The sequence below is a fragment of the Chaetodon auriga genome, chromosome 22 (genome assembly GCF_051107435.1).
Source record: "Chaetodon auriga isolate fChaAug3 chromosome 22, fChaAug3.hap1, whole genome shotgun sequence".
NCBI lineage: Eukaryota > Metazoa > Chordata > Actinopteri > Chaetodontiformes > Chaetodontidae > Chaetodon > Chaetodon auriga.
In genome coordinates this window covers 12416975-12560826 of record NC_135095.1, presented here as the reverse complement: position 1 = coordinate 12560826, position 143852 = coordinate 12416975, and the positions used below count along the sequence as shown (strand labels likewise).

At 42.6% G+C, this 143852-nt stretch overlaps 5 protein-coding genes across 8 annotated transcripts; 2 read left to right on the top strand and 3 right to left on the bottom strand.

Annotated features, from left to right (window-relative positions):
- Positions 1–38585: 38585 nt before the first annotated feature.
- Positions 38586–77279, top strand: atp2b1a (ATPase plasma membrane Ca2+ transporting 1a). 4 transcript variants are annotated; one of them, XM_076722817.1, is made up of 22 exons: positions 38586–38804; positions 48141–48629; positions 56808–57005; positions 57309–57566; positions 57755–57880; positions 60333–60494; positions 61160–61198; positions 63355–63510; positions 63622–63836; positions 64126–64368; positions 64460–64701; positions 65191–65428; positions 66603–66782; positions 66868–66955; positions 67049–67155; positions 67265–67456; positions 68242–68455; positions 68559–68770; positions 68944–69051; positions 70494–70682; positions 71310–71399; positions 73963–77279. In XM_076722817.1, the coding sequence occupies exons 2-22, from the start codon at positions 48437–48439 to the stop codon at positions 74344–74346; spliced, it is 3834 nt and encodes a 1277-aa protein (XP_076578932.1). In that variant the 5' UTR covers positions 38586–38804; positions 48141–48436; the 3' UTR covers positions 74347–77279. The 4 variants fall into 4 exon arrangements, with proteins under 4 accessions (XP_076578932.1, XP_076578935.1, XP_076578934.1 ...); XM_076722820.1 differs by having other exon boundaries at positions 71310–71488; XM_076722818.1 differs by having other exon boundaries at positions 38795–38953.
- A 732-nt stretch (positions 77280–78011) lies between these two features.
- Positions 78012–84059, top strand: mest (mesoderm specific transcript). Its single transcript, XM_076722240.1, has 12 exons — positions 78012–78269; positions 78656–78845; positions 79585–79664; positions 79763–79840; positions 79962–80098; positions 80210–80268; positions 80606–80646; positions 80750–80820; positions 80912–81013; positions 81129–81205; positions 81991–82054; positions 83468–84059. The coding sequence occupies exons 2-12, from the start codon at positions 78692–78694 to the stop codon at positions 83583–83585; spliced, it is 981 nt and encodes a 326-aa protein (XP_076578355.1). The 5' UTR covers positions 78012–78269; positions 78656–78691; the 3' UTR covers positions 83586–84059.
- A 45-nt stretch (positions 84060–84104) lies between these two features.
- copg2 (COPI coat complex subunit gamma 2) lies at positions 84105–90956 on the bottom strand. Its single transcript, XM_076722239.1, has 24 exons — positions 90818–90956; positions 90153–90205; positions 89950–90030; positions 89797–89868; positions 89605–89684; positions 89248–89323; positions 88991–89083; positions 88719–88805; positions 88471–88628; positions 88177–88310; positions 87951–88018; positions 87555–87743; positions 87370–87465; positions 86970–87213; positions 86702–86777; positions 86484–86587; positions 86239–86364; positions 86061–86129; positions 85775–85956; positions 85453–85582; positions 85177–85274; positions 84933–85071; positions 84685–84783; positions 84105–84497 (listed from the first exon to the last, which is right to left on the bottom strand). Exons 1-24 carry the CDS (start codon positions 90852–90854, stop codon positions 84367–84369), a joined length of 2622 nt encoding a protein of 873 aa, XP_076578354.1. The 5' UTR covers positions 90855–90956; the 3' UTR covers positions 84105–84366.
- A 1155-nt stretch (positions 90957–92111) lies between these two features.
- Positions 92112–94449, bottom strand: ucn3l (urocortin 3, like). Its single transcript, XM_076722922.1, has 2 exons — positions 94228–94449; positions 92112–93720 (listed from the first exon to the last, which is right to left on the bottom strand). Exon 2 carries the CDS (start codon positions 93708–93710, stop codon positions 93243–93245), a length of 468 nt encoding a protein of 155 aa, XP_076579037.1. The 5' UTR covers positions 93711–93720; positions 94228–94449; the 3' UTR covers positions 92112–93242.
- Positions 94450–96917: 2468 nt separating this feature from the next.
- On the bottom strand, positions 96918–143371 carry col7a1l (collagen type VII alpha 1-like). The gene is made up of 108 exons (XM_076722851.1): positions 143335–143371; positions 142964–143144; positions 142450–142609; positions 140707–140800; positions 139235–139408; positions 138779–138942; positions 138069–138198; positions 137838–137954; positions 137569–137724; positions 136325–136441; positions 136041–136187; positions 135824–135943; positions 135170–135328; positions 134896–135009; positions 134522–134671; positions 133944–134081; positions 133677–133823; positions 132929–133048; positions 132480–132626; positions 131634–131894; positions 131381–131520; positions 130797–130920; positions 130039–130182; positions 129703–129890; positions 129281–129361; positions 129028–129045; positions 128901–128927; positions 128687–128752; positions 127962–128042; positions 127840–127866; positions 127271–127315; positions 127092–127166; positions 126916–127011; positions 126708–126734; positions 126516–126569; positions 126242–126313; positions 126081–126140; positions 125815–125850; positions 125653–125697; positions 125426–125461; positions 125166–125210; positions 124141–124212; positions 124017–124049; positions 122504–122575; positions 122306–122365; positions 122162–122197; positions 121738–121818; positions 121467–121502; positions 121260–121304; positions 120653–120724; positions 120474–120509; positions 120133–120159; positions 119887–119925; positions 119725–119787; positions 119280–119318; positions 119124–119177; positions 118974–119006; positions 117099–117164; positions 116786–116830; positions 116639–116674; positions 116529–116555; positions 116378–116449; positions 116107–116169; positions 115878–115895; positions 115754–115789; positions 115630–115668; positions 115509–115544; positions 115279–115413; positions 114931–115020; positions 114121–114318; positions 113696–113803; positions 112904–112948; positions 112377–112454; positions 111971–112027; positions 111828–111872; positions 111583–111672; positions 111432–111485; positions 111271–111321; positions 109915–109968; positions 109781–109834; positions 109610–109648; positions 108933–109511; positions 108796–108831; positions 107721–107747; positions 107563–107622; positions 107080–107205; positions 106841–106912; positions 106695–106730; positions 106544–106603; positions 106296–106340; positions 106128–106163; positions 104982–105017; positions 104751–104807; positions 104391–104462; positions 104150–104221; positions 104040–104075; positions 103854–103934; positions 103672–103725; positions 103535–103588; positions 103373–103435; positions 103232–103294; positions 102945–103061; positions 101660–101737; positions 101489–101542; positions 101338–101386; positions 100088–100303; positions 98418–98480; positions 96918–97526 (listed from the first exon to the last, which is right to left on the bottom strand). Exons 1-108 carry the CDS (start codon positions 143369–143371, stop codon positions 97318–97320), a joined length of 9105 nt encoding a protein of 3034 aa, XP_076578966.1. The 3' UTR covers positions 96918–97317.
- Between the last annotated feature and the right edge of the window lie 481 nt (positions 143372–143852).

Genomic DNA, 143852 nt, shown 5'->3' with positions numbered 1-143852 from the left:
GGAAGGGCTAATTAAAAGTAATTACATGTGGGGTTTATCTCAAAAACAACGATCGACTGTAAGCAAGCTTTTATGTAAAATCAGTTTGTTTTCAGTTTACCAGTGTTTTCCTGAGCTCTAGCAGCCTTTGAAATTGTATTTCTGTGCACTGCTCCTTCACAAAATATTATCTGAAGGGAAATGATCGATTTAGTGTTACCCCCCGTGGCTTCGAGGCGAAGATGCCAACCGTGAACTGCAATGTCCTTGGTTTGAGTCCAGCCAAGGAGATTTGTTGCATCTCTCTCCCTAATTTCCGTTCTCCGTCCAGCGAAGATACCGAACATTACAGTAACACTACTTTATGCGTTGTGCTCCACTCGATCTTGATGCTGTGGCCAAAGTTAGAATTTTCATTATGCATACATTTGTATTTTTGCCTCAGAGGTCTTATACAGTAAGGCGTTGAAGTACAGATGGACTGCCACCAAGGCTTGAACATGTAGCCCCGTGACACATCCTTTTTTCCCTCTTGAGTCTTAATTCTGCTCCATTGAATCTCTGCATTGCTGTGATCAGTGACGAGTATGTATCGATTCTATGTTTTATTCAGGCACTGCGTTTGTTCTTTATACCTCTCAATTTTTGCGCTTTTATCATCTGTCACAAACATCATTCATGCCATTTCAGGGTGCACCTGAAGGTCTAGCCATTCAATTTTGCCAGCGTGTTGCACCAGGAGGAGCTCGTGCTCACTTTTTTGCTGCTTCTCAGCTTTTCAGCTGAGAATAAGCATGACCTACTTGTTGATAATTGGACTCTTGAACATCCTCTGCTTTCCATTCCCCTCGAACTTCTCCTCCTTTAAAGACGCCATGAATAATGAAGCGAGTTTTGCGTCATCATTTGTACGGGTAACAATGTTGGCATGTCAAGCCAAGGCATCTGATCCTCTCTTCCAATGACATGATGGAATATGTTGGCCGGTGTTAGCTTTCACCAGGTAAGGCTGCAATATTGATGAGGAGGGTGAGGCGGTTTTTCCACTGCCTCAACTCCCAGCAGCTCCTCCTCTCGTTGGCTTGTCCCGATCATTTGATACGACGTCGTGCCGGGGCAGCGGCTGGGCCGACGGGTAGATGGTCGGGCGAGCCGGGCGAAGTGGAGTGGAGAAGGGAAGGGAGGAGCAGAGCAGCGGCGTGCTGCACATTTTCCATCTGTCATGAAAGTGGAGCAGCTCATTATCGCAGAGTGCTCTCTACTGAGCTGACCTGAAAAGACAAGGAGAGTGTGTGTGTGTGTGTGTGTGTGTGTGTGTGTGTGTGAGTGAGTGTGTGTAGGTGTAGGCTTGAGAGAATGTACATATAGTATTAATGTGTCCTAGTCATACCTTTCTAACCCAGTACAAGTAAGTGTGCAAGTGTGTGAAACAAGTGCTACTGTACTTCTCCCTCTGTCGGTTTGACTGTACATATACATACATACTGTACATATTTTTAGCACAATCAGCCATCACTGTAGCATTTTAATCCCAGTGCATTCCTGCATCCATCACCCAGCACCAAATTGAGGCGTCAAACTGACATGTTTTTACAATTGAGAGGACATTGTTTTCCTCAGCTGTCCTCCTCCACTCGTATAAATCATCACCCTCAAAAGCATATAAATAATGTAGTGCAGGCATCAGTAATAAAGTGGCAGGTGAACGGCGGTGATGATAGTAATAAAACCGATGGTTAAAAGAGAAAACAAAGGTGTGGATATACCACCTTAAATTGGCAATCTCTCCTCGGTGTGTGGGTGATTATTTGGCCACTTGTGTTGGGGTTTTATCTCTGTCATCGCATCGTAAGCAAAGGCACAAGCAAGGAATAAAAGTGGTGAAGCAGTGCTTTTCATTTGAGCTTTTTCTCTATATGGTTACAATCTGAATCCGCGGTTGTCCTCATCTGTCTTTTGGTCTCAGGAGGAAAAGGTTTTCTTCTTTGTAACCTGGTAGCAGATTTGAGACGAGGGACATTGGTCTTTGTGTGGAAATCCACCTCGTGCACCATGTGATGAACATAAACAATTTCCAAAGGGATAGGATATAAAAGAGCTTTCTCTGTATGCTTGATCCCCGGGGTTTAATGTCCCAGTTGAGAATTCAGCATGTCAATTTGTGACTGTGCTTCAGGGCACAACAGAAGCAGTGGCTCTGATATAGGAGGGCAGACAGAGTAAAAGAAAAATAGAGGCACAGCAGGGAGGGCAGGGGAGGGACCTTGCGGATTGGTAATAAAGCCTCTGAGCCCAGATGTCCATCTGAATAAAAAGCTATTTCCAGTTGTTTTTTTTTTTTTTCTGTTTTGTTTTTTTTTCCCCTCTACCAACAGTCACACTAACAGGCAAGTAGAGCTTTGTCAGAAAAGATCGAGACTTGGAGCATGACCAGAAAAAAATCACTGCTGAGCATTTGGGACTAAATCTGAAAAATCGTCCTTATTGCAGCAGAATCCACGGTCCGAGGCCACAAACCTCAGTGAACAATTTGTAGCTCACTGTGAATCTTTCAGCAGGCTTTACCACTTGTGCCTCGACTGGAATTAACTTCCCTTCCTCGCTCAACCGTGATGATTGATTTCAAGGTCTGGCTGCAAACCTGTCCAAACTGTAGTTGCCAAAAGAATCTGTTCTCAATAGCCATTTCATAAATTGTACTCCTTCAGTCTGACAGATAGGATACCACAGAGGGCATAATTGATTACCTGCTGTGTCCTTGTTGTGTCTACAGCCTTGGAGCAAGGTGGTGGATGTTGTGTCACACTTCTAGCTATAGTGCATGGCTGCTGCGGTTAATCAGGAAACAGGCCATAACATGTTTGATGTTTCAAGCTTGATCCTAAAATGGAAACCATGGAGGACAGCGAGTATCAGAGCTGCTTTGTGAAATCATTTGTCTCACAGCAGCAGCTTAAACTTTAATGTTAAGCTCATCAGCAAACATGCTGATGTTGTGCTTCATATTAACGCGGGCCTGACATTGACTTTGTATTGTCTGCTGCCCTTTCAAGGCAAAATAGAGCATCAGTGTCTCAGTAAATGACCAAAAATGACCTGATTTTTAATTTAAAGCCTTCTTGCAGCTGTATGACACCTGTCTGCAGGGTGCAAAGCAGGAAGTAGTGTGACGTTCTTGCAAGAGGGAGGACGTCGGGGTGAACGGATAGGTCAACAAAGCGTCAGTCTTTAAAATGCTGATGCCCTTCATTTCCTGTTTCCTGCTAACATTTGACTTCAGTTTCTTTCTGTCCACGTCCACGTCGACGTGTCCTGGAGGGCATGGGCCAACAGAATATTTGTTGTCTGCCACCACTGTTCCAACAGTGCTCCAATCTGAATGCTGGCTGTGTCACACCTCAGGCAAATGTGTTTGCTCGCCAACAGGAAGTGGCCTATAACCCAGCAAGCAGCCCATCCTCTTTCAGGTCCTCAAACCCCAAAAGACATGAATGGGGACAACATTCTGCAACAAAATTTCCTAATCTATTTTTCCTAATCAATACTGCCTGTTTTTTACTGTTTTACAATGGGAAAGTAATTCTTGGACTGTGGCCAAGAGAGATATAGGTCACCGCTATGTCTTTCACTTGTCACATATTCCACTTATTCAATTGTTTCCTTCCTTCCCTTGCAATAAACAAGAATTACTTTTCCAGATTGCACCATCAACCCTTCATCAAGTGGACGGGGAAAGTGTCAGCTAAGCATTACTGTGTTCCAACCTGTTTGGCCCATCTTGTGCTTGTAAAGCCTGAAAGAGCAAAGGTGGCATTGCAGTGACTGTGGCTCAGGGCAAAGTGTGTTCTCGTTCAGATAGGGCACAGGGTTCAGTTTTTGTTCACAGCGGATTTTTCTCTCTGCCTTCTCTGCGACATACGTCACAGGAGTTAATTTTGAATAAAAAAAAACTTAAATGCAGTTTCATTATTGTTTGTTTTGCTTGCATTTCTGACAGTGCAGCATGTAGAAGGAAGATATTTTCTTAATGGTGAAAAACTGGCTGTAAAGGAGTCTGACTAAGTGCGTCTGCTCGCTAAATTGGCTGCAGATACTTGACCTTGTCCACTCCCTCTCAAACCTCTGGTTATGGGTGAGACATGTATCTGGAGTTGGTTCACTGAAGATACTCGCTGTATGGGCCCTTTGAACTGGCGTGGGGGGATGGGATGTGAGTTGAGCCTAAGCCTAAGAGCTAAATAACCTTGTTGTGCTAATACAGTATGTCGATAAGCCTTTAAAAGCTCAACCTCTAATCTTTATAACTTATGAAGCATTAAAAACCTACAATAAGCAAAAGATTTCTCTGCTACTGCAAGTCAGTGTTGGTTAAGTTTTAATCTGTGAGCGAGTGTGTTTGAGTCTGCGAAATGTTAACCCCAATCAGTATGGAAATAATTCTATGGTGAAATTGACTAGACAGCTACAGTATGTCCTCAGCTGACCTAGTTAACCATGTGCATAATATCCCTATGCTCCAATTGCTGTTGACTCATAGCAGGATGATGATGCCTCCTGTATGTGAGGCAAGGGAGAAGCTGAGTCTTAATATGTGACTGAACACCATGAACTCATTTAACTTTCCAAACCTCATTTAGCTTTGCAGGAGATCCATTTTACATCAGGAGAAGTTTGATCAAAGTGACTCGTGTGTAAGAGACAACATCGTTTTTCACCATTTTGTGGCATATAATTTTAAACTTTTGCTATCAAAAATCAGTAATCTGTGGAGAACGTCTAATGGATCTCTCCAGAGGTTGTTTATGATATTCGTGCTTTAGTTTACTGTAAGCACATTATTTTTACTTTAGAGTAAAGGTTATGTACCATTAATTATTTATTACAATCAATCACAGCCTCTCTTCTTTTATCACCTGGTGTGTTGTAATTTTTAGCAAGGTCTGTTATCTAACAGTGATTAGATGTTTTATTTTCAGCAAGTATAATGACAATAAAAAAAAAGAAATTAAATAATTTGAAGTGAATTGAGAGCCTTCATGACTTCATGTGGTAGGTGTTCAAGGTTCTAGTTTAAGACTTAAGCAAAATAAATTAGTCTGAGCAGATCCAGTTTTGTCTAACATAAATCCATAATATAAAATGCATAATTCAGTGTGCAATATAATGTGTACCTGTTAAGCAGAGTGTTTCTGCTTAGCCAACAAATCATGACTTAAACCAGACTAAGAGTCTACAGTCGTGCCAGCAGCAGCTCTGTGAGGCTGTACAGCGATGCTTTGGGCTAAATGCTAACATCAGCAGGCTAACATGCTAATGTTCAGCAGGTACAATGTTTATCATGTTCACCATCTTTGTTTAGCATGTTAGCATGCTGACATTCACTAATTAATACTAAACACTTAACATAGCTGAGGCTGCTGAGGAAGTCATTGATTTGACAGATATTGTCGTAGTTTTGCACAGATTCAAATTTTGACCTGATGGTGGCCCTCGATCAAAAGTTAAGGGGGCATCGAAGTTATTACAAATTTATCCTGAGGGCAACAAATGTATGAACCACATTTCATGGCAATCCATCCAGTAGTTGTGGAGACATTTCAGACTGAACCTCATGGCGATGTGAAAGAACTCATGGAATCATCAGAATAGTTAGGCTTCATCCTCTGGGGAACATCAATGTCTGTGCAAAGGTTTGTGGGAATCCACTCTAAATGTTGAGACAGTTGAGTCCAGACAAAGATGGTGGACTGACAGACAGACACACTGGCGGTGAGGCTAGAAAGTTTTAAAAAGCCGCTCTCTGGTAGGATGATTCAGGCAGTTTGAAATAATTGGTTTTGTCCTAGGGGACGGGTCAGCATGCATGTGTGTCGCTGTAGTGGTGTTAATGCAGGAAAAGTTCAATTTTAGTGTTGACGGTCGGCCAGATTGAACTTTGCCGTCTTACTTTTCTCATTGTCTTGACTGCACATGAGCTCCTTTGCTCACTGGTTACCTCTCTGGGTGAAAATGAGTTCTTGAACTCCCACTGAGTTTCCCAACTCTCTCTCTCTCTCTCTCTCTCTCTCTCTCTCTCTCTCTCACACACACACACACACACACACACACACACACACACACACACACACACACACAGAAAAACACCCACTTGGTCCCTGGTAGAATCTCCACTTCCTTCCCTAATTGCCCTGGGGGCTTACTGGACCTTGGCATTTCACTCACTCAGCACTTAGAGTTCAGCCGCTCGCCTGTGTCAGGGCATGACAGGTTCGCCACCCCGTATGTCCCGACAGCGATACCGTTTCGTGGCAACACGTTAACACTTGTGCCACCCCTACAAGCACAGCATGATGAGCCATGGCACTGAGACAGGTAATGATGTAAGCTTCCCCGCAGTCACTCCGGCCATGGCTCGTTGTTGTGATATCATTTTCCCTCTCAGTATTTATGGATGGGTGGTGAGTATGTGCAAGTCAATGTTAGCAACTAGACCCAGGGGATGATTTGGGCAGGGTGAGAGGGGAGTAAAGAAAAGGGCTTCATGTTTGTTAGAATGTATTTGCTTTAGATTTGAAGGGAAGTATATGCAGAAGTAGCACTTGAGCTACAGTTCAATGGGGTTATTATACTTGTGCAAACTGTCTGGCTGTTCTCAAGTATTGTAGCTCTATTGAAGTGCTTTTTAGTCCTTATTATATTGAGGTAATGGAGGAGAAACCTATTCACAGGCTTCGCACTTGACTGTGCTGTTCTAATACATAGAAGTGTGTGCCCCTGACAGCATAAATTCAATAGATAAATTCAAGTTTAGGCAACATCTATGGTAAGTCAAGTCAGTTTTATTTGCATGGTGCCAAATCATAACAGAAGTTATCTCAGTGCATTTTGCATAGAGAGGGGGTCTAGGCCGTACTCATTGTAGTATTACTTTAATGTATGTACAATCTGTTCAGTTTGAAAAACAGCACGCCAAACACAACTCAAAGCAGCTGAGCCTCACAAGGTTAACAACTCGCCAAAATAGGAACCTTCGCAATTTAAATGACAGCTGATGCTTCGACTTCGTGTTTGCAATATTTGGTAGCCGTAAATGTCTTCACTATTCCGACACCCCAGCTGTTTCAGTAGCAGCTCAGTAGCCAGCAGTGGACAGCGGTTGTGCTTGGCAGCACCCAGGTGTGAATGCGGGGAGTTGTGTGAAAAGCAGCTGAAAACAGAGCATGCATGTTTGTGCAGCAGTCTCCCCCCTGATCCAATCAAGCATTTCTTTCAGTGGCACCACCATGCTGTGTGTTTGAGTGGCTGCCTCTGTTGATTCATGGTACTTAACCCGGACCTCTGTATACATGTTGCTGTTTAAGCAGCATGTATGCCAAAAAGAAGGCCTCACTTCAGATAAGAATATGGGTCTACAGAATGCAGCTCGCAAGTGGGGTCCGACGGGAAGAAGTTAGGTGTTTGCAACAGGTAGTTAAGTGTCCTGCATCAAACAGCAGAGACGTCTTTTTGATCATCAGTCAAAAAAAGATGACTGGAGGCACTCTACATTGTTTCTGATGCAGGTCAAACAAACATAACAATTTAAATATCAGTCAGATTTGGAGCAAAACAAAGCTGTCACTGCACTCATTTCCTGTTCTCCTTGTTAACACAAAAAAAAAACACTTTCCATAATTCCATTCTGTTATTTTAATATTTAAGATTACATATGATGATAATTTATAAACCCTGAGCTCAAACACAGAGATGGATGGTTTTATGGTGACTCCAGCAGAAATCATAACCGAGCACGTCTGTGTGTACATGTGCGTGTATTTGTTGCATGTCCTGTTGTGCTAAAGCGATGACATCATGGTCTGATACTCATGATGCCTCGAAAACCATTAGTAGCTAGTGGAGCTGTGGTGGTACTGTAATCCGTCCTGTATATCTGTGCGTGTGTGTGTGGAAGAGAGAGAGGGGTCTAATCCTGGTGTGTCTGATGGTGTAGGACTTATTTGTGTGTTTGTTTGTGTGTGTTTGTCTGTCTGTCTTGAATGTGTGCGCTGTAGCAATCCATACCATGATTGAGAGCAATACCCACAGACACATGGGCTCTCTGTATCTCCCTCTCTCTCTCTCTCTCTCACACACACACACACACACACACACACACACACACACACACACGGATCAGACCAGCCAAATGCCTCTATCAAACCCCCTGCAGTCCACTATCATCCCATTCCCTGGCATGGCGCTCAGCTTAGCCAACAAGTCTACTTGTGTATGTTTGTGGGTGTGCTTCTGTCCATTTCTGTCTGTTTTTGTGCCTATCTGTGTTCCTCACATGTTCCTCCCCACCATCCTTTCTCTCATTCATCACCTCTCTTTCCATTCCTCCTCTTTTCTCACCTCTGTCTGTTTTCTCTCTCCTCCAGTGTATGCGTTCGTTAACAACAGGGTGCAAGGAGTAGACAATGACCTTGCCTGCAAACTGCAGACTTGTCAAGCTAAGAGCAAGAGAGACAGCGTGATAGCTGGGTTAAATTGATACGATCCTGTGGAAAATTGGCCTAATCTTGTAGAAAATAGATGTGTCCAGCAGGATGCTCTCTCTCAGACGCATCGACATCGCTGTGAGAGAAAGACAGAACACGAGAGAAAGCGTGAAAGAAAAAAGGCGTATGTAATGGGTTGGTGTTAGTTTTGTGACTCAGTGTATGAAATACATGCAGTTTCGTCCATTTCATAAGCAGAAAACTTATTTATTAATAAATCTCTACAAGTTTGGAGAGGGAAATGCATAAAATCTGTGCTGTAATTTAGAGAAAACAAAACTCCACCGTAGATGTTGAAAGAATAATATTCAAACGCACAAGGAGAATCAAGGACCATCTGGCAAGCAGCACCCTAATCCATCAAATCTAAATGTTACCTGGCTGAGGGAATGAGTGAGGGCATGTCACTGGAGTCATTATGTGGGTGTCTGTAATTATAGAATTTGTTGATGCATCAAGTTTGGGCATATTTTTACTGACCAAAAGTGTCAAAATGTCTGCTGACCTGCCAGCCATTGAAAGTCAAATTATAATGTACTGTTCATGGTCTGGGTGGAAATCAGTGGTGGAAATGTAGCAGGAGGTTTTAAGAGTGGGAACCATATTTCATGAATTTTCTTTAAGAACTGCCAGGGCTGTAAAGATGAAGCAGCTCCTTATTTATTGTATGTTATCCTGTGGATTGGTCTGGCAGAAAACATCGTTTTCTGGGGTATGTCTGATTAAGTATTTGTAATGAAATTAACAAAATAATTGGTTATATTTTTTAGATACTGAGTATGAAAAACATCAAATCCTAATCACAGCTGAATCAAATCCTAAATCTGCATTGAATTGCAGCGTGTTGCATCATAACAAACTCAGCTCTGTTGTTCTTCTGTCAGATTGTGGAGCGGGTATCGACGTAGGTAGTCATCTGAGAGGATGCACTTACAGATATTCCTAAAACCAGAGGTTGCGTATGTACAGTAACTGGAAGAAGACCAGATGAAAATAATTTGATTTGGTTGTAAGTGTCTCAGAAAACTAAAAATAGGAAGCTGTTATCAAAAATCTGAAAAGCTGTCTTCCCTGTCTACTGTCAAGTCTTCAATAAATGGACCAATAAACTGAAGTTAATATTAGACTCGTGCAGGATAGCAGTGGGCCTGTAAAAGCACTAATATTACCCAGAACCACTTAACTTGAGAAACCAGAGAACGTCTCCTGACAGAAGCAAAAAGCCAAGCCAGCATTACAGAGCAGTGTCCGTGCTAACTGGAGTAGAAACCTTGAAGTGAAAAACACCACCGTAGTGAATGACCTCCAGTCTGCCGTGGTACACAACTCACACTAAAATATTTGAAACCCCTGCAGTTCAAGAATAACAAGTCGTGGTTTAGGCGTCACACCCTCACTCTCTCTCACACACACACACACACACACACACACACATACATACATGCTCAAACATCAGTACACCTTAAACTGAAAAATAAATGCAGCCCTCAGTGTTGATGGAAAAACAAGGTTTTATTTTGGAAAATTCCTGATAGCAAATGTGTTGCAGACGCAGGATATCAAAATGAAGAAAAGCTTCAGTTTTACACACATACAAAAAAGAAATTGTAGACTTTTTTTTTTTCATTCTTTCCTTTTTCCTAAAACAAAGAATTTAGCTGGATTTTAAGTATTTTTTCCTTCGCAGGATGTGTTTTGGTACAAATAACTCACACAAAGGCTTGACATCTGGCCAGTGGTTTGCTATGTTCTGGCAAACCTTGATGCAAGCTGTGTGGGTTAGAGAGAAAGAGACAGAAAGAGAGACAGTCGGGGAGGAACATCACACACACACACACACACACACACACACACACACGCACACACACACACACAAAAAAAATCAGAGATGAAATAAAAAGAGATGAGGGGAGATTGGGTAAATATGCAGAGCCTAACTGACAGGAGCAAGGATAAACAAATTTGTATGCACGATAGAGAGACTGAGATAGGGAGGCAGATGGAGAGAGAGGCAAAGACAGAAGCAAATTCAGTGACATCACTGGAGTTGGTTTGTGTCAGCATGCATGTGTTGAAAGTAGATGTGAGTGTACTAGAGCGTGCGCCGGGCAGAAGGGAGGGCTGAGAGCGAAGCGGTGACGTATTGTAATCTGGAATACTGAGAAGCCCAGCTGTGCAGAATCTGGGCATAGCGAGGGCTTATGTTACGTCACACAGACACGCACACACGAACACAAATGCACACATAGCCTGTCGTGAGTCCTGAAGGAACACAACTGTCACCAGAGACAAAGGTCAGGAGGGTTAAGGCACGTGTGTGTACGCTGTGTTTGCAGTTTCTAGCCCCTGTTTTGATGTACATCCTCCTCACTAGCAGATACCAGTAAATATTGAGGCTTGTCTCCACCCACCATCTCCTCCTGACACTTTTCTCTGAGCCCTCCTCTTCTTCTGTGCTGCCATGCACCCTGGGAAGGGAGCAGTAATGCCAGATGGAGACGTGGTCAGCCTCATGTTGGGAGCCACAGTGCAGGGCGGGCGATTTGGACCCCACTCTCTGGCAGTAATTTGCCCAGGGTGAAAATAACTCTCTCCCGCACTGGAAATACAGTATGTTTCTAATGCACCTCTACCCAAATGACTGATGGCACAATCTCTGCAAAGAGCTGGAAAATACCTATTTCTAGCTCCAAGACCATATTTGGCAGTGACCTCAGGAAAAGGAAATAACTCTACCCATGTCACCCTCCCTTCTTCGATGGTTATTTTTGACCTTCCCCCTACAGCTCCCTTCACCCCAAGCTCTTCTGTACTCCTTTTGATAAACATCAAATGGCTTAAAAAAAAAAAAAAAAAAACTCTTAACAAAATGACTTTTATGGTCTGAAGAGTCCGAGGCATCCCAGCTTCTGAGATGAGATGTAGCCATGTACATAAATGCATCCCCAGTGGTTAACCCATTGGCACCCGGCAAGTTGAGGCTATGAAAATGAATGTTTATTCACAACGCACGTGTGGGCATGTTTACCCTCGGGGTCGTCATGAAATAAGGTCATCGAGCATGGTTGCGTAATTATTTGTACGTGCACCACATTCAGCACGGGTGTCTTTTTATAGAACACTTGTATATATGTCAACCTGATTTATTCATCCCATCTCAATGCACCTGAGGGTCATTCATAAGGGCTGACAAAAAGGTGGAAGAAGAGCTCCATCATTTGAAACCGGGACTCGTGATGGATGTCTCAGAAAATATTGAGGCCACCAACAGTCTCCAGTGCATTTTCTTTTCCTTTGCATAAAATGATTTGTACTTTGTGTTGTGGCAGATGATTTACATGTTCCAGATAAAAGCTGTTATGTTTCTAGCCCCACGGGCTCGGAGGATGACAGAGTGTTGGCCAGTTTTGGGGCATGAGTCAGATATCGCTGCAGTGGACTGCAACAAAATTTGGTGACTTTCATGTTCCCCAGAAGATGAATGTTCGTGACTTTGGCAGTCATGTGACTTTTCTTTCTAGTCATGCCATGGAAACCAACAAATCAGAATTTCCACCTCTAGTGAAAAACAACATGACTAATGACCAATGTGTGTTTCCAACACAATATGCATACTACATGGTCACATTGCATCAGGATGTTTTAGAGGAGGAATTATATCCCACTTCCAATCATGGTCCTTGCAAGGTCCCTGCTTCTAGAGTATCACAGAATAAATCGCTGTGCGGTGTTTTGGCATCTAATAAACCTTCAACTTCATGGATCTGTTACTCAGACTTGACTTCCTGCATTGTATTCTGTACCTGAAGGAGCACACCCACACCAATGAGCTGTTTTTATGCAGGACTGATTTCTTTACTCTCACTAAAACTTCAGTTCTCTGTCCAGCTTCAACACTGCTCCCAAATGAAGAAAAATGACTGAAGGTCAGTGGACACACCAGTGTTGGTGTGTACATTGGCTGCAGTGATCTGCGTAGGTTTGAGAAGGAAGCCGCTGGGGGAGGCGATGTCTGTGTACAGCTGTAATGGAACTTTTTAGTCTAGAACCTAATAAAATGTTCATGTCAAGCTTGATTTATTCCCACTGATTGTTTATGTGTGTGTGTGTGTGTGTTAATTACTGACCACCCGTTAAAACAGGTTCAACCCACTTAAGAGGACCCAAGTGGGCACTGAGTGGTTGGCATAGTGCCGGCCTCATGTCACAGCTTCTCTGGCATTGCGTCCTGCCTGTTTTCCGCTGCCACCACCTCCCCATGAGTGGGCACGCTGCTGGGAGAGGCCAGATGAGTAGGTAGGTGTTGGAGATAAAAGGACACTGCTCTGTCTTCACACCTGACTGACACAACGTGGTGCCTTCATATTGTGCTGCAGCAGGACTGTCGGAGAGGACGGTTTCATTCTTTCACAGCGCATTTTAGCTGCTTAGCTGGCTTTTATTTATACATTTATTTCAATGAATGGAACCGCAGACTCATCAAATATTATGCAATCCATTGTTTAGGATTGAAAATACAGCGTTGCAGTGCCTTTAACATATTCCTGTGACAACTGAAGGAACATGTAAGAACAAAATACTACAGAAAAGACAAAGAAGCAAAGCAACAGAAAGTGATTTGTATTCAGTGTAGAGAGAGCTTCTTAAATGGCACAGCTGTGTCAAAGCAACTTTTCATTCATTCAATCATTTTATTCCAAACTGTTTTTTTTTTATTGTTTCCTTACCTCTTTGTTTTCCTCTCTCACATATGGTCACACATGGAATTCTGTGGAGACCATGAATGTGTGTGTACCATTATGTCATGATAGTCCATTAAACAGCTGACCAAGACCAGAAATGACAACCTCATGGTGGCATCAGAAGAAAAGTCAGGGCATCACCAAATTTATCATGATTCATCCACTGGGGACCGTCAAGGTCTGTACAAAATTTCATGGAATCCATTAAATAGTTGTTGAGATAGTTCAGACTACAGTGGCTGGTCGATCAACAGAAAGGCCAACCTGCACTGCCATCCCCAACCTAAAAAACAGTTAAACTGTTGGGTCAGTCAGTGGTTGGATCTGCACTCTGACGTAATCTCATCTACGTCCTCAGTGAATCCTTTGGTGTCTCATAGCCAAATGCAAAGCCACAGTCTGTCCCATGAGACCATTAAACAATCCAGTACACTGTGTTCTTGGGCATCTTCTGGAGAGTCAAGAGATTCTGCCTCAAGTTTTTTAAATTGTCCCATTTTGGGACTTTGTGTGTTTGTAAATGAACAGGAAGAGAGAGGGATGAAGAGTGGAGAGTAGGCGAACTTTTCATTCTGCGGAAGAAGACTGCATTAGCGTTAGCAGATTATAATAGAGGGCCCTCAAACAAGAGGGACCACTTTGCCCCCAGGAACTAACTGTGCTTAAAAGGATGTGTGTGCTTTTTTGTGTGTGCTGCCTTTGATTCGATCGCTTATCGTCCTGAACCGTCCGTCAAACGTGGGTGTTGACGTCAGCATGTTTTGTGCTGCGTCTCTCCTCGAGTCTTCGGCGGGCAATAACCATCTGAAGCTGGGAGTGTTTTCCAGAATGCAGCCTTCACAGAGCCGCGTTTGACTCTTTCCTGTGCATTATCAGCACTTCCTGTCATTAGCAGGAAGTCTGGATGTGACTGAAATAGATGGACACTGGAGTGCTATTGACATAGACAGAGACAGTAAGGTCATTATTGCTTTGCCCAGAGGAGAGAGACCTCTCCCAGGTCTCTTAAGTGCTTCTCCCTCTACTTTACCACCATCTGAATCCTCTTGTCACCGCTGGCCGTCTGGAAGACAGGCTCCATCAAAATGAGAGTGGTATTGAGATGTGTCAAAGTCGCAGCAGGAGATGTCTGTCATGGTTAGGGACTTCTGATAGGCTGGTGTCATAGAGAATCACATTCACTGTCCTTGTCGAGCATAAGGGAATGTGAGCAGTTTATCTTTAGTAAACATAATCTGCCAGGATTCCTTCGTCCAGGACCGTGAGTTAAACAGACATTTAGTTTCAGAAAGTTTCCAGGCACAAGTGAAAGCAGCTCCTCTCGCTCTGAGAACCAGCAGCAGTGCTTGCTGTTCTTCTGCTGCTGCTGCTGTTGCTGCTGGAGGTTTATAACTTGAACATTGCCATACGGACACTGTGTTTGAACCCACAGAAGTCATGCTTGACTGTGTTTGCGCTCGCAGGCTAGCTGTGTGCTCACATACCATAATTAGCGTAATGAGTTATTTATAGCCAGCTGTGGAATTAGCTGTGGAATTGCCAGGCAGCCTCAGGGCTGATTAAGCCACTTGCCAATCAATTATTTATGGCTTCCTGGAGAAGAGTAGCTTGTCCTCTTTTGTATGCAGCACCATGGCAACACAACAGGAAGCAGAAAGCCTGTGGAGAGGAAGTAGATCCTGTGATAGAATCAGCTGTGCCGTCCCTGTCTGCACCATCTCCCTCTCTCACCCGCACTCACACACTGCTCTAATCTAAACCATACTTTTATTAGGAGCCCTCTATGAACTCCCTAGACCCAATAAAAGGTGTTTATGTTCTGTATTTGAGAGAAAATAAATAAACTGGAAGGATGAAATTAGATTATTCCCAGTTGGCGAGATGGGGGAACTGACTGAACACGGCATAGAAAATGCGCCTTTCATCCAGTCACTGTGAGATCAGGGAAAATACCTCTGGATGACAATAAACAGAGTTAATGAGGTTCTCAGGGTCACAGGAACTTCTATTTCACACGTTGTAATTGTTTCGGGAGTGAAAAGTCTCAAGAGGTAGACCAAGCATTTGTGGTCATGAAGGGAGTGTTTTTGGTCTTTTTCTGGAGAAATGTGAGAATCGACAGTCTTCATTACAAAATGTAAATTCTGTGTGAAACTATTTCCTGCCATATTATGGTTGCTACATCCTCACTATGAGTAAGGGTGAATCACTGGTTTGTCAATCCGGCAGCCAAAACCAGAGTACAGGCTAGAGGACAGAAAACTCCAAACAAAACAGTCCTAGCTGAGAATTTTATTTGTATTTTTTTTAGAAAAATTTTCACGTGTTCTTACCATTTGCGGTATCCTCACTCCTCTTTCTCTCATTCTGTACGTTCCTCTGCATATCTCTGACTTTCCTCCCTGCTCCTCAAACATACAGTGAGTTCTACAGATCCAAACAAGGCAGACGCATCGGCCTCTCAGTAAAATAACACAACATAACAGTCGGATGAAAATGAACGCAGCATGTTCTTTTCACCTCATAAAGTAATCGGACGAAGTCCACCCTCTGCATGTCAGCGAGGGCAGAGCGGCGCTTTGAGGCGAATTTCAATCAGTCTGTCTCACTCCTACACAGCTCGTTGGCTTCTGGCTGTGTGGGAGGCCCACAGGACATTGCCATGGGCTCCATCTTCACAGATCTGCCACCCAAATTGAATCTGAAATCTAAATTCCTCTGCAGTTTTTCTCCCATCCACTTTTTTCTACTTACATAAACCTCGTCCCTGCAGAAATTGCTGAGCCTGAAGTTTGCAAACTAAATCTGTGCAAAGTTCCCCAAACAGCAAAAAACACACATGCCCGAAATCTGACTCAGGAAACAGCTCAGGAGAGCGTTTCTGTACCTACTGTGTAAAAGACAATAGAGCAGGTTCAGTATGCAGAGGTGTCTGAACTGGAAGGACGTGGATAATCAGTTGTTGATTGTAATACACTATTTCAAGCAAAATCTAGGCTGCTGAACGTTTGCTGCTTTCAGCTTTTTAAATTTGAAGATTTCCTGCTTAATATCAGTGGAAATTGAATTGAATTGCTTTGGACAGCTGGTCAAACAAAACAATTTATTTTCAGGCTTCACTTGAGGCACTGGAAAATTTCTCACTGTTTTCTCACATTTGTAGATTAAATAATCACTTACTTTTTTTTTTTTTGAAACCCAACAGATTGTGGAAATAATTATGAATTGCTGCCCTAATGTCAAAGACAGACAAATCAACTTGTTTTCTTTGCCAAGAGTCAGATGTGAAGGTTGATACAACTCTCATGTCTGCACCGTAGCCTAATCATGAAGCTGCAGTAATAGCCGATTAGCTTAGCTTAGCACAAAGACCAGAAACAGAGAGAAACTGTTAGCGTGGCTCTGCGCTGAGATAACAAGTAAATATATATTTTACACAAAATAGGATGAAGACCCAAGGACCTGATTCCTCCTGGGGCTCAGCAGAAGTAAACTTATACTGTCAATGTGAAACACACTGTCATCACAAACCCCCATGTGTATTTTTTATCACTTCCTCCCTCCTTTTCTCACACTCACATTTTTCCTCACTAAGCAGTATATTCTTGCCACAGTTGCTCTGGAAGGACATCTGTTTGCCCAGAGACTCATCAATCCCAGCATGTCTGGCTGTTACCCAACTCTGGGTATGTGTCTTTTTCCTACCTGCTGTCTCTACATGTTTGCCGACCAATCATCACTTTCTAATTTACAGCGTTTAGAGAGAGGATGTACACCCAGACTGGGCTGATACACAGATACACATGTATTTCCCATGTGATGACACGGACACACTTTTAAACACACATTCAGTGTATTGTTTATACCCACAAACACAATGCTTTCAAGGTAAGAAATGTCTTTTAAGAACAACACACACAAGTCTGAATGCAATGATGAACGCTCCACATGAATGTACTGTGATGGCTTTAAAAGACAATTGTGTCTATAGACATACCTGCATACAAAAGAGAAGAGCTTTATCTACAAGGACAAGCCAATAAATCATGTATGCCTTCGTGGGTAGCTGAAGTAACCACTCTTGAAATTGCAGTTTGTGTACCAGAGCTCGTGATGAGTCTGGACAAAAGAAACGTCCTTAAGAGGACTATTTTTACATCTTTTTAGCCTTCAGTCTACATTAGTTTTAAGAACACGGTGGTCCTTTCAGACTTGTTTTGATGTTAACCACTATTATACCGTTGTATAAGAAATATTGTTAAATTTGAGATATCATTGAAGTAGTCCTGGCATTCACTCTCCAAGCAGCCAACTGTTGCTCAGGCACCTCTCCCATTGCTCCCCTTGAGCCTACATAGCCAACATACAGAAGGCCTGCACCTGTTCGTCTTGTCGATATGTGTCATGCTGCTTTGTAGCCGCTCAGCCTTGTTCGTCTTGAACACAGTATTGTATTTTCTTTTTGCGTTGAGGACCTTGCAAATCTTGTTTGCTCCCACAGATGACTCCCAAGGTCCTTCATCTGGTGTAAACGCCATTGTTGGAGCTTGATTGTAGTAGTGAGACAGACCCAGGCGCATTTTCACTCTTTTCCTTGTTGCCTGTCCACATTTCCCTGCGCACACACACAAACACACACTGCTTGGCCTTCGCCCCTTACATCATGTTTCCATTGCTCAGTGAAAACCGACCTGTATCATGTGCAGCTCTCTGTCTCGTCTTTTGTTATTTCTATCTCTTCCCTTTCTCCTGCTTTTCTCCACAGTCTCTGACATTGAGTTTTAGGAGATGGCATTTTCTACCAAAGGAATATGTGAGAAAAGTGCTTTATGAAGATGCGGACCATGCAAAAGCTCCTCGTGATTATTTTCATTATCGAACCATCTGCCAATTCTTTTCATTATAAATTGATGAAATATAAAATAAAATGTGACAGCAGCCCACGGCGACATCTTCAAATGTCTTGTTTTGTCCAACCAACGATCCAAAGTCAAAAGATGTTCAACAAATTGTCAAAGTTGAGCAGCTGGAACCAGCGAATGTTTAATTTTTGTTTAAAAACGGGACTTAACTGATTAATCGATCATCAGAATTTTTGGTAGTTACAGTTAATCACACAGGGACACACACTGCATGTCCACAGAGGTCACGCTTTTTTCTCCACCCACAGCCATGTGACAGTGGTGTCATTGAAGGCGTTAAACCGTCAAAGCCCTCCCCTGTCTTCACTCTTATTTCTACTCTGAATTCAAATATGCATTATCTAATTTCTACACATTCAGCAACCACAAAACCATATTAACTTCTAATTAACTGACTTGTTTATTAAATGTTTAATACATTTGCAGGCATTTCATTTATATCATATTTGCCTTTTTCCCCAACTGAACATTAGTGTGCCTCCCAGGTCTCCACAGGCCATTTCTAGAAATTTAGCCTCAGTTAATTACTGATCAATAATGACCGAACGGCTTTAAAAGGAGCCTCCAAGCGCACACACAGCCACACACACACGCCTCCTGCTTGCTCAATCCAATTAAATCCGTCATAAAGCTTCCACGGCAAGTGTATAATAGGAACGTAATATCTTGGCAATCATTACCCGAGCTGAGTTGGCCTGGTTCTCATTACCTGGAGACCTTGCAGGAGCTACCAGCCCTGCACACACACACACACACACACACACACACACACACACACACACACACACACACACACACACACACACACAAATGTACTTATGGCTGGCTTCTCACTAATTTGAGACCTGGTTAAAAATGTGGAAAATGCCCGGTGTCAGCACAGCAGCTTGTAAAATGTCCTCTGGATTTTTGTATGAGTGGCTGACGAGCGTGCGCTGAGGAAGGAAAGGGACAGCAGCACAAATGTATTTCATATTATCAGCGTTGTGTGTTTCAGCAGCCACAATGTGATCGTATTTGTGTTTGTGTGTGTGTTTTTCTCTCCTGCCCTGAGGCACTGTAAATCTATCGGCTTCTGTTGATCCAGATTTCTTTTCAGCCCTACATTAGATGGTCACACTCACACAGATGCGCACACACAAATATGCGTTTACCCTCCCGACATTACAGAGGAACTGCAAAGGTTAAACATGAACCGGCTGCAGACACGTGTTCATACTTACAAAGGCACACTCTGACACTGCAGATGGATACTACCGCTCACATGTACTGTATGTAAATGTGCAATGGCCAGGGCTACACACAGTACACACACACATCCCGTAATGCATTTGAGGTGGAAAGTGAGTGGCCCTGTTCATTGCCTTGGAAACGGCAGGCTGGCCGGTGGAGGTAGCAGCTCTGCAGAGTAACGATGTTATCACTTGACCGGGGTCAATTCAGGACAGACCCCCACAGATCTACTGTACGCACAGTCAAGCTCACACGTAGTCATGTTGGCCACTGATCTGCATTCCTTATGGATGGAAAAAGTCCGAAAATGTGACTTTGCCCCAGAAGAATGTGTGACAGAGGGCTGCAGTCTGAATTCTGTCTGCAGTATCAGCAGTGAGCGCTAACCGACAGGATGTACAGTAGATGGATCTCACTAATCCGATACCCCAAATACTGCCTTCACAAAAAATAAAGCTTATACACATCACATTACAATAAAGTGGTAACATACCGTACAAGCTGCTGGACATTTTGATCCCTATTGATTTTTAAAATCCAACAGAGGACATCTGAGCAGCTGCTTTTAATTATTCAAATAATTGGTCATGTGTAGTATAACACATTGTATATCAAGATAAATAAGCAGCAGGTTAATCAATTTGGCAATTAATTAATTTTGATAATTGATCATTGTTACAGCTATTTTTTTAGCAGAATCCTCATTCACTGGAACAGCTTCTTCAACTTGAGTTTGTGCTGCTTTTCTTAATTAGTTGAGCAAATTAAGCAATTTGATTCTGTCAGCTTGGCCTCACACTGTGTTCCTTTTTTATAGACCAAATGATTGATCAGTTAATCAAGAAAATATGCAGCAGATTAATCCGCAATAAAAAAAAAAAAACCTGTAATTGGAGTTGTCATTTTTGCGTCTGTCACACTCAGTTTTCTAACACTTAATGTCTTTAGAGGTCTGTGATGTCTCGCTGTAGTATTTCAGATTCTGGCTGGAGGAAAATGTTTTCAGGTGATGAGTGAATAAACACTCAGACGGGCATCGTCTGACACATTCATTTCACAACTCGGCTGAAAAAAAGACGATTGTTTCTGTCACATCTTTTCTCGGTCTGCCAACCTGAGAAAAGACGTCAGCTGAGGTGGAAGAAACGTGTCCATTTTCTTGTCATCTGCGTTATTACCCATGGTGCACCTTCACCTGCGCACTGTCTGCCGTTGGTGTCTCTATCACCCTCCCATCCCCCAGCTGCACCCCGTCCGTGCCAATTCTCATATCTCATTTCACCACAGGGGAGACACACGTTGGTGTGCTTGTTGTTGTTGTGGTCAATTGACATGCGATTCACTCAATCCAGAACGTAAACTGAAACTGCTGTTTACTTGCTCCTCACAGGGACGTTCATTTTTGATTATACTGCCACAAACTGATCCCTTTTCCAGCCTTCAACCTTTCAATTTCACATTCCTGCATCCCTTTTTCGTGAAACCCACATTCTTTCAGTGGCAGTGGTTGAGTTACGCTGCCCAACACTTCTCTTACTCACGACTGAAATTGTCTTGTTTTCCTGTTTCTCTACATCTGCTCCCCAGAGGATGAATCCTAATGACTTTCCCCTGACTTTTTTCCTCTAGCACCAACATGAGGTAGACATTTTTTGTTGTGAATGAACCATCAACCATCCTATTGAATGGATTGCCATGGAAGTTTCAGGATGAACAATATGAATTCTTAAAATATTGCTGATCCCCTGATGTTTTGTTTAGTTTATAACCAAATGTCTTCAAGACTAACACTATTCCCCTCAGCTTCAACTGTGCTCTGTGTTTAGTGGTAATTAGCCAATGTTAGCATGCTAACATGCTAAATGACGAGGTTAAATATCTGCTAATATTAGCATGTTAGCATGGTTGTTGTGAATAAACTGCAGACTTGGTATTTAGCTAAGAGTAACTCAGAGACCTTTGTTTTAATGTACGAGAACATAGAAAGTCCGTCACTTTTACACATATTTGCCTTTCTGGCATCAAATTTAGTTGCCATCACAGCTCTCCTAATAGTTTCTTGTGGATTGTTAGTGTGGAACTTGTGGCCTCATATATTGCCCAAACTTTACTTGCTGTAGCTGCTCCTTCTTATTACACATGTTGACGGTTATTAATATCTTGAATGTCCTCCGTGTGTGTGTGTGTGTGTGTGTGTGTGTGTGTGTGTGTGTACCAGCATGTGTGTACATACTTGTGTTGGAATGATAATGTTAATGAGCCGCGGGCATGTGCCTCTTAGTTATTTATAAAGTGTTTTGTGCTCAAGGGGACTCACAGCTCCCAACCCTATCCCATTACGTCCGAATCCCAGCGAGGACACGACACACACTCCTGCTGCTTTCCAGGGTTGTCCTGGGTCTCTCCTGCATTCAGATAGATATATAATTATGTGTAAAATAATTCAGATTTTTGTGGATGTGTGTATGTGAGAGAGTGTGTGTGTGTGTGTGTGTGTGTGTGTGTGTGTGTGTGTATGAGAGAGCGCTAGACTGAGGGTTATGAAAGAGTGATGCTACCTTTGATTCTGTGACTGGGGTCACATCCTCTCTACAGGCGCACTGCTTCCTGTTGTGTTGCCATGGTGACTCTGCATACAATAAAAGGACAAGTTACTCTCCTCCTTTAAGCCACGCACTGTATTTGTCTTTCACGTCACCTCACGGAAACAAATGCGCACACACTGTCTGTCTCACACACACTCAGAAGGAGTAGAGATCATACACACATTGGCTCTGCTTCTGTTCAGTTATAAATACGCGTGCACCAAAACGGCCGCACAAATTACATTATTGCAACACAAGAGACCATCTAGTTACAGGTTTATATGATCAGTTAAGCCATGCTGGCATGCCAGCCGTGTTAACTTACCAGAAAATAGGTCACTATATTGAGATATTCACCAATCACATCTCTGTGGATTACCAGATGCAGCCACAGCCCATCAGGACATTAGATATTGAAAATTAACCGGAGGATTTGGTGACGATAAAAACGTTTCTCATGATGTGTCGAATATGACCAGATCAGAAAGTGCAGCGTTTCATGCATGAGGGTGTAACTGCACCAAAGTGCCGCCTTGGTTTTTTCGGTCCTTCTGAAGACAGAAAACTTGTGACTTTTGAGAGCTAGAATTCACAGGCAATCTGCTCCGCTCATTTGGCGAAACTTCGAGTCTTGTGGTGAACGTGAAAGATTGCACAGAACAGATCCAATATTTCACACAGAATAATGAATTAATTGTTGTTCTGTTAATCGTTACTCATCCCACCATGTCAGCGCGCACAGACGACCACTTAAAGACCCTTATATTTTTTTAAATTTGCAGATTCAAGTCACAGATGCCATGATTTAGCTAGAATGCACCATATACTCATACTTTTTCTCATTATAAATATTTACATTGTACTCCACTGCAGAACTGTTGTGACTGGCTGCTGTACTGAGGTGACTGTATAGAGAGCAGTTAAGCAGAGGGATGTTAAGCCATCTCTACGTTACTACTGAAATGAGATGACCTGTAGGGCCGAGCAGCAGTGTGTCTGTGTCTGTGTATTGTAGTGCACATGTTCAACTGAGTGGGTGTCTGGAGGGGCTGCATGGCTATGCTCATTTACAACACGAGACCTGCTGTCATTTTCCATGAATACATTTAAATAATGATTTAGATTTAAACAAAATAGCCCCATTCTGATTTATTCTGATGTCCCACCCATGTCTACCCACAATTCAGCTCGTGTTTCATCTGAGGAGGAATCAACCCAAAGGTGCCGCCGCCAGTGGTGAGTGATTCTGCCCGTGATGACTCATCAATCACTGTCAGTAGTTAAACATCCAATCAGAGGGACCTTGCCAGTGTCACGTCCAATCCGACTGATGGGAGAATTTTTCATCTTCCTGTTTAATCAGACCGAAGATGTCAAATATCTCTCCGACCAAAATATTTCATCAGTTCAGGGCCAAATAAAGGTTCTACCACTGATGGAATAGTTTGTCTAAAATAAATAAGTGGGTTCAGAAGATCTAACGGATATTTTCAAATAAGTTGATTGCTGATGAATCTCATACGCAAACTACAGATCCACACTTTGATGTAGAGGGCCTGGAAAAGGAAACAGTTATAGTAGTGGTTGTAGTAGCAGTGGTGTTTGTAGTAAAGTATGCAGCAAGTCAGATGCTCCACTGTCAACACACAGTCACTTGCGTGTGCACAATAACATTAAAGTTAATTAGGAACTTTGCCTTACTGTGGAAAAGCATACTGAACAGGCATAGTTTGTCAACATGTGTCAGTGCCATGTTATCTTAAAGCTTTTACAATGTCACTTTTTTAAGCAGTTCATTTAACAAAACACTGAATGGATTAATCAAGAAAAGAACCAGCAGAGTCATAGTTAATGAATATAATGGTTAGCTGCAGCTCTGCATGTAAGTAAATGCAGTCATTTAACCACATGAGGACTTCCGGTTTTATGGAAGATGCCCGCTCTGCCTTCTGACTTTCAGTTTAACTTACTCGTACCACCATTTTCAGCAAGTGAAACCAATGCTTGAAGAAATTAGGTAAGTGTAACCACAAAATTACCATGTGGATTAAATATTCATTGAAATATACTGCGTGTGTGTGAAAAGCTTTGCGCCTATATGAATCTGGAATGTGGCGGACACTTTGCCGAATGACTAATGAAATTAAAAATGACTAATCCACTGATGGTAACTGGGTGACTGAAAATGTCTGAGTCAAGTCAAGGCAAGCAATGACTAAAGCGGAGCTGCCCCAACAGCAAAAATTCAGCGAAGCTTTCAAAATGACAAATCGCATAAATAGATGGTGTGTTTGTGCGTTTGTATATCTGCATTCCTGTACTTTGTAAAAGTAGTAAACTGGTTTTGTGAATCAGTTGAAGTACTAATGAAGTGTTTCACAAGAGGTATCCATTGGGGTGCAGCCACACAATGTGTCATTCCCTACTCGGGAAATGGATTTACAGAAATCATTTCCCTGACATGTCACTGAATGTGCAATCTGAGGGTGTCAAATGGAAGTGAGATTTCATGGCCTTGCATTATCAGTTCAGCAACAGAAATTGAACATTTTTTTTTTTTACTGCAGGGGAGATGAAATCAGTGATACACAGTACACGCAAAAATGGAGAAGGCTCGACATGCTGCGCTGTTACACCGTGCAGTCTTATATTTATACTGTTTGTTGACCTTTCATTGATTTTCAGAGCATCCTATGTGTTTGAGAACCACATGCAGAGTTTTTCAAAGTGTGAGGTCTGAACCCAGCAGAAATGGCAGAAAGTATGACGATGTATATTTAAAGTTTGGATTTTCTTGCATCAGGCCCACCGATGTTCCAAGGCCACAATGTGTGGTTTGTGCTGACTAACGGTAGCATGAGTCCCTGCAAACTCAGGAGGCATCTCTAGGCCAAGCACCAAAGTGTGGTGCCTAAGCTGCCGGAGTTTTTTAGTTCAAAGGTAAAGGAATCAAAGACACGCGAGAAGATAGTCGAAACATTCAGTACACCACGTAGCGACACACATGCTGCAAAAGCTGGTAAGCTCCACAGTCTGAGGGCTGCTATAATTCCTGTTTTGATTGCAATTATATAGAAAAGTAGAGTTGTGGGGGTCAAACATTTTTCTGGCTGTGTTAGATATTAATACTTTGGCTGCCAACTCTACCAACCACCCAGCATTTTTGTCAAGATTTCAAACCCATGAATTAGAATCAACACAGGCTGTATTCAAGTGCGCCTTATAATACATGCTGGCAGCTCAGGTGCCTGCATGGCTGATGTAAATTGTATATTTACTGATGAGCTAATCTACAATCTATTGTCAAGTTTGGGCAGCTGGACCACAATGTGTTTGATTTGAGTTAATGAGGCCTGCAGCACATTGAGGTCTGGGTAACATGCAAATTCTGACGTGTCTCTGATTCAGTATGTTTCCCAGGTCCACTCTGAATGTCAACATGCACAGAGGTAACTGTTTGTTCATATATTTGCAAAATTCTCATGTACAAGATAGTACATGGAAAATCATACATTTGCTTTTTACGTTGGTGAAGAAAACATCATGGTTGTGAATCTTTTAGTTGAAATATGTTTCAGTTCCATGCCTAAGATGTCACAGTCCTCCTCCACAACTTTCTCTGCTGAACATCACAGGCTTTTTGTGAATGACTGTGCCATTGTTATGGTTTGCTTTTTATCTAGCGAGCCGTGAATGCATCAGCTTGTTCTCCCTATCTCTCCCTCATTTTCCCTGATAGTCACACTCACTCTGTACCAACACCTATTTCTCTCCGACTGACTCATGATTCATACGCTCACATGGTATTATGCTGGCAGTGCATGATCGATTTTCTGGCAGATCTGTGCCTACACACCCACTGCCAAAAGCTTTGCTATGTAATCACACAAAGTATGTTGGAAATCCTTTTTACTTTCACACCTAAAGGTTCATCAGCTCTTGGCCCGCTCACCGATGATATTGCCTCCCCTTTTGTGTACCTGCAGAAATCAATCGGCAGCCACTTAGGAGTGAGGAGGCTCTAATTAAATAAATGGAGCGCATCATTGTTGGGGAATAGAACGAGTTTGACGAGGAGAGCGGTGAGAGGGAGAGTGCAGAGGGCAGTACATTCTGTCTTTACAGGATCCCACCCTCAGTGCAGCCATGAGTCAGTCACCCTCTGAAACACCCTGACTCCTGCCTGTATGTGGATACACACTCTCTTTCTCACAGTCCATCAGGTATGTGACTAAGCATGCCATTGTCAGTGTGAGGACTGAGGATGAGCCTCACTAGTTCACTAGTCCCCCCCCCACCCACCATCCCTCCTACGCACAGGCACACACACACAGAGCTACCCCTGTTTCCCATCTGTCACCCTCCACTCAGCAGACAGCAGTGTTGCCTGTCAAAAGTGCTGGTCATTGATTGCTACTGTAAGGCGGGATGGGCCCTGTGGTATTGAATTTCGAATGACTGCCGTAAACTGTGGGGCTGGTGTGGGCAGTGGCAGCTGTTTGGGTACAGTGCTCCCTTTGTAGCGGCCAGCTGACTCAAAGATCTCATCATGGACAGTGAATACTTAGCTGTTGGATCACTGGCTGATTCATCCCACCCAGCTCAAGTATGAACAGTAAAGTGGCTAAATTTAACTGCCTTTAATGGGGTTCTCTGGTAATTTATTGCTGCATTTTCAAGTCTGGGGACTTGCAAGTGAAAGATTTAAAGAATCCCTGTTTAAAGACTTTTAATCCTTTGTATGGCTACAGTCTGTAACACACACAGTGACCCTTCAATTCAGCTTAGTTTTTGGCTTTGTGTACTGAATATCCAGTGTTTTCGTAATATATAGCAGAACTGTGAGATTTAAACCGACAATGTGTGATTTTTTTGGTCACTTGGGGACAGTTGAAACAAGTGGTGAACACACCATTGACCTTTTAAGTTAATATGGTGAACTTATTTTGCACATCCAGCATTTATTTGGAGCTGTGTTTCTGCCCATCTGGTGAATATATTAATTCTCTTTTAGCTTTGTTTTTGGTCTCCACCACCTCCTGAGGGAAATATTTGGCTGTTTAGCTGCTAAATGTGCCATTATGGTCACCAGCTGGTTGCTAACTGTGTCTGCTGTTTGTGCTGAGCAGGTAACATAAAGTTTTTTTTTAGAGCTCTTTCACTGCAAACAGCTGCCTGCTGCGGTCGAAAACAGCACCGCAAGAGTGGACCAGAACAGTAAAGTTGCGGCCCAGACAGCTGGGGAAGCCGAGGGAAGCTACAGATTTTGGTGACAGTTCTCTGTGGGTTCATCACTACAAGCAACTCCTTTCACATTGCCATTTAATTTTTATTGTAGTGCACAAGTGATAAATGCATAATGAATGAATATAGACAGTGGCACGACCAGATAGATTTTGGATTAAAAATTTAGTCCAATTAGAACGACATAGAACATGGGCCTCCTCCGTCTTCATCCCAGTGTTCCCTCATAAATGTACCCTTGGCCGTCTCGTTTGCTGGAGTGCTAATTTGGATTTATTTGTGTGCCACCATGTTTGTTTTCAAAGTGGTCAGGTCCGGGTGAGCATCATGTTCCGCATGTTCTGAGAAAGGCTCATTGGCCGACAACAGGAGAAGGAGGAGGAGGAGGAGGAGGAGGAAAAGGAGGCTAAGACTGAAGCAAGTCTCCATGTCCCACCGCATCCTCAGGTTACTCACCAGCCTCATCCATTATTGCTGACCCTCATCCATTATGGATGAGCAGGTACAATGCCACATGGCTCCGGAACCAACGCTCCCAATGCTCTCCCCTTCCACCACTAACACCACTGCCGCTGCTACCGCCCTGCCAGAAACCTCCACCACCCTGGAGCTTCTTTATCATCTCTCTGGGCTGTGACCTACATAAACCAGGAGCAGGAACAACATCTCGGGGAGATAGAGGAAAGACAGGACAGTGAGACAGAAAACAAGAGGAGGGAGGGTTGAAATGATGCAGAGCAGTGAGAGTATGTGATCATCATGATGATTATGATTTAAAACAAGCCACATTTGTTTTATCTTGCCTGGTGTTCCTATCAGTGGATTGTTTCCATTTCACATCAGCGCACCACAGTTTATACCTTGAGCAAACAGTCTATCTATAATGATAGCAATTAGCATCTACTAAAACTGGCACTGTGCCGGCTTGCAGCACATCTAACATTAAGTTCCAGATAATAACACCAATGATGACTTGCAGCCTCCAACCAGAGTCTCCTCTGTCCTTTTTCCCTTTTATAGCAAGGAGTTCCTCGATGCTACTGCTCTGGGAAATGTATTTGGTCAGTGCTCCCCTGCAGTTGACAGTCAAGAGGCACTTGTTTGACATTGGAAATTAAACTGGAAAGAACCCATGTTTCGTTCCAGCATGGAGCACATCAACAGTCTTGGCTAATGTTGGCCAACCAGACCTTGAAAAGAGTTAGACGTGCAGCTATAAAAGGAGAGCTGAAAATACAATGATACAGTTAGCAGAAGATTTTGCACACAGCAGAGGCAAAAGTCTGATAAATAATATGGTATGAAATATAGTAAAGTCACTGACTTTCCAGTGAGTCTGCAGTCTGTGCACATTAACAGCCATTATGTCCTGCCAATGTGTCCTTGAGCAAGAATCCTATAAGTCACTGAGGGACGAGCTTGTCAGATCGCTGCCTGAAATATTAATGTAATATATCCCATCCCAGCTCTGGCTCTGTGTGACAACTTTGCCCAATCTTTCCTCTTTATTTCAGGGTAGCTCCAGCGTTAGCTCAGAGTTGCCATCACTTATTTGGACTCTGTTCTCATGGAGAGACTGACTCTTCTGGGTGTTTTCGTAACTGGGCTATTGGAGCTGAAAGTAGGGTAGCCCTTAACTAGGCTATATGCACACTACTCCAACTAGGCCTCATGTTGTCTGGTCACTCTAATGAGGCTAAGGTCTATTTCCCAAAAAGTGAATCGAAGTGCCAACTTGGTGACATGTATACTCCTAAAGGAATAATTCAACATTTTGGGAAATATGCTTTATTTAAAAGTTAGATAAGGTAGATTGATACCACTCTTATGTCTGTACAGTGATTATGCAGCTGGAGGTAGCCGCTGGTTAGCTTAGCTTAGCACAGATACTGGGAACAGCTAGCCAGGCTCTATCCAAGAGTAACAAGATCCACCTACCAGCCTAAATCTGCCCTTTTTTTCAGGGGGTTACATATAATATGTATGAGTAGTATCAAGCATCCCATCTAACTCTTGGCAACAAGCTTTTTTTTGTTTTGTTTTCAAAGACGTGCATGTCTTCCAAAACATCACAATTCAGGGATCTGACCAGTGCTAAGAGTCTTTTCCTGAAGAGAGAGTTTATCACAAAGAAGAATTGATGAAAAATCATCCTCAGCCCTTCAAAATGTCACACCTTTTATTAATGTAATTTTTCACCCATTTTTTTCCTCAACACTGAATGTGTGAGTGGGCCAGTCATCTGCCACAGCAGTATTACTCAGTTCAGCTCACAGGACACTTTCCCTTGCAAGAGAAACAAAGGCCAGTCTGTTTCTATGGTTTCTCACATACTGGAGATCTGAGTGGAATTTTACATAGACAAGGCTAATGGATAGACTGCACCGGCCGACATTTAACAAATACCAAGCAGAGGTATGATCACGGAGAGCGTAGCTTCAATGCTCCGTGAGTGAGTGAGCCGTTTCACAGATTAAGTTTTGAGATGTTATTTGTGTCATTGTGTCCCTCATTAGTGAAATGAGGTGTAGTTGTTACATCACAGGTGGCATGGGGGGAAAAAAGCCTTCAGAGAACACGTTCCGATGGCGGGTAGAACCCAAACACCACCTCCCCAAAGAATATACACACACATACATCCACACACAAGCACTTGCGCTCCTGTAGATCAAAACAGGAAACCCACCAAAAGAGCTTTGACAAACATGCCCTCCTTTCTCCAGGCTCCTGATGCATCACACAGGGGAAGGGTGTTTTTCTACAGACAGAGCTCTGGAAAACTCCTGCCTTGCCCTTCACATGACACGCTAACAGAGAGGAAAGTTTCCATGAACCGTTGGACGTTAGCTGAAGGTTGCGACTTTAGGGGAGAGACAGGGCTGAAGGACAAGAGAGAGGAGATTCAGGGCGATATTTCTGAGCAAAGCTAAACAAACTGAATATGTGTTTAAAGTGAATTGAGCAGTCTTGTAAGTAACCAAAGCAAACATTTCTGGAAAGGATGGATGGAAGGAAAACCTTCAGGAGAACCAGATCACTGCAAAGTCTGTCGAAAAGGTCATCTGTGCCTAAATTCATCCTAGAAAGTTTCTAATTAACGAACAGCTGAGGGAACATGGTGAAGGACCGAGTGCCTTTTCAAATGACATCACCCATATTATGACTCAGAGGAATTGAACCACAGCCTTGTTGAACCTTGTCAGTGTATAATTTAATTGCAGGGCACTTTGTGTGTCTTTTTAACTTAAGCACACCAAACTGACCTCCTGAATCGCAGTGCACCAGGTCAGCGCCGGCGTGTTCAATTCATGTGACAGCCGATGCGCTGGCATAGGCAGAGATTTTTTGCTTCCTTTCTGTAGACCTTTTGAAGAAGAGTAATCTTCACCCAAACCACCAAGCTGAAGCCATCAGATTTCACACATGTTTACATATTTGTCATGCAGCTGATGGTGCTCCAAGAGATGCACACAGTTGCTTCTAACCTTGAACATTTTTGCTAGAGGACACTTTAAAGCAGTTTTCTTCGCCCTGTCATCTTGCCAGCCATAGTAGTCGGTAATTTGTCATTTTAACCAACAAAGTAAACAGAGTTGTTTCGTTCTTTCTGTGTCAAACTGACAAAAGTTTCCTCTCTCTGGTCTCTCAGCCAGGAAGGGAGAATCTAAGTTATAACTGGCTCTGGCTCTGTCCTGCCTTTCTGTCACAGCAAAGTGACCGAGTTTTCCCCAGACAGACCCAGGGTAATTGGAACAGTGGATTGAGGGGTAGGCACGCACGTACACACACACACACACACACACACACACACACACACACACACACACACACACACACACAAACCCACACAGGTCATTACATTTACCACTAAGCATCTCCATAAGCCCAAGCAGGCATATCTGACATATCCATCTGCTACGGTGGGATCATGCTGGATCTGCCGCTCGCTCACTCTCACTCTCTCTCTAAATCGGGGTGAGGGGTGTGCCAGTGGTAATGATGATGGGGACATGACATGTAATCACAGGGTTGATCACAGCTTGGTAACTAAGCAGGGCTATGATTTTACCCACATTTACATCTCTTCTGGGGCCACATGTCATATTGGCCTGGTTTTTTGCAATAAAATGAAAAAGACAGTTGAAATTCTTAAAATCCTTTAATCCCATAAGGAGGACTGATTCTTTATGAGTTGTGTCTGTTGTTGCTTGCATATTATGCATCCTCCATGTTCCCTGCATCAGTTCAATAGCTTCAGAATGTTTGTTTCCATTGCTTGTGTAATGCTAAATGAACAAGACCTTTTCCTGAATAACATGAATTTGGAAAAATGTTTAAATCGGGAACTGTCTGATCAAAGGATTCTCACTAATTGAGAGTTGTTGATACTTGGTAGTGCAGACACATTTGAGAGGAAGCCAAAAAAGTATTTAACTTCAATACCTTGCCCTGTTTTTAGATGAATATGTAAACCAACAGCACAGCATTTGGGGACTTTTTTTTTTTTTTTTGCTTTCTTGCTGAGAGTTGAGAATATTGATACCACTCTCACTGCAAGGCTACAGCCAGCAGGTGGTTAGCTTAGCTTAGCACACTCAGTGGAAACAGAAGGAAACAGCTAGCGTGTTAATGTTTTGCTGATGTGTTGGGATGCAAATTTTGTTACCTCCTGACAGAGCTAGGCTGGCTGTTTCCCCCTGTTTCCAATGATAGCACTAAGCTAAACTAAGCTATGCTAACCACCTACTGGTTGGCTGTAGCTTTAAACAATCAACAGTTATGAGAGTGGTATCGATCGTCTCATTTATCTCTCAGCAAGAAAGCGAATAATCATATTTCCCACATAAATAACTGTTGCTTTAAAATTGTAATTTGCTATATAATGTATACGCAGTATGTTGTATGTTATGCAGTTAACATACTTCTGCCTGTCACATCACATGCTGCCTCTCTTTGAAACCTTTCTCCTCTCTCTCATTCAGACACACAGATGTTCACTTGCTCTCTCCTCTGCGCCAGGAAGGTCGAGGCCATCGCCTACTGCAGGCAAGGTGTGTGTTTGTGTGCATCTGTGCATCTGGAGTGTGTGCTCACATGTGTTCAAGGGTTCTTTTGCAGCAGGAGTCATACATCCGAATCTGTAAGCCTTTCTCTCTCCCTCCCTGTGCCTTCTTTCCCTCCCAGGGGAAAAGCCCCCATGCGAAAAGGAAGAAATGGGGTGTAAAGGGCACCGAGTTCCCATTGGATCTACTCCTCTATACCCCATCTGTGCCCAGTTTATGCCACTCTGCTTTGGACATTGCACAAGCACTGCGCCGGCTTGAGGAAACAAGCACTCTTAATGTGCCCCTTCTCTTGCTCTCTGCACATTCTGTGGGTTAAGCAAAAAAATGTGATATGGTACTGTAATTAAGTTGCCATTAATTGTTTTGCCTGGTCCCGGGTGGCACTGCTCAGACTTTCGGGGAAGAGAACAGCAGATTTATAGGGCTGATGGGTTCCACGCCTAACTGAACAACTAAACACAGTGAAAACGATTCTTAATTACTGCCTGTTGTCGCTAATTCACCCAAAGTCACCTCAGCCAGAAGGCTAACTAGCCCTCGCTGTTGAGCTGCAGTTGAGCACACAAGCTCCCTCTCTTTTATAATTTGTCCCCTCTATCGATAAATCATGTACAAACATCTTAAACTGTTGCCTTTTCTGATGATGTGGGCATGATTTCTGGCGAGATTTGAGCCTGAAACACCAAAGCTAGTGTTTTGATTCTGCAGTATTTTTTTCTTGTATGTTTTATTTTCCACGTTCATTCCTGTTGGGGTATAATGGCAGCGTTTTCCATGAGCACTGCACTGCGTCTAAATGTGGAATCTCAGGTGGTTTCTCTGCCTTGGCGGTAATTGAATCAAGACTATTTATATGCCCTACATTTTATGACATGTAGATGTTCACTGGCCTTAATGAAATACACTTTCCAGCTCCACCGCTGGCCGAACCAAATGTAAATACAGCAGATATTGGCGGAAAACAAACCATGGAAAACATGTCCTAGAGGGCAGTGGCACTACCGCCCCACCAACCCCGCTAACTCCCTTGTATGGCTCTGACTTCACACACTTACGCATGTTTATATGGTGAGGGCATACTATAACCATACACAGTCCCTCATATTGGGCTGGGTGGGTCGCTGCCCTGACAAAGTCTAGCCTCAATGGGCACTTGAGGTGAATTATTGTTTGTGAGTGGAAACTTGGCCAGATAATCTCAATGCTGCTGGCTCAGGGCTGAGTAAGACCACTGTCTCCGTCCCTGCGCACACACACACACACACACACACACACACACACCCTATGCACACACAGCTTTTGTTTTACCATCTCTATTTCCAGTTCACACTTATTTGCTGACTCTCTGCCTTTTACAATGACTCCTTGTCTCTCCTGCCCGTGCTGTTCCTTCATCTTTCTCTTCCCTTTCTCCAGCCTCTGTTGCTCCTCTTTCTCTGTTTCTCCCCACCGCTCTTTTCCCAACAACTCTGGCCTTTCTCCTGCAGGCCATTCACCTCTCTGCGGCTGCCCTCGCTGCCTGCAGTAAATTCCAGGGGTAGTTGGAAACACAAACATGCGCAAGCCTAGGACGAGCAGCTCAGTCGTGATAGACCCCTCCTTACCACCACCACCGCCGCCGCTGCCTCTCTCTCAGCTTTCCTTCACACAAGGGGTCTTTTGTGCGTCTGGCTGCTTCACAAGGTCTCACTTCAGGTCTTCTCTTAGATGTTTACCTGCATCATAGGTGTAATTCATGTGTCTATGTCTCCAGTCGTTTTGCCAGTCAGCAGAGCGCGAATGTTAATCATATAATTGGGGATTCCTCCAGCAGACATAAACCAATGGTTGGACCTCAGGAAAAATGTGATTACAGTAATTGTAGCCGACTAATGACGTGTTACATAAGAAAGGTTTGTTATTACAATGTGCGAGACCCATCCTTAATATAAACTGTCTGATTGATATAGCTACTGTCCTGCCTGAATAATAGGTCTAAACAGTCCCATGTTAATGCAGCTGTCTTAACACTGAGGCCAAGACGATGACATATTCTCTCTGAACTAAGAAATGAAAGAACTGCTTAACAACAATTTGATTAATTTGTAACTGGAAAATTCTCACACATCATCAATCTCTGATCAGCAGTCTGTCTCCAAAGTATGCAACACAGTTTTTCCTCTTCCTCTTCAAAAGAAGGAAGCCCCCCCCCTCCACGTCTAACTCTTTGCCAATGTGCTGAGCCAGTGGAAAATCCGATGTCCGTTCAAGAAACAAAGTGGTGTAGAAAGATCGGTTGACCAGAGGAAGCAATATTCATACAGCGTGTCCTCACTGATAGAGACCTGGTTGTGTAAGTCGACTAATGAGACATCTTCACATTCGCTTTTTCCACTTGCCTTGGCTCAAGAGGCACATGATCTCCAAGTGCACCATGGGCATTTCCACCGCAGTCATGTTTGTTTAAAATTTGTTTAGGAAATAACTGATAATCTCTCTGTGGCTTATGATTTATTTTTTCCATTCCCTTCAGGCTTTTCCATTGTGCATTGTTACTTGTGCAAATGTCTTCATCAGCTCACAGCGTTGTCTTATCTGAAAATGTGATAAGTCTGCAACTAAGTTCCTCTCTAGGTTAGAGCAGCAGACGCGTTCACATTCACGGTGGCAGTTGCGAGACACTCTTTGACTTGAACCTGCAATTATTTGTCAAGCTATCTTGTCTCATGGTGTGTAGAGCTCTTCCCCAGTAATTAAAGTTCTATGTTGGGATGAACACACACATACAGCAGACACGACCACAGCTATCTTATTTATTCTCAAACACTCCTAACTTTTTTTGTTGTTGTTTGTTTTCTGCAGCGTCTTCCTCTGTGAAACCATGTGCTCTCTTTCAACCTAAATTAATAAAGCGGTTCTGCTTTCAGTGTGTTTTAATAAATGCAAAAGTTACCCTGAAGGCAACATCCCCTTTTGGGAGAGTTTTGGCATACCTCATCATTAATGCTTACTCAGACAGCGTGAGCAACACATTAGCATGCACAAAGGCTAATGACACTTGACATTTACTGTAGTTCACAAGATGCTCCAGAGCATATGGCAAATTTCCACCCAGAAACTGAGTCAACAGCAAGACTCAGACAACAGCTGTGGGGAAAATGATTGGTCTCCTCAATTTGTAAAACGTGAAATAAGTTTTTCTGCTGTGGTTAATTTCTTGGGATTGCTGTTCTGACCTCTGTTGCAGAAACATGTTTGTTTGTTTGTTTGTTTTTTTCCAGGAGCAAATAATTCAGTCTCTATTAACAAGTTAAAAGACCAGACAACTCGCGGATTGTTGGTGTAGATACAGCTGAAGGCTCTTCACGTGGGGATTCACCATCTTGCTCACTTCTGCGGTCCCAAAGTGTTTAAATGGATTGACGCAGAGATTAAGTGGTTTCAACTGAACAAACAGGCTCTGATGACACAAGGCAGAATTCCAATTTATTGTCTGTCATATTTAGATAAAGATTAGACAAACATCAGCCGCTGACTGGAAGGAAGATGTCATGGAAAGTTGAGTTGTGCGTGAAGAGTTACTTCATATACAGAAACTTTTATGAGCTCTTCTAATGCCGTATAGTGTAATTGTGTGTCTCTCTGTGTGCATGCTCGAGTGCATTTCTTCTCATGTTTGTGTGATTTTTATTTTGTTTACGTGCTTAAATATAATGCATTTCAGAGGAATAGTCTGACATTTTGGGAAATACCACTCTGAGTTACATGTAAGGCTCCAGCCAGCAGCTAGCTGTTCCCCCCTGTTCGCAGTCTTTGTGCTAAGCTAAGCTAACCGGCTGCTGGTTGTAGCTACTGATTTACTTAAGAGTGGCATTGATCCTCTCATCTAACCCTCCATTAGAAAACAAGTAAGTGTATTTCCCAAAATGTCAAAGTATTCCTGCTGTTTTCAATTTACGCTTCTCATTGGATATGTTAAATTGATCTCTCTTCTTGAAATCCATGACCTTGTAAATAGTCTCTGAGAGGACATTTCGAGTCTATATTAACATCTCTACCATTAGATTCTAGTTAAATGCGTCTGCCGGCTTCTGAAGTATCTGAACAAGTAAGAGATAAAGAGGGAGGGGAAATGCAAAGACTGATGGACAGACAAAGATAGACAGAGAGACATGGGCGGCATCAGTGTCACATTAGGGGGACATCTGCTCAGGGTTGGCCAAACACAAAACACTGCAGGCTGCCAATCAGGAAGCCACCAAAACCACTGACACTGAACTGGAAAAATGGCAGGCATAAAAATAGGTCTCGTCTCTACTTCGCTACTGCGGGGTTTGAAGGCCTGTTTGCCAATCCCAGCTCAGCCGAGGCCTGTGTTACTGTTGGATGCACAAGAAAAACATCGGCATTGAAGCGCTGCTGTGCTACAGCTCGAGTTTGAAGTTTTGGAGCAGATGATTGACTGGCAGCTGAAAATGTGTGAAGGGTGTGGGGAAGCATATGTGACACCCAGACTTGACTGACTGCATCATCTCACTGATGGCTGCTTTTGCAAACATCGGGTCAAACTTCTACCAGTGTTACTTCTCAAATCTTTAATGTTTTAACCACAACAACATGGTGCCATATTATACTATCTATCTATCTATCTATCTATCTATCTATCTATCTATCTGATTGTTCCTCTTTTCATCATTTGACTGAACCAGTTCCAGTCAGATTAAACAGACGTAAGGCCAAATGATTGCACAAGTCAACTTACATAAATCAAGTTGGGTTTTTTTCCTGCTCCTTCTCTTCCTCTTTCTTTCCAAACGTCTTTTGCCCTTGACGTAGATGTGACACGACAAGTTCTGAAACATTTTCCAACTTTGGAATTGCAAGCAGGCATAAACATGAACTTTTCCCCTGTTTACAGATCTGAAGAGGTGAATGCTGCTGTGCACTTAGGGCTGTTGTGTTAATGATAAATCCCATTATGTCAAGACAGCAAGTATATTACACTGAGGTTTGACCTTAACTGGAGTTGTTTTCTGTTTATCATCTACCACCACTCGTGTCTGTTTTTAACCTGGGGTCCTCCATGCAGTCATAAAAATAACTAATTTGTCAAAAGACAGTTTCTTCACATGACCTGGTTTATGCAGAGTCAAGATGTGTTATCCACCTTGGCTGACATTTTTTTTTAGCTGGCCTTGGGCATGTATTGAACATTCTGTGTGTTTCTAAGTCATTAACTTGTTAGCCTGCTGGAGCTTTGCACCTCATAGTACTGCACTTATACTTGTCTTGCAATGAACTAAGTGATCATAGGGGACTTTTCGCTGCATAATAATTGTGAATCACATTCAGTAGTTACTCTGTCCAGTATCAAGGTGCTGTTTGATCTCTCCTGCATAATAAAAGTCTAAAGGAATGGTAATAGGAAGATGGACCTCTGCTTTCACTGTAATGCAGTGCAGTTCATTGCATTTCACAGACAGTTGGCTCCACTAATAGGAAGGCTGATTGTCGAATGTGTGACTCCTTCTCAACGGGACTAAAGAATGGCAAAGAATACAGCCATTGAATCCGCAGAAGAAGAAGAAAAAAAAGCGCTACGTCATGGAAAGAATGACGTCAGGTTTGATTAGGCGCCGAGGGGAGAGCCTTGTGTAGCCTAGGTGGAGTTCAAGCAGCCAGAAAGCAAAAACGATGCAGCGGTGAGGTTTCGGTGCGTACTTCTTCCTGGCTGCATCATATTATGGGGGGGGTGGAGCGGGTGGGGGGGGATGTTGAATAATCCTGTTATTATAAAGCGACACGGGAGCAAAGAGGGAGTACGAGGGGATCATGACGTAACCGTTTCCATAGGCGACTGATATGCTGGCTAAGCCAATGGGAATCCACACCAGCGGTCCATACCCATCCTCCTTTTGACGTGCATCACATGTCCCTGGCGGTGTTGTGACAGAAGGGAACGAGACTAGGCGAGATGACTCCTGTCAGCGTTCTTCCGCCTTCGTCAAAACCGACGTTAGAGAAGCTGAACCCCATTATCCTTTGGCTATTTCCCTCCCATATTGTGTCCAGTAGGTTTTCACATAGATTTAATGCTTAAAATCTTAGAAAAGTGGCGATAGCGTTACGAGACAGATACACTTAATAGTACTAATGACAAAAGCACTCAACTTTAGTATTTACCTGTTCTATGATAAAAATTATATTTTACGAATTACTATTGTATTCATTAGTGTTCTTCAAATATGTTAGCTAGTAGGCATATTACTTAACCGTGTCATATAAACAGTTGTTCGCATGTTTTCCATGGTTTCCGGACAAGTGGACATGGGTTTCCACGGGCTCAAATGGGATGGGAACTATCTTGACATTTCTCGTCGGAGACTTTGGCTGTGGTTGTGACAGCGCAGTGGGCGGGATTTTACCTCAGATCAGGGGAGAGAGTCTAGTCTTTGGTGAGACTGAGGGGGAGTTAAAGAGAGAAAGGGATCTGGGGTGCTCTTCAGAGAACGGAGTAAGTATTTTTGGGTAGATTTACTGTGCTAGCGCGGCAAAATGCCGCACGATAAGGACTGCTTCCAAGTGTGCTAGACGTTGCATAGAGGAGCCTTGTCAGTTAAGTCTTCATTTTTGTGTACAGTGATCAACGAGGGCCAGCCACCGGTGGGTAGCTGCCTTGGGTAGTTAGCTTTATACGGAGCTAACATCGTTAGCTTACGTTATATCTTGAATACATACTGACACTGGGCGTCTCGTTTTCCAGCCCAGGTAGCTAATCGACCGGGATGCTGCCAGATTTTCTTTGCGAGTGCTTGGTTTACTTGTACCTCTGCATTGCCCTGGGCGAAGTTTTTCCACTTGACAATGTACTGAAAGTGGCTTTTGTGTATTTTCCTTCTTTACAACCAACATAAGCTAACGCCTAGGAGCTAGTTGGCTAACATTGTACGCTAGCGTGGAACGTTGTTTTTTTAACGATGGACTGCACATGCGACAGTCTCGTGGACAGCAGATTGTCGTTTACACTTTGTGGCTCATCATTTAGAGACAGCCGGTGAAATAAACCTAACCGCTTAAAATACGGACCACTAACACGTTAACATTACCTCTATAAAGTTACCTCTTTCATTCTGCATAGGGCTGCGTTTTACGAGCTGTCATTTAGTCTGTGTAACGTTATGTTGCTCCCGCGTTACAGACCGAAAGACAATGTCAGAAAGCTACCGTTAGTGTAGTAATATTGTTAACCGACCTGGAACGGTATTCTCCGAGTACTCCTCCACGCGCTGCGGCTGCTCACGCGGACAGTTCGGGCAGCTCAGAGAGGCGCTCGTGGAGGCACATTAAAGTTATTTTGTCGACCGACTGCCATTACAGAGTGGACACGCTAAATGTGTAATTTTATGCGAAAATCAGCACTGTCCTCAGGCAAGCGGCAGCGTCTCCCCATGCTGTCATTCGGAGGATATCATTTACCGGCGTTGTGTCAAATTCTGTTTCCCCTTACCTTATCTTGAACCCAGCCTTAAACCGCAGCGTCAACCTGTCGACGATAAACCTCAACCCAAGCCCCAACCTCTTAACCCTCAGAGGGGGTCTCTCACCGAAACGCTTTTCTGCACCGTGCCTATCCTGTCAAGTCTAAATGTAATAGTGGGAACCTGCCACTTTCATCAGTGCAGGCTACAATACTATTAAAATAAGGCCGTGCACTTTATGACCAGCACGGCAATTCAAATGCAAAGACAGTCAGGCTAAACCTTGAACGTAGCATGACGCTTTCACAGACCATGTCAGTTACCTTGTAACAGTAACGGTAACGTAAATCTCGTATTTCCTATGCTTTCCAGCTACTGCAGGTTGTCTCCGTACATTAACATGACTCTCTTGCCTTTGATGGAGTGTAATACAGTTTCGCACTCGCTAACACTGCATGCAAGTTTCCAGGTTGATGTGGAGTGCAGCCACTGAGCACCTTTTGGTGTTAAGTTGAAGGGATCATTCCTTATCCAATTAAATAGCACCGGGGTTGCTGCAGCGCCAACAGTGTCTTCCTGTGTTTGTGTAATGACTTGTGATCCTACAGTGGATTGTAAATAATGTTGGAGATCTATCCAGATGACGCTTCAACACATAATTTAGCTCGAGTTGAAGGTGAATAGACTGTGATTCAGTGATGCAAGATGTGCCAGTCACTGTAGTATGGTATAGTTACCTGTAGACGTATTACATAATACAGTGTCAGCTAAGGAAATCCTTGGCCATGCGTTATAGTCAGAATATCTTGTTGCAGAGTATATGCTAGATGTAATGGCAGTTGTTGGAAAGCAGTTTTAGATCTGATTTTTCTAGATTTTACTACTTAAGGCAAATATTTTCCAGCTTTAACAAAGGGATTTTTCATTAGAGCTGCCTGCTCAGCACACAGATTCAGTTTGTTTAATCATTCACGTAAACCACCAGTAACACAATCTGTTGCTGTGTCTGAGCCCTTTGAACTGAGACTGTTGCTGTCACTCAAGAATGACAAAAATATCTTTTCTTATTCCTTGCTATGCCGTGCTTTTTCATAATGGCTGACTGTTGGCAGTGCTGCTCGCCCTGACTAAATGATATGGGTCAGTAGTTGTAACACTTGTTTTGTAAATTGTTTTGGAAAATGGTTATATCTCAGAAGCAAAGTCACTTGACATCAGTGGCAGTGTGGCTCAGCTGGATAGTGGTTTCCTTTCTTACATTTGTAGATACAACAGCCTTTCAAGACTACAACTCAAGGTTTTCATCCTTAATGCGGTGCATACGAAATTAATTAACCGTGCCGCAGAGGATGTCATTTCTACTAATCCAACATTATAGCTTGCTGTTAAAATGCCGGTTCTCATAGCATAAGAGGTTTTAGTAGTCACATAGCCATAGTCACTGCGAGGTAATGCAGTGTAGTGAGTACACTTTCTTCCAGGCAGTTATCGCCTGTCAAGTCTGTTCCCAGCTCATCACGGATGAGTCCCCCTTACAGCTGCTTGATATGTCCACTGATTTCATTGTCATGCTCTGCACTTCAGTCAGTTACAAGCATAGCCTGAAAAAGCAAATTAATATTATTAACAGCAACAATTGCTAATGTGTGTCCTCACTTCAGTCTGTATTCCTCTGTGAAATTCTTGCAAGTGCTTAGTATAAAGCATTATTTTAGAGAGCAAGCCACTGTAGGTCATTAATCTAAGGTGACATTGAGCCCCATGTAAACCGACATGGAAAGCTAAATATAGTCTGGTTTTTTACCATTAAGTACAATGTATTTATGGTACTGCTTATGATGGAGCTTTGCTTATTTTTCTTTCTCTGTATGAATTGTAAGGCCAAACAAGCTTCCTAACACTCTAACTCATTAATTACTGATTGGTTTGGCTCTATCATTACTACTTATACATTCAAATCTTTCCTAACAAGCCTGTAGAAACAAACAACATAGGTGTGACTAAACTTAATTTGCTGCTTTAAATCAGAAGAGTTAACATTATAGTTGCAGGGAGACCAAGGGGACTATAATTTGGAGAAATTGGTCAGACTAATTGGATAAGCCCTGATCCTGCCCACTCTAACAATTATAAGGCACACACGGCAAAATATCATGAATTAGTCATCAAGACAGCTAGAAGGTCTAATTATGCTACTGGGCATTTATGTTAGTTTTGGCATTTCTGAAAAGCTGGTGGGCTTCATCGCTTGACATGCACTGATCAAAATACATTTTTAAAGTAGGATAGAACAATTTCTTATTAAACTCTATGGCATCCGCATTGGGATTATAAAACATAACCAGACTGCTAGACACTAAAGTTGTTTAAAAGCAAAGAATTGCTCTTAATGATGGACAGTATCACGGGTGACATAAAGTACACAATCCTATGCTGGTGTAACCTTCTGTACACATCCAGATGGTCGTTGTAGCAGTGGTGTGAAACCTTGCTACACCAGGCCAGTGGAAAAAGGCCAATGGCAACCTTGTCATACTCGTGTAGCCAATTACTTATCATGCAGGTATCTTAAAATGTATTTCCATAAGAAGGTAACTTCCCAGAACGCCATCACTATGAGTTATTTTGTAAAATTTCCAATCATGGTGATCAATAAATAAGAAAAAAACATATTTCAAATCAGACTGTTGAAATCTTGCTTACGGAATTCTTGCTTTCATAGCACATTTTTCACCTTCTATGAGACAAATCCACAGGCAGAGTTTTATGTCGGACCATGTGGCGACGCTGCCATTACAACAGTGGCTTAGTCTGCTGAAAGCAGTTTCACTGACAGTGAAAGCAAGGATGGTTAGATTGAAAACCCTCTTGTGGGATAAAGGTAACACATACAGGTATAAATGCAGATTTTAGTCAGAGTAAAAATGTGTTTAATGCTCAACGCTAGTGTGTCCTGAAACTGGAATGGTAAGGACAGCAAGGTCAGACTGTTGCAGCAAATGGCAGGGCGGCAGGACCTCGGGCCACTGAGCTGCTATGTAGAATCACACATAACAAAGAACACAGAGAGCTTCTCATCTTCAAAGTGGCTCGATGAAAGATGCTCCATTTTGGAATATTTTCCATCCTATGGACATGAAGCACTCTGTCCTTCATGTTCTAAATCAAACCACTCCTCTTGGTTTTATTTCCTCGAAGGGAAAAATATAATATTTTCACATTCGCAGTTTAAAGAGGACTGCAGTATTGATGGTACTGAGGCTGGAACAAATCTAATTAATATTTGGTACTTAAAGCATTTTATAGTACATTCAGTGCTGCAAGAACAACATATTTCGTAATGATGTAAAAAAAAAAATGTGTCAGCTTTTAATTATATCTCAACAACCGGATAATCTTCCAGGACTCAGCACTGTTTTGAAATTGGTGAGCAAATGAAAAGTAAATGATTGCACCATTTGACCTCTCACTATTTACACAGACCTCTTCACAATGAGAAGTTGCACTGATATGATGAAACACTGGAGTACTATAAACCTTGTGTGACATCTTAGTTGGTGCATTGATGAGGTTTTTAAAATGCTAAGTCATGGATTCTCCTGCTTTTACTGCTTTCATGGCAGCTGTATTTTGTTAATTGTGACAGTTTGATTTGATTTTTCATGGACATGTTTTTGCAAAAGTAATTATAAGCACTCTACAAGAACCTGCCAGTCATTCTTAACATGTCTAAATGCCTCCATACTGCAAATTTTAGAGCATCAAAAGCTAGAATTTGTGTCTCCAACGTAAAATGGAAGTAGTCAAAATCCTGCCGCATTTTATGTCTAGTGTCTGCTCCACATGCATGGATTTGTGATATCGTCCCATTTTTATTGATACATTTGCAAACTGGAGACTGGAATCTCTTCATCTTCTTCTTTGATCAAATCACTTGTTTGAAAAAAATTACACTTAATTTCATCAACAAAATACAATTATTTATTGAGTAGCATAAAACAGTTGCAGGGTTGCATGTCACACAAATGAATGACTCTTCCTAACCAAATCAAGTAAATCATTATTAGACGTATCCTAAAAAAATACTATTTACAGTGACTACACATTCACTTGCAAACGCGAGTAAATGTCTGGGTCCGAGTTAATTGCTGCTTCTTAGATCCGGGACGAAAATATTCTGATTTATTTTCATTTCCGAGACCATTACATGTCACTCCATGTGTCAAGTAAGACGGCTGAAGAGGAAAAGCGTGTTGATGGTGACACCTCTGGCGTGCTGTGCGTTCGTATGACTTGGCAGCCTGACAGCACTTGAGAGCCGTGTAGCGGTTCCAGTCTGTGGGGTGAAGTAGCACTCTCAGCTGCGAGCCGTGCAGCACAAGGAGGGCTGGGTGTCTCTGCTTTGTACCCTCCACATTTACATGGCCTGACCCAGTTCAGCAACGGCTAGCAGTGGGGGGAGGGGAAAGTCTGGGGGAAGCTAAAAATACCACCCCTCGCATTAGGCAGCTCCATTGCAGAGGGATCCCTAGAATTGCTATCCTTGACTTGCATCGAGTTGTTGGCACGTCGAGGTGTACGAACTGCCAGAGGGTTTCCTTAGCGTGGAAACAAAGACATGAGTATATTTCTGAGATGCCCACCACTGTTGTCCTATCTACTTGCTTTCACTTGTGACAGCCTTCTGGGTGGAGGCTGTAGTGTGCATCCAATGTGTGAAAGCAGCCTGAAATAGCTTGGGTAGAGAGAAGAGACTTGTGGCTTGTGAGCCTCTGGTCCTTGGGTAAAACCACCTCGTGTTCACGCTGAGCTGTGGTGGTGGAGCTGTTGTGTGGAAAGGGTTAACCTTAGCCTCTGTCATTCAACCATACCATGCCAGCTGTTGGCTTGGAGATCCAATCACAATGATTTTCCACTGTTGTGACATGTGACCTGCTCCGCAACCCGAAACTGTCGCAGCGCAGCAAATGTTGGCACTTCCTTCATCTTGGCGTTGTTGCTGCTCGTGGGGTTAGGGGGTGTGAATGTGGGAGAGGGCTCATAGAGGAAGACATGAAGACGGGGAAATGGAGAAGGCAGAGAATTGCATTTATGACCATAGTCTGCCAAAGTTGTACCAAAGACAAGGGAAATATTCCTACCCGTTGAAGATCATGTCATGTAGAGACCAGTCACACATTTAAAAAGACACATGTTAATGCAGAGTGTAATTTGGCAGGCATGACTCCCGAAATTCACTTGTCTGTTTGCTGGAATTTGTGATAGTGTGTTGCAGAGTGTTTTTTTTATTCGCTGTTCTGTGTATTTTTATTTATTTATTTATTTTTAGCCTGAAGGTGTCAGGCATATGGGCAATAATTAACCTTTAACCAATGAATCAGCAGTTACATAACAGTACGTAGTGTTTTAAAATATGAAAAACATTCTGTGTATCTTGGAGCTGAGTCATATCAGCCTTCTCATATAGTGATTTTTAGGTTGTATGTATCATCAAAATACATCAGTCATTAAAACGAAAAGGTTGAGAGAAAATAGCATCTATGTTTTAATGTGTGTTGGAGCTTGGTATGGATGATTTAGAATCCAAGAGATTGGTATAATTTGCCTTGCAGTCCATGGATCTAACTTAGGCTACGGTGAGATGAACCTCAGAAATCCTTTTTTAAAAGGCTGGTCTGGCATTCCCTGGCGTTTCTGTCCAAGCCCCGAGAAAATCCCTTTTTATGATTTTCATGGAAATTCCGAACAGTGGTGTGAAAAATAATAAGTGATGACTTACGAACATGCATTGAAGACCTCGCCCTAAACCTGTGGTCAGTACAAGAGGTGCAGGAGTATTTCCTCTTCAGGATAGGGATTTCTGCGATCTCTCCCACCTCGGTAATACACCCGGCCCTGCAATTATGCCGTGTAATAAATAATAAATTCTGTCCCGTTTTCCATGGCAGATGGCTCCAAATAGAATCTCAACATGTGACAGAATAGTTTCCAAGAATCTCAATGGAATAAGCTGCAAGCATTCATTGTGCAGTGAGCAGTAATAAAGCCTACATTTTCTCTCCTTCTGCATCTGCGTCCCAGTTTAAAGTTCTGACATGTTTTCAGTTTCGGATGTTAGTTTAGAGTCACATGTTTGAAGCCCTGTTTGATGCAAAAGTCACACAAATGGTGTTCTCTCAAACCTGTTCTGGTCTCTGCTATAGCCAGAAACGCAGAAAGTGAGTAAAACTTCCCCAGCTGAGAGATAACTGCAGCATTTTTTCCAGGCAAGGAAAAAATGTTGCCTACTCTGGTGCCTTTCTGTATGGATCAGATTGCGGAGTCCAGCTGCCCTGTGCGGTGTGAATGATAGTCTGACATGGCTTTCCACCTGAAAGTACAGTGTGTGTGTGTGTGTAGTGTTTCACAGAGCTCTTTCAGACTGCAGGTCAAGTCCGTCTGGTTCGATCTTTCCAGTAAATCCAGTTTTGTCCCTCATAGTGTTAAGAAATCCATTAAGTCAAGTCCTTCCAAAACCTGCGGTGCCTCAGCCTTTGTAAGTGTGGAGTGTTGTGTGCTCGTAGTCCTGTGTTTGATTTGCACCAAGACAAATTCCTATCAACTTGGTCGACATGAATGAATCAGCCTCATTGTGTTAGGCTGATTAAAGCTGAATGGACAGCAGCCTCTCATCAGAATGGACTCTCCCATGTAGAGCACCATGGAGCTCCCTGATGCCACAGATAGTCTTAATTAGATTAAACGGAAGGCTTTTCCTGAGGTAATCAGTCACTTGGTCCCTGCTCACTACGTTACCCCACCAGTTACACTGCAGGGAAGCTGGTGCCTCTCATGCTGATGTTTTTCAGTGGCAGACCTCCTGTATATGTTAGAACATGGCAGCGTACTGTGATACAGTATTATGGACATGGATTTGCAGATGAAAGGATTTAGCTGTGATGCTTTTCTTGACACCCAGTCAGGCTAAAGGAGGTAACCGCTGTTCTTTATCATGCAGGAACTGTAATTTTCTACTCAACATTTAATTGCAAGATCATCACTGAACTCTGTTTTTCCTTTAAGACTCTGTGGGGGTGGAGAGCAGAAAGAGGATTATTAACAATCTTATATTAATAAATCTAAACCTAACGTATGAACAGTAAGAGTACAAAATCAAAATGGTGAGCAATAATAGTCTATTATGGAGCTGGGATAATGTTAAAGTTGCACCCACTATTCAGTAACATTTAGAGCATGTGTGCAATTTTCCCTAACTACCTCAGTATTGATTACAGCCCCAAATACCCATGTTGTCAGTGTGTAAGTAAAAGGTGCCCTTTAAGACAAGCACTATGCACTTTTACGTGGATCATAGAATAGTTACACGGCACTGTTATTGAATTTGAGTACCCCTGTGCAAAGTTCTGCAACCGTATAAGACAGCAGAAACAGAACAGCATTCAAATCAAATTTTCAAATTATCTATCAAACAGTATTATCTTTAATAGTTATTAGTTTGTCTCATGGTTGTTGTTACTGCTATTATTATTATTATTATTATTAACAAATCATCAGCTTTATGCCTCATTTTCTGTTACCAAAAGCAAATTCAGCCAAACACAGTGAGTCAAAGAAAAATCCAGCAAAGGCAAGGTTCTGCTGGAAGTCGTTCACTGTGAAACAGCTGCAAGACGTTTGTATTAAGAGTAGATAAATATTGCAGTGGAGAAAGGAGTAACCTTTAACTTCTCTATGCAGGGAAAACCCTGGGAGCAGCTCGGAGTAGAATGCTTGCTCAATGCTAATGCTGCACTCTGCTCTCACTCTTTGACGGGGAAGCAGAGTGCACATTACTTGACAAGTGTTTCGTCCAGATGACAAAATTATTATTATTTTATGATAACTCAAGTATAGCTAATCAGAATCTCTTGGCATGGCTGTAGGCAGTTTTGCTAATTACTTTGCTGCTTGTCTCAGCAGCCGAGTGGTTTAGTCTAAGGGTTTCCATGTTTCCTGTTATGCAGGAGTGAAATAATTCAACATAAGTGTCTGTGCTGGTGTGCTGTTGTTCTATGATAACAGAAAAAACATTATATATGACATATAACATACTGAATAAATGATGAATCCTTATGTTGGAGGCTACAAAACGTTGTTTCCATATGGGCTACTAAGATCTCTCTGAATCTTCCACTTCAAGAATCTCATCATCAGATTGTCGTTCTTTGTAATTTGTTAGTTGTGGAAATGGGGAATGTATGTATCCTGTACAGTTTGCTCACATATCGCCGTCAGTGTGATATCAGCACACGTGTGGAGAAGCCTGCTGTACATGAAGTAACACTTGGTAGTGTCACCGCTAAAGTTTTTGAATGTTTGCTCTTCTCTTTCAGATCTGCATGCATGGTGGTCTCCGCCTCTGTGGGTGAGCCTCAGTCACCATGAAAGACTAGGAACTCAGCTCTCCAAGGGAAATGGCTTGTTTTGTAATATCCTTACCCTGCTACCTGCCGTATGACTCCAGCTGCCTCTGAAGGGCCCATCAGCTGTTTATGGGAACTACCACTGTGTTTGCACTCTTGAGGATTTAAGTTTTTCCAGGACAACACCTTTTTTTTTTTTTCTTTTAACCCCCACTGTTAAGCCAAAGCAGCAACGCTTTGCAGTAGTGTGGGGATACGGCAAGACAATGGCGAACAACTCATACAGTGGGGTGAAGAACTCCATGGTGGAGGCCAACCACGATGGAGAGTTTGGCTGCACGCTCAAAGAACTGCGCTCCCTTATGGAACTGAGAGGCGCAGAGGCGCTAAGCAAAATTGGGGAATCTTATGAGGATATTCAAGGACTCTGCAACCGGTTAAAAACATCACCTGTAGATGGTAGAGTAACTTTTCCACTACACTCTACACGACTGTTTAATTGGATCAAATGCAGGATGTTTTCACATCAGCGCTAGTAGCGAGAGCTGTTGGAATGCTAATGTGTTGCACACATAGTTTAGGAGGCGTGTCATTGGCCATGTCATCCACATTGTGGATACCTTGACATCACTTCCTTGGAAAACTCATATGCCAGACAGGTGGCCGGGCAGGCTGGCTCTGACCTGGGCCGGTCCTGCTCTATTTCAAGGCCTGTGGATATGTCCCTCATATCCTCCCTCTCTCCCTTTTCACCTCTGTGTCTCTGTGTGTGTGTCTGTGTGTGTCTGTGTGTGTCTGTGTGTGTGTGTGTGTGTGTCTGTGTGTGTGTGTAGGCTTCAGACAGACCAGCTGTCTTCCTGGGCACAGCACCAGGCTGCAGGCAGGTCAATGTCCCACATGTGGTGGACAAAACAGGAGACTCTAAGGCTGGCTAGTAATGACTTGTGCATGTTAGGAAAGAAGTGAGTTCATCTTTTGAATGTCTCGTCAGTGTTATTCTTTCACTGCTTCTTCACCGCAGAGATACGACAAACTCATAGAAGAGTTTTTGAATAAATTCCTGTTCAGGTTACAGTTGAACCCCACTGGGGCAGCGGTGGTTGATATCAACTCTCTTCTTTCCCCGTTCGACCACTCTTTCTCTCTCTCTGTCTCAGTTTGTCTCTCTCTATAGACAGTCTGCCTAATCGCCAGTATGACCTTGACTGAACTCTTATGGGAGGGGATTTTCAGTTTGATCCCAGATTAAAACGGCACCACATATTCACTGTAGCAGCAACAGTCCTCTGTTCAGTGTCTCAAAGCAAGGCAAAAAAAAAATTCCTAGGCTTCATCAGTCCCAAAGGACTGCGGTGAATATCATGCTATATGACTGCACAAAGCATCTCTCATTCAACGATTACTACCTCGCTATTCAACACTTGATCTTTCATTTATTGACAGTGGTGCCAAGTGTACAAGGCACACCACGCCGTGCTTCTGCTGCTTTCAGTGTCTGTGATGCAGGCCAGTAGGCCATTGTCTGTACTCAAGAGAAATTGCTGAATAGGTATTTGGTTGTTCAGAGAGAGCGTGAGTTGTCCAAACATGCATGTGGCTGCTTCGAGTTGCTGAATGTAGAGTCCTGTCATATTTGTAGCGTGAGTGACATCAGTTGTTTCATAGGTACACTCATTCCGCCTGGTCTACGCCACAAAGAAAGGAATGTGGGTGCTGATGAACTTTTTCAGCTCTTTATGTTACAAAGCACAGCAGGAGTCTTAACACGGTGTTGGTTGCCCAGTTAGTCTGTGTGTAGGTAAGGGACCAGAAGGCTGTCAGCATGCTCTCAGTCTCTGCCATAGCTGAATGCACTTTATCAATGTTCTACCGTCTCCAGGCTATCAAACATCTTCTAAGACTTTTAGATTCCTAATGAAAACAAAGCTTTCGATAAAATGGCTTGCCACTTCACAAAACAAAGGCAACTTTCATCCAGTTTTTTTTTAAATATTTGTTTTTACTTCTGCAGTCATTCGCCACTGCACCGCACTGATAAGCTTGAATAGGTCCACATTTTGTTTCCCCTCGCAGCAGGTGCTGTTCCACTTGGTACGCAGCCACTGAGTGTTGATACTTCCAGTTTCAATCAGCTCATTCGTCATTGGCTCGGGAAATTAAGCCATCATTTAAGATTACAGGAGCTTGACAATTGAAAAGGGATTTCTAATTAGCTGGTTGGCCATTTCTCGAACCTCTTAAGCCAATCCTTTGCTAATCCTCTGCATTTCCAAGCTCCTTTTTTCACCCAAAGAAGTTTGACTGAACTCCTCTGTTGCAGCTGTGCATGGACGTGCCACTCTACTTTGACTAGTTTTCAGCATGGCCTGTTTGGATTAGGCTAAATGTAATTCATAATGGCACTGCCACTGCTGTTTTCCATGCTACACGTAAGGCTGGGTACCTCTAAAATCTGCCCGTTCAATTAGATTTCAGTTCATGGGGCTGTGATTCAAATTAATTTTAGTAATTAACATACCAATGCTCTGAGTTTGAAAAGAGTTAATTACGCACACTGTTCAATGCGCTGTCTAAATTGTGACAACGAATACTGCCAAGAGCTTGTTTAGCTATTACATTTGACTGTTTGACAAACGTAAACCATTAACCCAGTCAGAGTGCTGCAGTTTAATGAAATATAAGGTGAAGCCTGAAGGGTATTAATCACAAATAGAACACATCATCACTAACAGGATAGTTTGATTATTTCGACTATTTGATTTAACGTCTTCTTTCAGCTTTGCAAGTACGCTGCACTTCTCCAACAAACCCTGTTTCCATAGTGGTGAGGATCCCCTTGTGTGGTGGAGAGCGAGCTCACCAGTACCTGAAGCTCTGGCAGTTGGCCTGGTCTTATTTGTATGAGTTCACTTCCTCTCTGTGTTTTTTTCTGGCGCTTTCTCTGATTCAGAAAGTAACCACCATGAAATGAGTACCAGTCAAGTCTCAGTTTTCCGTCTCTCTATTTATCTCATTTTTTTCATCTCATGGTGAGTTTTGTAAATGTCAGTAACATATAAAAGGGTTTTTACACATGAAAATCAGTGTAGTTGTCGTGGGAAGCGCTGCTCGGCTTGTGGAAACAATTGTATCATGTTATCTGTGGCTTTTGTCTGAGTTTTGTTAAGCCTGAGAAGATAAAACTAGTGATGTCAGCAGGGTTACCTTGGCTTGGACTTAGAGATGACACATTTTAACTGGAAGCCTGCATTACGTACACAGTGCGTGGAACATGACAGACATGTTTTACCGGGCAGGGAGGGTACAATGAGAAGGCTGCATTGAGTTACAGTATGGGAAGTAGAATCTACATTTTTGGAGCTTTCATGTTGGACTAAGACCCATTTACAAACAAGATTAGGTAGTCAGAGCTGGCAGATTTGTCAGTGGCGCGCCCCAAGTCAAGGGAAGCAGTGCGGGTTCTACTTATTTTTCATGGTCTTGCTTGATGAGTCAGGACATCTGAGCCTCTGCTGCATCAGTTGTGTGACCATTCTTGTTTTTTTAATTTGTCTCTGGTGAGTCCCCCAGCTGTTTGAAAGAGGAAAATAAATCACTGAAGTACTGTTATAACAAAATTCCCATCCTTTTACCACATTTTCTCAGCATTGAATATCACAGCTCAGGGTCATAGCATTGTACTCCAAAGTGTACCCAGATGTCTGCATTTAGGCTTGGAGATGATTTCTCCAAACCACCCAAACCAGTTGATTCTTAAAAGCTTTAAGCAGCCATAGATGGCCAGAAAACACTTAGAAAGATACAAAAGGAGCAGAGTTATTGCTTGTTATTCAAAAAGAAATCAAATAACGCCATAGTGTCAGTATTTTCAGCAAGCCCTCTGAACACAGCAGCATCTCTTCACTTACAATGGAATCCTCTGTTTCCTCTGTATAATGAGACTGAGCAAATGGGTAGGGTCACTCCACATCAATATTATTGACAGTGTTCCCCTATTTTTCAGTTATTCCCTGTTGATCGCTATTTTAGTGCAGTCAAATATTTGGGTTCCAGCCTATTGATCCAATGGGCCGCACAATTGGACTGCAATTCACAAAAGCTGACAAGCTTGCTGTATCTGTCATTCCAGCCACCACACCCCCTAATTCAATGGGAAGGTTCAGACTGTTAAATGATGGTTTACTCTCTGTAATTCAGGGGGCTGGCATGGCTTGTCTTCATGTCTGAATTGAAAATGATGTGCTGAGATGGGCTTCAGCCAGTGAGTGGATAGCGTAGCATATGGCCAGACCCTGCTTGTGTTAGTGGGCCTAAGAATTACTTTCGTGTATTTCCTTGCTTTTGGTGATTAAATGTTATGGCTTCGCTGATTCTAGAATCATCAGCTGTGATGTGGATTCCAGTTAAAGCCCGATTTTAAGTTAGTCTGAGTTATCAATGATTGATGAGACTCTCTGAAACAAACCGTTCAGATATTTATATATTCAGTCTTAATGCAATTTGCAATCCAGTCTGCGTCTCTGATTTGGCTTGCTAGGTGGATCATTATCTCATTCACTGTTCAGTTCAGTTTTTCAGGATGTCTCTCCGTATGTGCTTACGTACGTCCTTCCGTTCCATTCTCAAGAATGCAATATCTCAGGAACTCCTTGAGGACACATCTTCAAATTTGGCACAAATGTCCCCTTGGACTCAAGAATGAGCTGATTAGAGTTTGGTGGTCAAAGGTCACTGTGACCACACAGAACACATTTTTTTGCCATAACTGAAGAATCCATTGGCTAATTATGACAAAACTTCCCACAACTGTCCAATGGGATACACTGATGAAGTGATGACATTTTGTATACAAAAGGTCAAAGGGCAGCTTCACTGTGACATCATAATGTTGTGCAAAAACACTTTCCTGGAAATTATTCAACACCATAACTCAGGAACAGAAGGGGTCAGACACTGAATTTGTAACACATATCATCAGTTCCCACCTTGAAACTGTGGTGATTGCGTCGATCTTCTGTGCTGCCGGGTTGAAGATGTGTGTGAAGCATTCATTTTTTCCAATTTGACGCTTCTTTGCAGCAACATCCATATTTGAAGCATCGTTCTGCTGTAGCTGTCTGTGTTTAATCAGAATTAGCTTTATTGGTCATGCATATGAACACATACAAGGACTTTGACTCTGTTTTTTGTTTCTCTCAATGAACTTAATAGACATACAGCAGTAGTCCACCACAAGCTCATTGGTTTTGCTTAGTATTTTATAGAGTAGAAGGAGAAGTGAAATATGCACATCCTTGAAGTGACCAGACACACTTTTAGACCCAGTAGGTCCCTATTCAGTCCAGTTCAATTCAGTTAAATTTGTACACCGTCAAATGACAACAAAAGTTGTCTGGGGACACTTCTCATGTAGAGCAGGTCTGGACCACACTCTTTAATAGACCGTTAACAAACAATTTCCTCATGAGCAAGCACTTGGCGATGGCGGCAAGGAAAAACCTTAAAAAGTCAGAAACCTCGAGCAGAACCAGGCTCTGGGCGAGCGGCCATCTGTCTCGACCTTTTTCTAAACCCTAATAATCTGGTCTTTACATGATGAAAGTAATACCATAACCTTAGCAGGAATGATGGGAATCACATAATCCAGTTTTCCTTGTTGGACTCTTGATGAGCATAATATCATATTGACGTAGCCAAGTTTGAGGTTAACCTTTCCCTTGTCTCCTCCTCCTTTTTTTTGTCTTTTGTTTTTCGCTTGTGTTGCAAAGGTCATTGCACACACGAACAAATTCTCAAGTAAACTAACAATTTCAGCAGATTAATCTACAGAACTGGAGTGACTGAAAAGCACAGTGTAAAAGCTCTGACTGTAAGATTGACTATAAATCACACGGATGTCATTCAGACAGGGACTTTATGAAAGAGTGAAGAAGGTCGATTGTGTACCATAAGCAAGGTAGACTGTGTGCAAGATGAATCTATCCATGTCCTCTTGGAGGTGGGATTGGTTTGAAATAGCTTGTCCAGTCACTGTGTCCCTTTGTACTGGACATTATGTAGCCGCATCTCTGCTTACACACAGTTATGTGAAGGCAGTAAAAGCAAAATCGTGACCCTATTTAATTCACTTGTGACAGGACCAGAGTGAAGGCTTACCTTGACCTCTCACTGGTGGCTAAAATGACAGTACTCAGAGGGGTCAGCCGGGGACAAGCATCCAAATTAAATGGTTAATGATTAGCTGCTTGACTTGAGAGAGACTCTGGGTGCTAAAATGATGTGAGGGGCCAAGGCCAACCTATTTTCTGTTTGTGTATCCACTGGAGGGACGACATGTTGATCGTCCTCTGTCACTCGTATTTATTGCTCTAATGCAAAGGGAAAATGTGGTGTAAAATTGAATGGGGTATTAGCTGTCAGCATGTTTTCATTAGAGCCGTAGAGAATCAAAGCAGACGGTGAGAGACAGCCAGGGAGCAGCAACAGGCAGCTATGCAGGATAAACCCCGTAGCCTTTTAATGTGCTGTGCTGATGAGTCATCATCATTCTTCTCACCTCCCTTTTAGAAAAGTATGTGTTAGTGTTAGCTTGTAATGTTAATTAACAATGTACCTAGTGATGCAGGATTATTTTCCTCTCTAATGAAGTTGACCAAAACTTAAAGTGAGCGGTTGGTAGAAATGTGAAAGATGAAACAGAGGGGCCATGTTTTAATTAAGTTGGATCTAAACATGTGATAGCAAGCAGCAGTCTGCTTAACACTGACTTCAGTATATTCCATTTTCAAAATAAACTGAGGCAGTTCGTTCAGGAGTAAAGTGTCGTCTCTGCGATTTAATTATGAGCCTGTGTAATGTTCATTACAGTGTGAATCAGCAAGGACAAAGCAGCTTGGATTGGCTGGAAATGCAATTTTCATTTTATTTATTTGAAGTGTTTGAAATCATTTCGAGCTTGAATGATTAATTCGTTTTCTGGTTGGCAAAAAAGCATCTTTGAGTATTGTTTAAGGTGTAGATCGGACAAAACAAGCATTTACTGTGAACATTTTACATGCTGACTAATTAACATAAAAATATTCAGAAGGTCCAGTGTTTAAGGTTTAGGTGGATCTATTGTGCAGTTAATGACAGAAATGGGATATAATGTGTGGAATGTTTTCATTAGTGTATGATTGTGAAAATAAGAATTGTGTTTTCATTACCTGAGAATGAGATCTTACATCTACAAAGAGCGCCGAGCCACTTTCACAGAGACTGCCACAAATACCAAGAGGTAATTGCAGGGCAGCAACTAGCTGGTATTTTCATTATAGATGAATTGTTTTGTCTGTAACACACCAGAAAATACCTGTCAGTGTATTCATATTTCCAGTTCTATCAGACCAACAGTCAAAAACTCTCATATATATGGCAAACAAAAGCAGCCAGTTATCACATATGAGAAGCTGGAACCTGGGAGTGTTTGGTGTTTTTGCTTGAAAAATGACTAAAACGATGAATCTATTATCAAAATTGTTGCTTTATTGACTGATTGTTGTAGCTCTTCAACCATTGGTGGTCACTTTCGGCAGCATTTCTTTGCGTATGGGAAGGTAAACTGTGCCATTCTCAAATGAACGTTGTATATTACTCCCTATGCTGCTGTCACTGCACAGATGATCGAAATGCGGTGTCATGATTTGCATTGTTCCTCTAGTTTGTGTGTATGTGTGATGTCTGTCTGTCCTCTCTGTCTGTCCATACCTTCACCCTACTGATCCTTTTCCCTATTAAGATGCTGCGATTCCAAGCGCAGCTTCCCTCCAGCCGTCAGCAGCTCCACTCTTTATTAGTCTCAGTCCCTTGCACCCTCACCCCCACCCACCCCCATTTGCCTGTCAGTAGCAGTTTCACACAGTCACTCTTCCCTGGCCCCCAATTCTGCTCCACCTCCTCTCTGCCACACGCACACACAGCTCCATCCAGCCTGCACAGCCACCCACACAGAGTCAGTCGGCATGAATAGAAGTGAAAAACTGTCATGCATCATCAAATGTGCGAAGGCCCTTTTGAATATATGACTGTGCCTTGAATGTGGAGGCATTTGAATGGGTGGCTGCAGAATGCTCTCTGTGCACATGGATGAATGGGGCTCCGGCCAACCAGACGTGCGATGTGTCAGAGAGATGACTGTATAACGCGACAGTAGGATACATAGGCACCTGTGACTCTAAAGCCGACTCAACCTCTCTGGTCAGTCGGGCATTGTATTTAAAAAGGCAGTTTATGGGATTAGATTTGACCCCTGTTCTCACATTCTCTTGCACGCCTGAAAGAGGTGAAATGGTTTGTCATGCCCACAGAATGTGTCATTGTTGTCCAGCATTGTCGCCGCCACAGTGTCCCGTCAGAAATGCTGATTCCTTTTGGACATAATGTTTTTGGAGGCCCAATGATGAGAGCACAGGCGAAGCTCTCCTCCTGTGAACAAAATGTCTACAGTAGTGTGTCCATCTGTGCTCAAATTATGTGGCACTTAATTAAGGCTTTCTTTTTGATGTGTGTATTTGCAGGCTAACATTAAATACCAAGATGGATTTAAAATGAAAATCTTATGAATAAAATATTTTTTTTGTCCTGTCCTTCCCTCCCCAGGTCTAAGTGGGCAGCCTGCAGACATCGAGAAGCGGAAAACAGCGTATGGGCAAAATTTTATACCGCCCAAAAAGCCCAAAACTTTCTTACAGTTAGTGTGGGAGGCGCTACAGGATGTCACACTGATTATCCTAGAAGTGGCAGCCATAGTTTCACTAGGCCTTTCTTTTTATAGACCTCCAGATGCCGAAAGAGAACGTAAGCAACAATCCTATTTCCTGTTGTTTTGTGTTGATACGTGTTACAGTTAATGGATATGAGCCTGTTGGGATGTCATTAGAGTAGTTTAGATCTGGATAACATTGTTAATGTTTAACAAATGTCACTTTGTAGAGTTCATTTATTTCGTGGTAGAATGTAATGAAATGCCCTCTCTCTCGCATTCCAGTCTTTGCATTTCATTGTGTCTCAGCGTTGGGATGATGTGATAAGACAGGGTGACTCTGATTCAACCTGTCGTTGAAGTTTTATGTGTTAAGATTTGCCTCTGTTCCTCTGCAGACTGTGGAAGGGCTGCTGGCGGCGTGGAGGATGAAAATGAGTCGGAGGCGGGCTGGATCGAGGGTGCTGCCATTCTTCTGTCAGTTATCTGTGTGGTGCTGGTGACAGCGTTCAACGACTGGAGTAAAGAGAAGCAGTTTAGGGGCCTCCAGAGCCGCATTGAGCAGGAACAGAAATTTACTGTCGTCCGTGGAGGACAAGTTATCCAAATTCCTGTGGCTGAGATCGTGGTTGGTGACATTGCACAAGTAAAATATGGTAAGAAGAGATTGTCAACGAAGGCATTTAATTAAATCTTTTATGGATAAAATAGAATTTGTCAATAAAGAATGCTTTGAATGAGTATCACTTCATCCAAAATTCATTCAAAATATTACACAATTCATCATTTTTGCACACTACTGCTCCTCCAAATTAAAGACGTGCTTTGTCTGCGTGTCTTTCAGGTGACCTTTTGCCTGCCGACGGAGTTCTCATCCAAGGCAACGATCTGAAGATTGACGAGAGCTCGCTCACAGGGGAGTCGGACCATGTCAAAAAAACGCAAGAAAAAGATCCAATGCTGTTATCAGGTAACACAATGCCTAAATTTTGCTTTTATGTTTCAAAAGATATTCTTCTTGCTGGTTGTTACCAGAAGAAAATGATGGCTGTGAAATTTTAAAAGAAGGTTTTGAGTGAAAACAAAACTTTGACATCTTCACACGCTGCGAAGAAACGATCTGTAATGCTTGTACGCGTCTGTGAAACTGACTGAGCTGAGTAAATGTAAATAATACAATACATGCCATCTTCAAAGTCTGGCTTTATGTGAGTTCAGTCCTTGTTAAAATTAAATGACAGATAACTTGTGTGCAGTTTCATCATATTAAAAAGCAGTTCATTTTTTAAAGACTTGTAAATGTGGAGAGCTCAATACAGAAACTGACCCTAATTTGACTTTAAAAAATTAAATCTGCTAATTAAAATGCCATTGTTCATAAATTGGCTCAATTCTTAAACTGATATTTAATCTGCCGTCTTCAGCTTCTCAGACATCTGAGACTAAAACCACCCAGAGCAGACCTGTGATAGACTGAAGCGTGCTGTCATCAGCGAGGCTTGTTGCTTGACACAAGGTTGTTTTATTGTGGCCAGAAGGTCGCTGGCTCGATGCTTCATCTGTTATGCAGGGACTCTCCCAGGTTAGTGACAAGCTAACCGACTGCTCCGCATTTAATTTTTCAAAAAGTGTACTGAAATCAGGTAAAAACCGGTGAAACCTGTAATTGAATTTTTAGTTCAGTTTTGATTATTCACAGATGAGCCGTCACAGCTGCAGTCTGAAAATGAAAGAGCCCGTAGAGTTCATCAGTATTCAGCGTAGTACTCACGGATGATAATTTGCTTATGCTTTTAAAGATAAGTCTCTGTGTATTCAGCGTTGTGGTGTTAATTTGCATGGCTTTAGTGACAAACTGGATTAGGAATTGAAAGTGAATTGGTGTCCCTAGCCCGCTGCTCAGTCTAATCAATTATCAGCCATCCAACACTCCACAGATGTGAAGCTGGAATAGTTTCACTTCTTGCTGTGTTGAGAGTCCACTCCATGTCCACAAAGCCCCTTCAGTGGCGTGTTTGTGCTGTCACATAGCTTTGTCTTCACTGCTCCGCACAGAGTGTGGGGCTTCTGGAGAAACGCTTCTTGTTTAGTTCATCTGGCTCTCTGCTGGCGCGCCTCCAAGAGAGAGGAGTTTACTCGGCATGTGTGTGTGTTTACACATTGCTCCACCACTGCTTTTTGATTTTCCCTCAGCACAGGCTGTATCCCTTCTGCCATCACTCTCACGAATGAAAGGAAAGCATCCTCTAATTAACACAGGCATGAGGGAACTTTTATAAGTGTTCCACTTGTCTGTTTTTATTCTCTTCTCTCTGTTTTTCCTCCTCTGTTATTTGCTTTTTCTGTACAAATCAACAAGATTTCCCTGTGTCCAGAGAGGGACGGAGACTCACAGATATTAAACTCTGTTGTAGCCCCTCAGATTTCCTTTAATTCACCCGGTCTGACAATTGGCTTTTGATTAAAGGCTGTTGATTAAAGCTCTGGAGGGGATTTGCATCCGTGCACAGTTCCTTTTGTATTTATTGCCTCCGTTTGAAAACCTGCATTTATTTTCTCCTTCTTGTGTGTGGCTGAACATGCCACTTGAAAGCCTGGCTAAACCACCTTCTCAGTAAGCAAAGGAATCTAGCTCAGCACTTAAGGCCTTTACACACCGGGGACAAAACTATTCGTGCTGGCTGCGATGCAAATTTGCGACAGATTGCAGCACTGGTTCCACAAAAGGTTCAAATAAATTTGCGCCACCTCATTCTTCAGACAAAATGATGGCTGCAACATCATCCAGTGATTATTATCTTGTCCTCCTCTTCCTCCTCCTCACTCAACATTTTATTTCGCTTGACCTGGTTCGCTGTCTCGGCCGCGGCCTCTCTGCTATGCTCTATGTGTGGGGAGGAGCTGAGCGCTGCCCTCAGTCAAACACAGGATCAGAGAGGAGAGGAGGGAAGAGGTGACCAGCGTTGTCCTTGACTTCATTGCCTTTATAATTTGGGTGTCCTTTGTCATATAGTAAAGGGTGATGAGAGGCGCAGTCAGCAGGTCCGCCATCGTCATTAGGAGATGTGATGTGATGTGCAACGTGATTGGTTGCTGCCTTTATTTGCTGTATGAAAGCTCAGTTTTGTGTGAAATTACTAATTAAAAAAACAACAGTTTGAAAAAATACATTGATGTCTGAGTTAATCACAAAAAAAAAGCACCCCCGGTGTGTAAAGGCCGTCTGCACCAAAAAACGAAAAAGTGAAAGCAACAACTAAGTTGGGAATGTATGTTTCTTCAGGCTTAACGCTGCTGCCAAAGTATAAACAGAAACATGGTATAAGTCATCTTGGAAACATCCTGATTTAGACAGATACTGTACATGCCCTTTCCCTCCCTCCTTTATTGACTGACGTTTTATTTTCCTCCTCTGCCCAAAGGCACCCATGTAATGGAAGGCTCAGGGAAAATGGTGGTAACTGCTGTGGGTGTCAACTCTCAAACTGGAATTATCTTCACTCTACTTGGGAGTGCCGAGGATGATGACGAGGACGAAGAGGAGAAGAAAAAGGAAAAGGAGGAGAAGAAGAAGCAGAGAAAAAGTCAGTATCCTCACTGCTTCTCTCCGGTTTTTTATTTGTGTCGGTATTGATCCGTCCACACAGCGGGTGGACATGTTTGCACAGACATTTCCCTTTTCTGCCACCAGTTTTGCATCTCACACAAAGATGCCGTCATCTTCCATTCAGACTTTTTGTTATATTTTGGAAGTGGAACAGGCTCAGAAAAGTGTAGTTGACATGCTAAGAACACAGGTTTGACTGCTTATGCAAGTATCAGCCTCCTCAGGAGCTCAGGGCTGAACTGCAACTGATGATCATTATTGATTAATATTGCAGAATATTGTCTCAATTCATTCTTTAGACTATAAAATCTCAGAAAATAGTGAAAAGTGCTTTATTTTGTCCGACCGACAGCTCAGAACCCAAAGATATTCGGTTTACTCTCCCCAGCGGAAAGGAAAACCTTTAATTTGAGAAGCTAGAGCCGGCAAATGGTTGGCATTCTCACCTAACAAATAACCAAAGCAGTTGTTTGATTATCATGATTCAGTTGACTGGTGAATGAATTGACTGAGTGTTGCACTTCTGCTTCTTTAAATTTGCCCTTTTTTAACTCAGAATTGTAATAATAATACAATAGTACAGTTGCTTCATATTACCCACTACATGGAGTACTACTGACTCCATGCTGTATTTTTTCACAGACAAGAAGCAGGATGGATCTGTGGAAAATCGTAAGAAAGGTAAGTTGCTGGTCCACACGCGTGCACACACACACACACACACACACACACACACACGCACACACGCACACACGCACACACACAACCATATATAATTGCCTTGCAGCTTAGCGCCTACTTTTATGTATTAGCCTTTAGCTTTATCAGTGTCTCCCTCCCCACTCAACAACACTGGATGAAGGTTAAAGCCTCAAATTGTTAATAATTGCCTGCAGAGGTTTTAGGCAAGTAATGAGGAGTTGCATATTTTTGCATGACCCCGTGTCAGCGTATACTCAGTACTGGCTGTTCTTGCCTATCCATTGTACTGTCTGGCCCTCCCTTCTGTCTCTATCTCCTCTTTTCTCGTCCTTCCCTGGCACATTGCGCTTTGAGCAGCAGGTGCTACTGAATCCAGTTATAGCGATTAGTGGTGAGGAGATTAAAGCCATGCAACAATTCTGGGGCCAGAACATCTGCTTTCCCACCCATTTCTCTCTTCGACTCTCCCTCAGGCGCCCACAATTTGATTTCTATTGATGTCCCAATCTGAACTATTCAGAGTCAAACTGTAAGACTTGAACTGGTGCAATTTCAGACTGACAGCAATGATAATGAGGCTGTTTAGTGGTAACTCAGCCAGCTAGCCAGGCTTGTAGTCCTGCTGGGACACTATGATCAGTAGTGCTTGGGTCTGTGACCACAACCCTGGCGCTAGTCCCTGGTGCACAGATTCCCTCTGCCTGCCAGGAATCAACAGTAATCCTTTAGACTGAGATTACACAGGCCATGTAAGTGCAGAACAAGCCACAGTCCACGGCAGCTGCAGTAGCCCAGTGTTAATGCCCCTCCTCTTCCTGGTACATATATTCACAAACAATACAATGCTACAGTCCATAGCTTTTTCTTTTAGCATTGACTAACTGAGCATGGGATGCCTAATATGCTTATGAAAAGCAATGCTGCAGAGATTACACAAAACACCCAAATAGTGGCAGTAATATCAGCAAAAATGACAGTCAGTGAGAGATTGAGAAGATGTGTCAGTTGTCCTGCAGCAGCAGTCGAGTCGGTGCCCGGCAGAGCTAATGATTTTATCACGGTGAATGACACGACGGAGACCAGCACCTGCTGGCCAGCCGGCTGCTTCTCCTCCCTCCTTCACCATTAGAGGCTTTGTGTCTCCAAGGTTACCTGGTTAGATGTGGGTTTGGGATTCCCGTCAGTTCTGCACGCAAGGGAGGGTGGTCCTGAGGGATGTTGAGGGAGAGATGAAAGAGATTTATGGGAATTTAACTAGCGACAACGGCTGTAGTTGCTTGTCCTGTGATTCCTCAGACAGATCCCAGTGCTGCCAGCAGGTTAACCTGTTCTTTAAATCTCCAGGTGGGAGTGTGGTAATTATACTTCCAAATCTTTCAGCTAATTACTGTGCAGTCAGATCGCTGCAAACATAATTACAGTGACATTTCCCAGGTTCCATTTATAAAAAGGAAGCAAAAAATCATGCTAACATTTTGAGTGATGTGACATCTCTTCTCCTCTTGGAGGCCACTTTTTGTTTAATCCCTTGGTTTAATCTGCTCCATTGTCTTATACTTGAAATACAGTGTCTTGTTTTTGTCATGCTGTTCTGGAGCAACTTGAGTTGAGTTGATACCTGCTAAAAAATCAGAAAAATATAAAATACTGTCCAAGCCTGCTCTTGTTCTTCTTAACATAACAGTAACAGGACATGTAGAAGTGAAACTAGTAAAGGTGAAAGTACCAAAATACAGTTTGTTTGCTCTTTGACCACATAATGTTTGTTCATTCACTGGTGCACAGCAATGTTTTTTTTTTTTTTTTATCTCAGGTCTTGTGAAAGTAAGTAAATAGGCAAATCTGACCCGGCTTCATTTGGAGCCTGATTGAGGAAGCAGCTCTTGTGTGTTCTTTGACTTCTACTGATTTGGTTCAACTGCTGGACTGGTTTGATCCAAAATCCTCATTTCAGACACATGCGCTTTTCAGAAATCCTGGAATTTGTTGGAATATGTTGCTTTTGTATAAAAATCTAATTGTGCACATTAAATCTGTGTGCGTCACTTGACACCGCTAAAATGTAATGGTCGATACTGAAGTGCGCAATTTTTGGTTTTTATCGTTTAGCAATTTTTTCTTTTTCTTTGCTGCAGCTAAAGCACAGGATGGTGCTGCAATGGAAATGCAGCCTCTGAACAGTGACGAGGGAGCTGATGCCGAGGAGAAGAAGAAAGCCAACCTGCCAAAGAAGGAGAAGTCTGTCCTCCAGGGCAAGCTGACCAAACTAGCCGTACAGATTGGCAAAGCGGGTGAGCTGAACAAAAACACTTGAATGAATTGTAGATAGTTAAACAATTTTATATGCTTGTTGGCTCTTGTCCCTTCATTAACTTCATTTCATTGTCTCCTGTTCTCCTCAGGACTGGTCATGTCAGCCATCACTGTTATTATCCTGGTGGTGCTGTTTGTAGTAGACACCTTCTGGATCCAGAATCTGCCCTGGGTCAAGGACTGCACACCCATTTACATTCAGTTCTTTGTGAAATTCTTCATCATTGGCGTCACTGTTCTGGTGGTGGCTGTTCCTGAAGGCCTGCCGCTTGCTGTAACAATCTCCCTGGCGTACTCCGTTAAGGTAAAGTCCTCCCAGCCAAGTGACCTGAGTCCAGTGCTGACCAGCTTACACGTTAGCCTATTAAAACTAGCAGGCTAGGCTGTTAAGACAAGGAGACTTGGCTAACTGATGCACTAAAGCCAAGCTATGATCCCCTCTGCTGAAGGTGTTAGCCAACAGAGAGCTTTATCCAATCAAGAAGTTATTATTTTCAATCTTGTAGCCTTTACACACATTTATTTGGCCTAGAAGTTAAAATCAAATTTCACTCATGCTGAATTTAGGTGGAAATTATTTTATCTTCCTACAGAAAATGATGAAAGACAACAACCTGGTACGTCACTTGGATGCCTGTGAGACTATGGGCAACGCGACCGCCATCTGCTCTGACAAGACTGGTACTCTCACCATGAACCGCATGACTGTGGTGCAGGCCTTCGTCGCTGAAAAACACTACAGGAAGGTCCCCGAACCCGAGAACATCCCCTCCTCCATTTTAGACATCCTGATTCTGGGCATCGCAGTTAATTGCGCCTACACTACTAAGATCATGGTAGGCCAGAGAAAAGCATCGTGGCTCTAAAATACCCTCTATATTACCATGAATACTGCCTTACATACTCATTTCCCATCTTTTCCTGCAGCCTCCAGAGAAAGAAGGGGGCCTGCCGCGACAGGTGGGCAACAAGACCGAATGTGCCTTGCTTGGCTTTTCTAATGACCTGAAGCGCGACTACCAGGCCATTCGCACCGAGATCCCCGAAGAGAAACTCTACAAAGTCTACACCTTCAACTCAGTCCGCAAGTCCATGAGCACTGTGTTGAAGATGGCTGATGGCAGCTACCGTATGTTCAGCAAAGGGGCCTCGGAAATTCTCCTAAAAAAGTAAGAAAACGCTTCGATTGATCTTCTCATCTGCGCTCCTCTTGGAATGTTATACTGATGTCTGATCAGTTCTACTCAATAAAAGGTCGTGTTCCAACTGGGCAGACGTTGCAGTAAATGATATGTGTAATGGCTTAAGCAGCTAAGAAGTTCAAGTGCATCCCACCCAAGCCCCTTACTTTGCGACTTAAAAACAGGCGCTGAGAAAATGAGCCGGTAACAACTCTGTAAGCCTCTTAACCAAGCAGGCTTCTTTTTAACCCACAGAGGGCTTAGTGTGACTTCTTACTACTGCAGCTCACCATTCAGATGCTTTGTCTTCTCCTCAGCACTATCTCATCGAAATTATTTTCTCCATTCGTGACTCCTTACCTGTATTATCTCCGTCTTCATCTACATTGCTCAGCTACATCTCTCTTAATGCCTTTCTTCCTTTTTCTTTCAGTCCTCCTCTCTACAATTCAATATTAATATATTTTCACCTCCCAGGTGCTATAAAATCCTGACGGCAAACGGTGAGTCCAAAGTGTTTCGCCCACGGGACAGAGATGACATGGTGAAGAGGGTGATCGAGCCCATGGCCTCAGAGGGCCTGAGGACCATCTGCCTCGCTTACAGAGATTTCGCTGCCTCTGAGGGTGAGCCTGACTGGGACAATGAAAATGATATCCTCAGCGGACTGACCTGCATCTGCGTGGTGGGCATTGAAGACCCTGTGAGACCCGAGGTTAGTGGCGGGGTTACATCAAAGTTGTTTTAATTGAAACAGGAAGAGAGAACTTAATTTCATAGACAGAATTGCTTGCGTGTTCACTGAAAGTGCGTCAATACCCATGCAGCACTTAAGATAAACTGCTTAGACATGGAGGAAGATTTGCAAAGTCAAGCAGCTCTGTGCTACTGGATTTTGGGCCTGTGCTGTTGTCTTTATTGGCTCTGTGTGTTGTGCTGGCGTTCGGTGTCCAAGGGTCAGGTGATGCTCAAAGAGTAATAGTTTGTACAACCTGTTGTCCAAAAAAAAAAAAAGAAAAAAAAAAAAGTGTTTTTACGCCTGATCCGAAGAGCCACACTTGAAAAGCCAGATTTTCAGCCCGTGTCTCCTGGAAGACATTCATACTCTTGTACTTGACAGAAATAGTTCTGTCAGGAATGAAAAAAGAGAGCTAGAGAGAGAAGTTCAAACCTTGGCTCCTTTCTGACCTCCGCACAGATGATCAGTCACATGTGAAATGAGTGTGAATGTCAGGATTTGGGTTTCAGAAAGTTCCAGTTCAGAAGCAGTCCCAAGACGCATACTGGCAAACTTAATGGTTTAGCTCACTCCACTGGACTGTTCGGCACCAAGGCTTTCTGAGTGAAGCAAGAAAATCGAATGTCAGGACATGCTGCATCAACCATTTTTAAACAGGAGAAGTGGCTCCACTTTGGCATCAGCATCAAATACTGAACCAGTGCAGGAGTTACGACTTTGAGGCTTTTGAGGGAGTGGTTCCACAGTGAGGCATCTAAATGAATGTTTGAAATAGAACTGGTTCATTAGCTTGCTAGATGGTCAACTTTCCTCTTCAGTTTACTTTGGCTCTTTGTCATTTTTTGCTGGGCGGGTAGCACACACTCCGCTTGTTTGCTGGCAACAACTGGTTTGGAAGCAGCTTGAGGGGAGCAGTGAGACACCACCATGCAGTCTCTATGTGCATTTAAACCCATACAAATTCTAAAGCACATAAATGCTGCATAGAGCTGAAGAGTTTGTCCTTATTAATGACTACTACACAAAACGGGGAAGGATTTGATTCAGTGTTGAAATACAAAACCATAGCTTCACTAGAATTAGAATTTTAATATTCCCTGTGATATGCAAAAATAACATGCATTTCCATTGCGTTTCCGCTTTCCTTCAGGTCCCAGACGCCATCAGGAAATGCCAGCGTGCCGGCATCACGGTGCGGATGGTGACTGGGGACAACATCAACACGGCTCGAGCCATTGCCACGAAGTGCGGCATCCTACAGCCTGGAGACGACTTCATCTGCCTGGAGGGCAAAGAGTTCAACCGAAGGATACGCAATGAAAAAGGAGAGGTGGGCATCAGCAAAATACCGTACCTCAGAGACTGTTGAAAATGTGCTGTTTGGATTCTATTAGGGTTTTGTCTCATGTTTCTAGATTGAACAAGAACGCATTGACAAGATCTGGCCCAAACTACGAGTACTGGCTCGCTCTTCCCCCACAGACAAACACACCTTAGTAAAAGGTACTTTTGTTTTTTCTGGTTTGGTTTAAAAAAAATGTCTTGCTGACTCTAGTTCTGATTTTGAATACTCCTGTTTTTTTTGTTTTTTTTTAGGTATTATTGACAGCACAGTGATAGAACAGAGACAAGTAGTAGCAGTGACAGGAGATGGTACCAATGATGGTCCTGCCCTGAAGAAAGCAGATGTCGGCTTTGCTATGGTGAGTTTTCTCCAAGTTTACTGTCTTTAGTTAAAACAGACGTATAGTCAAAGAAAGATGTGTCGTGATCAGATGCAGACAGATTCTTGACCATCGTTTTCGTCTTCAGGGCATTGCCGGCACAGACGTAGCCAAGGAGGCGTCCGACATCATCTTGACCGACGACAATTTTTCCAGCATCGTCAAAGCCGTCATGTGGGGGCGCAACGTGTATGACAGCATCTCCAAGTTCCTCCAGTTTCAGCTCACTGTCAATGTGGTGGCTGTCATCGTAGCGTTCACTGGAGCCTGCATCACACAGGTTAGCACCAGCAATCTTATTAAAAAAGGCATTGGTCTCTGGTGTGAAGGTGGTTAAACTGTGAAGAGTTTCGTTCGCTAGTTCACACTTCGATTCACAGGACTGGAGTTGGTACAGCTGGCAGCAACAGACTGAAATAACTAAAGCTCAAATCTGCAAAGTCTCAGTTCTCTGGATCTTTGTAGAGCAATAAAAGGGGAGTCAAAGGGGAAACAGAGCATCTAATATGAAGAATCATGTGCTGATCACCTTCAAACTGGCTCATTTGCTATGTTCTGATTTTAAAGAGGCCCATTCATTGAATTTCCTCATGCATCAGAAATTATAAGCACCTTAATGGTTTTTTAATTTTGATCTTTTGGAGTCCACTCGAGCTGTTTTCTGCAGCCTGAGGCAGTGAATTAAGTGTCTTTTGTATCTCTGCCAAAATATCACAGATCTGTCTTAAATATTCAGTGTATTTCTCAGACCCAATTGTCTTGATCTCCATAAAAAGCCTGTCCCAGAACCACAGCTCCTCATTTTTTTGATACAAACCAAATGTAATTTTTTCCCCCACCTATCTTAGACGAAACACACTCGTACTGCCGCAGCTTATAAACATGCACTCGACGGAAAAAACTAATTTGTTTTCCATATGCAGTTTGCTTCATGTCACTTGAACCATCTCTAATAAGAATTTCCTGGATGCTTGAGACGTTACAGTGTGTGTGACAGTGATGCGAATCCTGTGGCTGGGTTAGTTTTTTCTCAGCCTAATTTGGTGCCCCTCTCTCTACCTCCAGGACTCCCCGCTGAAAGCAGTGCAGATGTTATGGGTCAACCTCATCATGGACACCTTTGCTTCACTCGCCCTGGCCACAGAGCCCCCCACAGAAGCCCTGCTGCTAAGGAAGCCATATGGCCGCAACAAGCCTCTCATCTCCCGCACCATGATGAAGAACATCCTGGGCCAGGGCGTTTATCAGCTAGTCATCATCTTTACTCTGCTCTTTGCCGGTAAGAAGCCGTTCTGGGTGTAGTTATTTACAGAGCCAGTGGATTTTTGCGTGTATCCTGGATAAAACCATAATTTATTTAAACAAATTGTCTCTGACTGTAGGAGAGAAACTGTTTGACATCGACAGCGGCAGGAATACACCCCTCCACGCCCCACCCTCTGAACACTACACCATTGTCTTCAATACTTTTGTAATGATGCAGCTTTTCAACGAGATCAATGCCCGAAAGATCCACGGTGAAAGGAATGTCTTTGAAGGCATCTTCAACAACCTTATCTTCTGTAGTATTGTCTTTGGTACCTTCATTATCCAGGTAAAGTAGACTGGAGACTTCTGTGGCTATCTTGTTGGGTTTTTGTTACTGTGCTTGGTGACTCATGCAAAAAAAAAAAAAAAAAAAAAAAAAAAGATCACTGGTCCCACAAGACCTACAAATGTTAAAAGTTTGCACTCTAATTAATTCCACCCCACTTTATGCTCCTCTAGATCATCATTGTGCAGTTCGGAGGGAAGCCGTTCAGCTGCGTTGGACTGACCATCGACCAGTGGCTATGGTGCACTTTCTTAGGCTTCGGCTCTCTACTATGGGGACAGGTATGATGTGACTATACAGCTGAGCTTCACCTTCAGTTGGCCAGACACAGAATATGGTAGAACACTGCCACCCTGTGTTGGGGTTGGCTTAGTGGATGTCAAACGGTGGCGAAGAGGTGGAACAGTACGGTATGTTCACTTGCTGTGAAGAGAAGGGTAAACTCCCACACTTAAAATTAATCTTCAGTCAGTTTTGAACCAAAATATGCATAGCACATAGCTTTAGAAGACCTTTTACGCTGATGCAATCTCTGCTTTCAAAACTAATAAACAGATTTTATTTATCAGTGTTGTTATTTTAATTTTGAACAATTTTGTGGAATCATCCAGTGTTAGAATTGACTACTGTGGAGCTTATTATTCCAGTTTGTTTGCCATATTATACTTCAAATTAATTGTCTGTTTGTGAGAGATTGAGGGTTCCACGCCACTGCTGCTGACAAAGGCAGAGAGTCATAATGGATGTTTGATGTAGTTCCAGTTTGCTCTCACTGCCCACACTCATCCGACAGAGCAGCGCACATAATATGTCATTATCCACTCTCGTCAATTCAAAAAGAGCGACGTCGCCAACGTTTTCTGACAAGACACAAAGAAACAGGGCTGCGCTGAGTGCTTCTAAGTTCAAACAGCTGACAGTTGTAGAGCTGAGAAGGCGGCTGTGTTGTAGGAGGACCAAGATTATCGGTTCCAAACCAGAGATTGTCCAGAGAAAAGGTCTTTCCATTAACCAAGGTGCTGGCCTTAGAAGCAGAGACGGCGTCGGTGAGTGCTGAGCTGCTGCTGCCCTCTGCTTTTAAATGGATGCAGAAATGTTCCTTTCCATAGGTCCACAGTGTGCAGTGAACAAGTTCAGCACAGCCACATTTATTCGTACTTATTTTTCCTTGTTATGTACTTAAATCTACTTCTGTGCAGTTGTTCCTGTATCACGTCTGACACAAAAAAGCAGCATTTGAGAATCTTAAATCAGAGAATGCTTTGACATTTTTGCTTGAAAAATGATTGAAATCATTAGTCGATAATGTTAGAGTCGCAGATTAATCTTTGTTGATCGGCTAATTGATTCATTAAGTAATCTCTTCAGTTTTAATTTGTCCTGTTGCATTGAAGAAGAGAAAGAGGAACGCTTTGAGACACAAGAACAGGTTAAAAGCTGATGACTAATTCCCAAGAGGGCCTGACTCAGCTCTTATCATCAGATCGTCATGGAGCACTTAGGTAGAAGTTACCTTGATGAAGTACTCAGTCTGAGTGAACCAGGTGACATCGAACTGAGCGTCTCACCTTTGTCAGGGCGGCTAACGTTCAAGGTCGCTGGCTGCTTAACATCTGCGATGGACCCAGAAGTGCGGCTCGTCCTGCCATCGTGAAATGTCACTTCACCTCGCTGAGCGGTCTCATAAATCAGTGCTGCTCATGTAAATCCTTGTGTCTTCCAGGTAATCTCCTCGATACCCACCAGCCGCTTAAAATTCTTGAAAACAGCGGGCCATGGCACCCAGAAAGAGGAGATCCCAGACGAGGAGCTGGAGGAGCTGGAGGACATGGATGAGATTGACCACGCTGAACGGGAGCTCCGCCGAGGCCAGATCCTCTGGTTCCGAGGCCTCAATCGCATCCAGACTCAGGTAACGATCCACAGACCTTCCCGTGTTGCACCGTACACCGCACCGACACCAAGGGAATCAAAAGCCATAAACCCTTTAACTCTCTATTGCTCCTCCAGCTTAAAAATCTATGTTTTGTTCTGTCTCTCGGCATTCTCAAAGAATGGCTTGTGCCCTAAAAACAAAAGCCTTCCCTCTAATTTTTCTGTTCTGCTTCTGAGCTAAAGCGGGTTCCTATGCCTATTTCTGACTCGGTTCTGAACCGATCTGCTAAAACACGACCAGTTTGAAGGTACTGATGAGAAGCAAGCGAATTGGATTGGACGGAGAGCACGCTAGAACAGCTGAATGTCAAAGAAAACCGGCATGGCTATTAGCTGGAAGTATTGAAGGATTCTGCAGAGAAAAGAGTGAAAGTGAGGTCAGATTTTGGAGGCGGAGCTCCCTGCGATCAGTGCCTTTAAACCCAGCTATCCTCCTTTTCCTCTCTCTTTTTAACTATAATGCCTAAATCCAATTTCCAAGTGACATTTTTCCTATGGTTACTGGTGCCTTTTCTTTATTTTTCTCTCTTTTCTCTCTCCTCTGGCTGTGTTGTGTTTTATTTCCTCTGGGCTTTCTCCTGTCACGCTGTCTGATTCTTTGCAGATGGATGTAGTGAGTGCGTTCCAGAGTGGAACTTCCTTTCAGGGGGCTCTAAGGCGGCAGGCCTCCAACTCCAGCCAACAACAGCACGATGTAACCAATGTTTCTAGCCCTACACATGTAGCCTTTTCTACTACTACCACTACTGCCACTGCCGCCAACACCGCTTCTGCCACTGTGGGGTGTGAGTGCGTGTTCTCCTCTAGTGCATGAGACTTTTATTTCTTCTGTTCTTCTAACATCTTCCTCCTCCACTCTTCTTCTCACCTAACGTTGACACTTTTACTCTCTCATGCTTCCTCCTAATGTCCCCCCACCCGTTTTCTTCAAAAAAAAAAAAAAAAAGACACCAAAAAAACCCACATCTTCCATATTGCTTCGATAACACTGCTGTATATATATGTACCCTGTAACCAGGTCGCTTCTAGTGTCAAGGTGTTTTCTCTGTGTCATCATGTTTTCTGTTCTGCTTCTGCTTTGGTCTCACAAATGGAAAGGTTTTACTCGTATCTTCGGGGGGGGGAGGGATGATGTGTATTTACTATTTGACCAAAATTGCATTCTGGATTGACATTCACCAGGTTTGTCTGCAGCTGCCTCAGTCTGCTCTGTGCCCCTGTAGCACCCATGGGTCTGTGTCGCAGCTCTCTAGTCCCTAGACGGGTAAATGTTTTGAGTATACGCCCATGATCACGGTCTAAAACAGTAGAGACAAACCATGACGTGGACCTCCCTGTGAGGAAAAATCTATCCAGTGTCAGTGGCTGTCTTGTCAGTCGGTGGTGAACTAATGACCTTTTCTCCTCCAGCTGTGGCTGTTTTCTGAGTGTGTAAAGAGAGTGGGTGGCAAGGGAGAGGTGGATCAGCAGCTGCAGCTGATAATGACACAGGTTGTTGGTGTGTTTGGATGCGAGGCTGTGCGTTGTTTCAAAACGTCTGGCAGCCTTTCCGTCACGCCGGCGGCCCATTCGGCGGGGGGGGTCGCGACATCGAGAGCGGAGCGTTGGATGACGTTATTTCCAAAGGCCTCTCTCTTTACCGAGCCCTTACAAGACACTGGTGGTGGCTCCTGACGGCGACTCTTTTTCTCCCTCAGATCCTCCCCAGGCAAAGACCGTCTGACCAGCAGTGGATTTTAAATGTCTAACAGATGTCAAAAGAAAAGCACTTAATTGAATAAATGCTCTTGAATGTAAAAATGTGGTACTTTCCCAGACACATCAACAGCAGATGCAGAGTTTTTCCCTGGCATATTGAACACTTATGCAATGTTACAGCAGTGGTTCAGATCTCTGTCTCAGGTGGGACTCCTTTAAATCCTTTGGACGTGACGTTCAGGGGCCTGCAGGTGATTCCCTTCTAAACACTCTTTCTCCTTTCAGGTGCTCTGGAGGAGAGGCTTTTGTTTGTTTCTTTTCTATGTGATACTTGTGTGTTAGCAGAAAGTGTCCACCTGGCAAAGTGTTGCCTGAAACGAATGAATACCACTGACTCCCCACATATTCTCCTTTAGATTCTGTGAAATGTGTCATGGGCTATACTCAAAGGTTTACTACCATTGAACACAAGGTAGCGCCGCGCTCTGCATGGGTTCAAAGTCTCTGGTCTCGTTTGTGAGTTTTTCTCTTTGTGCTGTTTTTGACATGTTAAACCAGCTTGTAGACATGCTTGGCTGCCGCAGCTTTTTTGTTTTTACTTCACAAACATAATCTATAACTGACCACCCCTCTCTGTCTCTCCTCCTCTGTCTCTCTCTTTCTGTCTCTCGTCCTCTGCCTCTTTCTTCCTGTCTTGTCTTTCTCTCCTCACTCTTTCCTAAGCATGTCCAACAGTAGTAAACTCTTGTGTCCAGCCTCTGTCCTTCTTGGATGTGTTCTTGTCCAAAGAACAGCATTCCTCCTGTCTCTTGGTTTCCTTTTTGCATTTTGATTAATCAGACAAAGGCCTACCAAGTGTTATGTATAATACTACTACTGTACTCACAAAAAAAAAAACAAAAAAAAAACATACATGACATTGGGTTTGACACTGGTTTGTGCCCTTCCCGAGACATTGGCTGATTTTTTGAAGTCACCACATGAGTTTTAAGAATAGTCTTTCTGCAAGCACGGAGTCGATGGTCAGGTTTGTATCCACAGGATGCAACTCAAGTTTTCTATCTCTCAGAAACTTTATTTTAATCAACGCTGCGCTCTGAACTGGCCCTTTTTTAAAGTCGTATTTTATGCCTCAAGTCTAGCTCGTGCCTGAGAGGCGGGACAGAGGGTGACTTAGAGAAACAGGAAGTGAGACTGAAATGCTCCTGTTTACACTTTTGGGCCAGTATGAAATTTTGCTGTGGTTTTGAGGCTAACATAGTCTAGACCATGGCTGAAGACAAATTACTACTTCCACTACTACTTCAAATCACTATTCTTAGTTAACAGGTTACAAGTTGTAAATTTACAACTCACCATAACTGCTCATCTGCACGTGTCTCTGAGAGTTTCCCCCCCTCACTGATTTTTTGCCCCTAAAACTCACCTACGATTGACCCGATAAAACCCGTTTATATCTGTGGTGTTACAAAGGCGATGAGATTCAAGAGGTTCCGCGTGTCATTGCTGAATGTGACTGAATGCCTCTCCTGCTCCCTGTCCCTTCTCCCTCCCTCCAGATCCGGGTGGTGAATGCATTCCGCAGCTCCATCTCCCTCTATGAGGGGCTGGAGAAGCCCGAGTCGCGAACATCGATCCACAACTTCATGACCCACCCCGAATTTCGAATAGAGGACTCTGAGCCCCATATTCCCCTCATAGACGACACCGACGCGGAGGACGACGCTCCCACCAAGCGCAACTCCGCCAGCCCCCGCAACGCCACGCCCACGCCGCCCTCACCCACGCCCGCCACCGCAGTCCCCACCGCGCCGCTCTCTCCCTCCCCAAACCAGAACAATAACGCTGTGGAGAGCAGTAACCACCTCCTCCCAGAGGGCCCCAAATCAGGAACCCCCTCGGCCCCGGGGAGCCCCCTACACAGCCTGGAGACCTCCCTTTGATCTGACCCCCGCTCCACACGTCACCACCACTTTTCTGCCCGCCACCAAGGAGCTCAACTCAGACAAAACGAAGGAACACTTGGAGAGGAGAGACGGAGGGCGAGAAGGAGAGCGGAGTCTTGTGTGAGCTCGGCTTGGGCTGGACTGAAAGAACAGCAAACATTCAGAGGAATGTACGGCTTGGTGTGGATGCTTTGGTCTTCTTTTACTTTTGGTTCTTCTTAATCCCCCGCTGCGACACGAGGACTCTGTCTCCACCCCTCCCTCCTTGGTAACTTGTTTTTCTCGGTAAACAAGGGGTGATTATAAACTCAGATTGAAAGTGACCTGTTTTTATTATTCTATTGTTATTATTATTATTATTTTAATTGAGAAGGGGAGGTCCTCCTCCTGGCTTGAAGATCGTCTGTAAGAATTCTGAAAGAAACCTTTAGCTTCTCTTTTATCTGAATGGTGTTGTATATTTATCTCTTTGGCCCTTGCTCATTCAAAACTTATTTCTGCTCCATTGGCTGTTAATATTTTGAGTTATTTATGTTTTTGGAAAAAGCAGGTCTGTTTACAAAGTTTGTAGATACTTTTTTTCTGTTTGTAGGCAAAAGAGCTTCCTGATGTATGATGCAGAAAACTGGGACAGAATAAAAAATGAATGAGAGGATTATTTCAGATACTGCTGTATTTTCAGGAAAAAAGGGTGTTTCTATTGAAACTTAACTATTTTTGCCTGCAAGTTTTATTTGTTATATATTTGTAGATAAATGTAGAACCTTCTAGCCAAACCGATAAACACTAAGGCTTGTATAGAAAAGAGGTCCATGTGGCGAGGTGTTTTCACAGGAGACGGGACGGGAAAGACGATTAGGGCCTCTGTCCACTAACATCGCTATAAATATTTACTTCTTCCATTTCTTTGATAGTTTTCATGTGCACAAAACCTTCTGGAGTTCTGGATTCTCTTTTCATTCATTATGTTGTGTTCAAGGATTTCCACATGTTGAAAGGTTCACTCATTAAAGGGAGTTAAGTATATATCTGGGCCTGTATTTAGCAAGCATCTCAGGATGAGACCTAGAATCATGCTGAAAGTTGGACGAGGAAACAAAGTCTTACCTCAGAGTCGGACACGAGGTCCTCACCAAGCCTCCTGCAGTCACTTTCAGCGCAGAGTAGAAGTTCTCCTTTTAGATTTTTGTGGTTTGCAACCCTTTGGACCGTACCGTGACCATACAGTCTTCTTGTAGTGAACATTAGTTACGTTTAAAAGATGCTCATCCAGATTATTAAAGAACAGCTTCACTCGTGGGCGAACGACAAGATCATTTAAGCACATTCAGGCTAAAAATTCGTTTTTGCCAAAACTCATAAAAGCACTAAAATGACTGACAGCTTTTTTTTCCTATGACCACTTGAGTTCAATCTAGAGCTTTACTGCGAGCTAATCAGCCAGTGCGCCTATTTATTTTTCAAGAATTAGTTCATATAGACAAAACGTGAATGTGCCTTGGCTACGATAACAATTTAGACGATGCTTTGATCATTTTCCACCTGCAGGCAACTGTTACTCCTACAGCTAAACGTAGGACCAAATACGCCTCATTGTGATAATCCTGGGCCAGTTATGACTTGAGTTTCATGGATGCTTGATAAGTATGGACCCTGGTCATCATTTGTAACAAGAAAAAAGAAAAAACGGTGCATTTAATTTCTCTTTTTTTTTTGTTTTGTTTTGTTTTTCTCAGCAAAGCATTAGCCCCCTGCCAATGTACAATATTGACATTTGTTTACTCAGGCATAGAAAAAAGTATTTAATTTAAAAGGAATCTATAAAGAAAGAACCTTTTAACTTCAGACTTTGTGTATTTAGATAGTAAAACTTTGTCTTGGTCAAAAAGCAAGTGAATTATTTTCATATTTCATTCAGTCTTTAAGATCACGCCTTAGGGAAAACTTCATTTTACTCCTCCGATTTCTGGTTTGTTGAGATTTTAAAAATCAAAAATGGAGGAGGGGAAAAGGCTTTTTTCTTTTCTTTTTTTTTTTTTTTCTTCAACCCTGTCCATAAGACTCCTTTCACCATGAATAAATGTTGCTGCATTTGATTTGTTTGTAAAATATTTTTGACACCTGTTGTACTGGAAACGCTAAAGAATTGGACATGTGCATTTTTCAAGAATAAAGACTAGGCATACACTGGTATCTATCTGCACAGGGTACTTTATTTCATAGCGTTCCTTGGGGGAAAATAATTTTGATACAAATCACAATAAAAAAAGTGTACCTTTGTATTTTTATGACGATACCGATGATACCTTTCATCGTACAAACCAATTTTGGATGATTTGACACCGATCACATTATATGGGGGGGGGGGGGGTTTGGCCACTAAAATGGGTGTTGTTCTGGAATATTCATCTCAGGGTGCAAATGGTGTGAAAGAGAACAGGCCTCTTTTAGTTTGTATATTACCACACTCGATTCAATGTTTGGGACGGTGCTCGTCAACCACACAGGATGACTCGGGCAGCAGGCTGCAGATTCTTCCTGCAGCCTTCTGGCCGTCTTCACCTGAAGGGCCGTGGACAGGGGAAGGAGGTGGAGATGTTAAATCACAACGTTCTCTGAGGAAATGGTTTGTTTTCCTTGTTTTACAGATGACAAAATAGCAGCTAGGATTGCATAAGAAGTGAGAAATCCGAAAGACAAGCGGAATCCATACGAGGAGTTTGTTCTGTAGCTTCTTCCTGTAATGGGAATGAATGTTTTTCCATCTGTTTTATGGATTATTATTTTTTTATCTTTTAACATTTGGAAATAAGAGTACTTCATGTCTGTTTATCTTGAGCATTTTAAATGGATATCGTGATTGGATTTACATTTGAAACTTGTCGAGTAATGTGTATGGTTTTTAAAAATAAAAAATGTATTTAGCCTAACTGCAGGGCCATGTTTTTCATTCACTGCGCAGTATTTATGAAATGGAGTTATGCATTGAAACGTGGACGCAGCAGAGTGGAGACTCGTGTTTCTGCAGTCAACGCAAACAAACACTCTGCAGAACATCAGTGCGATTATTCTCACAAGAAAGCTGCTTTTCTGCAGAGCTGCACAAATATAGTGTAAACTCACATTCTCTGAATATCCTACATAAACAAATATATATAATAACTAACATTACCTTTTAATTCTTAAACATAAGAGCTTTTTTGTCAGATTAATGTCCAGACATTATTTACAAAAGCTATTTTAGGTATTCAATTGTTAAAAAACAAAAATCTTATTTGCAAATAATGCCTGATCCAAATAATTAATCAAACTGTAGTAACATCTGGTTTGATTCATGATGCCAGCACTATCAGTTAAATTTTCAATACTAATTTTAAAAACAGTTTTTCCAAACTTTAGCTTCAGTCAGTGTACTATGAATATTTAATATTTTACAGAAAAGCGATTAAAAACGATTTTTTTTACGTTTTTTCCAAATTATAATTCTATAATTCAAAAAAGTTCACAAGTTATACAATTATTGTCAAATTTCTGTTTATGTTGCTTAATGGTCTTTTCATTTCTATCTAGAGATAATATATTGAATATAATTATATGTCGTTGCACTTCCAGCCCGGCAGAGGGCAGCAGATTTCTCTCCTGGTCTTTACCTGTCACTCTCCAAACAAAGATTGTCTATTGATAAGATGACTGAGCCGCTTTCGTCTTCCTGGAGAGTAACGCCAATAACAGCCAAGTACGCTGTATATTTTCCCCAGTGTGAAAGTTTGGGAACCCGGAAGTAGGTAGCGAGCGAGACGTCCGCTCTTTTACTCTTCTCTGCAAACCGACGTTCCCTTCCGCTTCACAGGACTGTATTCTGCAGTTATGGATCCTGGGCACAGGGCGAAGGTCTGACAGTGACAGGTCGCACGATTTCTGTAAGTTCTGGAAACTGCTACCGTGTGAAACTAACGTAGTACACATAACTAGCATAGTAGTATAAGCAGCATTAGCGGAGGAGGGCCAACGGTAGAGGTGTTTGGCTCTCGTGAGTTGTTGCCTCCTCCCGTGAAATCCACCGTTTTTAGCTAACTTACAATAACGTTTTATTCCTATTAGAGTGACAGTGGTGTAAGTCGTCTGCAGCGGCTTTTCTCGGCTGTTTCCTGTCATAAACTCCCCCACAGATGTATCGTAGTTTATCATATTGTGCAGTATTGTAGTACAGTCTACAGTGGAGGTGGGCAAGTTAGCCTCTGAGCACGCCTCCATTCATGATCAATCACCTGCAGGGATGTTGTCTTTTGTTGTTGCCTTCTCCCAGAGGCAGGAATGAGACTCCCCCACCGCTGAGCTCAACATGAGAGAGTGGTGGATTCATGTGGGTTTGATCTGCATCCCGCTGGTAGCCGTCTACCTGCACATCCCGCCCCCTCAGCTGTCACCTGCCCTGCAGAAGTGGCACAATGCCGGGGAGGTCTTCCACTTCAGGGGCAGGCAGATCTTTTACAGAGGTGGGTGGGGGCTTAACTTACCTCCATAGGTGATCAGAGTGGAGTAATGTTGGACTGGGCAATCTATTTAGTAGCTTTCAGCCATGTCACATGGTCTTCATCAGCAGGTGGAGCTAACCATTTAGATTCATCAAGTAAAATGATCAACAGAATGTGAAGAAATAACAGTTCTGACGTTATGCTGAAGACGTCTCTGTGCTGTGTTGCAGAGATATGGTCTGATGTTAGCATGCTAACTGGGGGTGGGTGCTTATTAATGTCTGACCTCCCTCTGGCTCCTCTCCTGTGAACCTGTCCCGTTTTTGTTGTCCCTTGAGTCAGAGTCCCCCCCTGTTGTCCCGGGTCTGAAAAGGTCTTGATAAACTTCCCCATGTGGTCCAAAGCTCCTGTGCTAGTGGTGTAAACAACACCAGCTCTCCCTCAGTACTCAGCTAATAGGACCACAGTTAGCTGCACGGCTAGCTGAGCTAACGAGCCAACATCAGCTCCAGTTAGCAGCAGCTTGAAGTTCCTCTGGTGATATGCTGCCCTTCTTTGTTTGGAGGGCCAATTCTTCCATAGTGCACCTTTAAGGACTTCGATCATGTGATATGATAGAAAGCTCAAGAACAGCTACTAAAGGGACCCTGTGGATTCTCAGCTGCTGTTTCTGGGGTCAAGAATCAGTTTTCAATGATGTAAAACTCCTCTTTGCCTCCGTGCATATCACACATGTATTTCTCTTGTCTCCCCAAACCAGATTCCTATGGTGCTTTGGGAAGCTCCGACGTCGTCCTTCTGCTCCACGGCTTCCCCACCTCCAGCTACGACTGGAACAAGGTGCCCGCTGCATGCGCTCGGCCGCTGATCAACACACACCTGTTGTAACGTGAACCAGCCAGAGCCCAAACTTGTGTGTTTTTTTTTTTTCCACACAGATCTGGGAGCCGCTCACCCAGCGCTTCCATCGAGTCATTGCACTGGACTTCCTGGGTTTTGGCTTCAGTGACAAGCCAGTGAGTCAAATTAGTGTCAGTTCCATGAGAACTGTGTTTATCATGAAGCTCAGTTCATGATTCTCATAGTTCCTGCATGATGCTCTGTTTCTTCACTTACCCAGAAGTCATTTTCTCCCAGCGGCCCCACAGGTACTCCATCTTCGAGCAGGCCAGTGTGGTGGAGGCCCTGGTGGCTCACTTAGGTCTGAGCAACCAGCGTGTGAATCTGGTGTCCCATGACTATGGAGACACTGTGGCCTTGGAGCTGCTGTACAGGTGTGTGTGGCGGTGCATTTATCCAAACTGTCAAAAGCAGAGTAAAATGATGAATTGCTAACCACCCCTCCCTGTCTGCGTTGTTGCTTCTCTGCCCTGCCAACAAACCAGGAGTGACCAAAATCGCACAGGTCACCTGACCTTCAACAGCCTGTGTCTTTCTAATGGAGGTACAGTGCCGTTTCTGTTCTTTGCTCATGCTGTAGATAGCAGCCTTTTCTGCACCCACAGCAGGGATTTTATATCCTGTAATCAGGGAGGGAGTAAAAGGATAAACCAGCCTCTGAACTGTGAGGATTTTCTGCCTTTAACCTTATGATATCAGTGTAAATTTGTTTTTTTTTTTTTGGACTGTTGGTGGGACAAAACAAGCCATTCTAAGACGTCACCTTGTGTTCTGGGAATCATCCGTTGCAGCCCTGCACTGAAATAATTGAATTAGCGCCATAATTTCACCCAAATGCGATCGTGCTGTTGTTGAAGTCACAGTCAGTTTTTTTCCAACAGGATTATTCCCAGAAACACATTACCCACGGCTGCTGCAGACGGTAAGTCACCTTTGTTTTCCTCATCCTACGTTTCAGCTCATGTGGAGTTGTGGAAGATTTTAAGAAGCTGAACATGAATTTTGAGTTGTTTTGTCTCCAACAGCTTCTGAAGGACTCCAGTTTTCTGGCTCCAGTTCTGATGCGTCTCACCAACTATATGATCTTCCAAAAGGGGTAAGAGAGCCAGTTACTGGTCCAAACTGGGAGTCTCTGTGTTCATGCATGAATAGACTTTTCATTGGTGTTGTTTTCTGCTGACTGGCAGGATTGGAGAAGTGTTTGGTCCGTACACGCAGCCCACAGACGCTGAGTTCTGGGACATGTGGACGGGTTTACGCTACAATGATGGCAACCTAGTTTTGGACAGGTATGTGTGTATGTGTATGTGTATGTGTCTGTGTGTTTGCTTGCTTTGAGTTGAATTGTCTTTTCTGCTCTTCATCTCTGTCATTTCTCATGTTTGTCCTCTCCCTCTCACTTAGTATCCTGCAGTACATCAACCAGAGATTAAAACACAGAGAGCGATGGGTGGGCGCGCTCACTTCCACCTTCGTCCCATGTGAGTTCACAGTTGCATCAGACGTTGTGATGTGCGTGTTGATAATTCAGAGAGGAAGCTTTTCTGTGGAGGCCAAGCACTTCCTTAAGGTGTAGTGACCCAGCAGCTTGGCCAGAGGGCCACTGATGCTAAGCTGCTTAGCCTGCGAGGAGAAGCCTTGTAGTCCATCTGTGATCCTGAGCTCAGGAGAGGGAGGTGGGGGGAGGGATGTGTGCTACTGACACAGACCTCATGTCGCATGCAGAAATGGTTAAAAATGTAATGTGTCATCCTGCAAGATACCAGATTATATCTGCACCAAAAACTCTTCGGCCCAGACTGAAATATCTCCACCGTTTAATTTGTCCAATATGACCAACTACCTGAAAGCTAATGATGTTTCCAGGTTGCAGCACTTTAATGTTTATTAGCAAATGTTGCTAACTTGCTAAACTGAGATGGTCAACATTGAAAACATGATACCTGCTGAGCATGTTAGCATTGAGCTCAAAGTACAGCCTCCCAGAGCTGCTACTTTGTCTTTTTTATGCTTTTTTGCAAGAGTTCACAGGTTGAAGGAATCATTCAGGTTCTTTGAGGTGGGGTCGAATGAGGTGCTTATACACAGTCAGTGTATTATATGCAGTAGATAGTGGGAGTAGATGAGAGCTCTTTTCTTTGGCGCTACTCTCTGCTTCTCCAAACTGAGCATGCTGACTGCCATCTGCTGCAGCTAAATTATGAGGAGCCGCCCTCCTTTAACACAGTTTTGTTCCTCCATGTTTTCATCCCTCTTTGTCTTTCAGTGCACATGATCTACGGACCCCTGGACCCAGTCAACCCTCATCCCCAGTTCATCCGTCTTTACCAGTGAGTGCCCCCGCCTCTGATTCTTAAACCCACGTTCAGATTATCTGTAATACGTTCATCTCCTGCATAAAGTGCAAGAGAAAAGGATGGTTTGACAGGTGATCTGAGCGCTTTTCTTTTCTGCTGTTCTCTGTGATTTGGCTGTAAGTCAGGAAAAAGGTCTCACTTTGTAAATGCGTTTGTCTTTTGATTTGCATTTACAAAGTATTGTATTAAGAAAATTGCATTTGGCCTTAGAGGAGTTTCTGTAGGTATGTTTTTTTTTTTTTCTTTTGGTCACCTGTTATACCTCTTCTCTGTCAAATAGATCCGACACTATTACTTCAGTGTGAAGGAGGTGGTGTAGAGGTAAAGTAAGGGGTTAGAGACCTGAAGACTGTGGGTTCAAATCCTGCTCAAGGCAAAGACAATATTAGGCTTTAAAAATGGTGTTTTTTCAAAAAAAAAAAGGAAAAATTTGTCAGTTTTTCTATAATTCTTCCTTTGTCACCTCCTCCAGTCTTCACTTCCACCATCACTGTCTGTTTCATTCTCTCTGTTCACAGTCATCTTCTGGGCACTTTGGAATCTCATTCACTTAGTGTATTCACCGCGTCCACTTACACCACCATGTTTCTGTACGTTCACATACAGTTTGGAATCTCGTTCGTTTCTTCCTGAGTCTTCGCCCAGTCTGTCCACCATCTTTCATTAGTTTCACACCTCTTTTGGTGTGAAACTGTTCCTGAGTCTCTCCGCAGAGACTCAGCCCACCATCTTTCGTCAGTTTCGCACACAGTTGGGAATCTCATTTGTTCCTGAGTCTCTCCTCAGACTCTCAGCCCAGCCTCGAACCGTCAACGTCACACCTGAGGGGCGCACACTTATCCGCTCCACCACCACAGTCCTTTGCACTTGGCTTACTTCGTTTTCGCTATCTGTCCTCATTAATGCAGCAGTGAGTGTTTGAGAAGTCAAACTCATGGAGAAAAAAATTCCTCAGGTGGGATTTGAACCTGCAACCTTCAAACAATGAGACCTCACACATGTCCACTAGACTACAGGTGAACCACAAAGGTATCATTGGTTTGTCGTCTCTCATAGTGTGGAGAAAGAAACATGGGTTCACTCTTGTGATTGTCAGAATGAAAATAATACAGAAGTTTGTGCTTCAGTGCCTTTTCATCTTCACTCAAACTTTTTTTTATCCATCAGAAAAAAACGATGGGATCAACATTGTGTTGAAAACAGTACTCCTGCAATATACGTCCATGGCAGGATTTGAACCCAAAAAATAATGATTCACAGTCAGCAGCATAAACCACTAACCCACCAGAGGAATCAGCTGCTGAGATATCAGTCCTCACTTTTAGTACTGATGTCATCTGTTTGTGATGATGTCATGCGTCTTAAATATGCATCTTGCTCCTGCAGGCAGCTGGTCCAGAGGTCAACAATCACCATTTTGGACGAACACATCAGTCACTACCCTCAGCTGGAGGATCCCACTGGCTTCCTCAATGCTTATTTCAACTTTATTCACTCTTTCTGAAGAGGAACCAAATGCAGCGCCTGTGTTCAAGAACCTGAACGAGCTGTTTGGCACTGCTGCAACACTTCAAAGTGATAAATGACCTTTCCTGATGATTCTCAGGAGGATAAATGCTGCATGTGAGTGATTTAATCATAAATGCTGGGCCAGTTTACCAGCATCAAACCCTAAAATGTCAATTACTGGCATTGGAAAACATCAAATGTGAGCTAGACATAATTAATTGTACTTAATGGAACTAACTGACTAAGCTAATGGTGACAGTGTTCATTCATGAGCCCTCAGAGGAAGCATGACAGCTTGTTTTTTGGTTGTGTGATCACTTTGGGGCACTGTTTTCATTCCCTCCATCTTCTGTTGGTTGTTCTTCAGTCAGCTGCACTCTGAGGAAATTTTGATATGATTTTCTACAGTTCTCTCGATGTCAATGAACAAATTAAACGTTAGCTTTTCTTCAAATAAAACTAGTTTTGTAAGAAAAAAGAAAGTGTCTTCAAAAACTGAATGAATGAAACTTGATGTACTTTGACAGAATTTATTGAAGATTTGACAGAAGATATTCTTACTGCAAAGAAAACAGCAGACAGTATAAAGAAACACTTTAGTTCAGACACTGGAGTAATAAAACATTTAAGTTGGTTGTCAGGTTGGCTGATGTCAGCAGCATAATCACAACATCAGTATACATTAAATTTTAGAGCTCTGAAGAAGAACTATGTGACGTCTCAGACAGATGAAGGGTCTTGTGGTTGCGTTGGCACGAAGCTGCCCCGTGAGCGCTCTAGCCCACGGACGCCAGGATGACGTCCACGACCGTCTCTTCGCTGCTGCGAACCGTCACCTGCATGGTGACGCCGTCAGCCAGCGCCAGGCGAGCGCGAACCAGCACGTCATGACCTCCCCGAAACACACCTGGGAGGAGAGGGAGGGAGAGCCAATCAAATTTGGAATCCACTGAAATCTAAATTCAACCTGCTATTCATATTTGTGGCATTTGGTGTCCAAAAACATCAGGAAAAGTTTTAATGATTTATTCGTGTAAAACAACGTTGGTAAAGAGCAAACAGCGACCGCCGCCGTCCTGACATCCAACACCCACCAGCGAGGAAGAGGACGTGCGAGTTCTTGTTTTCGGGAACTTTGTCGGAGCGCTCACATGGCTGCATTCCCAGGAAGCTGATGATGTTACCCACCGCCTCTGTGAATGAAGAGCACAGATTACGCTGGGTGTCGCTTATTGTACAAACCAAACACTTTTTAACATAGAGTGTAAATGCAACCTCTGTCTTTTAGCCTTCTGAATAAGTGCATTCACTATTTCAGCCTAAATTTCTGGCCTCTGCGTACCGTCTAGAGTCCGTACAGACGCCAGGGCAAACGTCTCCTCCTTCTCAAACTCATCTCCCACTTCCTCCCACGCTGCTCCAAAGTTTGGTTTCAACACCTTCTGGATGTGGTCGGCAACCGTCACCTCCAGATCCTCCAGCTACAGGAGAGCAGACGAGAAATGCAAGAAAGCTCACGCACATTGCTGAAAATACACACGACTCGTTCTTGTTTGATAGCTTGTGAATGTGCTGCAGTCACGTACCACGTATTCATCATCGTAACCGTCATCGTCAGGCTCTCCTGTGTTGGGGTCGCAGTCTCTGACCAGGTACTTCATAGTACAACTGAATGTACAGGACACTGTGGACAGACGGAGGACATGGAAACACACTCCTCTTATATACAGACATTGACTCTTTCTCACAACTGGCTGATTAAACGTGATTATTTTGGACTGTGTTCATGCACAAGGTGCTCCTTTCAATGTTTGCATGTTTGGGCAGCTGAGTGATTTTGAGTAACCTGTTTGTGATCTTACCAGCTGTGGGGTCGTCGTCAGGCAGGCGGACCAGAGTGTAGCAGGAACCAGGCTGACTGTAGGGGAGGCTGGGGGCCGGGATGTAGTGTACCACCTCATAGGCCTCCGATGGCTCCATCTGCACTACGACCTGAAGAGTGACACGATGCATTCATATCAAATTTGTTCCTGTGTTTTAGTTCCACTTCTGCTGCATCTAAAATCCTGGAATAAATTCTGAATGCTCATGGTCGAAGCTGATGAATAGTCCAAATGAAGATTTGCAGAGATCTCCAGAAAAATCAAATAACATAAAAAGAATCGATCTCCTCTCAGCAGGTACCTTCTGCAGGAGCTGGTCGTTCAGAGTGTTTGTGCAGTCGAACTGGAACACCATGTGCTGGGCGAAGGCGTGCTTGACGCAGCGAACCACGTACTCTGTCTCAGCCTCCGTCAGCTGCACCGGCTCCGAAGACTTGAAGAGCGGGCCGAGACCCTGGAACTCTGGGACGGCCGCCAGTTGTTCTGTCAATGAAGACAGAGAAAAGACAAGAATGGCATTTTATTAACTGTAACAGGCAAAATATCAGTACTCATCTTGAATGGACGGACAGTGTTTCCAATCTTACCCTGATAAATGTCCTGCCGTGATGGAGCCAACTTTTCTGGCAGTTTGCTGGTGGCAATAGGGGCGATTTCTGGGAAAAAAAAAAAATACATTACCACCCCTTAACCATCTGACTCCTGACCGTGATGAAAACAAAGAGAAACTCTGTACAGATGAGTAAATATGTTATGTGGCTGTACCTGTTTTCTGTTCTGTGATCGGAGTGGTGGCCAGAGGGACAGACTTCATGTCGAAAGGCTTCTCCGAGGGCTCCAACGTGTACTGGTGCAGGGACTTCTCCAGGCCGGGGATGGACACAGACAAACCTGAACAACAGACAAAAGGGGAGACATTAAAGCTTAACCAGCAGCCACTGTGAGCCACAAACACAGTTATTCACTCATCAAAATCTCTGGCAGTGTAACCCGAGTGTGTGTGTCTTTACCGTTGAAGATGTAGGCAGCATTCAGAGCCTTCTGCTTCTGCTGCAGCACATTCATGTAGAACGTAGCTCTGTCGCGCACCTCGTCATCGCTGTCCATCATGCATCTGCGAGAAAAGCCAAATGTACAGGATATATCATACATCTACGGACTCTCACAATCATATTCATAAATAATTTAACCAGTGTTTTCTTTGCATTTAGAAAGATGAAATGAGCACCTCTGCATGAGAACCAGGACGCTCGGCAGCAGATCATCGTTCTGAGCTCCAAATTTAGCCAAAGCGCTGACCGCAGCTGAGGATGGAAGAGGCAATAAATGTTTTAACTGGTTATAAAACGCCATGAAAATAGCTGAAGTGCGAGCGGTGAGGACACAGATGCTCGGCTCGAATGTTGGATGTCAGCCTCCGGAGCCGTCAAAGGTTCGGATAAAATAAGTGAAATCATCAAAAATTCAACGCCGTGGTCCATCTCACTCTGTCTCACCTGCACGAACTGCCTCGCTCTCCAGCACCACTCGGTTGAAGATGAAGCGGATGTACTTGGAGGGCTGGGGGGTGCGTGGGCCCTCTTTGCCCAGCAGGTGCAGGATCTTCGTGGCGAGCACTGTGTGTTCGCAGTCCTCGATGAACTCGCACAGGTGGGCCAAGCCCGTCTCTTTGCTCTCCGGGTTCTCCTCAATGATGCTGATGATGCAGTCCACGATGGCCCGCTTGTACTCAAAACCACCCTAAACCAGATATAAGTAATCTGAATACTGCATGCAAGCTACAACATTTATCTTTCCAGCATGTTTTCTGTACAGGTTAGGATATCACTGATAAGGCTGCTCCCCCATGAGGCAAAGACAAAAGTGAGAGGGACAACGAGTCAATGGTCCACTTACATCATCTCTGAGCATGTTGGACAAGAAGTTCATCATGACGCTGTGCTTCCTGGGATACTTCTGGCACAGAGCGCTGATGGCCTGCACCACCACCACCTGGAGTGAAACAAGGGTAATGTAAGACCTGAGCGGGTTGTGTATGTGCATGAATTAAACAAAACTAAATGAAAACTAAAGTGCCTGACCTTGAACTCGTCCGAGATCTCAGAGACAAACGAGGAGATCTGTTTCATGAGCCGGTCCACGCTGCTCTCACTGCCGGTCTTGAGCAGAGTGGTGATGGCCAGCGTGGCGATGCTGCGGTTGGAGTCGGTGATCAGGTTCTCCAGGTCCAAGTTGCACGCGGTCACGGCCGACGGATGCTTCATGGCCACCTGGTGGACACAAAGGAAACATCAGTGTTGATCATTACTATTACAATCTGTTTTTATCGTTCAAGTATGTACCCAGCTGAGAAATCAAGCCCTTAATACATGTGTAATTTCCCAATAGCTCAGCAATAAGACCATCTTTTGACTCATTAAAGTGATCTGTGATTGCATAGAGTAAAACAAGCCATGTGAAGGAGGGTGAAGCTGTACCTTGTTGAGGGTCCTGACTGCAGCGTACCTCAAGGCTGCTTTGGGAGAGCTGCAGAAGAGCTGCAGCACTGCAGGAAGAAAAATACATTCACAATGAGACTCACAAGTTTGTTATCTGGGTATGAAATGACCTCTATCAGGACATGAGATTTCAGTCATATTTCACAGCCATGTCAGTAACACAGACAGAAATGTGAAATTAATGAGGTGAGAGTAAATTACTGACCAGACACAGCAGGGGCCAGCTCCCTGGCAGTGCAGTTGGGCATATGGACAATGGCCGAGGCTGCCTCATACACCACCATCTCATTCTTGTTCCTCAGGCAGCTCTCAATGAAGTCGAACAAGGGGCTGTCGTGACTGAGAACAGAAAGGCAAAATAAAAATGTTGTAAAAGGCAACACATCGACCCTACACTTGGAACCATGTCTTTAGTCCCACTCGGAGACACTACAGATGAAAACAGATCATTTTTCTGTGTGTTTCCACTCGAGCATCAGATCAGTGCAGGTCTACTCACCCGCCCTCTGTCTCATCCAGCAGTTTGCTGGCGATCCTGATGAGCATGCAGTAAGCAAAGGGGGACTTGAGGCCAGACTTGGTGAACTTGTTGAGCATCTTGGTGACGGCAAGACGGTCGTTCTTCCTGAGGTGATACAACAGGCCCAGGGCATGGTACTGGAGGATGGGACACACACAAACAACTTTAAAGATATGGTTCAAAACAGCATGAACCCTGAAGTCTTTATGCATGTCTGTATTACCCACCTGGACCATGATGTTGTCACTAGAAGCAGCCTCCTGGGCTTCATTCACCCAACGCTTCACCACATCATAGCTCATCTTCACCATGTGCTGAACACACACAAACAGGAAAAATTTCAATACCCACCTGCAGTGGTGCAATGTGCAATTACACAACTTTGTCTAAACTACACAGAAGCACAAAATACCAGAAAAATAAACTGAAATCCAGACCCAACTGACAAAAAATGTTTCTGGATTTTTAAGTAAAATATGAAACTGTGCCATTTATTTACCAGAGAGGAGACCAGGGCTGAACTGGACACACTGGGCACCTTGTCAACAATAGCCTGCTTCATGTATCTCTCAATGGCCTGCAGCATGGTGGTCTGTGAAAGAGACAGAAAGTTCCACAAACTACGCTTCAGTTTCTTAATTGTAAGAACACAATAATACATACAGGCAGGATGTTTGTTTCTTGCATGAGGGGAGAAGGTCAAGGAAGAAATGGGGAGGCAGGACAAGGAAGGGAAGGAAATGAAGCAGCACTTACATCTGTGATCCTGCAGAGGGCTCTGATAGCAGGTCCTCGGTACACGTCTTCCTTCCCTGTCATGTCTTTGGTCAGGCTGTAAAATACCACACAAGGAATAACTCTCGACACTGCAACCTCGAAAGCAATTTAATTCTCGTATGCTATAATTTAACTAGTCGAACAATCATAACAACATAAGTACATCCAGATCTGTCACTATGTATCCTGATGGTACTGGATGATGAACAGTTGCAGTAACACAACAAATGCAAACAAACTCTTTCATAGGTACTTCCAATCAGCCAAGGAACAACACCTGTTTGGGGAGGTACCAGTATTTGGATACAGGTGACACTTTAACATCATGGTACAAACCTGCTTGTGACAATGATGACATCCTCGGAGATGTTGGCCATCTCTTTGATGGTCAGGTAGCACATCCTCCTCAGGGTTTGCTGGGAGGGAAAGAAAGAATATAAGCTCACAGAATATATATTTGGACTCAACAAACATACACTAGAAATGCCTATAACTAATAAATGATTGGATAAATGGACAATATCTTACATCATTGGACTGAAAGAGCCTGGTCATTGCAAAGAAGGCCTCTGTAGCCTCTGTAGTCCCAAAATGCTCTCCCTAAATGAGCAAAAACGTGGAGTGAGACAGAGTTCACACCAATGAAGAGCTGTTTTACGTTTAAGTCAAACAACGTTTTACCTGGTTGAGGAGGTAGATGATCTTGGTGAGGATGTGGAGGCATCTTCTTGGGTTGATCGGGGTCTCATTGAAGATACGCGCCTGTGAAGGAGAAGTTAAACCTCCTTTCATTTCAGGTTTTAAGATATTGTTTCTAAGGCTCATACGTTTTGACTCAAATAAGTGCATTGCATGTATTAAATAATATAAAATGCAGACTTTACCTCCTGCAACACGGCACTTTTCTCCAGATGCTGGAAAGGGTTCGACCCACTTCCTAAATGTCAAAACAGTGGAGTCAGATGTCTGTGCCGTTAAGCCATGTCTTCTTATTTTACTGAACTTCATTTAAAGCAAACACGTAAAAAGGACGAAGAGTTGACGTAAGCTAATGCTAATATGTACTTAACACAAATGGATCTAGAGCCAAAACAGCATGCAAACTCGGAGGCAGATCTCGATTAAATTAAAGCATCACTGCAGAAAGGTTCAAGCATCTATGTTTTGAGCAAATGTTAAAACCAAATGATCATCACAACATCCAGCTGCCACTACCCTAGCTTGCAATGCTAACGCTAAACTAACCTCAGGACTGGTGTTAGTGTTGCTAATACATCAAATAAAAGCGTTTAAAATTTTAACGCGGCTGCAAAACGGGTTGTGACTGATCTTAAATGTCTGCTTTATATATAAATATTAAGTAGCCTGCAAGCCACAGTAATCGGCCGGGTTAATTTAGCCTGACAGCTATCGTTAACTTTAGCTAGTCGGCTAACTGTAACCAGCTAGCTTCGTTAGCTTCCATAGCGTCAAACACCTTGTCAGTCCGAAGGCAAATTTCCTTTTTCAAACGCTGTCACTATTCAAAGTCATGACTCTCTAAACTTACCAGACTCCTCGTCCTTCTTATCGAACTTTTTAATCATTATGTCGGAATGAAGCTTACGAGCGAGGGCAAAAGATGCTCTCTGTCTCGCTTAATAGAGGAGCTACTTCCACGTAGCCAAAATGAAAACTGTCTTCCCGTTGAAACTCCACGTCAACGGAAATTACGTAAGAATCATTCGGCGTCAATTCCGGCAGGGGGCGCTGCTGACGAGCTACATCATACAGCACAGTCTATATTACGTTTATCATGCCCAAAAAACGTGTCACACACTCCACTATTAGGACTAATGACAATTATTAAAAACACAATGTTACTCAGTTACTATATATATTATATTGTTATGTGTACAATTACTGTTACAGCTGGTAAAGATGGGGCCATTTTTTTTTACTACACATCACACTGCTGGGTGGCTTGTGAATTTTACCAAGGGTCAAATTAAGTCTTATTTCATCCATTAAACTACATCATAACTGTGATGATGTAGACGTATAAAATAGCATAAAATGAAAAGACTCAAGTGAAGTATAGGTACCTCAAATACTACAGTACTTGAGTGAATGTACTTTGCACCGCTGTTGGTTGGTAATTCAACCTTATGGAGGACAGTGAAAGAGCAACAGGACAAATCATCAAAATCACACAAAACAAACCAAACGAATAAAAAGGAGAACGCGCTTAGCAAACTGACCTGCAGCGATGACTCATAACCTGAGGTGTCTTTCGGTCAAATGGCCGCTAGATGTCGACATTGCTCTGTGTCTTGAGTCTCGTCTCAGGTGGGTGAACGGCATGACCCCAGAGAGAAAACCCAGTAGCTGCGGAAGTGTTAAGTTTGGTGGAAAAACATAAACTCCTCATCCACTGACAAAATTAAATAGCATTTGACTGGTGACATTTCCACCGCCTACATTATACTAACTGAAGTCAAACTGATGGACTGCATGTTAATGACAGTCTCAATGCCTTTTAATATGTTTTCTGGTATTTGCTGAGATCTTAATGGACACACAGAGGAGCCTGACTGATGCTGATACTGGTATTTCGTATACTTTTTATTGATTTTTTTTTTTTTTTATCTTTACTATATATTATAAATTTATTTTAAAAACATTTCTGTACTGTAATTTCTTGTCACTTGATGGTCAAGTGTACATCCATACTTATATACTGTATCTATTATCACCTTAAACTCGCCAATAAAAGAAGAGAAAGGAAAATAACTTATAGGAATATATTTTATGGATCCCATTGTTCAAAAAGCTGTGGATCTATATAAAAAAGGCAAATGTAGTTAGTTACATCTGCTTTATTTGAGGAAAAATAATCCTTTATTTTGAGTAGAAAAATAACAGACATCTGGTGAACACATACATTCCCATGCATTTGCATTTTACTGTATTTCATGATCTTGCAGTAGGTTTGTACAATATTTCAGGGTCAGTGCTGTGTTTCACTCTAGAATCTGGAATCATTATCGGCTCCCACGTGAACATCTGAACAGCAGACCTCTTAAAAGATAAATAAATGAAGCTGTGAAGGGGGGGGGGATCTCAAATAATGTTATGATTATGCAACAGGGTTACAAAATATTTCATTGGTCTTTTGCTGAGAATGAATGATGACAACTGCTTTCTTTTTCTTGTTTAGAGCGAGATTTAAAATTTGATGACGCTGAGGCGAACTAACCACATTAAACATTCATCTCACTGAAAAAGAAAAATCTGAGGGCTTGTCTGAGCTAAAGGCAGTCCTGCTTTACTGCAGCCCATGTCCATGTTGAAAGTGAAATTTTAAAAGCCTTAAAATCTTCTTTTCAGATCTGAAAGCAAAGACAATTTAATCTGTGTTCAATGCAAAATATGCCTCATGTCTTCTTGCCTGAAATGACCAATCATCTTAATAAAAGTAAAATAACCTTATCCCTTTTGCTCTGTTCTGTCTTGATTTAAGATAATGTCACTGTTGCTTCAAAGTTTCAGAAACACAGGCACGACTCTCACCACAAAGGCTGAGTTTTAACTCAAACTGTAACATAAGAGCATGAACAATCTGCTGCCTCAGATTTATCAGATTTATCCACCAAACGTGTCATGTATTTAGTTTGAAGAATCATCATCCCACTTTTAATCACAAAGTTTGATTAGTTCACATCGTTTATTGTCCCTAATGGAGTTTTTTTTCCAGCGTTTTCATTGGAGGAAAAATCATATTATCAGAGACTTTGAATCCAAGGACCTTTCACATGAGAGCGACTAAATTATATTAGAAATCTTTAATCTGTACCGTGAGTGGAAAGAAAACACGCTTCCCCTGGAGAAACAAATCACCATTACTTATAATAAGAAGAAATTCATTACATTTGAGTAACGAGGAGGCCAACACTGGTCATGGCTGTCGGTTGAATCGAACTTGTCCAACATGTTCACTTTCTCCGTCCAATCTGCGCCAGCAGCCGCGCGTTCTCCGCCGCTTTGGCTCGCAGGTTTTTGGCCTTGGCCACGTCAAATAGGACGTTCATGATGTTGGTCGGGACGTCCAGGGACAGGGTCAGCCTGCTCCTCCGGTCCCCTTTGCTGCTGTTGCGGAGCATCTGCCCTCTGAGCTTCGTCCGGCTCATGAAGCGGTAGTTTGCGGGAGTTGAAGTCCTTTTTTCCCGGCTGGACTCGGCAGAAGAGGAGGAAGAGGAAGAGAGATACTCCGCCGACTGCAGGAGGGACCCCCAGCCGTCCAGGGGGGAGTAACCCGGCTCGTCCTCGTCGCTCCGGACCCCGACAGCCATCTGGTCGTCGCACAGGAGATCGGAGCGGGACTGGTAAAGGCGGAGGCACAGGCTGGAGGTCGGCGTGCACAGGACCGAGAGCAGCAGCAGGGTCTTCAGGGACGACAGCATGCTGTGTCCTCTGGAACCGACACAGGTGAAGAGGGAGACGGAAGAAAAAAAGTTTGCGCCATTTAGTCTTTAACATCTTAACAACATCCCACCCTCCATCCGAACAAGATATTTGATTTTGAACAGCATTTAAGTGCATTAATCTTAAAGAAAGTGAGAAAAAAAACGGACTGACAGCGAAGTGGATCTTAAAATAAAGTGCATTTAGTTTTAATACTGCTTTCACAAGCGCTGTCTTTCCAGTGGAGTCACCTAAACATGATGATTTACACTGAGACCGAACGAACTGGTCTTTCATTTCTCCCTTCTCTTATTAGAAATGTGGTTTAAGGACTCTGAGATTGTGTCTTAAGATAAATAGTTCAGAACAACTTCTGCTTGCGTCTCAAAAAAAAAAAAAAAAAAAAAGGCTTCAAGCTTTTGCACAAGAGCATTTCTTATGTATTTTGGACCACGCGCAATGGTTAAATGGCATTTGGGGCGCAAATATGAAAGCAATACATTTCGCACAACTTACCACTCGTGTCCTATAATAAAGAATACAGTCAGGCAGGTCAACCAACACGTATCTCTGCAAAGAAAAACACCAAACAGGCTGAAATCCTCGCAGGTCAAAATCTGATGAGAAATCCTGAGAAACTGCAAACGTGTGCGGAGGTCAGCAGTGCGCACTGTCTGACCAGCAGTGTGTCTTGCTCGTCCATTCCCACAGCATTCATTTAGTAGGAGCCATCAAACTGCAGCCCTACGCCAGCAACAACGTCATCCCGTTGACATTTCGGTTCGCTGTGAGGGACCCCATTGGTTGTGATGCGGTGATGTAGTGGTACATTTAAAAAAAAAAAAAAGTTGGTAAATGTGACCTCCTGTCGGTGAACATGAGACATCACGACCACAGATACGAAGAGGAAGGACTTCTATGTGTCTTCTACATGCAGCTGAAGTGTTTTTACCATTAACACGTTGGTTTTTATTGTAGTCCGCCTTAAATTAAATAGTTTTAAAGACATGTTAGAACGCTGCAGGGACAGTTCCAGTTCAGGACCAGGGACAGTTCTCATCTTTCAATTCAAAGCACTGAAATATAAAACGGAAGAAGTCTTTATGTTCAGCAGGTGTCACCATGAAGTCACTGACTGCTTGTTTCTCTATGAGAAGACACATTGTTAGACGATATATTGTGACATACAGATTGTATATCTTCAAACATAAAATGAATCAATTAATCAATTTGATTAGTTAGCAACTATTGATAACCAATACGCTGTTTTCAATGGCAAAGATGTCAAATAATTGCTGTTTCCAGCTTCTCAAATATGAAGATCTGATGCTTTGCTTTGTATATGAGAGTAAACTGAATATATTTGTGTTTTGGGATCTTAACATGTGGGAAATTACAATGTACTTTTTACATACTTTTACAACCCAAAAGTGGCTCGACTGATGAATGATAGAAAGTCTGCATAAATGCTGTAATCATTAATAAAGTAATTATTTACGGCTTATAAGCCCATTACAAGGGGCATCTTATTGGAAAGTGGTACCAAGTGGTAACCAATATGCTGCAAAGTAAATATAAAAAGTTTTAAAAAATGTATAAATTATTTAGGAATGTATTTTTTTTTGCAAACCATAATGCCTCTTCATGGTATAATACTCCTGATATTACTCACTCATGCATATGACATTAATAATGTACATTGTCTCCTCTTTCAGTATACGTGACAGCTTCAGGTTACGGACTCAAATGAGTGACACGATGCAAACCGTGTCTGAAATGTATCTATCACATATTGAATTTGCATGCTGCACATGTGGCTATTTAATTTCAAAAGCAGACTGATATCTGAGACGTGGAGAACATTGTGCTTTAATTAAAAACTCAACACACGCCATGGGAACCACCCGCAGAGATGAACCTTACCATGTCAAAATGAAGGGAGAGCGTGGAAGGAGTGAGAGGATCAAAGGCTGTTGGGTCAAGCTCTAATGAGTAACTTCATTGTGACATTACTTTAAGTCTTCACAGCTGGAATAATCACAGTCGGTGACACACTGCAATAAGATGTCCTCCCACTCTTACATCCACTCTGCAGTTGATCTCTGAAATGGAATTACTTGCTCCTCTTCGACTTCAATGGAAAAAACACTTTCATTACATGCTAGATTAGGCTGTTTTTAGTCACTTATATTAGGATGTAGTTCTCCGTTAAGGGCTTTTGCTGGGGAGCGTTGACCTCACCTTTTTTATTCTGGTACAGAGTGTTATTTTTAGCAAGTAAAAGAATCTCTATCTACCAGCAGGCTGAGACACTTTCATTCCTTGTTTGATGGAAGTCATCTGAACTTTTTCTTTTTCTTGAATCTTAATTGTCTTGACACAAGTGAAACCAAGTTCTCAGGGCTTTAAGAAAAATAGTTAATGTCTATTTCTAGAGGAGATAGAGAAGAAGTAGATCTATTTTAATCAAAAAAGGTCTCCACCAGTTGAGTTTGGCAGGGGGTGTGGTTCAGTGAGAACAGCCTGCGACTGCAGACTGATTGTCACATCTTGCTGATCAATAAAGCGTCTTAGCATGTGGGAATCGTGACTAATATGACGAAAGCCTTTGGAAGCTGATTGGTGAAAGACTCGTCTGACACTTTGAGGTGAACGGCAGTTTTGGTTCGGATGCTGAGTATTGTCAGTGAGCGGGTTTAAGAAACCTGGTGGTGGAGCTGGTGCAGCATGTTGCACTGAAGATGTGGCGAATGCTAAATTAAAAACACTGACATGAGCATTCACGCTGCAGTATCCTCTTTCCAACATCGACCAATGGCAACCGGAGAGTCGAAGATGGGTCGTGTATTTTCACTGCCAGAACAAAAAAAACCTTGAATGCGTGCTGCCCCCACATCAACACCCACGCAGGAATCCCCTGCTACTGCTGCGTCGGTCTGATGGAGAGTCCTCTAAAACAGTCCCTGCGTGATCTCCCTCACTGGGCCCCTGTTGGCCCCTCATCTGGCTCCCAGCCTGACCCATAACACCCCCTGCCAAAAGAGCATATGTAGTGGTGGAGGTGACAGCAGGCAGTCAGCTGCCAGCTTCTTATTTTTCACACCGCACAGGATGCAGGGCAATTGACAAAACATAAGAAAGATGACTGGGCGTTCCATAAAGAGACTGGAGAGACGGATAGAGAATATACGAGCACGAGAAAGACATCACAAAAGAAAAGACGGATTTAATTTTCCAGTTGTAAACTTGGTTGAAAGTCAGTCTGATTCAGAAACATACATACATCACAAAACTAACGTTTTTTTTTTAACATTCACATTTTGCTTTACAACCCCGCTGTCAATGAAACTCAAGAAGAAACTGTTCAACTATATAAATAAACCCAGTATTAAACATTTTACACAGTTATGTACAAAAATGATTTTCTTGTATGGGGTTGGTCTAGAGCTCAGTACCTGATGAAGTGTAAATACTGCACGTGTGATAATAAAGGTGAACAGAATATTACATTATCTTATATGACCATTTTTACATCTATAGTATTCATACTGTACACCCAAACTCTTTCTTCCCTTTCTGTAGCTGTTACAATGCACATTTCATCTGTCATCTGATTGGTACCCCCCCTCCTCTCCTCTCCACCCCACACCAACTCTGGCACTCTTGTCTTGAGGAGAAGCGGTTTCTGTTTCCACCACAGCCCCCGAACACAAATGGCCTGCATTCCCCTGAGCGAGGGTGGAAGTACCAGAGCAGAACGTACTCTGAACAGGCCCCCTCTGACATTGGCTCCAGGCAGCGGTCAGTCGCTGGTTCTGCATAAAATAGGTTAAAAACACTGTATTTCCCTATATTTCAGGTGTTGAATATGCTGCAAAAATGAAGAAAATGTTTCAAGTGGGATTCTGCATGATGAAGCCTTTAACACTCAGAAAATAAGATATGTAGAGACACCACTTGAGGCCACTTGCGTGCAAAATGTCTGGTATAGCAATGACTAAGAGGAGTTGTAAGGAGATATGAGAATATGTCTGCCAAGATATCACCTGCTGCGCCACTGAGACAAGTGTTTGTGTAAAAAGAATACCTGCTTTCTTAAGGAGATTTGGACGAGAAAAAAACAGCCATCTCATAAGACACAGGATAAATAAGTTGTCTTATTTAGTTGTCACACATTGTATTTGTGCACAAAGTGCGTACTAAGCTAGTTTAAGCATCAGAGCCACTTCAGTGAAGGTGTTTGCTGATTGTTTTTATGCACTGCTGACTGGTTTTCTAGCTCATGAGATACAACATGTTCTTCCAACTTCCAGTTTTTGTGCTAAGCTAGGCTAAACAGCCTTCAATATGAATGAGTACCCATAAACTGAGCTGCTTGATGCGATCAATTTATTGTTATTTTTCTGTCTTACACTCAAGGTTTAGTCACCACATTCCTCATCACACTTCAGACCTTTCTCGCAGCATATTCTTCCTCATAAATTACCTCATGAAATCTAGCACAGGCTGTGAAATATTCATGGATTAAGTTTTGGCTTTATCGTTGTCTCCCACCTTGTGCTTTTAACAAACAACTGCAAAAAAAACTAATTACTCACAGATTATGAAATATGAAGAGAAACAGACACAAAAAAATGGAGGTAAACAAGAGAAAAAAGAGGGGAGGCAGAAAGATGAGAAGGAAATCAGTTGGCTTGGCCACTCACCAGCAGTGTTTGTTCCAAATACCCTTCTTTTCTTCCTCTGTCCCCACTCTGCATCCAGAGAATCTGAAGGAAAACAACATCAATGAGGAGATTTACAGGTTTGTGGATTCAGTCATTAGAGACCAGGAAGGAACCACTTTGACTGCACCAACACTTAATGAATGCCAGCGGTGTTTTGACTCATCTTAAATTGTTTCTCCAAGCAGTTGAGCAACACGAAGCTTTCTTCGGTAGTCTTTTTGATCTCTTTGTGCAAACCTTCTGTGAATCTGCAACTCGGCGGACTTAGTTCGAGGGAATTGCTGTTACACAATCACACAAATCATGCGGTGCTAACGTTAAAGCCAGGGATGAAAGTGGAAATCCGTTAAAAAGTAATTGAAAGAGCTGGAAGGAACACGTTCACAGGTACAAAGCAGCACGCACAGTTTCTAGCTCTTTGTTCTAAGTCTGCTGGGTCGATCTCCTTTCATATGATTTGATCAAACAATATCACTAACAACAAACCCTCAGTTCAGTCAGAAGCACTAATGGCAAGGAATCGACCATTTGTGGGTTATACAGTTTTAAAAAGGCTCTGCACAAAAAAACACATGAAGAAGCAGCTAACGGTGTTGGAATGAGCGCAGCATGAATGAAGCAGCTGATGCTAACCAGCTAATGCTAGCACGACTTCAGCGCTCAGCCTGAAGTAAACAATATATGACACACAAATCTCCCACTTTACTGAGTGTTTTGATGAGCAAACAGTAGAAAGAAAGGAGAAAGAGATACACTAGTGAGGTCAGTTAATAAAAATGTTGTGCTAAAGGGACACTGCTAATCTTCCTTTCTGTGCTGTAAAACAATAAAATAGATTTATTGGAAAAACATTGAGCCACAGTAGTGCCGAGGCTGGTACAGGTGGCAATCTTATTTAATTTGTTTAAAGTCTCCATATTAAAGTGCAAATATTGAACTGTGGCCCACAGTGCTGGTGCAACATTCATTAGTTTGTAGGCAGAATGAGCTGAATGTCATAATCTTACATCTAATGCCTGTAATTTATGAATAAACATGCTGACATTGACAGTGGGCAATGACGGGCTCTCTTTGATTAGTTTTTGTGGTTTACCTGAAGCAAGAATTAAAATAAATTGGGACGCAGACAGCCATTCATGCCTGTGGGCTGCATTCGCTAATGAGCTTCATGAAATGTGTGATTTCCTGGCACATGCTGACCCTTTGTTTCACTTTGTGTTTGCCTTTTTGCCTTGATGTTGATAGCTACAGTCGTAGGAGCAGTAAACCTCCTTTTTTAACATTTTGTGCAAAATGTGTGCTCTGCATTACCCCACAGTGTCGTTCAAAGCATCATCCATATCAAGCCCTAAGTTACTGTCAACAAGAGCGAGTTTGCTCAGTAGCGCCACCCTTAGCTTGGCTTTAAATCTTTTGAACCATGGCAGCTGCGCTCAGAGTGTATTATTATTGCTGCAAAGTCCCCACATCTGAAGTCACACAGTAGGAAAACTAAGAGTATGACATACGTTTAGTTAGGACACATGTTTGCTATAAATCTGTTGTGGAAACAATTAAGCGGTTTTGAAAATGATGGTGTCTCAGGCATCTGTGTGTTTGGCCCCCCGCAGCATTCACTCTTTGTGTAATATTGAAATAATTATTATTACCAGTGTGGTTTGGTAGGATCCCATTTTCCTCGAGGATCACAGGGGCAGGACTGGTCATTTCTCCCATTTTGTCTCCGTATTCTTCCTTCTCTTCTTCTTCACCGTCTTTATTCAGGTCACGGTTGACAAATGGCAGCACATCATCTGGCTCATGTTCAGTCACTGCAGTTGTTCCGTCGGGATCAACAGACTTGACCATGTACTTGTATTCCAACCCTGTGACCACACAAACGTGATTTTACATGAATTACCACCAAATAAGAATTAATTTTCTACTTTACATCAACATACTTTCGAAATTATGCAATAGTCAGGGGGCAAAGTTTGAGACCATTAGAATCACAGTTTCAGGTATTTTATATCATCCAAACAACTTTATTATTTTATACCTGAAATCCCCAAAGTGACTGAAAAAGAACAAATTGGTGCAACAAATAGAGACTAAACAGTTTTTGAGATGAGATTTAAAACACTCAGCAGAGTTGGCTGATCTGAGTGCTCCATTATCTACACCTGTGCTTCTCCCATTCCAACATGTCAAAATGTCGCCCGTGAAGAGGGTCGATAGCAGAAAGGCTGACAAATGATCCTCTAAGTGTCTTTTAAGTGTGTAGTGGATTCTTGGTGAGGCGTCCCACTTAATGGCAGTCTTGTGTTTGTGAATGGCTCCACCGTTGGTGGCACCATGGTGTGTGTTCCTCTGAGAGAACATAACAGATGGCACGACACACACGGGTGCCGTGCTCCTGCCATGCTGGAGCTCTACAACAAACAACCGCGCACACACAGAGAAACACACACGCAGACGCACGCACACACAACGTACAGACACTCGCACGATATGTGGGCCTATCTAGAGGCACGCGTTTATTCACTCCCGGTTACATGTACAGAAAAGTACAAACACACCAAGAAATCCACTCCAAACACACCCACACACACAGACCTGCACTTCTGTCCTTGTGAGGACAATCATTGACATAATGCATTCTCGAGCCCCTCACCCAACCATAACCATCACAACTGAACACAGAATCCTAACCTAAACCTAAGTCCAGCCTAACCTTTTAAACCAAGTTCGAAGCCTCACACAGCCCTTTGAAGTTGTGAGGAGTTGCCAAAATGGCCTCACTTTCCTAAAAATGTCCTCACTCTGTTGGTTAAAAACTTGGTCCTCATTGAGCAAGGATAAACACACACACACACACACACACACACACACACACACACACACACACACACAGTCTTACCGCACTTTTCTGCCACCTCCTGAGTGACCAGCTCCTTCACCTCTTCAGCCTTGACACAGAGAACGACAAGATTCAGAGTCATTTCATTCTCTTATTGATTTTGTCGCTCTCTCTCTCTCTCTGTGAATGTTTGTGTGTGATCAACACGTACAGAGAGTCCAGGTTCCCCCTTTTCCCCTTTTCCTCCGTCGATACCCACCGCACCCTATAGTGAAAACACATTTACAGATCCATGGGATTAATTGCATTCTATCAAGTCATAGGTGTCTGTAGAAAGTAGAGGAGCTTGTCTGAGAGAACTGTGTTCATGTACGACTCTCACACTTTGTCCTCTGAGTCCTGGAGTCCCGGGTGCTCCCCTCTGACATGGCTTCGATCTGCCCCTTCTGCCCCTCTCCCCCTGTTTGACAGACAGTGAGTTTAGAAGTTCTTTCACGTAAAACCTCTACGCTAACAAGAATCCACAGCAGCACATCCAACCGCTCACTTATAAGCAGAATGAAAGACAGACCAATTAGGTACATCCTTGGAATATCCTCATTAGAGGTTTCCAGCCACTCTGTCAACACTGAAAGTGTGGTAATTGTAGCTGAAAGGAGCTAATTGAGTAAGATATTACTTGAAAGCTGCAGACGGAAATAGACCTGTGTGTGCGAGTGTATGTGTGTGCGTTAATTAAGGACATGTCTCTGCTGTATCCTCTGCTGCAGTATACATGTTGCCAGTCTCTCTGTTTAAGACAGACACGGTGATGACTGTAATCAAGCTCAAGCGAGCCTTCTGCTCATTGTGTTCTGTCACATTTTCACTCCTCCTCCTCCTCACGCAGAAGAAGAAATGTAGTTTTTAAAAACTGATAGATATATCTTACCCAGAGGAGAAATGCTTTACTGTACATACACTGTAAGTTTAAGGCCCAGGGCTTTTTCGTGCCGCCATAACTCAGTGTTCGTTAAAGAAGTGGCTGAGATGTGACTGCACCATTCAGTTAAAGGTGATTAGGCTTCCTCTGGGTGTGCGTACTTCATTAAAGTAATGATTCATGTGTGTGCAAAAGCGAGTGAAAAGTCTGTGCTAGCTTGGAGTGATCATGGATAATTTTTAGGGGGTTTATAATTGTGAGCTAACGACTTCCTGTTCATGTAAAATAACTGCATGTCAAGAAAGCTAATTGTGATTTAAACATGTGGATATTTATTTTCGAACCCTGCCCGTATGATCCCAAGAAAAATATTTAATCATATGATTTTCTTGACGTGCCATGCATTGTTTTCAGAAATGAAATCATGACTTTAAGTATGCTCATAGCAGTCAGCTCAGCCTGACAGATCACTGATCAACAGTTCTTCTGTAATGAGGATCTGACACAAGCAGAGATGAGCCACCGATGAGAGAGATAACCTTCAAATAAGACCTTGTCAAAGGAGAAGAGCTCGATGTACTGTCGATGTTATCTTGAGGGAGTGACGCAGTGAGGCTCGCAGTCAAGAGAGAAGCTTGATATCTTGATAAATTAGATAATTTATCTCTTTAGCCTGTGTTTTTCTTCTATATTATCAGCAAAATAATGCATTATCAATGCAGCATAAACACCAGAAACACTGGACCTTAGCCCCTGTGTCCCCATGGGGTCCTGGGGGCCCTGGTGGTCCCTCATCTCCATCCCTTCCTGGAATCCCTGCTGACCCCTTGAACCCCGGGAAACCTGGGAAACCTGCTGCACCCTGCACACAGCAAGAACAGTGTGAGGAAGTGAATTAACACATGACGGTTCCTCTGTGTGCTGAGGAAGATAAAAACATGTTAAGCTGCTCTTTTACATAACTGAAAGACAAAATTCTGTATAAAAAAACACACAAGCATGATGAGTCACCAGCGATATTAATTTACTAACCTTTACTCCTTTCTCTCCTTGCTCACCATCAGCACCATTGATGCCTCCTGCTCCCTTATCACCCTAAAGCAATGAAAAAATTGAGTTTTTATATGGTTGTGGAAGACAGACAAAGAAATATGTGCACACTTGAATGTTAACCTTGCGCCCCATGAGTCCATTCAGTCCAGGTACGCCAGGCGTGCCGGAGAACCCCATATCTCCCTGTTTTGGAAAGAAACCAGGATTATTGACAGGATTTCTTCAGATGACATTGTTAGATAGCTCTTTTTTTGGCCAGTCAGGTGCTAACTGAGGCCTAACCTTTTCTCCATCCAGGCCTGGACTCCCAATGCGTCCAGGTAAACCCCTGAAACCCTGTAACAGCAGGTAACACTTAAGAACATGACTGCACAAACAGAAGTCAGAGCAGAGACTTCATGCAGATATAGAAGCTGCACCTTTTCTCCCTTCTCCCCTTTGTCTCCTGGTAAGCCTGCTTCTCCTCGATCACCCTGTGGGGACCAAAAAACACAGAAAACAAAGAATGACAAAAACAAAACCAAATAAATAAATACATAAATCCTGAAATCTGTGAAAATGAAAAGCGTTCTGATTGGTTATATATTAATTCTGGGTGTACCTGACTGCCCTTCTGGCCTTGCAGTCCTATATCTCCTTTGTCCCCCTTGGCTCCGTCCACTCCATGATCCCCATTGCGCCCCTTAAATCACATCACGGTATGACTGCATGTGATCGCTGGAGCGAGTATTGAATTTTGGCTCCAAAATGTTTATTTGCTTATGTTTGTACTGCAGCTCTACCGTACCATCCCTCCATTGAGTCCTGCCTCTCCTGGGTCGCCCTGTAAGAAACGCACCACCATGAAAGTATTGATTGATGAAATTAATGTTGATATTGATCCAAACCTTTACTTACCTTTTGGCCTACTGGTCCTCGTGCTCCAAACCGGCCCAACGCACCCTTAGTACCTGCATCACCCTTCAGGCCCTTATAGAGACAATTTAAAATGCTGTCTGTAGTTATGACTTGTTTTTTAGTCCAGTTTATATTAAAGTATGTAGCAAACTAATGATGGTCACATTTCCAAGCTCTAAATGTAGAATTACAAGTATTCTTCTTCTTTATTTTTTCAGATCTTTTCCTCAGGACTCATTACCTTGACTCCAGGTGGACCATCCTCACCCTTTTCTCCTTTATCTCCATCAAAACCTGGTGGGCCTCGCTCTCCCTGAAACAAAACCTCTACTCAGTTCTTCATGTTTTTATGTGTTCATGTGTTTTAATAGATTTGTTTTGACCTTTATAATATTTATTAATGCATTTATTCCTAATTCCATGTCTGTTTTTTTAAGATTATAGCCTTTGATTGTTTCAGCTTTGTCATTTTTTCTTCTCGTCAGCCTGGGTAGTGAGATGCTGAGTACAAATGCCCTCATAGGAGCATCTGTCACTCTTTACTTGAATGTAAATATATTGAGCAAGAGCATAAATTACTACAATTTCAAGAGGCTCTCACCGCGTTTCCTTTGGAACCCTTAAACCCACGGGGTCCTTGGATTTGAAGCACACTCCCCTGCAGGAAGAGATTATGGATACACTGAGCCATGAATCATGTAAACCTCTGCCTGTTTGGTTCTGTGTGATACACAGTATGTGCTACCAGCAAACAAACTGTGCGTGAACCGCGTGTAACACATCAGTGCAAAGGATAAATACTTTCTGATAAGAAACAGGAAAATGATCATACCCTTTCTCCTCTGACTCCAGGTAACCCACGATCCCCCTGCAAAGAAAAATGTTTATAAAAACGCCTTTCCGAACATGATTATTTCAATACCAGGTGTCGATAAAAGTAAATATATCTCTTTATACATCTCTCTGCTTTGCTGCTGCAATGGGAAAATTAATAAATTCCTTCACAATACAATAAAATCAACCTCCGATAAAATGTCATGAGTGGTGCACAACATGGAAAAAGTTTGTGCAGTTTGACAGGAGTCACTCAGTTGCGACTCTTCAGTCAAGTACAAACAAACAAATATGAAAACAGTCTGACTGACAATTGAATTCACTCCTAACAACACGGCCTGGACATGCTGACACTTCAAACTGAGTGGGACGTTGTTATGTTTGAAATGAAAAGGAGTCAAATGTCAATGTTGGCCTCTTCTTTCACACCATATACGCCACCACTGACGCAAAACCAAGAGAGAAAGAGTGAGTCAGGTGTAAATAAAGACTAAGTGCATGAAGAAAGACAAGGTCAAGAAGTTCACCGACGCTCCAGCATCTCAGAAACTGCAGCACCGTCGTGCTTTTTGTGCGCCATGGTGTGCAAGATTTGACAGAAGCTGCACTGTAGATAAACATCGAGTTACAAGTTGCAGGTCTTTGGGCGAACACACTTTGGTGGCGAAAGAGGTCAGAAAACAGCATGAATGTTATGTGGTTCATCGATGTCTGGGTACAAAAATCTGTCGTCTATCCTCCCTGCTGGCAACAGTGCAGGCTCACATTAGTGACTTGACATTGGGTCCCTTGCTAAAATGAGCAAAATTTCATGAAACGCTGCTGAGGACAAGACGCATCTTTTCAGACCCGCAGTCTCTGCTCACCTAAATGCCAATTTCAGCCCTCACACCTTGCGGGCACCTTCAGAGGAGGTGAAACAGGTGGTTTGCAGCCTGTATTTGGTCATCACTTCGAAGGAATTTTAAAAACTTACAAAGTCTTGTTTGCTGAAATTACTCCAAAACCTCACAGTATTCCAGTATTAGTATATGATTCATTAAATGAGTGAGCTAAGTGAAGAAATCCCATTAACAGAGTCATGTTCAAATGTGCAGGTATACTGTGTTAAACTTGTGACACATCATGTGGAGTAACAGCTCACCTTTTCACCTTTGCTGCCACGCAAGCCTTTTGGACCCTAACAAAAAAAAGGTCATCTGTGTTACTTAATTGGTGATAAGTATTTTGTCTCCAAGTGAACATTAGTGAAGTGCTAATAGTCTTCAGTGAAATGTTAGACTTGTTTGTATGGTTTTGAAAAGTTGCTTACGAAATGTCCAGGAGCTCCTTTAACGCCTGGAGTGCCTTTTTCCCCCTGAAAAAAGAAGAAATATTTAAAGTTTTCTGCATAATCCTGCACCATTACAGCAAGGCACTAAATACTGTGTGTCAGAAGCTTTAACGGGTAGATCAGCAACCATTCAATAATCTTAAACTGTCACATAAACTGGTGGAAACAGTGATCTTGTGATATTTGACATTACAGAAGATACAGAACATAAGCTGGAGACAACTCACCCCTCTGCCTTTGAAGCCAGCCAACCCTCGAGCACCAGGCTCTCCAGGAATACTGTCACCCTGATGACGATGAGACACAGTAATGATCACCTTTTTTACACAATGTTAGAGATTCATCTCTAGTCAGTTATCATATATACAGTATTTGTACCTTTTCTCCTTTTTCTCCAGGTACACCAGGAGGACCCTTTGTTACAGAGATGCAGTTGTAGAAAAGAAAATATTGTTACGTGTTTGATGAAAAATCAGTAAAATCAGCACTTGTTGAGATCCTTCAGATCATGAGTCGTTTCTTACGTGAGGTCCTGCTGCCCCTCGAAGTCCAGGAGCTCCAGGTGATCCATTCTTCCCTCTTTTACCCCGGTCACCCTGCACCAACACACAAATCATCTTCTGCTTCAAACCCAGTAGCACATTCAGCTGCCCACTTCTTCATCCATTCACGATTAGAAAGCATCCATTCACATACTTTCACTGTCTTCATTTTTCCCGATCACAGTGAGTTAAATGGCAGTTTGTGATATATGATGATGTACCTCTCTGCCCGGCTCTCCTGGGTCCCCTGGTGGACCCCTAAAACCCGGTGAGCCCTGGATGCCTGTGTTGCCATGTATACCCTGGATACCTTGAGCACCTGGAGGCCCTGGCTCACCTGGTTCACCCTGAAGCAATCAAAGAGAAGAGTGAGAGAGAGGGAAAGATAGAGACAAATGAAATGTTTGGAAGACAAACAGTTAAAGGTCACTCCTTTCATGTAATGTAATTATTCAGCTCTTCTATTCCTTTTGAATAATTGCTTTCACATAAAGCCCTTCATTCCTTTATCAACATTTACGCTCAAACACAATTTTAAATGAGTGAGTGAGTCACTGAGCCAATTAAATCCCCTGAATTAAAACCATGATGGGAACCAAAGTCAATCAAAGAGAATGCGATGGAAAAGACTGTGGGGATTAATTGAATTAGAGGGATGTTATAAATAAGAGATTGCTTTCTTCTCTTTAAATTTATTGGTTCACCTTCTGTCCTGGAGGACCAGCCTGGCCCTCTGGACCCCTGTGGCCGATGCCTGGCTCTCCCTGAAAGCACAGAACAAACACAATGTTTCTCTGTCGCTCCTTTCAATTTACATCTCGACTCCCAGATTCTATTGTTACAAGCTAAAAGATGCATTTACCTTTTGTCCCTTTTCACCAATTTCACCCTGAAAAAGTGTGGACGAAAAAGAGCCCATATCAGTCAGACAGTTGAAGTGCACCTCTGAATGTTGTGAGCCATAATAAACCAACACAGAGGAATTTGAAATAAAAAAAAACTTGTCAGCGTGTATTACAAGGGGAATTATTAATGTCTGCTTTAATCTACTGTCTCCCAGTCAAACAGAAATAGAGCAGAGGGGACATCAAAGGCCTGCAGTCAACTGGCTTTCCTGACAGGCGAGACGAGAGAGAAGTTCTCCCTGAGCTCTGATGTCATGTGCTGATGCATTGTGGGTAGGCGGGGAGAGCAGCGATGATATTTTTATGAACTGGTGGCACATTTCGTGTGGCGTCTGTCATTGTGGCTCTGTGATCTGAGGATGATGATAATGATGCTTCAAATCAGCTGATCAGGGGGTGATGTCAGTAAATCCTGACGACTTGTTCCAGTTGAAAGGGTCAGATCACACAAAGAGATCTAATATTAATACACTGAGGGAGCATTTACTGCACTATGAGTACTTTTACTTCATAGTTTGAGTTAAGTTTGATGATAATACTTACATACTTTTAAATAAGGTGTTGAATGCGGGACTTATTTCACTGCGTGCTATTGATGCTTTTACTCTGGAAAAGGATCTGAATACTGTCTTATACAGATGTTCATGTTCTCCAGATAATGAATCTTAATAACAAAGCACCAATAATTAGCAAATGTTAGCATGCTACCATGCTAAGCTAAGATAGTGAACATATACACATTACATCTACTAAACATCAGCATTTTAGCATCATTGTTGTGACCATGTTAGCATGCTAATGTCCTGCAGCACCACTGTATGTGCAGCCTTTTAAACCCTGTGAGCACCGCAAACCAAACTCCATTCAGTTTTGGCAGAAATCTCCCAGAGATGTATCCAAGTATCTGATCAAATAAAACTATTACATGGCCAAGTGAGAGATGTTATACATTATTGATTGTGTCTTTGGCTTAACAAGGGTAGTTATGTTTTGATAGAGTTTCTTCTTAATGTTTCAAGGATCTTCAGTCACCTTTTGTCCTGGTTGCCCACTCTCACCTGGTTGCCCCTGTTGCATAAGAAATGCACAGCACATCAGCAGCACTGCATGATTAAACTGGACATTTATTCTGCCTAATTTTGAACTGATAGCACACTTTGTGCCCTTACCTTCAGGTAGAAGTACTGTGGAGGGTATGGGTATGGCTGTCCAGTTTCCTCATCATAACCCCCCTCTCCCCTCCTCTCCATCTCCACCCTCCTCCTCTCCCACTCCTCCCTCTCCCTCTCCAAGTCTCTCTCCCCCTCCTGCTCCGTCCTCTCCCTCTCCCGCTCTTTCTCCCTCTCCTCTTTCTCTCTCTCCAGCTGCAGCTCAGCCTCCCTCTCTTTCTCCAGCTCCTCTCTCTCTCTCTCCATCTCTATCCTATCCCTCTCTCTCTCCCTCTCCAGGTCCTCCTCCTCTCCTTCCCTCTCTCGATCGACGTCCTCCTCTGTCTCCCAGTCGTAGTCTCCGCTCCTCTCCTCCTCTCCATCGGTTGAATAAGGGCCTGTTTCGGCATATCCATCTGTCTCTACTCCCTTCTCTTGTTCCATTTCCTCCTCTTCATCAGCTTTAGTCTGCTCCTCTCCTCCTCCTTGCATTTCTTTATAAACCTCTCTTTCTGTATCACTGTATTGTTGGCTGTCCTTTCTTTCTTGCCTGTGCTTCCTGGAGTGTGTTTGAAGGTCAGGGTTTTCTTGCTTCTTCCTCTAGAGAAACACAATGTATATCACAAAGCAGTCTTTTTATAAGCTGCTTCTTCTTAATTTGAAATAAAACTCATCTTTACCGTCGATAACAGACTTACATTCCAGCTGTTGTAACCTTGAGCTCCAGAGGACAGATGCTGAAATTAAAACGAAGGGGAAATCTCATATATGCTCCATAAAGAGGCATTTTCATATTTTATTTGATGCAAACTCACATGTATGAAATTTTAATTTTTAAAGATGGGAAATATCTAGTGAAGAATGATTACTTTTTGTGCCTCCTTGAAGCGATCTCTTCCGCCCGGGGCACCTGGCATGAACACCTAAAATATAAAAATCATCATTCCTGCCGTTCATTATTATTATTATTAATCTGCCTTCTCCAAAATAAGGTGAAACTTACCATGGAATCGGGCCAGGGGGCGCTTTTCTTCACCCTGATTTGGGATCGAGGCACCTGTCAAGCCCCCCCAAAACTTCTCATGAGCATATTTAGCTTCAGTAATTCTGATGCTTCCTGTCAAACAGCTGCAGTAATGAAAGTGTGTGCTTTGATGTATTGTAAGAAAGAAAGACACAGACTTGCTTGGAGAGATATTGAACACTTTTACTGAAGGAATACATGCACAGAGAGGCTAAACACAGACAAAAACACTGTCATGGCAGGGGAAAATTTCACCAGTGAAAAGTGTGCTTGAACTGGCTATAAATTTGCTATAATATTAATACATTTTGAATAATATCACTGGTCGTCAAAGATGTTTGGTGAAGCGCTAACACAAGATATTTTCCATCTTTCAATAAATAAATTTCAGTACACTTGAAAAGGAAATATGAATTTAGATTCTTGGACCAAAAAGCTTTGTGTTTTCATCCAATGTGATACAATATTTGTCTGAATAAATAAATTAGGAGCGGTAGACAAGGCAAGCAAAGGCTGCACTGGCGTTTACATGGAACAAAGTGAAGACTGAAAATAAGCTGAACACGAGGAAACAATTGCGAGAGTCTGACTGCAGTGCCTGGTTTTCTATAGAGCTCTGCGTACTCCTTAAAGCCCTCAAACAAGATATGAACTTTCGCCATAGGTTTGGGCAAGTGACATCGTCTCTGTGTGGAAAGAAGTCCTTCCTCATGAAACGTTGGTCAGGTTCAGGGCTCCTCACCAGCCAAACAGTTTTCACAGTTAATCACACTCTCCATGTGGTGTGTGCTTTCTTATGAATGCTTAAAGCTCTATAGTCAGTCTCTTGGGAATTAAGAGATGTCCTGTTTAGAAAAACGAGAGAGAGAAAGTATTAAAAGTAACTCTCTGGAATCGTTCCTTTGCCAGTAAATCATTCCTGAAGAGGCGGACTAGGCTGCTACTTGTGCTCATTCCCATTCAGACAAGCTTTGGAGAAATGACGCTAAAAGCATGCTGCTCAAAAATGCTCTCCTGTCTCATGCTTTGGTAAGGTTTGTGAATTATAAACTCTATGATGGTACATTCCCACAGTGTTCACATTAGACTTCGCACTGGTGAAATTTTCATAGGAGGTAGAAAGAAGAAAAGGCCTTGAGATACGATGCCAAGTGCTCATCTATGGTTTATGCATGTTATGGCAGGGAGAAAGTGAAGCCCATCCTTCAGTTTATTCAAGCACTTGTCCATCACTCTCTCGTGTTAAGTGTAAATAAAAGAATCGCATTCCAAGGCATGCAAGGATCTAAGCTAAGATTCAAGCCTGCATGATTTAAATTAAAAGCAAAGCTCTACCTTGTCTGGTTCTTCTGTTGTGATGGGAGGTGTAGGCAGCGACGCTTCGTCCTGGTCAGAACAATAAAGCATAGATGAGAATGTGACAGTGAAAACGACTCTTCAGAAGTGAACATTGAACACTTCCAGTAAGACCCTAAAAGGCCAGATGCCCCTCATACCTCCTCTGTATCGCCCATGGCTTGAGATGGTGACTCTGTGGTTGTCAAGACACCCTGAGGGAAGAAAAATCAAACAGGGATCATGGGTTTGGACCTGTTTTGTTGCTTCTTGGGCTGAAATGTTTCAGATTAATCTTGTAATACGTCATACATTAAGTGCAGTTTCTCTGTCTGAGGAGGCTGTCAGAGGACCACTGGAGGTCTCTGAGCGGGCAGGGCCGTGTGTGGGTAATAGTTCCTCCTACAAAGACCAAAAACATGTTATTATTCTTCAAGCACAGCAGGGCGGCACATAACTGATCTCAGCTGTCTCTGCTGCCTTTCTATCAGAGTACAGTCTTGCAACAGTGAATGAGTTTTTGTTATTATCCGGGCTGCAGAATCCTTAATGCTCACCTTGTTATCCAGCCGATGGGGGAATTCATCCGTTTGGACTTCAAGCTGCATATGATTAAAAAAAAAAAAAAACATGGACAATATTTGACATTACTTCAATCCAGCTGAAACAGATGAGAGCATGCTCTTTGAAGCAAATCTACCTGTCTGTTGTCTCTCCTCTCCTGAGAGACCGAGGGGTCATCCGGGTAAAGTTCTTCCTGTTTGGAGAAAAGCATGATTTCATTGGAACTTTTAAACACCTACAGACACTCTGGCGGGTGATGTGCAGAGCAGATGCAGTGGGCTGTGATGACAAACTAATTTATTTTTAATAATTAATTCAGGTAGTGGGTGTGTCATTAATCAGCTCTCTTCTGCGTTTATTGTAGGCACAGAGGAGATGCTTCTACATTAAAAAAAAAAAAAACAGGCGGTTTGATTATGAGTTTGACAGGTGCGTTAATAAGAAGCCACAGCGCTCCACGTCTGCGACCCCCGCGCCATCAATCAGCACTTTAAACTTTCCCACAGTTGGTGAATTAGTCACTCGTTGCGGCGGCTGCCCACCTCGTATTCGTAACTGTATTCTTCACCGTCATAAAACTCCTCTTCCTCCTCTTCCTCTTGCCTGTCCTCTTCACTTGTCTTTCGATAAAGGAGACATGACAATAATTACAGGAAGATACTGTTACACATCATAATTTATCATCTGTGTCAGTGGCTGGGAGACAACAATGCCAAGCGATTACAAAGCAACCCATTAATCAAGAACGTTCAAACCTGCTATCAACACAATGAGAAGCACATGGACGTTGAGACAAAAGCATGCTCTTAGTTTTACTAGCCACACCATGTACACAATAAGTGGTTAATTCTGTTTGTTATGTTTAAAAAAATGTTAGTTATTATGATTATTTTGAAGACATTTTAGCACTAAAGCTGTTATTTCTGCACAAATAATATAATGTTAACATCATGTTAGCGATAGCCAGTGTGTTTAAATCTTGCGGGGTGAGACGTTTGTGTTAGTTGGTTTCTTTCTTTCTGGTGGAGTTAAGTTTTCAGGTTAATTTGACCCCTTCAAGGACATTTACCAGGCGTTGTCTCTGCCTCTTATGTCGTCCTTTATTTCCTTTGCCCTGGTTAAGAAGTTCACAGTCGGAGAAAAAAAAAAGATAAAGGTTTCTCATGCTTGAGACGTTGATGATCAAGTCTGAAACTATGAGCTGATACTGTCAGTGGAGGGAGATATTTAAGAGGGGTGGTAGTCAGCTAGTTAATTAATATAAAAAATTAATCCAACACCTTCCCTTAAAGATATTTAGGGAACCCTTAGTGTTAAAGTTGCTTAATGGTTTAGACCTATTTGTACAGGACCACACTGGAGGTTTTGCATGTTTCAGCCCATTATTATATAGTTTACATTACTGATGAGGTTTTCCATAAATCAGTTAGATTCTAATGTGATGTATGCACTTTAATGTAAAGCACATGTAGTTTCACATGGAATGAAATGTACTGTATTAAAACGCTTTTTTGAGGTAGATAATCCGTCACAGTGACGATTTTGACCACAGATGTTTTGATCCCATGTGCATTACCATGGAACAATACCTTAACTTTGTCAAAACAAACCAACAAAAAGTCTCTGTAATTTTCACCTGTATAGTGGCCTGAACTGAAATCAGTAAATGCTTGGAATGAAGGAAGGTTGGGCTGAAAAATGCAATACTAGTATGTTCCTTTAATAATATACATTTAAGTTATAAATGAGTGAGAAACATTGTTACACTTGTTACTTGTTTTATGTTGAATATAATAGATGAAACAATACTCCGTGCTTATTTTTGATCAGTCAAACCCAGTCATCAATAACATGTCCATACCTTCCCGCGCTCCCTGTTCTTCTTCTTCTGTCCTAAGCTCTTCTTCAGAGAGTCCTCCTGAGTGAGGAGCACAGTCTCCACCACAGTTTCTGGTAACCCTGAAACCGTCTGACACACATTTTAATTTGTTTTACTTTGTAATCAGCAGAGAATAAACGCTGGACCACACAAGCTGTGTCTGAGGCTTGAGTGTTGTGTTTTCAGTACTTACATGTGGTTAACAGAACAATTTTTTTCTCTCACATTTCTCACACAATTATTCTTTTTGCGAGAATAAAATGTTATCAGCAATGTGATGCTGTAATCACATTTCAAAGCTGCCAGGTGTGAACATGTGCTGCTCAGCTTGATTCCAAAGGTTTAATGTGTTAAAATTCATACATACATTTAAAGCCGACATACATACTATTGTAAAATGTCCTTACCTCCTGCGTCGTAGTGTAATTGAAAGTAGAATTGACTACAGTCAGGTTAATTTTGAGGGACGCGTCGCTGCCCTCCTCCACCCCTTCCTTCCCCCCGGATCCCTTTAACTTGGTGTCAATCCTGTCGAGCTGCTGCTGTCCGTTCAGCGTGGTGACAGCCCATAAAGTGGGACCCTCTGCAGTTTTATTTAAAGGGTCCTTCACATCAAAAGACACAATTAGCAGAGGTGAGAGAAGATGCAGTTTTGGACCAATACAATATACAGTACACAGGGAGTGTGAAGACAGCTGCTAGTATAATTAGAGCAGAGCTTTCTTTGCACAAATTCACCTACTTGCATGGTGCAGGGAGAAGGGAAATAGTCTGAGGAGGTCAAAACAACAACACTCCTTCATCACTTGTAGTATAAAGAACAAGTTCGTTGTGAGACCAACATGTTTTGGCTCGTTGCTTTCATCAGTGTCATCATGCAACATGTTGCAAAGAACATTTAAATAAAATGAGAGTGGAAGAATAAATGAAAAAGGTTAAAAAGCGTGAAAAAAACAAATGCAAATTTTTACTTTCTAAATGTTCTCTGTAATAATGGTGTTTTTTTCCCTGCAAGTGTTGCCGTAGTTTAATACAACGAAACAAGATTGATCCAACAGCACTGTGTCTCATGAAAACAATTAAATCTTTATGGAGTAATTTACACCCATATTGAGCCTTCAGGACAGAATAATCTCATCTTGCATGAAGGTGTTATTCTCCTCAATATAGGAAAAGTGGATTTAAAGACTCAAGACGCAGATTTTGAGGTTACTTACAACTGAGAAAGGCTCTGGAAGCTGGTCGTCCAAATCAGGGTCCTCGAAGGTGTCCAGCTGCTGGCCGCTGAGGTCGAACTTCACTGAACTCTGTTGAGACAACACAAACAGAAAACAAGCAGCATTTTGTTTTTATGGCACTTTGTGTTGGAAATCTTATGATCTTTTGTTTAATTACATAAACCATAAGAAGAAGTTGACGGATAAACTATTGAAAGTTATTGTGAATTAGGGAAGAAATCACAGACAGTTGTTCTGTTGTTTTGTCAAGGCAAATTTGGCTCAAACTTCAATAAAATTCACTTAATTCATTAAGTTTCACACACTTCTTCTCTAGAGTGTACATACTGTGTACTCAGTGATGATGTTGGAGGTGTGAGTTTCTGTGTTCTCCTTTGTCTTCGAGGAGGTGCCGAGCACATGAAGCAGCTCCTCTATTCCCTCCTGCAGCAGCCTGTCAATCAAAGCCTTCAGCAGAGGCAGCTGAGAAGAAGGTTTTCATTGAGAAGGTCAAACTGGGATGCTATTGCGAACTCTACCAGCCTAGAAATGCATACAATGTGATGCCCAGAGCTCACCCTTATTCCGTAGGCTTCAAACATCACTTCGATGTCCTAAAGAAGAGGACAAACATATTGCTCAAAGCACAAAACAAGACAGTTCAATTTAAATCAAGGAATTACTAAATCTGTCATTCACCTTCATCTCGAAAGATTTTCCAGGAGCTCCAGCATCACCCTAAGGGAACATTACTGTGAGTGCAGTGAAAACAATGTGATTTACATCTCCATATACACGCGTGGGGAAAACACTGAAGCACTACCTTGTCTCCTTTCAGGCCTATTTCTCCTTTATCGCCCTATAACAAAAGACAGATGAGCTACACAGCCAATATTTCATTTGTTTAATAACACTCAGTTTCAGTATGAACCCCATCACCATCTTACCTTCATTCCTGGTGAGCCCTAAACACACAGAAACAGAAGAGCAAGACATTGGAACATGCATCTACAATGCATGACATCAAGCTTGCTATATCTGTTCAGTCATCGCTGGATGATGACTCAGACGCCATGCGTGCAAATATGAATTATGCCATGCAACAGCTGAAATATAGGGCCGTTATCAGGAGCTCTAAGTATGTAGAAACATGTTGTGTGTAAGTATTAAACTCACAGTAGCTCCTGGAGGACCCATTGGGATTGGAAATGCTTGACGGATTTCATCAATGGTGGCGCCCTGAGAACAGATCCACATAAAAGTCAATAAATTCAAGCCGGCAGGCAGGTCTAGGTGGGCCTGGTTAATGTTTTTCTGAATCACCGGCAAATAGAAATGAGCCATAAGTGATCATCATTATAGGCACAATTGTGAATAAGCTGCTTAATTTACTGCTATGCTTTGGAAAGACAGTGGAAATAAGGAATCTGTTTCATAAATCACTTACCTCTGGAGTGACAAGCACCTGCCTGCCAGGCAAACCTGGAGGTCCCGGTTCCCCCTTACTACCATCTCTACCCTGTGAAGGAAGAAAGACGCTCTAAAGTTACAACGTCAGTTTTAATAATTTGTTAATTTTTTATCTCTGAACTGCTTACATTTGCACCTGCATCTCCCTTGTCCCCCTGGAATGAGAGGAACGTTAACACTTATATATTTAGAAACTAGCGTCATAGATGTTCTAGCTGGATGCAATAAGTTTAAGAACCTTTTCTCCACTATCTCCCTTTGGTCCTCTTTCTCCCTGCAAAAAGAAAATACAATTTCAGTTTTAACTTAGATTGAACACTTTTGTTAGCATAATGTCGAAGTAGCATCGACTTTAAGCATAGAAGTGATGAAAATGTCTCCTCACGTCTTTCGCTGGCAGGCCCCTCTTCCCATCAATACCAGGTCTCCCCTGTAGAGCAGAAGAAATAAAGCAACCAGTCCAAGGAGATATCTTTCAGACTGATTACTGCAGCTCATTTCATTTTAATGTGGACTCCAGAACTGACTGTTCGACATACTGACGTACAACCCTGATTAGAAAAAAAGCTTTGTACTGTTTTCAATTGAGTATACGTCAAAAAGGATTTGCTTTTTATATCACAGTCCCTTTTTTTCTTTTTTAACTTGGGGATGTATTAAGGATGAAAATATAATGATTGATTCAGAGTGATACTCACCGGAGTTCCCGGTAAACCGGGCATCCCGGCAATCCCAACCCGGCCCTGGTCGCCTTTGTCTCCCCTCTGCTCACATGCACACATACAAAAACAATGGTATATAAATATATATAAATAGTGACACTGGTACAAAACACTGACAAATAACTAGTGGCAAAAGCTAATATCATTTCACTTTATTACAACTAAGTTGACACTTTTCCTATTCCAATTATTATTCTGTCACAGCTCTGATAAAAGACTTCTGTCCATATGAGTGTTGCATTAAATTAGGCAAATTAACTAATTATCTAAAAGACTTTATCATAACACATTATAACACATTGTAATACTGCCTTGCAAAGTTTATATGGAAAACATGTTAGCAAACAGCTGCTTATTTACACATCCAGTATACATCCAGGCACATTTACATTCACTTGGAGTAGCATTTCTAGCGAATCCAAGTCCAACAGTCACTCTGCTTTTAGCTCTGCGTTGGTCTCCACCACCAACAACTGGGACAAATATCTGGCTCTTTAGCTGCTGAATACTCTGTTGTGCTATCCAGTTAACTTATCAGCTGACAGCTGACTTAACAGCTGATTTATCAGAGGTTTATTGCTGAATATAGCCCCACTGCTGCTGGAAATGGGGTTGTTGGCAAATGACAGTGAACCAATACAGCAAAAGCTCCGAGCTGTAAAACCAAAACAATGGGCTGGATGAGGATAAAACTTTCCGATCAGCTGGGGGATCTTCAGGGCTGGGTGACGATTATCTGTGAAGTTGTCAGTACGAGCGACACGCAGTCATTTGATCTGATTCGTGAAGCTTTAAGTCTCGGCTCTGCTGCTTGTTTCATCTGCTTTATGTTTGTCACATCTCCGGGGAGCCACAGCTGAGAGAAACTGGAGTCTTGCAAAATTCATGGCGTCAAATATACCTCTGTAGATATGATGTATAAAAATGACGGAGACACATAGAGTATGTGATCCATATGGGGTGCAAATAAGTTTGTCTTGTTCGCCCTTTATTACCCTCTCAGGAACCAAATCTTTATATTTCTTGCCATATGTGACAGGCATCAAACTAGTTCTTAAACCTATAAGGCAGAAGCAGTTTCTGGGCGTTTCTTCTACTTCTGTCACACAGCTGTGGAAAGTACTTTGATCTATTTAAGAGGATGTAAGGGAGGTTAACTCCACTCTGTGAAGCTCTCCACAGAACTGTGAATTTGTGTTTGTCTAAAGACATCATCGTAGCTTAAGCACGGTTTGCTCACTGTAAGTTCCAAGCTTCAAGTTTATAAGCCATGTCAGCTGGAAGAATTATAATTAAAACCAAACCACGTTTCTTCAGAATCCGAATATGAAACTGGCGAAACGTCAAGACAAAATGAATCACGACAAACACATCTGAAGTGGATGGGCGCAAAACGAAAGTGCAATAAAAGAAAAAAGGAGTTAAATGCATAAAGATCCAAAGGACATGACAGCATCTTTGCTTTTCCTTTCATTAACGTATTTGTGTGGGCGTGATAATGTACTGTAACTCACATGAATGCATAACAAGACGCTTTTATGTTCTGTCAGCTTCATTATCAGTCTGCAGGTTGCATCACAGCAAACTGAGTCACAAACCCAAACAACTGCTTAATGAGATCGGATGAGTTTTACAGTATGTGTCAGAGTGAACTGGACTGAAGTGAGTCAAATTATTTCTCTACAGTTTCCACTCAGTTGTCGAGGGATGACCAGCGAATCCTTCCATGAAGTGACTAATGAGTTCAGTTTCAGTAAACAGATTCTACATGCTGCCAGTCAAAACAAAACATCTCTATTTCTGATTTTTGCACAAATAATACTGTGATAATGAAAATACCAGGGCACTCACCGCACCAGGCTCTCCTTTCTGTCCCTGGTCACCCTGCAGTCATTATGAGACACCATTATAATGAGTGAGTTCATACTGTAAATGGTCAACATTCAACGCAGTTCACATGTGCAGATTTAAATAATACAAGTCAAACTGTGTTTATACAACCTTCATTCCTGGTGTCCCTGGTAAACCATCTAGTCCACCTCTTCCTGAACCTCCCTGTAAACCACATGAAAGACATGAACATCTTGAAACAAAGGCAGGTCCAGTTGATACAAACAGCACCACAATAAATGCCATTTAAAATGATGTCGCACGTACCAGAGATGGTCCTGGTAGTCCAGGTTTCCCCTCTGGACCCTGTGGAGAGAGACAAAGTTTAGTTATTATTGTCTCCATTACCAATCAATCAATCAGTTCTCTCCATTTAATCATTAAGCGCTTAAGTGTTTAGTCCAAGAAATGTCAAAAAATAGCATTAGGTACTGTCTTCAAATGCCTTTTTTGTGTTACCAACAGTCCAAATCCCAAAAGATATTCAAATTACTATTTTTGTAAAACAGAGAAAACCAGAAAGATCCCAACATGTGAGAAGTGAATGTTTACAGTTTTTGCATTAATAATTGCAGAAATACACATTTTTTGCCAAATGCCTTATTAAATAAATGGACTAATTGCTTTTGCGTTTGCACTGCTATTGATGGTAGTTGTGATTGGCGTGCTTCTGAAGTTTTTTGACATGTGAAGCAAGAGGCAGGATACTCACTCTTGGTCCAGGCAGACCTGTTTCTCCTCTCAAACCGGGCTGACCAGGCTCTCCTGGTTCTCCCTGAGGGGAAGGGGAGAAGAAAAGGGAACTTTAATTTCCCTGATTAAATATGAAAAGACATAAACCTGAATGACATCAAGCATGTTGGATGTGAGTTACCTTTATCACTCTGGTCAGTAGATTGTTGTCTGAAACAATCTGGTGGGACAAAATGAGAAATCAAGAGTTAACCTGGTAATTGACACAATTCCAGCTGATTGAGAGCAGAAATTCATTTTCCAAGGTCTCATGGGAGAGTTGTGTTTTTCCCTTTGTTCTTTATGAGCTCCGTTACAACGAATGCCCTTGACAAACATGGCTGAACTGATGAGAAGCTGTCAAAAATGATAACAGAGGTTTGTTTACTTGCACTCCCGGAGGTCCAGGTTTTCCCTTCGTGACAACGGCAGCACGATCAAAAGAAGAGCACAAGAAAGCACAGTTAAAATCTGAAATGTCACACTGCTAAACACAGTCCATATTGGCAGCACAAAGGAAAAATAGCAGACGCACTGAAGGGTGGCACACACACAAAAACTTAATTACTGAACATATCAAAACAGAAATCGTGAGGTCACAGGACGATAGCAGGTTGTGAAGCTGTGACATGGTGAGTGACACAGAAGAATGATCAGAGGGCGTCAAGCAGGAGAAACAATACACACGCTCATCAAATGAGAGCGGGATGGTGGTGAATACAAACATACCGACTCCCCTTTGTCGCCTTTCTTTCCATCGCTGCCCTTCAAAATAAAACAAACATCACAGGTTCTCTTGAAACATTGCAATTTAAGTGACGTTTACACTCCAAAATCCACTGAACTGTAAAGAAATCTTAAATATAGTTTAATAGTTATCTTCTTTTAATTAAATTCAAAGAACTTACTGGCAGACCAGGCTTCCCAGGATCTCCTTTCTCTCCTGGGTCTCCTGGTCGGCCTGGTAATCCCAGCGGACCCTGATCAATATTAACAAAGGAATCAAAACAAAATGCAGCCTTCCAGTGCTGTTTAAATCAACAGCCATACAGCGACATTACAGTAGATACAAATTTAAACTTGTGGAATAAGACAAAAATCTGTGTCTACAAATTCATGTTTGAAGGCCTGAAAGACGATGGAGCCTGTAAATTCTGGGCTAACTAAAGGCGCTAAGTGGCACCCTTCAGCATAAGAATCCTAAAACTGGAGATTGTAAATGAAGAGAAATAGAAATGCAATATAAACAAAGCAAATTAAGCTGCTGATTGTGTCTATGACACGGGTGGTGAGCAGAAGAGTAATTAGTCCTTTAGTCAGACTTGCATCATCATCACACTGAGTCACACAATCTTTATCTTCTCTTCTAAATAATATATAAAAAATATGTCTTTTTCAGACAGCTTTAGTCTTTGCTGCTGTTTTTTGGGGGGTATTCTATGTATGGATACACATGTATTATTCTTTTTTCTTCGTTTTCATTATATGTCAGCTTTTAAAACACCAAAGAAATACCCTAATTCCTCTGTCACCAGGCTCTCCAGGTGGTCCTTGTTCACCCTGTGAAAGACAACGGGATGTCATCACTTCAAATGAGTACATGATTGTAAGTGTTTATAACTGTATTGAGTATATATGCCATCACTGAGCGAGCTAACCTCCTGAGCAACGCGGCTTACCAACAGAACAAACAAAAACATTAAGTAAACATGCTGACTGTACCTTAATTCCTTGCTCTCCTCTAGTTCCACTTGCACCCTACACACAAAGTCAACAGTAATTGTCTCAATGTCTCCAACACAAACACAGTGCAAACATACAGTATAAATGTGACAAAGGAACAAGCTGTGATGTGTCTTATGTTTGATTTGTACTCTGGGCTTTCTCCCGCTGTAACATTTTCTAAATAAACTCTCATAAGAAAAATACATCTGAATTCTATTGCACAAAAAATTTGTATCATGGCTGTAGCAGCCATTCAGGATTTACTTACATCTTTACCTCTTAATCCTGGTTCTCCAGGATTGCCTGGTAAACCAAGACTCCCTTTGTCACCTTTGAAGCCATCCTGCCCCTGGAAACACACCACACGACTTCTGTTATGGGTTTTTAAATAGCTACAATGGACGCTAGCAGTAGCCTTTCATCAAAATACACAAAATTATTTACATAAGAAAAGTGGTAAATATTTGTTTAGCCACTTGGGGGCTGCAGCACAAGTGCAAACGTGTTAGCTTAAGTTGCCTCCAGCATTTCCATCAGAAGCTGAGGAACATTAGCATTGATTTAGAGCCATGTGTGTCGACAGCTGACAAACATGAGCTTCTGTTTGGTCTCCACCAACCGCAGAGTGAAAAATCGGACTCTGTGTTCACCAGCTAGTTGCTAACTTTGTCCAAAACAGTCAGTTCTCTTACTTTTGGTCCTGGTTTTCCAGACAAGCCAACATTTCCCTGTGAATGACAAAGCGTAAATAGCAACCAGCAGCTGTTTTCTGTTTCTTTATTGTGATGATGATAATAGGGTTAAAAGGAATAATTTAGCCTTTTCAGGTGACTCACCCTCTCGCCATTCTCTCCCTTTGGTCCTCGCTGTCCTGGAATCCCAAAACCAGGACTGCCCTGCACACGTGAGAACCAACCAAAGCCATGTCTTCATATACAGCACGACAGCTACTCTTTGATTAATGAATCAGAAAGATTACAAAATGCAGAAAAGACTAAATTAATGCCCAATGTGCACTATTTCTCAATATTAACCTTCTCTCCTTTGACTCCTTGTTCACCCTTTATCCCCTGGGGGCCCGTGGGGCCGACTGGACCAATGTCTCCCTGACAAACGGAAAACAAGCACATATTTGCACACATACGACATGATTCAAATTATCCGAGCATTTTCAAAACAAAACTCTTCAGTATAAATGGTACCCTGTGGACTGAGATTAAAGAAGTCCCATTCATTGGTGCATTCACTCCCACTGCAAAAGCTAATGAGAGAAAATCTTAATTGTGTTTGATGAGCAGACCCAGAGGACTGAGTCTGAGTCTGCAAGAATACCCCAAACAATTAATTAAGAAAGTCTCGATGGAATAAAACATTAAGAGAATCACTTCCCTCTGGCGGGATGACTTATTTTAAGCCAGTTAAGGTAAATACAGACAAACAACTTAAACTTTCAGTCTTTGGACTAATTGCAAAAATCCACTTTCCCCTCTCAACAACTTCTCAAACTCCAGAATTGCAGTTGAGCAGCTCAGAGGTGAAGACCATTGCAGACTAAGGGTTTAATTATCCAAACATTTCTCGGAGGCACAGCTTCCTGGAGGCCATGAGTTGTCTTACTGGTTGAGTCAAACCTCATTGGACTGGAACAGATATCACTTCAAGGGTATTTTGACAGGTAAAAAGGACATATTTTGAATTGCAATTAGAACCAGCCAGGTTTCACAGAGCCCAGCAGGTATGTGATGCACAAGAGGAACGAAAATGTAATCTTAGCAGTCGAGTGAAATCACTTTTTAATGAACAAACTTTGAACCTCCACTTTTAAGCAACATGGATGAGAAAAAATGTGAACTCAAACTCAGTTTTTGACGTGTGAACAGTTTGTAATAAGCATTGATTATCACTGGATGTTCAACCCTTTTCAACTTTAACAATCTGTTACGCTGAATTAGTTCATTTGGGTTATCAAACATGGAGAATTTACCCTTTTTCATCTCATAGCAAGAGAAACGGATCGCAATCATAACGTTAGGTAGCCGAGCTCCTCTCTTTCAAACATCCTACGATTCACTAACAAACGCAGTGCGACTTGAAAATACAAGACAGAAGAAAATGTCTTTCTGTACAAGTAAAAAAACATGTCTTGTGCTGGTGATTTTCTCACAAATGTCCTGAGTAATTTTTCTTCAACAACAGTAAATGGCGCCGTGAGTCAATTTAGACACATAGGTGGTAGAGCAGAGCTGATTAAACAGCCGAAACCACAGCTGGATTTCATTATAAAGGAATTAGCTTCGTTGAGTTGAGCAGCATCTGAATGAAAATGTGATGCCAGTTATCGGATTGTTTATTTGTGCTGCCAGGCTGCTGTCGATGAAATATCTCATGTGATAGTGAAGTAACTGAAACCAGGTTTTCTGGGGTGTTAACAAGGACCTTTTTCTCTGTTTACCTTAGTTACAGATGAAAGTGGTGGTGGTGCACACTGCCACAAAAACATGTTTTCCTGCATGAAAAAATGTAAAAAAGCTGATTTTGGTCACTTACCCTGGCACCCTTCTTTCCAGTTGGACCAATTATCTGTTGTGATAGGAAAAACAAGACTGAGTGCTGAGTATCAAGGACTTCTATATCTAGTTTAAAGTAAAAATGAGTGAAACAGTTTTCTTACACCCTTGGCGGGATCTCCAGGGGCTCCTCTTGGACCCTCATCTCCTTTTAACCCCAGTGGTCCCGTCGGTCCCTGGAAAAGTCAAACGAAATGAGAAAGATTTCTGAACTCTGTACTGCCATTTCTCTTATGATTGATAGTTAATTCTAAGCCATCCTCTGTTAACCAGCACTTTAGGAGCTGTTGTGTTCAAAGCTTAACTTTTTTGAGCTGAAAACTGCACACTGTACTACAAAAGAGAAGAATATGGTCCTCATGGTGGCATTTTTTGGTAAAGTCTCTTCCAAAGGACTGTGCTGCCTCAAATTAAAAACCAGTGATGCAGGACAAAATGAGCCATTTGCTTAAGATACCCACTGAGGTTTGACAATTTGGCTCATGATTGTGTGTAATCAGAAAAATCTCTGATAGAGTCTAATCTTTATAACCCCGAAAAAAAAACGGCTTCCTCATTTGTTCATTTATTTATGTAAATGTCTGTTTGGAGAAAACAGTTATTAAATAGTGTATTACCCACTTTTCCAGACAGATTTTGGAGTTGGTCCCAAACAGATATACTGCATCCCGCACCAGGCTTTCATTGTAATTAAAAATTAATTAGACAGCAGATTTTTATATGCTCAGGTGTGTAAGTACAACCGCGATTCCAAAAAGGTTGGGGTGCTGTTTACAACGAAGATAATAACACAAAGCAATCTGTGTTCACTGATGCCCGTGTAGTAATATCCTTTATCCATTCATGTGTTCCCAAAGTGGTGAACCTCGCTCCATCCTCGCTTTTGAACGACTGAGCCTTTCCAGGATGCCCCTTTCATACCCAATCATGATACTATCACCTGTTACCAATCAACCTGTTTACCTGTGGAATGTTCCAAACAGGTGTTTTTGGTGCATTAGCGTCCTATTTTTTTTTTTGGAATCTGGGTTGGAGAAGCTTACGATGGGCTCCACTGTGCAGGCAGTTACAAATGTATATGTGTATTGTCAATTAAGGCCACGTCCTATCAGACGTAATCCTCACTCACTGTGGGTCCTCGAGGTCCTATTGGTCCCATCTCTCCTTGTTCTCCCTAAAAAGACACAAATGTGTTCATTAATTTAACACTTAAATCTGAACACATACGCATGCACACCCTCACATAGTTACGGTATGATGGTAGTGTTATTCAAACACCTATTAGCTTGACTCTGAGTTAAATTGATTCTTTCACTTCCCCGTATTAATTATAAAGCGCGTATTTTCAGCCTAATGAAGAGAGAGTGGATGCGTGGGGGATGAACTCACCTTGTCCCCTTGCTCCCCTTTGAATCCCTTCTTTCCCTGCAGGTAAAAATAAATCAGTGGCTCTGAATCCTTTCATCACTGATTCTTACAGAAGATTCACCCACAGTTTAATAGGTTTGGTTTCATCTCATTAGACTAAGCTGGAATTAATTCATATGAATTTAAGGGTAAAATATGCAGGAAGTCGTCGCTAGCTATTGAACAAGAGACAATAATGAAGTGCGCACCCGAGGCCCGATGGTTCCTTGGATGCCCTGCTCTCCAAGATCACCCTTAAAATATAAATGACATTGCAAATATTATTCCCCAAACGCCCTCAACACAAACATCTCACATGAAAAAAGGAAAAGGACTACTTTACGCTCAAATGTGCTTTTCATGTTTGTTACCTTTGAGCCAACTGGTCCCGTTAAGCCAATATTTCCCTGCAACACAACAGTTCAAAGACTGAATCAAAAACTGGATTTCATATTAATGCATCCAGAACCACCACGTTCCACATTAACAATCTGTCCCATAAGACATCGTCATCGTGGCAGACAGCTTCTTAATGTCAGAACTGTGACTGGACTTTGTATTCTGCTGTAAATAAAATTATCATGTTCCTTATCTATAGAAGATTTTTCCTTTTTAAGTTCATCGTTATGTACTGTACCTTCTCCCCCGGCTCTCCACGAGGACCTTGAATACCTTGTATGCCGATTCCTTCTTCCCCCTGCAAATAATAAATGTTCATCAGGCCAGTCTATATTCATGTATTTTTAGCAGGTTGGTCAAGTGCAATAGTTGTAACTTCTTGATCAATGACACTGTTACCTTCTCTCCTTTCAGGCCTGCTAAACCGGGAACCCCATCAATGCCAATGGGACCAGGCAAACCTGCAATACCCTGCAGCAGTTTGCATATGCGTGCGCGTCATCAGAGTTTGTGTGTGAGCGACAGCAGGAAGGAAACAAAAGAAGTGAGAATAAAAAAAACACTTCAAATTATGCGAACACTTTTTTTTCAGAGGGCAGCTCTGAATAATCTTCTGTTGGTGTTGTGCAATGTCTTTTGCAACTTCTGCTAATTTGATCAACTATGCGCTTACGTCTCTTCCTGGCTCTCCTTTGTCTCCTTTCACACCCGGCTTCCCACGTAAACCCTTTCAAAAATGATAAGAATAATTATCAGATATGCGTCTGAGGCATTATAATAGGCTTCAACATTTGTGATGCATGATATTTATGCTGCACATTAAATCTTCTAGTGCAAACTTTTCATAAGCAGCCTTCCTACTCACTTTTGCTCCCGGCTCCCCAGGATCTCCCTACGAAGTGCAGACATAAAAAACAACATTATTGGTATTTTGTGACACTTCATACTGAATATTATTGGTTGGTCTGATGTTATACGATGCAATATGATGGTGTGACACCTGCACAATGAACCAAGTATCATCAACAGAGAGACACCGTTATGCTGTGACAGTGTTCACTGATCCATGTTACCTTGACAGATATTCCCGGTGACCCTGCTGGTCCTGGCTGGCCAGGTGGTCCTGGAGATCCATTGACCCCTGGTACACCAGGAGGTCCCTGAGGACCCTGTAACATGCAGTGAATACAAACTGAGTTTTCCTGAAGTTCACTGTTGAAAAACTCCAAGAGTTTTTTTAAGGACTCACCGAAGATCCCGGCTCTCCTTTTCGTCCAGGAACAAAATTTGCATCCGTGCCGGCTATAACGTATCCAGGCTCTCCCTACGTGTAAACACGCGAAGATAAATCCAGAAGACAGCTGCGTCATGAGCTCAAATCGTAGCAGGAAGCAATCAGTCCAAATTAAATGCGCATGTTAGACTCACTCTCTCTCCTCTCTGTCCTTTTGAACCGGCTGGTCCAGGTATACCCTGCCAGGGAAAGAGCACATACAAACTCTATTAACCAAGACATTATTCTGATAGATGAGCTAAACATGGAAAAGTTTAATGGTGAGGCATCCTGATGGCCTCTGAGTTTAAGATGCCGGCCATGTACGGCAATCACGTCTGTTTGATGCTTTAAGGATTTATACTCTGTGCAGCATAAAACACCCATTATCACTTGACCTTTCCCCCTTACTGTCTGTCCCCTTTCTACTTTCTACCTTCTACTACCCCTTTCTATCTTTTATTTAGACAAAAATGCCCAAAAAATGCTCTCAAAAAATTAAATGAATATAAAACTTTTCCAGTCTGACCCCAAAGGACAAAATAAAAGCTGTCTATTGCAGATGAATAAAACTCTAAATGCTGAATTAAGCTTAGGTTTTGATACTAAAGTACTAAGGTAAAGGTAAACAGGCAATCACATTTATGAGTTTTAGCCAGCTGACCCGACAGAAAGCTCCATAAAAAGCTTCTTTTCATACATTTCTTTGTCATTTCCATCTTACCATATCACCTGGAATGCCTGGAGGACCCTGAAAAGAAAAAATATATTTCATTTTCAGAGTCTAAATTAAATAAACTTTAACCAAGTCCGTGTGAGGTTTTGTTTTTTTCCCAATTTAGTTACCCGTTGGCCGGCAGAACCTGGTGGTCCAGTTCTCCCCGGTCGTCCTGGCAACCCAGGTACACCATCTGTTCCTGGAGGTCCCTGTCATATTGAAACATTATGGGCTGTGCTGGAAAATGAAATAATAGACGCACACAGCAAAGCTACACTCACCCACACAGTCGCAGCGGGGTTGTGAGATTGGATACAGCTCAAATGAAAAAGTAATGACGACATTGACGTGATTCACTGGACTCACGAGGACAGAGGAGCTGTGTTTACATTTACTGTAACTGACTCAAGGAATGAACAACAGCAAACAGGCCGTGGGTCACCTCTCGTTTGGACCGATCTGCACTGTAAATATTTCGAGCTGATGAGTCACGATCACAAACACAGCACAGTTTGTGGAAACATCTGTTCACCTGTGAATCTGTCAATGCCCAACACAGAGTAAAGAAGCTTTCACTTTCTATATAATGCAGTCCTGGGTTGATTCCTTCTGACATAAAGTTTGTGCCTTTATGGCTCCAATTATGTGCAGATTAAAGGTGGGGTCAGTCATTCTGGACCCAGATTGTTGATACTGCCATCTCCCTTTCATCACAATGAGTTGCTAGCAAGGTTTTTAATATGTGATGTGACAAAGTGTGAAAAACGCAGCCAAACAGACAGCAGATGAGTGACGTAATCTGATTATCAATGATGATGATGAAGATGATGGTAGTGGTAGCGCTGATTCTTACCCTTTCTCCCATTTCTCCTTTGGAAGAAACGAAAGGATCATACTGTCCAGGACTTTGCCTAAATTTCTACATGCAAAAACAAAAAACTAAATTAATAATAAAGATAATCAAATCCAATTCAGATCAATGATTTATGCAGGACAGAGACAGGACGGCAGAGAATGTCAAGAATTATCACCAAACAGGGGCCATAAGAAAACCTGATAAAACATACCAGACCGCCAAGACCAAAACCATCTCCCTGAAAGAATGAGAGTCATATGAATAACACTGCTTTTGCATACATTTCCAAATCAATTTAATATTTCATCATTATGTTATATACATTTCAGTTAACTCACCTTCTCCCCTTTCTGGCCCTGGATAAACAAATAATTAATACCATTAATTAAGAGAAGAACTCATCAATCAAACCACTGTTAACATGAGAAGTTCAGCTGAATGACACAATGTGCTGCTGTTGAATCTCCAGTCTTGAGGTGATTTGTACCCTCTCACACATGTGGCCGCACTATGACTGATATGATAATGACAGTAATGATAGCAATATTGAGGAAACCAGTGGTGGGAGGAGAAAGAAGATTTCGTCCTCACCTTCGCACACGTGGACGGGCAGGGACCCTGAGGCTTAAGGAGCTCCTCTGGGTCTTCGGTTGGAGTGTCTAACTGAGCGAACTGAAAATAGAAACAAGGGAAAAAATATCAATTATGGACTGGTCACAGATATTGTGGGGAACTGACAGGATATAGCACAAAGTGGCAGGAAAGTCAGGACTGCTGGAGTGTTTCCACCTACAGAGTCAATTAAAAAAGTGATTTACATTACATTTATTGTGTCTCATACGAGGTCATGCCTAACCATCACCAGAGGTGGTTTGGTTTTACATGTGTAATTTAAAGGCTTCATTCGCATGCATGAATGTAAGGCGCTTCAAGACGTCTGCTTGAGCTCCACATCTGAATAATCCGAAGGAAAAAATGAGACAGATGACAGTTTTGCTTTGCGTTTGTCTTGCCTCTTCCTGCAGTTTGAACTCGGAGAGGAGTTCCTCACTACAGATGCTATTGATAAACTCTCTCTCTATGGAAGGGAAGTCGTCAAAGGTTGGTGCGTAGAAGATGTTTTTGTAGCTGGTGGGTGCCGCTATTTTATTCAGCTCCTCAATGTCCGCATTAGAGACTCCGACTGCCAGGATACTGACGCCTGGAGAGAAGCAGATTCAGAACATGATAACGCAAGAGAAACCTTTATCGCAGATTTATTGAAGAAAATGTATTTCTCTGCTATATCCACATTGCTTTTTTTGGCTACACTAAACCGCTTTGGAGGCTTCACAGTGACTTGTGCTGACCCAGAGCACGTGCAATTCTGGAGGGAGGCACCACATTGTCCTGAGCCCTGCCATCTGTAATGAGAACCAGAACATGGGCCACATCCTGCCTCATCCCCAGAGACTCCTGGAACAGTTCCTGCAGGACGTAGCTGATGCCTTTTCCTGGGTGTACACAAAAATATGAGGAGAAAACAATTAAACTTTGGAGAGTATTACTCTGATAAATGCCTGTCAAGTACACAATTAAATAGATTACAATAAAACAAGAATATGATAAAAAATAAACACTAATCAAAAGCCAGGTTAAAGAGAAACACTTCTAGTTTATTTTCAAAGACATCTTCCAGAAATAACAATGATGAAATCATTATTTTTCATGAAGCAGTCAGGAATTAAAAGGAATTATTTTCTTTTCATGTATGAAATGATCACTTTAAGGTCTTGTGGGTTCCAAATAAGTTCAACCAAAAGTTTGTTCCCTTTCTCTTTAATTCTCTGTGATGTTTAAGGAAACAGATGCAATTAAATGCAACTTCTATTTTTCTTACAAGACACAGTAAAAGTTTTCTTTAACAAGGTTAGCTCGTGTGGTACGAGCTACGTCAGCACTCAGTATTAATGCATCTATATGATCAAGAATAGCATGTTTTCTGCCCATCAGCATGACAGCTGTTGGAGGCTGTGACATCAACAGCAGCACCTACATGGTGTTATAGGAATCATCTGCCATCTGATGACAGGCGGCAGACAGAAGCTAAGAAGTGAGTGTCACTGACCTGTTCTGGTGTTGCCTCCTACATAACGTAGAGCTCTGAGCGCCCTGAGCACAGAGTTTCTGTCTTTGAAGTCATTCAGACGGAATTCAATCCGAGGCTCGCTGCTGTAATGAACCACGGCTATCTAAGAGAAGATTAATGGAGAAAATACACATCATCAATAACATCATCACCTTAGCCAAATTGGATGTAATGCCACTTTGAGCTGTACAGAAATTCTAAAGTTCATTATGGTCAATGATCTTCGCATACGATACATATTTCTGCATGTTTACAGGCTGGTTCCCTGGCTGCTATGCTTTACTTCGGCAACAACAAGCCATGTGGCATTGTGCCTTGTTAATCCTTTCTGCCAATGTTTGGGTCAGATTGTCCCACTAGGTGAAATAATTGCAGATTGTGTTCTTGGTAATGCTACTGGCCTGCACGGGAGACTCACTGCAGCAGTCTGCCACCTTACAGCAGCTATTAACATTTAAAATCCCTGCAATCCAGTCCAGTGTGTAATTGTCCTACTACATTAAACAAACTTACGGCCAAAGAGACCAGCTGAAACAGGAGAAAACAAAGGAAGTTTTTACAACCTGTGTGGCCTGAGAGCCAATGACAGGGAAGTAAGTGGCCACACGGAATATGAAGTCTTTCATCTTGTTGAAGTTGTTGGCGCCAATGCTGGAGGACTCATCCACGAGGAATACTATGTCTGCTTTGCTCTTACCACACACTGACAAAACACAAAAATACACACTAGACACACACTTTACTACTTAATCTTCACATTGCTGATCAGAAAACTTGAGCGATATACATGCATGAAGCAACATCTCTCTAAAATACCTGGTCTTGGTGGAGCTGTTGTCGCTGCACTGAATGTGGTTAATCGAGGGGTGGTGACTCCTGCCTTGGCTTCAGTGACGCTTGGCTGACCTGGAGGCTTCTTGGTGGTTATGGATTTAGTCTGTGGCTCAACAATGGGGTGCCGGGTGGTCCTAACGACTGTGTGAGCAGTGGTGGTGTTGGTGATGGAGGCAGCTGTGATGTGAGGGCCGACTGTGGCTGGCACAGGCTGGACCGTTACAACCGGAGGATCCTGTCCCACTGAGATGAACAGGGACATAACATAACTGATTAAAAAAGCTAAATCAAACTCTAAAGGTCTCTGGATGGAAGCAGACTTTGCTTCAGATGGGATGCAGCAAAGGAAAATAGGATTGTAAGGGCAGTAAACTGCAGCTGCACTGCTCTCTGAAGCTGGATGTACTTTATTGAGTTGCCTCAGAATTTTGTAAATCCACAAGTTTAACTTTGTGTGTAAAGTCTTTTCTAACTTCTTCGTATCCTTTAGCTGGCCACTGAACTCCCTTGTTAAATGCAGGTATTACTTTATTTTATTGATGTATCTGTTTCAGAGTTTGTAGAATTCAATTCACAATGAGAGGAAAATATCTGACTATGCTAACCTCACTAGCTGACGCTATATTTTACCTTGATGAAGACCACACATTTCTCATAGGGGTTAAAGTTATTGTGCAGCATGTTTTTAAGTTTAAACCTGCAGAAAGCAGTGCAGCAAAGAAGGGCATTTAGCACAAAACAATCAGTGTATTAAGCTAGAATATTGCAATGAATAATCATATTGTAGCATGCCAAAAAGCGGTTCAAACCATTTAAGTGATGTCTTACGTATTCTCTGATACACCGTGCTTATAGGGCCCTCCACCTCTCCATACAAAGGTCTGATAGTGAAAATGTAGGTTCTTCCATACAGCAAATCACTGATCTTATAGGAGGTGAAACCAGGTCCCAGGGTCTCTGTTTTAGTCTCCAACACTGAAAAACCGCACAAAGAGGAACATGAAAATGAAACATGAAAATGAACATGGAAATTAGAAAATTAATATTTCCCTTTTCGACAAAAGAATGCTTGTGCTGAGACTCAATACTCAGTGCAATAACATGTCATGCTACATATCCACTTCAAACCCTGAAGGACCCTGAAAAAAACATTACTATTACAGTCATATTGTGTGTAGAATTTACTCGAATAAATACTGATTTCTCACACCAACACCATTTAGCAGTTAACATGCTGCCAAATTAAGGGTGACTCTCTGCAGTGGTTCACCACTGACCTGAGATGTGCCTCCAGGAGAGACGATATCCAGAGATGCCGGCCACACGTGTCCAGTTCAGAACAGTGCTGCTGTCTGTCGTGTTCAAAGCAGCAAAGCCATTCACCTTTGGAAGATCCACTGGAGGAGAAAAAACACCAAAATTCAAGATTAACAGTGTTTCTGAATATGCTGCAACATGTCAACCCAAGGCTTAAACAGTGTTTATAGACCAACATGGGCGTTAGGAAAACACAGTTCCAGCTTTCGCTCTCATGATATTAATACTGATCTCAAGTCAGGATATATACTACTGCTCTCCTCTTTCCAAATGTAAAAACTGTATACTGCACGACATGGAACATTATTTTTATGTAAGGGCAGGGATTGCTGTGATACTAAGAAACTCTGCAGCTCGCTGTGACCCAACAAACAAATGAGGGAAGCACTGAATTTGACCCGTTGCATCTGATCCGCCTAATAAGGTCAGCATCACCCCTGACAGCAATCGTTATTTTCTCCACAGACATGGGGAAGATAATGAAGTCTGATGGAGAAAAGACATCAGTGAAGACATCACTGGAGAATCCTGTGGATGGAAATACTAGTTTACAAGATTGTGAACTTTCATATATTATGACTTAAAATACTATGGAGACATTGATGGTATTAATGTGTCTTCTGATAACTGTATAAAATATCTCCCTGGAACCTCTGATTTAGACACATCTCATACTGTTGCTCACTGTTTTGGGCAGGCAGGACTCACAGGTGCGTGCAGTGACCAGGACTGGGCTTCCCTCCCTATTGCCCACCATGGAGGACACCTGGATCTTATAAGCTGAGCTCTCCCGCAGGTTGAGGATGGTGAAGGTGGTGGAGGCTGCAGACACCACATGGGACTTCTCAACGCCCCCTAGAGTGAGGAGTAATAAAATAACAGCATATTGAGATAATGAGAGTACACATTTACAGTTTAAACTGATGCACTGAGCCACAAGAGTTTTGTGTGCCTCTGCGTGTGTGTGTTCCTTACCCAGGAAGGGGATCCAGGAGATTTTGTACCCAGATGCCCCTGGTGCTTTTCTCCAGGATAGAGTGAAGGAGTTAACTCCAATGTCCAGAACCTTCACCTCCCTCACTGCCTGGATTGGTCCTGAATCTGAGACAGCAGCTGAAAAATAACGGCACACAACCACGTCAGGTGATGTAATTTCTATGACAAAAATCCCATTTAGTCCAAAATCTGCGCCGAATGACCTGCTGTGGCTTCATTCACACACCCTATCATTTGCCAGTGTAATAAACTTGGCACTTGGAGCCTGGCGTGACACACTAACTTTGACAGTGACGGTGATAAAATGATAGCAGCTCTGCAGACTTGGACTCAGTGACACATACTACAAGTGACAACGACAGGAACTGTGGTTAAAACAGGAAGGCCAAAGTACAAGACGTGTCAATCAAGCAGGGCGCCGTGGAACGGGATGAAGAACCTCACTGTCCCAACCCATTTAATTACAATGTGGGGCCCAGCTGCACAGAGCTATTTAGATCTAAAGATGAATCATGATCAGTTAAAATAAACTGTGAGACCTCACTTCCGTTCCGTACCTGTGAGCTGAGTTAAAGAGATTTCTGGTCCCTCAGAGTTGCCGTACACTGCACAGATGGTGATGGTGTAGGAAGACTGTGGGTTCAGGTCTTCAATATGATAGAAGAGAACACTGCGATCCAGGTAACGAGACTGAGGACTGTTATCACCTGCAAACATGCAGACACACAATATTACACACAGTGGAGGAAGTTTGGGTCACGCCTGCAGTTCCTACTCACTTTTTGTATGTAAAGAATATAAAGGATTTGAAGGGGCTGGCAAGTTTCCTGACAAATAGACCAATAGGAAGTTGGCTTGACTGATGATTGAAAACATATAAATTGTCCCCGTACTGAGCTGGAGCATTGAAAATTTTGCATAAGTTTATCACCTGTGTTCCAGGAGAGTTTGTACTCTGTAGCTCCAACAATGGGACTCCACTCCACGTCTATGGAGGTACTGGTGTAGGATATCACCTTGAAGTTGGACACGTAGCCCAACGGAGCTGCAAAAGAGGAAGATGGAACATGAATGAGCTTTATTTGCTCTGTAACTTCACCAGTGTAGCCTTATACTTTGACTGGACTCTACACAGGAAGAACAAGAAAACAAATACTCAGTGGTAGTTTATGTGGATGGGAGACATATTGAATAGTGGTACTCACAGGTTCTGAAGGTGGCAGAGATACCAGGCCCCACCACAGATCCGAACAGCACATACAGAGTCAGGACATACTCTGTATCATGGGCGACATTCTTCAGATGGTACTCTGTGGTGCTGCCGTTCAGAGCCAACTGCCTGGGACGATCTCGACCAAGAAACTCTGAAAATAGCATTAACATTGACAGTACAGTCCCATCACTCTTTCTTTCCTCACTATCCTGGCATTCCTCTGAACTCTGGCTCAGCACCAGAGCCCCCTGCCCTGGAAAACAACATCCTCCTCCTTTTCACTCGACATTTGTATTTCATCAAAGTGAGTCCTCATTCCACCTGTCACATCCTCCTGGCAGACCGGCAGTGTGGATGTGTCCATTGTAAAAGCAGTGGCATTTCAAAAGCTCTCATCAGAGTGAGCCTGTCACTGGTAGAGAGGGAGCAAGCCAACAGCAGCAGAAAGCCTGGGCGTGCATGCATACATACATTTTAAAGCACATGACCTTTACTTGACACTTGCTGTGGAAGGACATCACAGGGCTGTATGGCATTTCTTAAGACTGTATAGATATTTTATAAATATGTGCACTAGAAGTAACTAGATCTTATCACTGTATGGATTTACTTTTATGATGTAAACAAAACAGGAAGGGTAAATCACCTGGGGTTGGTCCCCAGGCCAGTCTGTATCCTGTGGCTCCTGGGACGCTGTTCCACGAGATGACGGCAGCACTGGTGCTCACAGCAGACACCTTCAAAGTCTGTACTGCACTGCTTTCCACTGACACACAGAGAAAGACAGTTTTTGTCCATTAAATCTGGTCTTTCCTACATCTATAATACTGTGAGTCTGTATTTTTGTGCTGTATCGTAGTTACATGTCTTGACTTTGGTGGTGGTGATGGGCCCCTCAGTGTCTCCAAAGATGGGGTTGATGGTGATGGTGTACTCAGAGCCTGGGTGGAGGCCCTGGATCATGTAGAAGCTGAAGTTGTCCCCAAGGTTTATGTTCTCTATGTGGCCATCTGAAACACACACGCAGAGGTGCTGAATAGTTGAATGCCATAAAATAGCTGTTGTTGATGTTGTTGATGGCACCATCTATAACTCTAACTAACACTTTTTGGATTTATTTCACAAACCAAGATTACCTCTCCCTTACCTGGGGATTCCCACGTCAGACGGTATCCTGTGGCACCCTTGACTGAGGACCACCTCGCCTGGACAGTGTCTGTGGTGGCGTTTTGGACCAGGAACTGCTGAACTTGTATGAGCTTTACTGTGGAACACACACATATACACAAGTTCACACATGAATTTAACATTCATTTGAACTTATTTAGTGATCCATAAAATCATAGTAATGGCAGAATAATGAAATGAAATCAAGATAAATCAGAGTCCAATACTGGTATTTTTTTCTAGAACGACATCACCCTGCTGTGGATATATTATGGTACTGCACCATGGCTTTTGCTGCCTGGCGTTATATCTTGATTCAGTCAACAATTGCATGACTTTGTCCTGCAATTGTTGATTGGGTACAGCTATCCAGGCTCTTTTTTATAGTTGTCTGGAGTAACGAACGTGTAAGAGTGTTATATATGGAAAATTAATGAACTTGAGTGTGGAAAAAGTTGAGGTTGATCTTTGACTTTTCTGTTTATGTAAATTAAAGCTGCAGGAGGCGAATCATGTGCAAACCCTTCCACTTCTTTCACTCCGCTAAGACCCTCCCACCAAATCCACAAGTTTGAATGGCAGCAGAGGGAATTGGTTGCTCTGCAAAACCTCATGCAGGGTCAGCTCTCCACAGCATGAGCCTCGCCAAGACCCCGGTCCCTCTCGCAGTGATTCATCTCCTCAATGATGGCCCTTCAGCACTTCATGACCCCCAGGGCAGAGCGCCCGAGGCTTCAGACGCAGCTGTGACACCATCTAACAGCGGGATAAGAAGCTAGTCCACCCCGCACACCTTTATCCTCCCACAAAAGTTATTCCGCACTGTTTGTCATCATGCCTCTTTGCCATCTTCAATATGAGCGCTATGGCATCAAACATAATGAGCCTGAAGCTCTGTGTGGAGCCGGAATGCATTTACATGTGTTTTTATCACCATTAAATCAGGTTTTCACCATCTGAAGGGACGCACGTGCGCATCTGCATTTATAGAAAAGCCAGTAGGAATCTGAAACGACCTGTTATTGGCCTGTCAGGGTCAAGATTTTCTAAAGCCTGCAAACAGAATCAAAAGGTGGTGCAGAAGTCTAGTTTTCTCTCAAATTACTTGAATTACAATATGCTGTAAAGTTATTATGGGATTGTTTCCCAGTGACACAAAAAACAAACCTGCCTACCCCAGCTTTAACAGAATTATGGTGCTTTGATCAAAGCCAATAAACTTACATGTCTTGCCCACTATTGAAACTGGTTCACTTGGACCTTGGGGGTAAACAGCATAAATACTGATAATGTATTTCTTATCCTCCTCCAGGCTGTCAATCACATGAGAAGAGGTGTCTCCAGGAAGCAGCTGCTCATAGGTAAATCCTGGTCGGTTGGCTGCAGAACAGAAATCCAGGAGAATCAATACCCGAGAAATATAAATCCTAAACAACTTGTTCCTGTGACACTGGATGCATTAATCTAAATCGAATAACAATTGCACAGCATACATCTTGGGATGAAGATCTTAAATCCATTGAGCTTCCCTAACGGAGGCGTCCAGCCCAGTCGCAGAGAGAACAGACCCTCCTCAATAACACGGAAGTTCGACACTTGAGGCAAAGGGGCTAAAAGACAGAAACGTGTTGTTCAGGGAAGCGAGGTACAGTGAAATCCACAACAGATGCACAGAAGTATTTATGTATTTCTACAAGGAGCATTCAGTGATGTGTGACACCCACTTGTCTGGACGGTGATTGTTGCAGAATCTCCTATGAAGTTGGGGTAGATGGCATAGACGGTGAGGGAATAGTCTGTTTTAGGACTCAGCTCCGTCAACACTGTTGTGCTCACATCTGCCTTCAGATCAATCTGTCGCATATACAGAACACAGGAGAACGAGAGCAAGATAAGTGTGTGAGCAAGAGAGACTGAGGCGAAGCGAAAGACGATTGATCAAGAAAGTGTTGAAGTCACAGCGGAAGAGGGAAATACACAGATACACTTCTGAAATGTGTAAATATCTTGTCTTACATAAAAATATATTTTTATCTTCACTTCTCAGTGAGTGTCTACCTCAATAAAAACCACCAGCACCCTGATGCTTTGTTTACACTTCTGTTCAATACCCTCTCATTCAGATTAGGTGGCATGTTGTGCCTACTGACATAATGCAGAAACTAAAACATCCCTCTCATTGTACTGTAAGTTAATTCTCTGTCAAGGGTACAATTGAGAAATGGGGATGGACGCCAATACCATTTAATGCAGTATTATGGTGAGCTTTGGAGATTGATCGGTTTACTATGTGGAAATCACATCTAAGGTACTACTAAGCTGCTGCTAACAGGCACAACAATATGTCCTCCAATATGATAATACAGTCTATGCTCTGTTACGCTCCAGCTCAATAGCAACAGTCATATAATCATGCACAAGTGTAACCCCTCACCTGTCTCTGCTGTACGGGGAGGAGGTGTCCCTTGGAGCTGAGAGGGGTGACCAGGAGACGATATCCTGTGACATCACTTGTGGCCTGGCTCCATGTCAACCTGAGGGAACTGTGGGCCAACTCGCTAATCTGCAGGTCTCTGGGACCCACCACACGCTCCTCAACTAGAGTCGGTACAGAAAGAGGGATGAGATGAAAAAATAAATGAGAAAAAGAGGAGAGGAATATAGAGCATGCAAGTTGCAAGATAAATCAATCTTAGTGCAAGAGCCGCAGGGCAGAGTGAAATAAGAGAAAACTATGATGCATTTTTATTATACTTTTCAAGCTCTAGTTTGAAATTTACTACATCAGTATAAAAATGCAACAGCTGTCAGTACCAGGGCAGTTTTCTTTTAAGGAAATCTAAGTTTGTAACAAAGAACTTTTTTTCATGCAGGGTGTGTATTGACTCACCAGGCTGGGATGTTTTCACAGGACGCGGTGGCTCAGAGGCAGTGAAACACACTCTGCGGGACAGCTTAGGGAGGACGGTTTCAAGGAGAGAGTAGTCGGGACCCAGCAATAGGTGCTCCTCACGTGGCTCTGACACAATCCTCATCAGCTCTGACTCATCAGCTCCCCTGACAGCTGGTCTCAGGATGGACAAAAAGGCAATGGGAGAATGAGTCCACTTATATTTACCAATGCAGATACTTCAAATGCAACAACATTTCAAAAGCAACATAATGTGGAATTACCTGCTGTACATACATGGCGGGACTTTTGATATTTATGGGATTTTGTGGGAATAACAATTATGCATTGTCGTTCCTCTCTTCTTTGCATTTTCGCCACATACTTTCTTACACCACTAGGGGGAGCTGTGGCATTATAAGTAATTTATTTTAAGTACAAGAAGCGGTACATACCCATACATATGCATATTGCAGATACACTCAGGCGTAATCAAACACTTTCTGGCACCTATCTCAAATTATAGAATTATGTGTGTTTGTCAGGCTGCAGTTTGTGGAAGTGGGTCCTGCCACACACCTGATAAAGCCTTAATGTGGGTTTGAAAGCTCTATTATTAATGTAATAAGGAAGACATTTTGACAGGAGCAGACACATGTTGCAGGTTTTTTTGGGAGAGTAATTTACAGCTACCTGAACCTGGAGATAAGATAAATGTCCATTTGTTTTCTTACTAGCTTCATATGTACAGAACATGTATTTTGATGCATATGTCTGCACGTAACATGTGTTATCCATGCTACACAGGCTCTACAGGCATATTGGTTTTGCACTAATACACAAGATGCATGTGGCGTTTCTCTGTGAGAGTGATAAATGAGAGGAGTAGGCCTCAGTGTCAGAGGTGCAGATGGGGGACAGTGAATCGCCTAATGAAAAATGGCTGCGATTAGCACACCATCGGCTAATGAGCAGTAATTATTGCACCGCTCCCAGCTGAGAGGAGTAAGTTGTGGGCTTGTGTGCTTATGCATGTGTGTAGGAGAAAAGGGTAAGATATGTGTAAGTAAACTTGTGGGTAAACAGCAGTGTGTATTCATGAGCAGGGGAAAGGTTGGAGGATAAAGTGGATTTGCTGATGCAACACACAGTATCAGAAAATGCACTATACACTATAGGAGCTGAATTAATCACTCACTTATTCTTGCACGCATATCTGGTAGATTTTGCTATGTTTGTGCATATATATATATACAGTGCATACACCTGCATGAGTGCATCCAGACACTCCAAAACAAGAATCTCAACCACGCTTTACAAATATCCACACTGAAGCCAATGAATTCAAATGTACAGGACATGAATTTCTAACTGCAAACACTGCAGATAAGCCGGCAGAGCGCGGATAAAATCAGAGGGGCCGCTGCAGTGGGGATGTTGAAGGAATTCACAATACTAAGTTCCACGCTCACCTACTGCAAAGAGAGAAATCCCATTGTCAGCTACCACCTTGGCTGCGGCGTCGACCTGGTCGTCTGAACGCCCGTTTGTGATCAATACTGCAATCTGAACAGCAGTGAGACAGAAAAAAAATCAAATGAACATAATAACAACTTATTTACACACTGCCACATACATCCACATGCATTAAGGTCAATAACTAATGACTGGTACAATTAGACAATGAAAGATGATGTGAATTAGTAATCTCCTTAATATAACTGGCACTCTGAAATGATTTCTTTAAACATAATAATAAAAAAATAAATAATCTGCAGAAAAATTTATACTGGTATGGTTTGTTTTTGTAGCTCAATATCTACCTTTGATTTTGTGAAGATGTGTTGGGTTTTACCAAATCTATGCTTTGCATCAATGGAAGTTTATCCACGCTCTTAATATCATTTTCTTTGGGTAAAGAGAACATCCTTGCAAACAGTGTTATTCTCAAAAAGCCCCCATGGACTTTTGACACGGTTTAACTCGTAATTAAATATGTGATTAAATAAATCAAACAAAGTCGAATTCAAGGATGCCGGCTTGCAACTAAGACTGCTAATTTGCCTATTAAGGAAAATTTACTCAGTTCATTCAAAGTTCATCCCTCAGTCAATGAAGATGGGGGCTGGAAGCATCAATATTAGAATGTAGCTGCTTTTCTGCATGTGCTCCAGCTGTACAATTCAATATATCAGCCTAATCCTCAATTCTCTGCCTTCCCACGTCAAGTGTGCTGCTGCAAGATGATTCACACGCACACTCAGAGATAGAGAGATGATTGGAATGCTAACCAGCTGTGTTATACTGAGACTACTCTGCTGTGTTAGACTGTCGGAGAAATGTAGTTGCCAGAAATGGGGAGCTGTTGGAAGGACATTTGGGTATCTGACAAGGCACTTATGAGACAAGTTTCATAAGTTGCTGACTGTTGCATTTACATTAGGGTCAAAAGTTAAGACCAGAACCAATTTGATACATATTTAGTCAAGATCCTGTGACAAAGCAGGCCAATATATCTCAATGGGACTCGATGACCATCAACTGGACTTTTTCCAGTGTGTCTGGCACTGCTGGCACTGCTGGCACCAGTCCTCTCTTGTCGACAGCCATTCAGCTGATTGCACACAGTGAATCGACGGGTGAGGCGAAATTTATTGTCTCCACCTTTTCTTTTTGCTCTTCCACAAGCAAAAGACAAAATCAAAGTAAAGCAAAATATTTTGCCAGACGTAACTTTCTATCAGGCATACTCTCAGTTTGTATTCCAAGCATAGAGCAAGACAGTTTAATCAGATTCACAGTGGAGAGAAAATGGGAGACCATTTTGTTTTGTTTGTTTTTGTCCACAATGTTCTTTGGAGTACAAATACAGACTCCTGACTAGTCATTTCCTTTCACACAGGGCCAGAACATACAATATATGCATGTCGGTAAGCTGGAAGCAATAGTCTTTGCAGTGTGGCTGTAATCTTAATTCAGTTGTTTCTCTGTTGCTTGTGTGTCCACACTTTGTCATACATTTAACAAGATTTAAGCCCTACAGTTCTTAATTAGCATGAACCGTTATTTTAAAGTGATGTGACCTCTTTTACCTTTGCTCTTGCATGGTATTACCTACAGGAAGTGCAGTCAGTTTGGGGGACTGTTTCAAGGGAACTTTTTCTAGGCTTGTCTCCAATGTGTTGGTGGTCACATCTTCGCGGCCGAAGCATTACCTTTGGGGCATGGTCTCGACTGATGACAGGGCTGAACACAGGGTCAACCAAAAACTGGAGGGCATCACCAATCCTCCTGGATCCACCCTCATAAGGAAGGTCTCTGATGGCTCTGAGGACCTCCTCCAGTGAGCTATAGTCCGTCAAAGCAATCTGCATCCTGCAAGGGAATGATTATGGGAAAACTGGATCATGTAGAAATAATGGAACAGATAGTGCAAACGGTCATATTTGGTTCTAAGCCTCAATTTTGGGACAGCCAAACAGCCTTGGTCAGAGGACCTCAGGTCTTTTGGCTCTTCATGTTGTCTGTTTTCTCTGATTTGAGTTTCTGGGACTTTCAACTGGAAAATGCTGTATATAATACTTAACAAAGAGGCAACAAATGTGGTTATTAACTATTGAATCTAAGTTTTTCTGGTGATATTTGGCATCTGTGGTTAAGTCAAATGAGTCTGGCTCGATGGCACTTGGTTGAATAGGTCTGTGCTGTGTCTTTGTATTTGAATTTTACCTCGGGACATCCCCAAAGACAGTGACTCCAAAGCGCACCCCCTCAGTTCCCACCACACTGCCCTTGAAGGAGGAGATCATAGCTGAGATGAAGTCCTTGACACTGGAGAAGCTGGTCTGGCCCACACTCAATGACTCATCCACCAGGAACACTATGTCTGCCTGCACCACCGTCCTGCATGCTGAGGGGAGAAGAGTGGATGAATTAGTCTGTGCACAAATACCAAGGAGGGAGGAGCAGGGGGTGCATGCAAAAAAAAAATCCAATGAAAGTCTTTCTTAAAGTTAAAGGGTAACCTCAGATTGTATTCCTACACTGACCACCAGATAGCAGTCTTGCTCTATGATGTTGTGAGTTTTCCTCTCACTTACCTCTGTCATGCAGCCAGAGCACCACACAAATCCCCATGAATTTTTAATAAGACACAAGTGAGCCAAAGAGACTATCAATATTCTGAGCACTCCAGCAATAAAACTTTAGTACAGCAATGAGGAACGCTTAGAATAATAAGGTAAACACACCCAAAATCAGGGTCAGTCGCCTCACTCAAGCAAACAATCGCATTTAACATATGGATCTGCTGCGTTTGGCAGGATTCAGGCATTTTTAATGTGGAGTTAAAAAGCCAGACGCGCTGATGCATTGACTGCATGCACACACACATACATACATTAGCTCTTGCAACTCTGTCTCAGATGCACACGACTGCACATGTTCCCACAGAGATATACTGTACTGTACAGGCAAAACGCACACACACGCTCCACACAGAAATCTGCTGCGTGTGCAAACGCCCTCTGAGTCAATATATTCTGGCATTACATATGCAATAAAACAGTGACGACAGCATTGATTAGGCTAGTGAATAAGAGATAGGCACCACTGATTG

Bases quoted from the DNA above. Each gene is read 5' to 3' on its own strand.
- atp2b1a (XM_076722817.1), top strand. From the start codon at position 48,437: ATGGCGAACAACTCATACAGTGGGGTGAAGAACTCCATGGTGGAGGCC. The intron at 63,511-63,621 runs GTGAGCTGAACA...TGTTCTCCTCAG, and splicing joins CGTACAGATTGGCAAAGCGG to GACTGGTCATGTCAGCCATC. The intron at 64,702-65,190 runs GTAAGAAAACGC...TTCACCTCCCAG, and splicing joins TCGGAAATTCTCCTAAAAAA to GTGCTATAAAATCCTGACGG.
- copg2 (XM_076722239.1), bottom strand. From the start codon at position 90,854: ATGATTAAAAAGTTCGATAAGAAGGACGAGGAGTCTG. The intron at 89,869-89,949 runs GTAAAACGTTGT...TTGCTCATTTAG, and splicing joins TCATCTACCTCCTCAACCAG to GGAGAGCATTTTGGGACTAC. The intron at 86,365-86,483 runs GTAAAGACACAC...TCTGTTGTTCAG, and splicing joins TGCTGCCTACATCTTCAACG to GTTTGTCTGTGTCCATCCCC.
- ucn3l (XM_076722922.1), bottom strand. From the start codon at position 93,710: ATGCTGTCGTCCCTGAAGACCCTGCTGCTGCTCTCGGTCCTGTGCACG.
- col7a1l (XM_076722851.1), bottom strand. From the start codon at position 143,371: ATGGGGATTTGTGTGGTGCTCTGGCTGCATGACAGAG. The intron at 130,183-130,796 runs GTCAGTGACACT...GTGTACACCCAG, and splicing joins AGGAGGCAACACCAGAACAG to GAAAAGGCATCAGCTACGTC. The intron at 106,913-107,079 runs GTACATCATCAT...GTGTTGGTGCAG, and splicing joins CAGGAGAGCCGGGCAGAGAG to GGTGACCGGGGTAAAAGAGG.
- mest (XM_076722240.1), top strand. From the start codon at position 78,692: ATGAGAGAGTGGTGGATTCATGTGGGTTTGATCTGCATCCCGCTGGTA. The intron at 78,846-79,584 runs GTGGGTGGGGGC...TCCCCAAACCAG, and splicing joins CAGGCAGATCTTTTACAGAG to ATTCCTATGGTGCTTTGGGA. The intron at 82,055-83,467 runs GTGAGTGCCCCC...TTGCTCCTGCAG, and splicing joins CAGTTCATCCGTCTTTACCA to GCAGCTGGTCCAGAGGTCAA.